Source organism: Notolabrus celidotus, chromosome 10 (assembly GCF_009762535.1).
Source record: "Notolabrus celidotus isolate fNotCel1 chromosome 10, fNotCel1.pri, whole genome shotgun sequence".
NCBI lineage: Eukaryota > Metazoa > Chordata > Actinopteri > Labriformes > Labridae > Notolabrus > Notolabrus celidotus.
The window spans coordinates 16993315-17137493 of record NC_048281.1 but is presented as its reverse complement, the minus strand read 5'-3'; the positions used below and the strand labels follow the sequence as shown (position 1 = coordinate 17137493).

The window sequence follows — 144179 nt, the reverse complement described above, 5'->3', positions numbered from 1 at the left end:
AGTCCGTTTGAGGGTACTCCATGATTTAGGGGCATCAATGGAAAATGCTGATCGACCCAGTTCAGTGTTAACTCGAGGGACTTTCAGAATGAGCCAATCAGAAGAGCGAGTCCCGTAGGATATATAATTCCATTCCAACAAGTCTGTAAGGTAGGTGGGGAGCTTTCCAACAAGCGCTTTAAAAATATACGTAAAGTCTTTCCATTGAACCAACCATAGACTGTATAAAATATGGACGTAGTATCCGTGACGTCACCCATCTGTTTCTGAAGAGCTGTTTGAGGTCAATCGCCGGCGGCAGCCATATTGCTGATGTGGAGTCAGTGCGACGTAAAGAGGCAGAGTTTGAGCCTCCTAGCCAACAGCTACAGTGTTCCTGCAATCAGCTGTCCCTCTCATTGGAAGAGTCGTAATCTCAATATCTTTGAAATTGCCGCGTTAGAAATAAATTTTACCCCCCTCACAGTGAGAGCCGATCGAGAAATGAGCTATCTAGACTACACTCGTCTTTTTTACCAGGCTGTAAATATGTGCAAAGATCTGCACTTCCGCATTGGACTCATATTTTTGGACAGGAGGTTGCCGCTTGGTACCAACCCATTATAACAAAGACTGAAAACTCAAAGTACTTACTGTTACATAACCTTGCTTTCGAGAAAAAGTTGCACCTCGAAATACATGATAATGTACAGTATATTGTTCACCATACTGTTAAAAAAAAGTACACAGATTTGACACCAGAAGAGATCTAAATGTTTTTAAAAATTCTGAAAAGCCATCAAGCAAAATGTCCCCCTAAATTAAAAAAAGCTTGAATGCCCTACCTGGAATTGCACCAAACTGTGAGTGAGCAGCCAGGGCAGACAATCCAAGACTTCCCAGGCCTCCAAACTCAGAGCGTCCTGAGTTTGATGTGAAAGGACCAAAAGCTGGATGGATGACCAAAGGAGAATCATTGGAGTAGGGAGGCAGATTGAAATGTTTCTCCCCCTTTATCCTGGGCAGCTGGCCTGGAGGGAAAAGACCACAGTTGGGAGAGTACTTAGAATAATACCAAGTCCACTAGAAAGGTGGTCTATCAAGAAACTCTACCACACAGCACACAACATCAGACTTAATAGAAAATGGTAATTTGTAAACTCATCAAGTTTCAACAACACGACACCATTAAAGACAGAAAAATAAATAGTTCGACCGAAGATGAGGCCGTGGATTTTATTTAATCCATCCTAAATGGCTTCAGCAAACAAGAGACACATTTGACTGATGATTCAGACAATCAATTCCTACTGATAATAAGAAATGGTTCAGGGTATAGCGAAAACACACTAACAACTATCAAATTACAACTGGATTATCAACTGTGTGTGCAATTGTTTGTTTACTAAGTGTTGTTATCAGGAAAATATCTGTCTGAAAAAAAAAACAGCCTAACAAGATCGACCTTTTTCATGTTCAAGGAACCCAGAGCTGCACAGGAGACTTTGACTTAGATTCCTTAAACATTGTTTCATCATTTTTTGACACTGAAGTTAAATTCTGAATTTGATCCATAAAAAGGCAATCAGAAGTTACATAAAATGTGCCTCTTGATATTTTGCTCCCACAGTCTGGTGTATTTACATATGAACGTAATAATGCAGTTAAACTGATTATTTGAGAAACGCTAAAAGAACTGGTTATTTTGTTTTTCTACTCTTCATGTAATGTATTATCGCCTTCATGGAACGGTTAAATATGTCACCAGCTTTGATAAGATATCACGGTCAAGCCTTTTCTTCAGTTGCTACTATGAATTGAGACCTGTATTTTTGCTGTGTAAAAGGTGTGTGAAGATGTTTCTGAGGTAAACTCACCTAGTTAAAGCTATTACAAAGCTTTTAAGAGCAGAAAAGCTTGAGTATCACTATTCAAGCTTTGCCCGTTGTGTGATTTTTCTCCCCTTCCCACAGGGGATAAGAAATCTCTTGAAAGAACTCAATTTCCTTGATCCTCATCTGACTACAGAGGTGCCAATGTGCTTTGAGCGTTTAGCGCTCAGTCCAAAATAAATTATCAGGGAAATTTCTGTGCACGTTTTGTGTGGAGGTCTGACAATGAATAATTTATTACAACGTCTCTAATGTGTTCTTCATTGTGATAGCATGAAAAAAAACACACACGCACACTTTTTGGGGCATCTTATCAGGGAGGAAGAGAAAAAAATAATCACAAACCATGGTATGTAAATTTGCACATTATTTTGTGGTCAGGGGTAATCTGACAGCTTATGCATCACCGCTGCTCAATGCATAATGGCTCTGACCACAATTAGTATGCAGAGAAAACAAGAGGATGTTGGCGGCTGCTGGCACGCTGTGAGGCTGACAGACATGTCAAATCACAGAGGATAAACCCGAGCTAAAGGTTGTCAAAAGACATCCACAAGGGCGTACAAAGCTTTTTTAATTGTTGGCATTCATTAATTCAACAGCCCTTCCATTCCTATCAGAATTATCATGTTAAAGCTGCAGGAAGGTGTCTTAAGCCCCCTATTGATGCACTGTTTTAATTCAGTGTTTTCCAGGAAATTAAGTTGGACGGCCTCTCCAAATAAATTAGCCTCCTTTTAATTTTTCTTTCTTCAAAGTTTTGTGGAATTGTGCATTAATTTACATTTATTAGTATAAACTTGAGGCTGTTCTGTGTGGGTGACTTTTAATTTGTTCCCAGCACTACACACTCAAACCGTAAACTATCCAAAATAAATCTTCAACCTCATGGAAAATGTGGGCAGAATAATGAGAAATATTCACTTGAACTAAGTAAATGACACATCAAAAGACTGAATCATGTGTGTGTGTGTGTGTGTGTGTGTGTGTGTGTGTGTGTGTGTGTGTGTGTGTGTGTGTGTGTGTGTGTGTGTGTGTGTGTGTCTGCTTGGATGTGTGTGTGTGCCTGCGTACATACCACAGGTGGTCAGAGGGGAGCTGCCTGCAGGGCCGGGGGTCGGGCTGCTCTTGGTGGAGGGTGTTTTGGGTGGAGCAGGGGAGGAGCTGGCTGAGGAGGAGGCCATGTGAAAGGAGGGTGGTGCCAGTGACGGGGAGACCAGCCGCTCTCCAAACTCCATATCTGTCAAAAACAATCCAGTGAACACTTAGAAGTCTAAAGAAGAGAGGAACGAACAAGAAGAGGGGGGGGGGGACTCTCGCACCACACAACCCACTGAGGCTCATTTAGACTATGACACATGCTCAAATCAACTCAAAACAACAAAGGATATGTGTGATCCACTACTTTAGCCTTCTTAAATTGCTGCACTTCTCTGTTTTATAAGTGTTTTGTTGTCTGTGTATTTGTTTTGGACTGTTTTAAAGTCAAACAATCATTTCAAAGACGTTACCATGGCCTGTTAGAAAACGTGATCACTACTTTCTCTGTAGATTCATACATGCACCAAAATATGGCAACCATTTTTTAAATAAATAATATGCAATATATAAAATACTGTTCAATTATTTTCCAAAACGTTGTCTAAATGAATGATTTGACATTTCTGATTGTGACTTAGCACTGATAATGAATTTTGCTGTTTTGTTTGTCTAATTACAAGACTTATGTCTGATGTAAAGCAAATCAGCAGAACAAAGTTCATCACAATTAACATCAACATGATTATTTAATCAGTGATTCTGCACTCAGTTGGCTAAATATTCATAAATGCCTGTCATATCAAAAATCCTTCACAGCTCTTTGAAGTAAAACGGCAGCCACACAAGCTGTGATTGTCTAATGAAGGAGTGAGCCTTAAAAGAAAATGATATTTGTCTTCAAGGAACATGTCTTTCTTTTTTTTATCCTTTGGCAATCTTTACATCCAGAACAGTTACACATGAATAAACACAAGCAGGAGGTCTTTACCACTTTCTCTGATTACTCTCAGACCACAGAGATTGTAGCGCTCGCTGTACTCTTTCATCAGCGCCACATTTCCTGGATTTTTCCATTATTTATGCTACTTCACATCCCGCTGATCACAAAAGCCTGTGTCTAAAAAATCCTCTTTTACTGCATGCTTCCAGATTGTGTTTTACAGCCTGCCTTTGTTATAGTATCATACATTACAGCAACAGTTCCTAGATCTCCCTGGTGATTCTCCTCTGCACAAGAAAACAGGAGCGGCTGATTAATTTGAGGAGACAAAGCTCGTCTCTGAATATCAAGTATCATCCCTCACCAGGAACGGCACTGATGAGACGTAAATGACATGAAAGCTGCAGACATGCTTCGCTGCAAAGGCCACTGCCTTCCTGAGGTGATGTGAGAGAGAGTTTGTGCACATCAGAGAACAAAAGGTGCATTCATATTCATAATGCAACATCAAAAAGAGGACAATTACAGTCACCTGTCATTCTGAAATGTCCAGTATGTGTGTGTCGATTCTGGATCTCTACACATGAGATTTAAGATTTGTGTCACCTTTAAAATCAGCTCCTTAAATACAGAAGTGTTTATCTTTTTCTTTATCCAACAGCCTTGTGTTGTAGGCAACATCTATCACTGATACACAGTTGTACTACTCAAGTATTCCTATCAACATAACCCTGTTTATTATCCTTCACAAGTGTTGTAAATTGATTTGCAGTTACTTTATTTGTCCAATCTGGTAATGCAAGTCAATAAAACTATGAGCAACAAACAAACTGCCCTGAAGGAAGAGTGTGAAGCAGATTTTACAGCTTCATTACAAAAAATTAACATAGGGTTTAACAAGCAAATGAAATTTATAGGTAATAAACATTAAACCAGAGAGGTAGCACAGACAGCATGCTGGGTGTTTTATAATCTACATGCATTGAAGATAATTTGATGGATGTTCCACACCATACTGAGCTAATTTTAACACGTGAGGTGACGAATACACGCTGCAGACATCTCAAGCAGCAGTATGCAGGTCCTTTGAAACCAGATGCCAATATACCAGAGATGTCTATTTATAGATTTACAGAACAAATGACTCTGATTTAATCTAAACCATATTCACCCATGTGACTCCAGACACAAACATAATGAAGCCTGTCATCTCTGAGTACAAATATCTCTCTACTAGAAAACAATAAACCCATCATCAACAGAAGGGGATTGTAAGAGGACAAACAGAAATGTCATCCATCCTAAAAGGTGGGTCATTATAACTGATCAAATAAGCAATCTAACAAATTATACAAACACTATGCAACTGTTCTGATGATACATGTCTCTAAATTTCACATTAAAAATGTCTCTTGAGTCGTTTCTTATGTCTCTGGGTCTGCTCAAAATGTCACGGATTTTTTCTTTGCATTTTGGTTGTACACATATTTAAATCGTTCTCAATATTTTGGCCGTGCAATCTAGTTTATTCATTATTGTCTGATGTAAATGTGTACAGCACTGTTAAATGTTCTGTTGTGTCTGCATGTGTCTTCTTTAACATTTCCTTATTGCTGTTTCCTAATTGTCTTGCTCCATGTATTTTATGTCCATGGACACTTTCTCAAAGACGGTCATATCATGTCCTTATGTAGCATTTAGTCATTTTTAATCGTATGGTGCTATTTGCACTTTTCCTTTCTTCTCTTTTTTTGTTTGTTTGTTTGTTTGTGTTTTGGTTTCTCCTCTACCTTCTTATTTTGATCTTATTTTACCCTATTTTATCTTTGTTTAATCTTTATCTTTTTAGGGAGCCTTTTTAACATCTGGCAAGGGACTACAGATGTAAACTAGCCTTTTGGCTAATTCTGGCATATTTAAATAAGTGTTAATTAATATGCATGGTGCTTTTAAATAATAAATTAAATGCATTAAAAAAAATGAAAATGTGCTTCCTGCACTTACATTCATGGCTAGCTTTTATATTTTTGTACATTATGGAATCATCAACTTGCCAGTCCTGTAGAAGTAAAGGGCTAACAATCTCAACTTTCGTTTTCATGCATGTTTTTAATGCAAAGGGAGAGTGAAACACAAACAGAAGACACATACAAGTACATGAAAAGCAGTCAAAGTCCAAAGAGACTGAGCCTGGGATCAAGCACAGGAACTCCCTGCTGTGAAGAGGCAGAGCTAACCTACTAAGACAACATGTTGCCCTGAATACACAAACAGCAAAACAGAAATCATACGGTTGGCCTCAAAGCTGAGCTTCTTGCATCTTTCATATTTTAACCCTTATTTAATATCAATATTGATATAGATAAAGGCCTTTTTTGTTTGTTTGTTTGTTTCTGACCTGGCTCTTGATGTCAAATTGTGCCTCTAGGATTTGTTCAGTTTGTTTTATTCAGGAAAATATTGTTTGAAATTTTGGGCATGAATCCGTAATGACTATGAAAATCTAGTGACAGAGTTACAAGCATGGATCATCAAAATTCAAGCTGTTTTCTAAACCGCCTACTATACTAGTACGTACTGATTTGGCCAAAATTCAGTATGTAGTATGTGAACAAGAGCAAAATCTGCAGTATGCCAAAACTACCCAGATGTCGTACTGATTCGAGACAATTTCTCAGTATGTGTCAGACCAGTCTCCCTTGCGTACTGTTTCCCACAATGCACAGCGCTAACATTACGCTTTTTCTTTTTTCTACTATTTTGACAGGGACACTCGGTTTTTAGGTGCTGTGAAAATGATCTATTCCATATATACCACTTCTAAACTTTTAAAATTATAAGTGGATGAGAATGGAGCAGCTTCGCTATCAGTTTGGCCGTTGTTTACTTCTGCTTTCCGAAACCAGAAATCCAGCGACGCCTGGCCCAGTATACTGCAAAACAGATCCAACCGAACAGTCATACTACATACTACCTTCAAACGCAGTATGCAGTACTTACTACATACTACATTCATATACAAAAAAACACCCGGAATCTTTAAACAAATGGAAGGAAGAGACGCTGTATAATCATTTCTTGATTCTGCAACAATCAATGTACCTTTAACAATTTCCTTCACCAGTTAATGATGAAGGCGAGGTAATCAAAATAAAGTGTGATTAAAAGAAAAAATCGTCAGGTTCTGGCTACACTACCATCCATATCTGGTGGTTAGCTAATTAGCATGATATCACAATTTCAAATCCACCTCTTCATTTATTAGCATCTATTGATTGATTCTATACATGGTGCTTTGAAACCAGCTGTGTCTCCCAGGCCTCCAAAATGACAGCCAATGTCAATCATCCTACTAAAGACAATTAAATTAGGTAAATATGCTTACATGGAAAAACTACCAATGTCACTCATTGTTTAGCCTCAATGATTTTCTTAATAGGAGGAAATAAAAAGTATAAAGTCCAGAGATTGAAACCTTCCCAGTCTGTGACAGCAGTTATGTAAATAATCAGCCTACCACTTGCCGTCCTCTCCTCTGTGTGCACACACAAGAAGTGCAGGATGAGGGCCTGCTTTAATGGAGGCTTTTATTTGGTCAAAGACTGACAGAAGATAGAGTGTGCCAGGTCACTGCAGATAGGTAGAAGTTCAATGGTACACCCACAGTTGAGTTGAAATACCATGCTCCTGTGATTTTCAATCAGTTCTTTATTCTGCCCATGTCCTCTGATGGCGAGTTATTTTTCCCGGCCCTGACTCCTACTCCACCTGGACAATGATGAAGAGTGCTGTCGTACCTTTCCCACTAGCTAACGGAGGAAACGTCACACTGCCCTGCATCAGGGGCAAGACTACAGAAGCACACAGTTTTATGCATTGAGGACATCTTCAAGGCCAACCAATGCCTGCTACATTGTTTATTTTTTGTTTCCATGGTTATTCAAATCAAACTTACAAACCTGGTCTGTCATTTCTGGGCTATTTTAAGACTTACAAGGGAGTTTGCATTGTAGCATCCTTCTCAAACTTGGTTGGAATGTAATATAAAGAGGTAGGTATTGCACTACAAGAACATCATCAATACATTTCACATAAAACATTGGATTTAACTCATCAGCTTCTCATGAGGACCAGGCCTGAGAGGAAAAGCAAACTGAAACAGTTTTCTTCATACGTATTCAAAAGGAATTCTAGGATTAAGCTGCTATGGGCTGTAAATTATGTAAATAATATGCATGGAAACTGACAAAGTGATTCCACAGCAAACATACTGTTTAACACTGTATCACCAGAAAAACCTTCTCCTACGTGTGCTTTTTGTTGCAAGTTATTTACATGTAAACAGGAGAGAAGTGGACCAAAAACAGGGCTCTGTGGGACTCCTGTTTTAGATAACAGAACTCACAATAACATGTTCCTAACTTTTGTAGAGATAGGATTCAAACACTGTAAATTACTATCAGAGAAATGTGTCAAATGTATGAATTAAAACATCATGATTAGTCAAATGCCTTTCTCAAACCCCCCCCCAAAACTGCCCCTAGTCCCCCACATCTTTCTGAGTGATTATTAAGGCAGACATGGCATTGCTACACAATCAAACCCTTGCATTAAAGGCTCTGTAACCATTCATCTCAGGTTTGCTCTTTGCAGCTAGGGCCCCTTTTTTATGGCCATGCTGGGAGAAATCATGCTTTCCAGCATGCATGCATGCATGTGGGTTAGGAGGTTGGTTTGTCATCAAGTGTGGAAAGATTCACATAAAGCTACTGGATATAGGTTGTAAATAAAGACTTGGGAGAGCAGCTTGTCAACAATCCTGACTTTAAGGTTGGGTGGCAGATGGCAAAGCAGTGCTGGGACAGTCTGATGCTGAAACAGTGGGGGTCCCATCACTGTCAGTAAACAAATGGCAAAGCGTTCTGTTATGCACTGATGTGCCTGTCTCAGCCACTGTTGTATGCATCAGTGTAATCACTTCTTTGACCCCCTATGCAAGAGCGAACACATGCTGTGAACCATGCAAAGAGATCCACCTGTGCTCATACTGCAAGGATGATGATAATCCATATTTTGCTCTTGAGGATTACAGAGAAAACACAAGGTGTAGGCATTTTGTTATCATTATTTTTCAGGGCTCATCCATCTTCAAGGAAGGCCTTCACTGTAAAAAAATAAATAATAATTCCTGTTCATATCGCCTTCTATTGAATGCTGCCATGAATGCAGTGGGAGGGTTGGTAGTTAGGGGGGCAAATGATTCTGATGAATGATGTGAGGTCTCAGTATGACAAATGCCTCAAGAAACACGTTCGTCCTTCACAGTGGTGTTAGCACAGTTTGCAGTTTGCATGTGGATCATTTTCATGAGGAGTGATCAGGGGTGGGACGGGCGCCTGGAAACAGGAATCCCACATGTTCTGCGCAGACACACATCCATCATGAACACGTTCTAAGAGCTCATGCATACCGTTGCCCCATCAGCAGCAAACATTAGTCATAAATTGTGATGCTCAGCCTGCAGTTTTTAATTAGACGCATGCAGGGAAGAGGGAAGAGAGGGGGTCCGGGCAGGTAGTTTCATCTCCAAATCAGCTGCTATCAATCTGGTGTAGCAGTTTGTTTAGAAAATGCAGGTGGTACAGTAAGAATGGCTCCCATAGCTTCCAATAAATTGCTACACTTCAAACTAAACACCTGTATATGACTGTTCATAGCCTGATGTCTTCCTGGAATATATAGGACAAAATTCAAGCCAATATTTGTTTGAGGTAAACACAATCACACTTTTTAATATAACCATTACACATGAGTCCAACTCCACCCTCTCTGTTTATTCTGCATCATTTGTGCAGCAGCATCTCCTAAAGGCATCTGTATAATCAGTACTATTTTCTGATAAAGAAGAGAGAGGGAAAATATTGCTCAGTAGGGTATGTAATGGGCAACTTTGCATTTTTGCACCCCAAAAACATCATTTTTGGTTTAGAAATAAAATGCACCTCTAATATTTGTGTTTTTTGCATACTTGCAGAACACATTAAAGAAACAGCAATGTGTTGAAGAGGCACAAATGGGCGGGGGGGGGGCTGACTTGGTAATCTTCGGTCATTCATTTTTAGATCAATTACCGCCAATCAAAGCATATTCAGGCAAATGAACGAAGTCATGCCACACAGATAAGAATAAAAAAGGTGTTCATTAGGTGATTTCTTCATTCTTAGTTTTTTACTTGTGGAAGACTTGTTACTTGTGGAAGAATTCTGAATTTTAAGAAAGCATTGCTTGTGTCCCTTTACCTTTCACAGAAAAGACCGTTTTTAATACAGCTCAGCTGTGACTCAAACTGCTGTACAAATGTATCTTTTTATGTTACTGGGATGTGGAAATATGTGCATTTGAGTGTCACAGAAGATGACAGCTTGAATATTAAACAGGTCTAATCATCTTGCAGGAAGAAGAGCTCCAAATTAAACATGAACACAAGGTGCTAATGTAAAGGTTATGTCATTCTTCACATTGCACACCGAAAAAGATCATTTCAATTATTTTAGATGCAAAAGCACAAGGTGACAGAAAATAAATCCTTTATGGTTATTGCTGTTATGGTTGTTCACAAAATATAAGGAGGCCATTTCATTGATCTGTATATTACTTACCAATGAGGAAATGTGCCTCTTTCTAAATGGTGCGGTGAGTCTGATGGTCTTACTCTTGTATAATGCCAGTAACAGTGTGAGTGAATAGGCAAAGGCTTTTTCAGTCTATAAGGTTTGAAACTGCAATTTCAAAAACATCCCCATGCTTTAGATGACTAAAGAAACAGCATTAATAAACAGGAAAACCTGTAGCCTAACGGGGCTTTTAACCTATTCTCTCCACCGTCAATGTCCAAGAAGAAATAAAAGGATCAAGGTAAACATTGCTATCAATGCTTTTTCACTCCAAGTGCCTCTCTCTCATCTTCCGAAGAGTACAACATAAATCACATGGCAACCCTAATGGGAAGTGGGACTGCAGTGTGCCAAATGAAGCAATAAAACAGATCCCGAGTGTCCCTTTCAAAGCATTAGTCACACAGTGTCCATATGTCCACTGCTTTATTGAAGCAGATGATGCGGGTTACTTTCAAACAAACACCTGTGCATATACTGAACGTCCTGAGTGAAGGTCAATAGTATAGAAAAAGTAAGATAATAAGGAATTTTGACTTTGTAATTTAGTACAATCCCCTTACAGCTGAATAATGTCACGCTGTCAAAAGAAGAGCATTATTTTCAATAACTGGACTGTTGCACCAACCTGAAAGGTGCAACACATAATATCTCTTCTACTCCTAATCTTAGAACACAAAGAACATGAATTAGTATCAATACAGACAGGATAGAGTGACCACCTTTTAAGTTACAATATGCAAGAAACAAAACACAAGGGTGTCAGATTTTGAAAGTTTCCAGACTCTGCAACAAAATCTGCTGGGACTTTAATAGAATGAGATGTGCCTAGGGTTGCAAAGGGGTGGAACATTTGCGGAAAGTTTCAAGTAAATTTCCATGGGAAGTTAAGCTAGAGAATTTTGGAAATATTCCAAATTAGAAACTGTCCATGGGAATTTGGGAATATATGGGAATTAACTGGAATTGAGGGTAATCTAATGCAAAGGTATCATATCCAAGCATAAATATTTGTTTTGTTATAAGCAGACATCAATCCAAAATAATACATAAAACAGATTTATTTGTAAATATGACTTTATCAAGTGTTAAATATTTTATTGAACAATCAATTCTTTCATTGAAGAACAAAAACATGAATGTTGAGTTAAATATTACTCATCCCTCCGTAAATTCCTCATTTATTCCTGTTAATTCACATAAATTCCTGTTAATTCCCATGGAAAGTTTCCAGCTTTGAAAATTCCTGGCATTTTGCAACCCTAGATGTGCCATTCAAAACTGCAGTGGTTCAGTTATTTTGCAGGACAGCACCAACAGGAAGTAAGAGGACACTGCAACTGCTTAAGTATGGAATGCCAAAAGGGACAAAATAGCATGAATAAAAAGACACCTTTTTTCTCTTTTTTTTTTTAAAGTTATATTTTCGGGAATTTTGACCCCGGCTTGGAGTCGAACAAGTGACAAGGACTATAGCCTCAATAGCCTCGGCGTACGTTTAGACTGCTAGGCCAACGGCGACCCACATGTTCATTTTTGACCTTAATTGGATCATTCATTAATTACACACAGCCCTATTCACATATTTTGTTTCTGTTGTAATGACCTCATAGCCCACCACAAACAGATTACTTATTCTAGAAAAAAGTCATTTAAAATGTTTGTAATGAATATTCAAAAACATCAACAAACTCTCAAACATGCAGGGTGTTTTGTGGTTCACTGTCAATTCTGAATGTCACCTTAAAAACAAAACACTATTATCTGTCTCTGCTGCCATTCTACTTCTGTCTTACTAATTTAATCAAAGGTTATCGAGACTGGAGTGTCAAAAGCAAATGTCTAATAGATCTATTAACCAGAGTGCTTTGTTCTAGGCATGAGATCACAACTACTTTTTCCCATCATAAGTTTAGTATAGTAATAGGTAGGGGTTATAAAATAAATAGGGCATTTCATTATCATCATTTCATTAAATATGCTAAGTCTTATGGGATGTAACACAGGACATGTGCTTTGAAATGAAAAAAAGGGCTCATTTTATCAGTGCTCAAAAGCACCTGAAATCCATCAGAGAGTTAATACTGAGCTCACAGTATGCAGCTGTGGCTTCAGTAGATGTGAAAGAGTCACTTGGGATACTCATCAGACTATTTTTATTTTGATGAATGTGCGGGAAAATAACTAATTTCCTGTCTGCCTCTGAGCCATCTTCATAAAATAGATTCTTCTCTGCTACAGAATGAATGTTTCCATCACCTGCTCACACTACCTCAGACACTGTATATTTAGGAATGATATGGCTTGAGCAATGACTGCATGCTACTGAACACCACTGACTCAAAGTATTCCCAATGATAACTAATATATGTTTGTAAAGATGTTAAATATTACAGCACCAAGGTCTATTATTGCTAAATAATGTTCCTAATTTATATGAACACAAAATTAAGTTACTATGGAATATAACAAGCAATACAAGATGTGTGGTAAACAAACTTTTGATTCAGTGCCTCAGCTGCGATGGGCCATACATGTGTCTTACTAATCTGCATTTTCATAGGTTGATGAGTTTGATAAAATGAAATGATGCATCTTTTCTTTGGAGTGGCTGCAGCTTCAAAGCATGTTGAGTTCTACTTGTATTTAGCGGATGATTGTCTCTGCCCCTATTCATGAGCAGGTACTCTCTCAGGATCTGCAAGAGCCGTGTTCATTCCAAATGCAGAAACGGAAAAACACCAAAGCATGAAGGAAATTATAGACTGCATTAATAACACTTTCAGAGCTAAGTAGTGGGGATTTCTTTGATTTTAGACCTGCAGAAAAACTGTGTAAACGAAGCGACAATGAACTATTCGAATATATTTAAAGTACTGCAAAACCAATTTAAACAAGAATTTATACTATCAATCTAGGTGTGGATAAATGAAAATAGTAATAATAATAATAATAATAATAATAATAATAATAATAATAATAATAATAATAATAAACTTTATTTATATAGCACTTTTTGTAACAAGGTTACAAATTGCTTCACAACAAAAAAGCAGAGAATTACAAAGCATAAAAAACGGTGCAAACAGGGGGGAGAAAAAAGACAGAACCAAAACAGGGCATCTGAATGCAGAGCAAATTCAAGAATTAGGGGTGGAGAACTGCCTTCTTGTATAGATTTTTTTTTTGTCAGGATTTAAAAGCAGTTAAGGTTGTGGACTGTCTAATTGTCAGTGGCAAGGAGTTACACAAACTTGGAGCTCTGATTGAAAAGGCCTGGTCACCTTTTGTTTTAAGGCAGGATCTTATCCAGCAGAGATGTATCCACAGACCTGAGGGGCCGCCCAAAAGGTCACATAAATAGTTTGGGGCCTGTCCATTTAAAATTTTAAAAGTAATCAATAAGATCTTAAAATCGACACGATAAAAAAATGGCAGCCAATGTAAGCTGGCGAGGACAGGAGTGATGTGTTGATATTTTGCTGTGCCTGTTAGTAGTGTAGAAGTGTTGAATAGACCAAAAATGTGAAAATATGTGTTAATGTAATTCAGTTATATAGTGAATTCACATTCATTTCAAATAGATATTTGGTTTATTTAAGACATTTTGGTCCATCAGTCGACATTAAATCAGTTTTCCTTTTGAAATTACACTTCTCATGCTTTGACATTTACTTATAAAATCTAATACATGTAACATTGACTTTTATGACTGAATTTAAAACCTGGTTTGTACATAATTCTACATTTTCTTACCTTTTGTAGCACTTCTAAGCGCTATTATTACATATCACTTTGCTGCAATCCTTTTTTAGAGTAGCTAAAGGTCAGACTTTTTACAGTGTATAAACTGATCATTGCATGCCTTGAAGACAGACATCTAACCGCTTTGCTGCCTTCCAATCTTTCTTCCCTTCCTCTGCATGCCCCCTTCTTAACACCTTTCCAAACATTCATGTGTTTTAGATCTAACTTTGCTCATAAATTTGTTATCAGCCTTATCGACTAAATCTTTACGGTTCGTCAGATTTGGCGTTATAATATTTAAAGTGACTTTCCGTCCCCTTTGGTAGCCCTAAATAATTTATGGGATCAAACAAGAAGTACGTTGGAAGGACCCAAGATGCAAAATCTTTCGAATTTAACCACATTACAATTAACTGAATTCAAATATAAATGGATTCAATTAGTTGAATTTATTGCAAGGTAGCTGGATGAGGGTTTTGTGAAATGGAGCACCTTGTGCACACACAGAGTCTTACTAATGGAAAATTCTTCACACAGTTCTTGTTAGAGAAACTGGAAAAGCACTGTCCTCTGAAAGCCGTGTTCAGCCAGGCCTGACAGAGGGGAGGGAAGGTGCATGGCAAGGCAGCCTAATACCATCCTCCTCATATACAGAAAAAACAACTCTCCTGTATGGGTAGCTTCATAAATCACAACAGTTTAGGTTGAAGAGTATGCAGACCATTAGTGGACATTTAACACTTAAAATCTGGCTGTTGCTGCACACATTTAGTAAAGTGAGGAAAATAGGCTTGCATGGCTAAATGCTAATTGCTAATGTTAAATACCCATGAACTAACTTCGGATACTAGCAACCAAGACAACGAGACATGTACAGCAAAGTAGAAATGAAAGTAAAGTTTAATTCTTAATTAAGAGAATAAAACATTGTTTGGAAGCTGTTGGGACATCACTGGGGTAAGAAGACTACTTCAATTGTTTGAAGGGTGCCACTCAAATCCAAACGTTTGCCTCTGAATAATTAGACTACATGAATATAGTATAATTTTTCTGCAGGAGGACAGTGAATGCATAACAATGAGATCCACTAATGAAATCAACCACCACGCTGAAATGCATACATATTAAACTGCTGTCTCACTGTCATTTGCTTTTTGCATCTTTTGTTAATTTGCTTCATTTTTCCCCGAGTTCATTCAACATTTAACTCTGACTGAGATTTGTTTACAGCCAGAAATAATGACTGCATAACGCAGTTTTATTCTCGGTGCCTGTGTTATCTGTGTAATGAGACAAGCCATTACCAAATTGATATTATTTGCATAAACATCCTCACCTTCTCTCAATGTTTGTTGAGTTGAACAGTGTTAATGAAAACCGCTTGCAAATTGGCCCCTTGCGATATTTCTGCACTTGTGAGAAAGCTCTTCAATCAACAATGTAGTTTAAAGAATTGTTGCATCTACATCAAATCAGTTACAGTACCTCTGTAATAACATGACATACAAAGAGCGACAGAGCTGCTGTGTATTCATTTTCCAACTCTAATTTTTTACTGTTGGTAATTCACCCTCTCATTGCTCTCTAACAACAACTACAAGTTTCTTGATTACACATACAATCTCTCTGTAAAAAAAAATGACATTTCAGTCCTTTTCCACCATCTTGGTAAACAATGGAAGTGAGATAATTGATCATGTGCTCGGGGATGTCTGTGAGCGGCAGAAGGTCACCGCCCGCCAGCAGAGCTGATAGGGAAAATGGCGTTGATGCTCCCGAGCTGCCATTTTTCTTCCCTGACAAAGACTCCATCTGCCACCGAGCCATTTGCAGCCGCCGAGTCAGAATATCAATGATTTCCAACATTCTACAACACAGCGTTCACCTTGGTGTCACCTCCACGCCCGTTTAAGCGCTGACACCACAGATCCTCTCTGCCAACAAAACTCTCATCCAGTTAAGTGGCATTTGTGCTGTTCCAGAGCGGTAAGCATTTTATCAGCATTTATTATATTTCAAGGATTTTCCTTTCTGAGATCTAGCAGCTGCAGATTTTCTGTTTCCCTTCATAGAACAAATGAGCAGTAAAATAAAGCTACCATAACATGACAACAAATCCATACTTTTACAAGACAAACTGCGGGTTCTTGATTTTTTATGCACAATGCTGCTGATAAGCTCAGAGATAAGGTCCCTGTCATCGAATGAAGACGTACAGTAAAGAGGGAACAGCAGACAGCTGGCCTTGAACACCAAAGAAAATTCAGTTTTCTTTGATGCCATCTGCACACCTCACAGACGCCTTTACAGGCACACAGTCTTCCAACAAGCTCCTCAGTAGATCATATCACTGTTCTCCCAAAGGCCAGGCCTGCCTGACCTCTGACCCCAGAGGAGAGGCACACGTTCTGAAAACTGTCAATTAATTGACAACAAATGATCCTCAGAGCATTTTGGAGGAAATGCAGCTTATGTGCTTGTTTGGTCCTCTCCAAGAAATGATTCAATTCACAGATTAATTATGAACTTGAAATGACTTCATCCTCTAAACACGCACATTTCCCAACCAATCAACAAAACACGAGAGAAAACAACACAATTTATCCTGTCAGATGAGCCCTTCATCAAATCATCAGTAGAAAAAAAAACCATAACAAGATATTTCTATTTGTAACCAGTTAGGTACAGCTAGCAAGCTTTGGTCCTTTGCTGTGGTTCCTCTGTACCACTAAGTTAAGACATGTTCCAGTTAGGAGAAGCTGATCAGACAAGTGAACAATCACCATCTGAACACTTCAGTGAAACACTCTGATTCCAAAAACTCTAATGAAGGGACAAAAAACTCCCAAAGAATACACATGTATGAAGAGAACAAGGACATAAATGTAGTATGATGTGCTTGCTTTGGTTTGAGATGAGGCAGGGTTTTAGCATAATTTATGTAAGCATCACAAACCTTGTAAGGCAGCCTGATTGTAGCAGTGGTTCTGCATTGGTACGTTGCTTTGACTCTCTGAAGTCAAACACGGCTCTGTATTCATTAAACTTCTGAGAACAGCCGGTGTCAATGCAAGATCTTTAAATCTAATATATCTTGTTGTTGCATCATTCTTCCGAGTCTTTGATATACCTTTGAAAGAGCTCTTTCATCATTTCACTTTTTCCTCTCTGCATGTTTTTTGAGCTCCCTTCTGGGAGAAAAATGTGTCAAGCACATAGACAAGTGGGTTCTGATACTGTACGTCCTACAACATCATATCATACAGACACTGTTGGCAGAGTCACAAAATACAGCCTGTTCTGTACAGCAACACTATTAACCGATGCCCATAAATATTTTAAAACAGGAGGGTGGAAAAGTGTCATAACTCCACATCCTTGTGTGTAACAATACAGAACACAGAAAATGATGGTGCATATAAAACATAACACTCACCGGTCTGTAAAGCTCCCCTCCCTCTTATTCAAGGATGGGACCAGTTTGGCGATTTATGACGCCTTTTTAAATAACACTACTTTTAATACCGACGGTAGATTTACTCCATAATGTGACTGAAAGTGGAAAGAGAATTAACAACAACCGTAAAGCTCTGTAAAGTATGCCAAAAATAATAAACTTGCAAAAACTAATTTAAACATTCGAGTAAACTTGAGCTGTTGGGTAAAATCTGACTGAAGGAAAAACTTTGCTGCTTCACTTTGTCCCTCAACACTTCAGCAGCAAACAAACATGTCTGCTTTGTCTGGAGCCAGACATGTCCTTTGTGTGCTCTGGATCTCCATTGTATTGAAGTGCTATGAGATGAATGCCAGCCTGGCTTTCACTAAAAAGCAGCTGCAGGCCCATGATGTCCACAAAAGTGATGGAGATTACTTTTTCTTCATTATGGACAATCTGGATCATTTTATTGTGGTTCTTTTTTGTGAATTAAACGTAGCACATTTTCAGGAGGTTTGGAAAACAGATCAGAATATGTATAGATCGTTGCATTTTGAAGAACTTGGGTTTGTTAGAATCATATCACCCTTCTAACATATCACCACTTCATTATTTCAGCATCACTTTTTCCACCACTTCTCTCTTTAGTAGTTACCGTCTTTCCTTCCTTTACTCCTAAACCTAACTAGTAAAGAGGGGATGGCCCAAAAAGTTTTTGTCCACTTTGCGTTCGTCTAACTTTAAATTGAATAAGGTTGCAAAATTCTGGGAATTTTCAAAGTTGGAAACTTTCCATGGGAATTAACGTGAATTTATGGGAATAAACGGGAATAAACCAGGAATTTAATAAACTGAAGGTTGGCTCTTAATAGGGTACTTAATAAAGTTGGGGAAATATATTTTAGCATAATCCTGACTAAAACAACCAGATTTCATGCAAGTACAGTTGAATATCTATGATAGTCCTCAATCACATGCACATAGCACACTGCTAACTGCAGGGCTATTGAGACCACTCCTCCTACATGCACTGTGCATTCCTCCATCACATGCACAGATGACTTCTAGAATCCTGCAGAGGCTAGGTTTGAGAAGCTTGAGGGAAGATGCTTTTTTATTTTCGAGTTGAATGAGACTTTTTGGAGGGAGAGCGGCTCTTTTCATTTAACATTTCTAATGGGACTTTGTTTGGATTGCATTTTTGTTCATTTTTGAATGGATTGGGTCAGGGGGATGAGTAATATTTAACTCAACATTCAAGTTTTTGTTCTTTAATGAAAGAATTGATTGTTCAATAAAATATTTAACACTTGATAAAGTTCTACTTTACAAATAAATCTGTTTTAATTGTATTATTTTGGATGGATTTCTGCTTATAACAAAACAAATATTTATGCTTGGATATGATACCTTTCCATTAAATTACCCTCAATTCCCAGTTAATTCCCATAATTCCCATTGAAAGTTTCCAATTTGGAATATTTCCCAAATTCCTTAACTTCCCATGGAAATTCACCAGAAACTTTCTGGAAATGTTCCACCCCTTTGCAACCCTGAAAATGAGGGAAGCAAAGCACGACTGATAAATGAAAAAGTGCAACTTCAGCAAATGTAGCCAGAGCTGTTTTCATTTCCATTTGACTGACTTAACAAACAAGCTAATCTCACTGAAAGAACCTGATTTGATGATGTTGCATATACACTGTAAGTTTTATGTGTGAGGGGGGATGTGTGTGACATCACAACAAATGAAAACCTATTCTCTATAAATAATCAGTAAAATATCCCCTTAATGGCTCTGTGCAGTGCCACATCAAGACAGTGAAATTACCCCCCAGCAACCACTGTATCAGCATCTGGCAAACAAAAGCATTGGCTGGCAATAACCTGCCAACCTGGCAGCTGTTTCTGGAACTTACTGTTGGTCCCTGCAGGTAAACTGAAGGTTACTCATAACTGCGATAATAAATCCTTTAGGGCCTCTCCTCACATGGCTTCCAGTGAGAGTGTTCTGGTTTAGAGAGGATGGGGTTCCAGTTTGCCATTGCCATTTCAGCTCAGATTGTCTACAGCGCTGCAGATGACCTGTCTCTTTCCAGGGTTGCTCACATAAACAGTGGGAGGCTTTTCCTCTGGATCAGAGGATGGCCATGTACACGACATACATTTCATGGCATAACTTCAGCATTCTTTCCTTATTTTGGTTCAGTGAGAAGTCCCACTCAAGTGTTTACTTAACTAGAAAAAATGTGGGATTGAGGGGTGTCGGTTTAGCCAAATGGTTATTATCCCACACATAGTCCTAGAAGTGGGTGACCCTGGGTTTGATGCCCTTAGCTGCATGACGAAGCCCAATAAAGACATAAAAGACTGAAAATAAACTTTAACAAAATAACAATAAAAACCTGGAATTCAGCGGCAAAGCTTCGGCAGGATTCATCCCTATAGGCTAAATGTGAGCACGGACTCTCTCTTCTCTACTGACTGTGCAACATTATCCATGACAGTTAAAGAACAAATATTTGTGTCTTAATTGCAGATATTTACTTCACAACATCACAACACTAAATATGTTAAAGTAGTGTAAGATCTAAGCACTTGGCGATAAATGATCTCAATTGTGAAAAAATGTATGCCAGCTTACATCACAAACTGAATATTTGTTCTCAGTTTGGATTTATCTCACAGCCTAACACAAAGGGGAAATTCACACTACCAATACAGCTCCCAGTACAACTCTGATGAAGAAACAATGAACACTGAACAAATACTCATCCAACTGATTCCCTTAAAAACAACATTAGTAGCAGCTCAGCTGGCAGCCCCTTCTCATGTCCTGTTTGCAGAGAACTGCTGAAAAACACAGACTTTAAACTTGTGACTGATATATTCAGATACTTTTTACTGGTTTTCATTTTTCTAAGAAGAATAACATGTCAAAATCAACCGTTGATAAACAAATTTAGCTCATGTTTATAACGTATATTGTTCATTTAAAATGATGAATCTCTGGGGGCGCTGGTGGCCTAGGGGTCTAAGCGTCCCGCATACCTCGTCGCAGAGGTTGCGGGATCAACTCCCGTCCCTGACCATTTGCTGCATGTCTTCCCCCACTCTCAACTTCCCACATTTCCTGTTCCTCTCCAGCTGTCCTATCAAAAAGAGGCATAAAAGCCCCAAAAATATAACTTAAAAATATAAAAAATTGAAGAATCTCCTTGTTACTTCAGGCATCCATTATTTACCTGATACTCTTCAAACTAGCATTATTACCACAATGCATAATGTTGGATGTACTATTTTTATTTATTTAGTTGACTGTAAATTTTAGCAGTTACATGTTTGCACAGTTTTAACAGTATTGGGATACATTTTTAAGTTTTCCGTATTTAAATGCTTTCACCTCGTCTCATGTTTAAGTTGGTGTTTCTTTGGATATGGTGATGTTTACATTTTTGTTTGTTTTGTCCTGTGCAGCTCTTACGGTGTGTTTGTTTATTGACTGCACGGAAATTGAGAAAATAAACTCATCTGTTGAGAGTAAAACCATTCGTCCTTGCTGGGATCGCTACAGTTGGAAAATACATTGTTGAATTATTGTTTGCCAGTTTGACAAACCATAAGTACAACTTCCCTTATAGATCCACTGCTTTGCATCTGTTGTATTATGAATATCTCCCATCAATTTACACCTTTCTATAACAGAGTACTTACAACAAAGACAGATTAAAGTCCCAAATACTACAATCCAATCCAATCCAACCAGAACCCACATGTCACACTTCTTAAAGAGTGGAGCTCAGGCTGAAGGGAACTCAAACTGAACCAATCATAAAAATCAGTTTTGGGGCAACAGTTCCACTTTTAATAGCAGCCAGGACACGTGTATGTACAGAGTAGCCCAAATTAAAGTGTAAAACACAGCCAAACAATAGCTCCAACCCCAAAGTAATTTGTCTTAATATGACCCATAGTCAAAAAAGTTTGCCTCCCTCCCCCAAGAGATTTAAATATGTTCTGAAGCCTTATTCTAAGAAAGACAGGAATTAATTAGATGCACAAAAAATGGGAGCAAAGTGTAATGCAGCACAAACTAATTTTGTAAAGGGGGACTTTGTTCAATCTTAAGCTAATTGGAAAATTCTAATCCTATATCCAAATAATACTTTAAAATGAGGTGGGCTTCTAAGTCCAGTATTTCCATTCATTAGACACTCTTTCCAATTTGACAAAGAAAACCAGTTTCCCCAGTACAAAAATCAAAAGAGGCACTTCAAAGAGCATAATGGCAGAGATGGATGATGGGTAGCTGATGTAACCAAACACTTACTGTATGAGACCGTCCTCAGTTCTGTGACATCCCTGCCCTCCACCTGAAACACGAGACAGAGACAGTCAGATTTATTGCTGGAATGTATTGATTTACTCGTTCAGCATTGTTCCAATCTGAAACCTCCATGGAAATGAAATAAAAATGGTAATACGGCTGGACCCATGGGGAGACGAGTTATCCTTTCCAAACATCAGCAGAAAATCAAACCTCATCTCCAAAAGACAACATAGGGAAACAGGACATGATAAAAACACTTAGGAGAAATAGAATTATAGTCACTAGCATTTTGATCTTTCAATAACCAATGACCTTAGAAAATGAGTTTAGTCCATTTCATCATGTTCAGAAAAGTAATTCTCAGCATGTTCCAACATCACTCTGTCTTGAAGTCTTTTATTTTTTGGGATAACACTGGTAAAGGAAAAAGGATGGTTCCCACATGTTAGTAGAGACAAATGCAATGACTTTATGATTGGTAACAGCTGTTATTTTATCCTCATAGTTTAAAAATGGATGCAAGCCAACTTGGGATAAACTTTAGTCCTGATTGACAAAAATTAAAGATGTTTTTTACTGAAACATAAACAGGCATTTTAGTTTATTTGTGAAAAATCAGCTCTGAATCAAATTCATTTACTGAACTGACTGAACCCTGTTTACAAAAACAACAGAACCAGCTGCTTGATTATACCACCAGACTCAGCATTACATTAGGTGTTGTTTTAAAAGCATATGTTAGCAGGAACTTTGTGACGAAGAAAATATGAGCAAATTAATCAAACATTAATTGGCTAATCCTTTACCCATTACTGAAGTAGAGCTGCAAAATATACAGAAACTGACATCATGTTAGCTTTTACTCTGGTTATTATGTATATTAGGATATGAAAAAACCCACAGTATATTCCATGTCTTCACCAATGCAATACATTTTTATGTGCAAACAAGGTCTGCATATTATGAGAATATATGTGATATGCAGTAATTGTAAGTAGAGCTGGGTGATATTGAAAAATATGTTATCACGATAAAAATGTTCATACAGTCGATATCGATAATCATCATGATAAAAATCTAATTATTATATCATTTTAATTTAAAGACAGATTTTTGATCCTGAGTGAAAGATGAAGACAGTTGGTAAGCTTCTATCTGGTTTTCATTTTCTGATAAGCTTCTTGAATTCATCATTTCTGACAGTGCTAACAGGAAGCAAGTCATTTGTGTAAGATGAGATTTTTGTGAAGTTTTAGTTTGTAGATTCTTATTTTCCTCAGGTTGAGATAATTTGTGTAATCAGATGTATTTACCTACATCCTGAAAGTATATTTAATTAAGTGTGTTAAGTTATTAGGTAATCCTGAGTCAGCATAGCGTTAGACTAAAGACTCTGCTTTAAGCTGGTAGGTTTTGAGATTCTTCAGTGTCGCTGTCTCCCGTCTCAGCTGTGTTTACATTCTGCTCCAAACGTCTTTAAGCCCTGCCTACCCCTAACCCTGCGACATGATTGACTGTTCAATGTGGTCTTCTTCTTCCGTCTAATGTTGGGTGGCAACTAGCGTTTAAGACACATTAGCGCTCCCTCTCATTCCAGTTGTTGGGGGGTTTAATTACAGGTTTAAATATATTATTTTTTTATCAAACAACTGTTATACTTACTGTGGGAACGAAGCCTTAGTTTTGGCACTCTAAAACTACCCAAAAAATCCACAGGACAACTCGATGACAGGTTCAACTGTTTACTTCAGCAACAATAAGAAAACAGTACAGAAAGGTGTCAATTTTCCAAGTTTGTATCCACAAAATCCAAAAAGAATAAAAGAACGAGAGAGAGGTAAGAAAAACTGTGGCTCCACTCTCTCTGTTTGCCTATCTGCTCCACATTAATTAAAAAACTAAACTTAATAAGGGGGCGGAGTTACAGCATGCAGGATTAAGCCACCCATCCAACACATGACATCCTAAGTCACACATCCACATACCATTTTAATATTATGAGAAATTACTTACATCATTAAGAACTTTAACTATTTACCATCTTTTAATAAATGTATATTTTTATCTTAATCCTTATAAATGAACTGTTTATGTAAATTATTACTTGTACATGAACCCAAATTATTTTAACACCATGAATTGTATTTAGACTCCTACACTTATATTGAGAAAAATTGTGTCACGATAATTTTCATTAACGAATTATCGCCCACCCCTAATTGTAAGCTATTGTGGTCCCAAAGTAAAGTGTGATGTATAATCTTACAATGAAAGTGTATGTTAGCTATAACTTGCTGTCTTCCTGCTGTTCTTTATGTTTTACACAATTCCTGTTTGCAACATGCCTCTTCTGAATAAGAAAAACATCTTACAAGCTTTTTTTTCACCACTAAATTAGCACCAATTAATCTGAGGGTAGCTAGCTTCAGCTTCATCTTACTGCATCACAATTTGTTTGCAAGCATGGACATTAAACCCAGGCCTCCATCCAACAGGTAGCATGTACACATGCTGAGTGAGAAAGAGGTGGTTTTGGGTTAAATAATGTTTTTCTATTTACTGCGATCTATCATGCAAGCTTGCTGTGAAGGAAACAAGAAGTCCTGCAGTTTCTGTCACTTGTACTCACTGTTTCTGCCCATAATTTGATCCTCACCCTGACCCTGATAAAAGTGTGAGGACACAAAACCTTATTGATTGAAACCAAAAGGGAAAAAGGAGAAGTGTTGTTCTGCTTTCTAGTGGCAGTTTGTCATGTTAAGTTATAATAAAACATTGTCCAGTCTCAAAGCTGCCTTTTCTTCAGGTGTTTTACCTTTATTAATAGGACAGCTGAAGAGAGACAGAAAATGTGGGGAGTAGAGAGTGTGGGTCATACAGCAAAGTGTGGTTGTCAGTTGTCCGCTGTAACCTATGGGACACGCTCTATTTCTATCTCTGGTTGAAATGATAAATGATTGAAAATGTATAAATTATCACAGAGTGAGTTAATTACTGCTGAAGGTTGTTGGTCCAAATGTGGATTTATTTGACAATAGGGGTGGGAATCTCATGGGACGATGCAATGTGCAATACTTGCCCCACGATAATGACAATATCACGTTAAAGCAATAGTTGATATATTGCAAGAAAATCCTATAAGGATACCTTACAATATCTGGTTAACTGAAGTAACACCAAAAAGGTTAAAAGCAGGATTCATGTATTTATTCACAGCACTTTGGTTTCACTGAAATAGTCATGAGGAATGCATTTCCCACTCACTGTTTATAAAATGGGTAATAATCATCATACAGGAGTCCACGGACAGTTAATGTCCACCCATCACAGGTGAGTGAAACTCTCTCCGCCGACTAAAGTGCACCCTCCACCTTTCCTCTTGTGTCAGCACTAAGAGCTGCAGTAGACTTTTCTCGCCTTACTCTTTCTTTGAAGGTTCAGTGCATCTCTGAGGTCCTTTTCACCTCTGTCTGACACCCCGCTGTCTCCTTCTATGGTTATCCTGCAGCTAACTTCTTCTTCTGCAAACTAACTGCAACTCACGTCCTCCTCATTTCTGTCATTAGTGCCACTGTGAGGAGTCATTAAGTGGTGATGTGAGCCAAATTGGCAAGGAAATCTACAGTGCCACAATTTTTAAATTAAACATTTACTTTTTTTTAATTTTTAAATTGAAAATTGTATCACATAGGTCAGAATGACAACGTAGTTCTGTATTTTGTCCAACCATTATTTGATTTAATTTGACTTTTAATAAAGTCAATCCATTCTGTCACAAATTAAGGACATTAGGTTCTGACCAAGCGGCAACCTCCGGTCTGAAAATATGAGTCCAATGTGGAAGTGCTAAAAACTGCAGTTCATTGAGGATCCGCTTGAGGCTGGCTCCGGAAGTACTGGAAGTCACATACACACCAATTCAAAAAACCTGATCTTTACAGCAGAAATAAACATGTTTACAGTCTGGCACAAAAGACGAGTGTAGTCTGGATAGCTCATCTCTCGATCGGCTCTCACTGTAGGGGGGTGAATTTTTTTTCTAACACGGCAATTTCGAAGTTATTGAGATTACAAGTCTTCTAATGAGAGGCACAGCTGACTTGATCGACAGGCGGGAACACTGTAGCTGTTGGCTAGGAGGCTCAAAGTCCGCCTCTTTACGTCACAATCGCTCAACAGCAGCAATAAGGCTGCCGCCGCCAATTGGCCTCAAAACAGCTCTTCAGGAACAGATGGGTGACGTCACGGAGACTACGTCCATATTTTATACATTCTATGGTTCTGATATTACAAGTTCAACGTGCTGAGAGCCAAATATCAAACATCTGTAAAGTAAAGTGCCATGTTTTCCCCATAGAGTCAACTTCATGTCATAATGACCCTCCAGAACAAAGGTGATCCTTGTAAAAGGAGTCATGAACAGGAAAAAGCAGAAAAATAAAAAGGCTCCTGGTCAAATAAAAACCTTCTGCTTTCATCTGCTGAATCTATTTACTAATTTAAAAAAGTTACCACCTTCCTCTCTACAGTTTCTAAATCATGGTATTAATATGAACAGTTAACATCAGATCTCCAAAACATTACAACCATGGTTTTCATGCTCTCACATCAATAGCCACAACACTTGTTGTAGGTCAGCGTACATTTCAATGCGTCTTTTCTTACAGTGACTCCTAGTGTAAGAGATTACTGTCTCCTACCCGAGAATGTACATCAACACAGAAAAGGTCACCCTCTAGTTTCAAATAATTGGATGCTGCCACATGTCTTTGAACTTTACAAGACTAAGCCTCCTCAAGTTACTTGGCTGTGCTTCTACATGAATCCAAGTCACCATTTCAGCAACACGTATCGGCAAAAAGCCTCATGAGTGATGAACAAACAGGTTCCATGGGTCCTTTTTGTTATTTTTAATGTTCCTTGTGTGATTTGAGTATTTAAAAGCGGCAGGGTGAACATGGATATCAGTTAACAGTTGAGACTGCATCTGCAGTGTCATCAGTACAGTTTTCTACAAAATGTGTTTGTGCAAAGCATTATCATTGGCTGTGAACATTCAGCAGTAAAATATTTTCCCAGACAGTCATGAGCGAGATCATTTAGGGAAGTACTGACTCATTTGAGCCACTCAGCAAAAACATTTTGAGGCGTTTTATTAAAAAGAGTATATCCGAACTAAGTTGTCATCATAAAAAGAGTGGTTTCTGTAGGTCTTCAACCTTAAGTGCTTCTTCAGTGATTGTTTTAGGTTAGGCTTGCATAGCTTGTAATATTCATACACTGCCTGTTCATTGTCTTATACTAGGGAGGAAATTATGTGGTCAGTAAGATTCACCAGACTTTTGCTTTTGCTGATCCTAAACCTCATGGCGTATTCTTCTCTTCAATCTCGTGTAAAGCCACATAACGTTGATTAAAGGTGTGATCTTTAAAAATGTGGCTGCAGCAGCTGCAGCTAAAGCAGAAGTGTTTTGTAGCAGCAGTGACCAGATTTTAAATGCATGAGGATCAATAAAAAGGGGGATGCTGAGGTCCTTCTTCGTTTAATAGGGGGGGGTAGTTTACAATAAAAACTGGAAAAGGTTGGTCTTCATCCAAGTCAATTCACTCCTTCTCAGATGAGCTGCATTTCCTGCAGCACAGGACGCAAATAAACACTAAACAGCTGAAAAAAGTAGAGCAGACCACTAGCGTTTTAAACATCAGCTCCATCAACACAGCAGGGAGACTTCAATCTCTGAAGCATCATTGGTTCAAATAAAGCACTGCGACAAGCATCTCCAGGGCGGAGAGAGAAAATAGACCAGAAAGATGAGTGAAAAAGAGTAATCTCCCTGACATATTCCTAATAATCCACCTCCCTCGTGCCGCTGCCCCCCTCGAGCTCACCCAATCATAAAGTGTCAACACTGACCTACAAAAAGGGACTCCTGTCAAGCCTTACATGTTTTAAAACATCAATCACAACAGACAAAGAGGGTACATTGCATTATACAGCATTAACCTTCAGGCCTTGCATATAAAGACCATAGATTTATTTATGCTTGTGTGTTAAGAGCCTCGGCACCGTTCCTTACAGCAAGCCGGCTGCCAAATTGATGAACCTGCTCAGCCCTCAGCGGGAGAGCGGCACCTTTGATTAATGAGTGCAAACTGGTGGAAAGGGTAAGAGTGGAAGAGACAGGGTGAAAATGGGTGAAAATACAATTATTAGCAGTGCTGTTTTTTTTTCTCTGATCCTTTAAAAGACAAAAGCTAAAAGGTGGAACTTTAAGCAAACAGATTAGATATGAGACGATTGGATTTAGGCTGCCACAGGCCTCGAGCTCATGCACAAAAATCTCAAAATGATGGATACCGTGTGTTGTATTGATTGTGGCATTAAAGATCTGTATTTTTTTAGAGAAAGGGCTGCTTTCGTGTAGCAGTGCTCTTTAGAATCATTTACAAACCCTGTCCTACATTTGCATTCGGAGCCTGCAGAACAAAACCCTTCAATATTTTTAACATTCAAATGCCAAGCTGCTGACTCTCCTCTTTCTCAATGTTAAAATATTAACATAAATTATCAGAATCCTAGCACACAGCACTTCAACATTGTTCTCTCTGTAGAGATTTTCAAGGACATGTGCTCTGAATAAATATGAGGCAAATTTAGTGACCTTCTACCTGTGTTTTGATTCATTGGCAGTTACTGGATGCATGCATAACACATCAAGGCTGTGATCTGATTTATCTCGCTGCCTTGGCTACTGAGCCCATTTGAATGATGGACTTTATCAGTTTACTGCCTTTTCACTTAAAGCGGTGTGCAAAGACAACACACTCGTTCATTACAATCAATTATAACAACTTAAAAGAAACAAAGATGCACGAGAAAACATGCGAAAAACTAAATGACATTTTTAAACCAAAAGCAGCATGCAAATAAGCCTAATTGTGCCCACATCATCAAGCAGCCCACTGTGAATGATGCAGTCATGACAAAGTTTGACACAAGTTCATTTCAATTCACAAAATCCTCTTCTTTCATCAGCCTTTTTCACAAACATCACAACTGCATGTCATTTTTTATCCACAAAAAATAAGAAACTGGAATCTCCCAGACAAACAGTCACATAGTTCCCTTATGCCAAGTCTAAAAGTGTGCTGTATAAAAGGTTTAGCCGTGCTAAATTCAGTCCCTAGTGTCCTCTTCCTTCAATTCAATGTGCATTTAGCTTTTACTGCAAAATTGCCTTTAACCTGCACTTAAAACAGGGCAACTTTGTGCCTCAATGTCTGTTTCTGTGTATCTCTCTGGAGTAGAAGAGGGGCTAAATGTTATAGGGTTCCTTAAAATAAAGATAATGCAAGGAGAGCATTTAGAGAAAATCAGGGCAATGTTTAAATGCCCTGTGTTCTGCTCTTGTAGGACTACACTGTGCTTTTGCATCCAGATTCTCAGCTACTGAACCGAATTCCAATGTCCATGCTTCATATGAAATAAAAGTGGTTGTTGTATAAAATTACAAAACCTGATTTAAAATCTCACCAGCAAAAAAATGAAACTCCAACTAACTTCAAAAAAAGATCACATATGTTGTTAAAATGCTGCACGACAAAATACGCATCATTCAGGTTTCTTCTTCTTCTCTAAAGTTTGATAACTTTGACACACATGAACACACCGCTGACATAGACCACTACTAATTTAAATATCTCAAGATGGCGATTGCCTTGTTGTTAATATGAAAGCAGAAAAATGGAGGGTATTGTCATAATCTCAAAGGGTAGGATTCAGCCCAGACCGCAGCTGCAGCATTAGTTGCGCTCTGCTTTTTAAGAGGAAGCGACAAAACAGAGAAGACAGAGGGGGAGACGAGCAGCACACTGCCCCCGGCTTTAACACTGATATCAAATCATTTCATGTAAGGACATTTAAGAAGATGAAATACTTAAACATGTAGTACCATAAGGAGTTTGGCGAATTAACGTCGTGCGCGTAAAACCCCAACAGATACACCATCAGGAGAACACTACTTCAATATGCTACACATGGTGGGCTTTAAAGCGAAACACCACGATTTAAAACAAGTGTATGCACTTGTTATGTTGTCACTGGGCTATTTATATTAAAGGGCAAACATTGGATCCAACAAAGAAAAAAAAATCACGACGAAGGTAAAGACATGAGTGAGCAGCGTCGCCTCTCTGTGCCAAGTAATGTGACATTTAAACCTCACTTACCCAACTCTTGTCTCGTTTTGTGACCAAGTTACAACTTCCACTTCATCTCGGATGTAATCCTTGCGCACTTTACGCACGACACATCCTAAGAAGCTGTATTTACTTTGATAGAAGAACTTTTTCAATTGCTTTTAAACCGAATTGAAGTCCCCGGTGTGGATAACGTTACAATGAGGCAAGTGTCTGAAAAGAAGGATGCTACCAGTTTAGCTTAGCTGTTAGCAGTGAGCCACACACAATTGTAAAATAACAACTGAACATACGTTACCAAGCGAGCTGGAGACAAAACATGGGGAAATAACCTCACCTTATCGCTGGAACTCGGTGTATCCCTTTAAAGGGTGAAGAAGAGGGTAATTCTATTTATTTGCGTCCCAGTTTAGCGCTGTGTAAAGGATGTTGGAAAGAGATGAATGGAGATTTGGTCAGTAGGTAATAGAGTCCGGGGTGGGAGTGTGACTGAATGTGTTGGTCTCTATTCGCAGATTGAACAGACTCTCCTCTCCTCCGTTTCACTACCAAGCAACTCAAGAGAAGTGACGTCAGCTCAGGGCTTCTACAATGCAAACTTTTGTTTCTGCAGCCAGCAAGACAAGTGCACAAAACTGCCATCAGGATCAGGAGGAGTCATGTATGTGATGAAGGAAATGAAGGGTGCACATGATTTCCTTTAAAAAAACAAAAAACTACACATATACACTGCATGCACAATTATTAGGCACGTGAGTATTTTTGTGAATATGTTAAAAACTGTTCACAGTCGTTTTCAAATTTGTCAAGAAGTCAGATAGTGAATATATTTCTTCAACTGTGTGGTTAAAATGATGCTTTTCAAATTCCGTTGGCTGTATTTTTAAATAAATGCAGAATCTGTAGAAATGAGCGTGCAAAATTATTATGCAAGTTGGTGATAAGAGCATATAACTTGTGAAAATTAAGAACTAGGCACCATTTTAAACGTTCTATTGATTGAAAATAATAATATTTACTTCAACTGTATTCAAACTTCAACAAAAACAAGTGTTTCCTTTAGATTTGTATACCAAATAAAACTGTTAATGTCTTTGAAACATTTCAAATCTAAAGTGTTTCTCAAATGTCCAATATAACCTCCTTTTCTTTCAGTGAGGGTCAGAGGTAACTGGTAAACAGATTTAGTGAGGTTTCTGATGACTTCTCTGCTGACTCTGTGAGCTGTACCCTGTATGGCTTTCCAAAGGGGCTCTTTTGAGCTGTATTTCTTGCCATTACTGTAAATTATCTCCTTTATTATTCACCACAAGTTCTCAGTCGGGTTGAGATCCGGTGAGCAGACAGGCCAGTAATTATAATGCAGGAATTATCAAGTGTTTTTTTTATTTAACCTTTATTTTACCAGGAATAGTCCCATTGAGATACAAAGTCTTTTTTTCAAGAGAGTCCTGGCAAAGACAGCAGCATAAAAAGTTTCACAAATAGAACAGGACAAAACATACAGGGAGAAGTATTACATCGATTTATAAATTAGCAGTGTTAAGCTCTAAAACATGTGCACAAGCTGATCAGATCATACTTTATCCTAGATTTGAAATCCTCCAATCGAATGAAACAATCCAGTTTCAGGCGACCATGAAGCTCAAACCAAGAAGAGGGAGCAAAGACATTAAAAGCACTTTTACCAAAGACAGAGCGGGTCCGAGGAATGACAAAAATAATTTGTCCATGGGACCGAAGATGACAACCACTGACAACTTAAGGAGTCAATAAGGAGCATAAATCGTACATGTGTGGCCATAGGACAGGGCTATTCAATTAAATACTTGGCCGGATTTTCAGACTAAGGAGGACATGAGCTGGGCGGGACATTTTTAGCAGACAGTGACCAAAGTTAACCATTTAAAAGAAAAAAAATAGATAACAAACACACTGGCTGTTTATTAACGTATCGCCACATCCAAAAGGGCATAAACACATTAAAAGAGCAGTACTTAAACTAAACCTATGCTGAAATAGCCTACTGCTTCTTTAAATTTTACATTTCAAACACATAACTTCAACACATTTTGACAGGTAAATACAAGTACATGTTAAGGTGCATATGAACAAAAAAAACAAAGTACAGATTAGGAACACCACCTTTTGTTTTGGTCACATCTGAAAGTGCATAAAAAAGTAACTTGCGTAACAACAACTTTTCAGAACTTCAGCTATTTTTCAGTTTTTTAAATAAAAGAAAATACAGTTTGTCCCCGTCTATATTTGGTCCCATCTGAGACAGTCACAACTTCAGTGCATATAATCAAAAAAAATAGTCATAATCACTCGGCAGTTGCTTTCGGGCCACTCAAGGGTTGCTTTTGGGCCACTCATTGAATAGTGCTGCCATAGGATAAATGTGCAGTTAAACTGACTCCAGCACAAACAGGAGCATATTTTCAGAAGCTTTTAGTTCCACAAAACCAGTTGTGTGTTTGTGTGTGTGCATGAGAGTAATTTAACCTTCAGGTTTTTACACTCTTACATTGAATGTTTTTAGCTCAAAAGTATTTAGTCCTGCCAGAGCCAGCCCTAACCGACTTGGTGCCCTAGGCAAGATTTCAATTGGTGCCCCTTGTATTGTAAACAACTCCACCAACAATCGCTTCACATATACACTTAAAGACAACTGACATACAGCCTTATGTTTTACAGGTTTTCTTTATTTAAAATAAAATGTACCTCTAAAATAACATTAAGGAAATGGTAATAACATTGATATTTATATTTCAAAATACATAATGAAGTAGAAGGATTTATTCAGTCTTTATATAACTCTAATTTTCACAGACACTTTCAACAAGCATCAGTAATGTATTAAGTGATGACTGAAAAGGCAGAAGCAAAATGCGTATTTAAGCCTAGCCTACATTTTCTATCTAATTAAGCTTCCAAAGTGTAAAGAAAACAACAAAAACAAAACAAAAACAAGTAAATCATGAACACTTAAAACCTTCAAAAACTGATGTGCAACCATGTTTTTAAAAACCAAAAGTGAATCACAAGCTTTTAAATGTTTACTTGCATCAGTCCTCAATTTAACCCAAAATTAAATGAGATAAAACAATATTGTTTTTCCTATTATCTTCACATTTTCTTCCTCACTCATTTAGCGGCGCCCTCTATGGATGGCCAGTGCCCCTAGCATTTGCCTATACTCCCTATGCCACGAGCCAGCCCTGCATAAAATTATAATGCAGGAACTGTCAAGTGTGGCCATAGAGGATAAATGTGCAGTTAAACTGACTCCAGCACAAACAGGAGCATATTTTCAGAAGCTCTTAGTTCCACCAAACCAGTTTTGTGTTTGTGTGTTTGTTTGTGTGCATGAGAGTCATTTAATCTTCAGGTTTTTACACTCTAACATTGAATGTTTTTAGTCCAAAAGTATTTAGTCCTGCAAATATTTGGTCCATATCATCCTCTCCCTATTTTAATTTGCCCTGTCCTACTATTATAGAACAAACTGCACCTGTCCATAATAACATACTAAAACTCCTTCATAATACCAATTGATTCAAACATACACCCTATCACTCTTACTATTATGACCACTGACCAGACCACTTAATATTAACTTTTTATATAGGAGTGGTTGATCCATCCTTTATTATGCTTTGTTGTGAACAAGATCTCCTGATTCCCAAATGTATATGTGTATATATGTGCGTGTGTATATATGTGTGCATATATGTATATATATATATATTATATTCTCTCACTATGACTTCTCTTACTGTTTTATTTTTTGCCCTAACATTATTTGTTATATATAATTGAATGTGCTGTCGAATTTTGTTTAGTTTACTTGTCCTTTTTCTTTTTTATGTGTGTATTGGTTACTTGTGTTTGTGTTATATGTTTGTATTGTAGGACCCCCTCGAAAACGCGATGACACATCTCAAAGGCTTATTCCTATAACAAAAAAAAAAGATTTTCAAAGATTTTCAAAATAAAGAAAACAATGGACCAACTGCTTTCATTTGTATTTGATAACCAAATGATGCAGCAAGCAAACTATGTTCAGATAACAATGAATACATTAACCTGAGAGTAAAACATTTTATTTATAAGGATTTGATATCACTTCAGTTAATATAACAGTTTACTCCATTCATAGATGTTCATTGGGAAAATTTGGATGGCAGAAAGGGAAAAGATGTAACTTTTTATATAATGTAGATTGCCACTGCTGATTCGAAAAAAGAAGGTACATTCATTTATTCAGTAAAGTCCGGTTGATTTTACAAGCTTAAACTATAAATGTGTGATTCTGTAGCAACTGTCCAAGAGTTGCTTACTCATTTGCTTTAAAAGGATTGGCTCAAAGCTTTCTTAAAGCTCCTGTGATGAACCTTCTGCTTATGTCAATTTTGGCGCCCCCAGTGGACAAAACGTACTACTTACCTCTTACATCTTTACTAATTTTATCCTATACATTTGTTGGTACTGTTTTCCTACAAATGTTCTTATTATGCTAAGTTAAAACACTGAAATGTATTACTCACTGTGAATAATTGCCATGTTTGTCTGACACCTACCCCTGTTCAGTGGTTACAAACATTAGAATTAACAATATAGACATGGTCGTGTTGTTAATGGTCTAATTGGCTTTTTTTAGGTAAGTCCTCACAGGAGCTTTAACCTATTGTTAGTGACAACTTTCTTTGTTTTTTCCCTCTTCTATCTACTGTATTCTGTAAAATATGTCTGAAAAAAGACTAAGACCAAAAAAATTAATGGATAAAACATACACTGAGGTATTGGCGATGTTTAAAATTTAATTAGTATGATACACCCCTTATGTTCAGTGAAGAAAAGGGACCAGTATCAGCCTTTTTAATGATGATAAAGCAAGCAAAAAAAAAATCAGCTTTTTTCATCATGCTCAAAAACAAACATTTACAGCATAGTAATGTAATTAAATCAGTGTAACAGTACAAAAATTCTTCACTGCTAAGGCCTCATTTGATGCTGCAGATCTAGCATTTATACACAAACTCTCATTTAGGTTTGTAATAACTTGATATGGAGTGAAATCAACATTTTTCTGCTGGTTATCATCTATTAAGGTAAGTGCATTCAATTGTTGCAATCCCCAGTGATCATAAAACCATCTTTTTTTAAAGATTCGTCAGTGTTCAGGAGGACGAAGTGGATTTAAACCCAATGGCACTGCACCTTTTTCCACAGCCCTCTGCCCATGTAGTTGGGCTAATTGGAAAGCGTAATTAAAGCACTAAGGCCTGTTTTGAATTTAAGATGTGGACAAAAAAGCCCTTGATCAGCATTTGTGATTTAAAACAGCTTTATTTGCTTGCTCACCTTCCTTTGTGCTCATTGATTTTTCTCCAACCCACAGGAGCTCATGACCGTCTGGATTGAGTGAAACACACTCCTGGCTGGATGAACACACATGGTGAAGGAGGTAGAAAAAAAGTGTTTTGGTAAATTCATCAGCCGAGCCACAGGATACCTGGCTTTTTAATTGTTTTTGGACAATCTTTATTAGATAGATGAGCAAAGGGAGAGATCAGAGCAGCATCACATTCAGAAACCTTATTTTCCCTCTGTGTTTTTTTTTTTTCAGATTTCACATTGAACAATCAAATGTCAGCCTACCTTGGACATTTGTAACATAATAAGTGGCAGTCGATGGCTGCAATGCAGCAGCATGCTGGGGGAAGGGCAAACAGTCTGTCCCCTTTAAAGGGATTTTTAAAGAGTCTTGATTAGAAAGTATAATGAGATACCAAAGACACAGCAAAGATGATCTCTCAGGAGACTGATGGAAAACAAATTAGGATGCTGCTTTTGTTTTTTAATAATTATTTTTCTATCAGTCCACTGAAAACTCAGTAAGCCCCAAAGGCACAGGACTCTCCGTCATTGATTTTTTTTGGGTGACATATTAGACTGTACAGATTTTAATCATGTTAGCACACAATGCTCTGATCCCTTTAACACTAAAGCCTTCCAGCATTGCACATGCATTTGATTTAGAAAATGGCACAGTGTGTGAACTAAAAACTGGGTACTTTCATCACTTAATTTTGCATCCATGAGCATGTGTGTGTGAGGGTGTGTTTGTGATTATTTGTTTATACTAATACTGTTTTCAACTCTAGGTTCTGACATAGTGTTTGCAAACGGCTCTGAGTGAACCTTTCTCAAAAATCCTAATGGGAGCTATCACATATAAAAATATGTGTCAGTGTTTTGTGTCAAAATGTATCCATCATAAATAAAGAACAAGCATGTTTTTGCCACTTGGTACAGATTTAGTACCATCACAAAATAGAGTATACCACTGTGTAAATATAGCAGCTGGTCACAGATCAGTAATGTACATAGTGGCCTCTTGTTTCCTGGGTTAATAGTTGCATATTCCAGAATAGATGAATGGGGGGAAAACACGAGTCTTCCAGGACAAAGGAAACAGATGCCTTACACGTCTGCATACAGACACCTTTCCCAGGAAATGAACAGCGGATGAGCTTAACAAAAATAATGATTTTTATATAGAATCCTGACAAAGTAAATCACATGGGATTGTGCTGATAATAGAAAGGCAGGAAAGAGTTGTAGTCACACAATGACCTGTGTTTACATGTATGTATTTCAAGTTAAACATAAAGCCAGAGATCAAGCCCAGATGTTTTTATTCTTATTGACATATAATTTGATAAGCTTAAACGTTTGTCTTGTGATCCAGCGTGGCTCTCATTTTCCTTCCATCAATTGGGCTACTGTGTGTCATATCTTATTCATGCATACTAATGTCCATTTTAATTAGTCAGTCGGGGTCAGCATAGAGCTCTTCCTGCTTAAAGCATAGGCTTAAAGCAGTGGTGTGCAGATGTACTAATGACATTCTGCTGCCATTATTTGAGGGGAAAAGAGGCCAATGTGAGCCACTGTGATGAGACAACAGCCCTTTTGTGATTAGAAAACTATACAGACTGGCTAAACAGGAAGTACAGTTTTTGAGATGTAACAGCATAATCACTTATTTTGGGATATGTTTGCTGGAAAATTAAATATTTTAGCTTGTAAGTTCACAAATTGTACATTGTTATATGAAGAAAGAAAAAATACAGCCACACACAAAGTTTCCTAAACAGATCATTAAGAGTATCAAAGACTCTAATGTAAATCAGGTTTTGTATCTTGAATAAATTATACTTAGTTGCATATTCATCAGTAAATCACTCTGGTCTTTTAAATTAGTCTTTAAAAGATAATGTATTCTATATGTTAATGTAAAAGAATTAGAGGTGCTAGACATGATGAAAGTACAGCATACTGGAGGACGACCTGTGAGTCATATCCGGACTTAAAACAGGTTGTGTTTTAGTGGTCAGCTTTATCTCATATTAAAATCAGGGAAAAGCAAGTGTCTGTTAAAATTAATTAATTTTTAACACCATGATTGTTTCATTATTGTAATTAAAATATCTAAATTTAAAATTTAATTTGCCAAAAGCAGCAGTTCTACATCTTTAACTACATATAACACCATAACCAGCCCCCATGACTCCATGCCCCCTACCCTAATGACTAGGACCTACATTGTTTGAAGATGTTTACTTAGTGGTCATATTTCACAATATTTGTAACCTCAAGACTTTATTTTTCATAGAAATTCAACAGGAGTGTACTTTTTGATTATCCATTAAACGAAACTGTTCTTTATTCAACTGTGTCAAACTATGTATCTTCCATGTTTCAGTACCTCATTCAGTGGTGAAAGAAAAAACCCCTTCACTAACACGCAGGATTCCACAGAAATGTGATTCACTATCCCACCTTGTGGCCAAATCCTGAAGTGACCTGGAAAGCTCAAATGTATTGGTTATTGTTATGGCCCTGTATTACTGTACTACATCAATAAATATCAGCACATAATTGCTTCAGCTCTTTTCATAATGGATGATAAAAACATCACAAGAAAGTACTCAACATAAAGAGGCTCATGATGCAAAGATTCAAAGGAAGTTTGTTGGATGACAGACTTCTCGCAGTCTAAAAATAAGTGTGCATGAATGGAAGAACAAGACATTTCCTGCTGACTTCTCTCAGTTCAGCTTTTATCTCCAGCCCACGCTGAGATGTCGATAGAGTCACTGGACATTTGGAGGGAGTGACACTCCTCATATGACAGTGATTTAGATGTCCTCTCAGAACTAATTAGACTCTATCCCCAATTTTGGTGTCCTAATTCATCCTTTTCTCTTCAATTATGGATTGACATATATATTTAGCTGGGATGTTCTATGTAGATCACACTGAATTGAGAGACATAGCTCCTTTTTCTTTCCCCAACTTGCACATTTTTGGCACAGTTGGACAACTCGAAAGGCGACAGAGTGCTGGCACCACACTGTTACGAATAACACTGTGAGACTCAGATCAGTTCAATCAAATAAAACACGAGCTCTTCTTACAGCCAAACAAACTTTACTATGAAAAATTGCCAAACTAGTTTTACATATTGCACAAAAGCTTTCATGCTTTTTTAACATGTCTGTATAACAGAATTTAATTGGTTAGTTTACACAATACTGCAGCATACACATCACACAGCCAAATCTAGATTGTCTTTCATATTACAGGAGGATTTATTAACAACTAAAGCATGATAAATCTCTTCAAAATATATCACAGATAATGCCAAGACTGGATTTCATGTGGCAGCAAGGAAAATAACATCAACTCAAAATGCACATAATATATCTTGAACAGTACACAAAGGGCAGACTAACTGTTCCTGTAGGTTCATTTCATGTTGGCATCTTTCAAAATATCCTAGAAAATAATTACTGTAGATTAATAACTGGCACAACTTTTAACAAAATGTGGCTTTAATCGTCTCACACATAAGGCCCCAGTAAAACTGAAGCCTAAAACGGAGTGCAGGGAGATCAACCAGGATGTTTCCTGTCAGGATGAGTTGAAAATAGCTTTTCATTGGATCTGCACTTTTTTTCTTGCTCTTGTGATATACATGTGTTGAGTTAAAACAGCAACTGTTCAAATTCTAACAAGGAGTCTGTTTCATTAAAGCTATTTACATGTGCCCTTGGGATTGACAATCCCTGCTTCTTTGAACAATGCTTAAAGGGATAGTGCACTGCTTTTACACAAAAAGGTCACTCTTTTCCTCATGTTTCTCATTATACAACATTCTGAATGTTACAATCTAGAAGGATCTTCAAAAGTCTAACCCTAATGAGTCTACTGGAAACATGCGATTCGTTGGATAATGTGAAATGTAGAATCCAGCATTGCTTTATATATATTATTATTATTCTCCCTCTTTTTAGTCTCCCAAGTTTACAGGAATGAAATGCTAAAGTTGCTGAAGTAGCTGATATAGTAAAATTCCTTCTCTTTTTCAATTAAAAGAGAAACATTAACACTTAAAGTTATCCAAGATATAGTGTTGTGCCTGAAGAGAACCTGATGTTGAATCAAATCATAGACTGCATGTAGATCAGGCTAGTTACAGGTGATTCTTTCATAAGTGCAGATAACACTACCAGCAGAAACTCTGCAAGACTAATATTAGACATCAGTGTTTTTTCTATCACACTAGATTATTAGAAAGCATGACATAAACCCCAAACTACTTCTGTGACTGTTTTATAGATTGGACCAATCTTTGCATGAACACCCACCCACCTAGTAAAGGGGGGGCTTTTGTTTCCCTCCAGAGTGAGTAAAGTTCTCCTATGGCACGCTGTCAGTCTCCTCAGCCTCCACCAAGCAGGACTGGTCCGTGTCCAGGACTCGGAATGGAGGGTGGTACTCGAACGCCGTGACTATTGTGGAGCCAAGACTGTGCTTCTGGTGCAGGAACCAAATAACTGCAGAGACTCCCACGATAGCCACCACGCTGAGAATGACCAGCGCGGACAGCAGCGGGCTGGGCTCTGAGGGGAGACAAGTAACAATGTAAGGAAGCGCAATACTATAAACACGTAATCACACAGGAATTAGTACAGAAACCGTGAACAAAAAAGCTCAAAGTTGACCTACTTGGTTTGGCTTCCTCTGCTTCTGAAAGAAAGAAAAACACAGTGAGACTTGAGTAAAACATTCCCAACAATATTTTCTTTAGTTGAATTGACTTAAATCTTTCAAAGTTACTTCCAGAAACTGAACAATAACATTGGAGCAGGTATTTAATGATTCTTTGACTCCGATCTTACTCTGATTTGTTTCACAAATCACTCCATTCTCCACTTCATCCAGACAGCTGACATTTTCCCACTTTCCCGTCTTGCTGTTTAGAGCCACGCATGTATCCATGGGCACCAGGTCTGACGGAGAAGTGCTGTCCACCCAGTTAGTAAACTGCACCGGGCTGTCACCAAACCACTTCATGTCTTCACCTGACACGAGACACAGCATCAACACTCCATTAACACTCAGCCAAAATACCGCTGCCAACCACAAGTGAAGTCAATCATGTGAGGGCAGAGATAAAAAGTAAGTCTTGTGTTAAGATTTTCTCACAAATGACTGTCTTATCTCAACAACATGCTTCAAATGGTCATATCTGGAGTTTTTTTTTGTTTTACTTTTGTTTTACTTTGTTTTTTACTGTGTTTAAAGAAAAAGTTATTTTAGTCTATTTTAACATTCTTTTACTCTTTATGTCAAGCCCGATCTTGCACTGCTGTTATCATTGACATGTTGACTGTTGAGTATTGTTTGTTTGTTAGTGTTCATGTTGTTTGTCGACAAGCTGGTACACTGCAAACCAAATTGCCCTCTGGGATTAATAAAGTTCTCTGAATCTGAATCGTCATATCTTATAACAACAAACTTAGCAAGAAGTCATAACAGGGCAAAAAAAAAATCTGTCACTGAATTGACCTTGAGTAGAACTAACAGTCAATAAAACTTGAACATAGAGTTAAAACAATAACTGATAAAAAACTTTAAATCAACTCTGTTTAGGATCGAGTGTAAATCTGGAAACAATTGTTTGAAATTTAAAACATTCCTGTGTGATTTACATAGAGGATCTGATTTTATCTTATAGGAACATGTTTCCTCCGTCCTCCGGTCACATGGTACTTACTGTTTGTGTCATAATACATCCCCAGCCACACATTGACAACACCTTTCCACACATCTGGGCTATAACTGATGATAAAGTCATTCTCCTCTGCACTCTGGACGCTCAACAGTTCTGGAAAAAAAAAGGAAAGCATTTTAATGTAACAGAGGAAAACACAAACCAGGGAATATAATACTTTGGAAAACAAATTATATACAGTATTTTATAAATGATTTGTCTTAGATACCAAATCCTTGGCAGAGAGTTTTTGCACTCTCAAGAGAGTAGATTTTGGCTTTATCCTCTTCTCCGTGGACAAAGTGGTAACATCTGTCTCCAAATGGCACCCAGGTGCGTCCGTCTGCAGGGCAGTCTAAGAAACATCATGGGACAAAACATGGTCATGGAAAGGATTGGCACATGATATAACCCTGTGACACTGATGGCTGTGTGTTCTACCTGTTTGAATCTGTCATTTAATGACTTGAATTTTGTTTATATTTATTTTTACCCTCTAACGTGAGTCTTGAGTTTACATCTTTTTTTTCCTGCCCATTATTATGTACAAAATCCGCTAAATAATATTCATTACTGTTACTATGATTGTATGTTCTTTAAGGCCGCTTTTATGTTGTTATAAGAAAATGGAAAAATATGATTGCTTCTATTTGTCAATGTGAACTATATACAATGATATTGTGCAATAAAAATATTCTTTAAAAAAAAAAACAGAATTGGCACATGACCAGAGCCGTGGGAAGTGGCTTTAAGTTGGGGGTGCTGTAGTAAGAGGTGCGATTTATTTTTCTTTTTGAATTTAGGTTACGTATGCAACTGATAGGCTATAGCGGACATATATTTTATTTTTATTTATCTGCTTTGAATACAAGCTTTCAAGATAACTTTTCATTATAAATTCACATCAATAACGAATATAATACAGGCTACTTTAATATGTATGAAATGCCCGACTTGCAACTTCCATACCCCGTTGTACAGCAAAGAGCATATAAGCCAAACCTGGTAAAACAGGCCCAAAAAGGCAGTAAAGCGCATTGAACAGGAAATATCAAAACATGTTCATTTTTTAAGCAGGCACACACACAGGGCCTATGCATCGGGTTATTTTAAAATTAACAGTTATTTAAAATTGCTATAATTATTTCTCAAATCTTCCTCAGGCATTACATTTTCAGAAAATAATACAATGAATATAATTTAAAAAAAACTGTTTTATTGTGTTAATTAATGTATTTATTTAAACTTATTTATGCATCCAGAATAAAATGTGTGATGCCTTTTCCAACCGGGGGAGCTACAGGACCCTCAGCACCCCTACTTCCCACGGCCATGCACATGACCTGTTGTTTTAGAATTACTGATGAAAACACACACACTTGTATATAAATATATAAAAGGTCATGACAATCATCCAGAAAACTAAGTGACACCTTCAGATTGTTTTTCATTCAAAACTTATAGTACAAATTTCTTCAGTGATTGTCGTAAATGACAAAAGAAAGCATCAAATCCTCACAAAATTTGACACTTTGCTTGAAAAAAATGACTGAAACTACTCAAATTTGCCTCCAGAAGGTTGTCAATTATGAGTATTTCATTGTGACTTTCATTACTGGATGACACCAAACAAACTTTTAGACAATCAGTGCAGTCAAAAGCACTTTTCAACTTGTGTCCACTCTTTCTCTTTATGTGTGCAGTTTGTGTTTGGCAAATGGTGCCTTCATTTTCCAGATACTTCCTCTACAGTGTCTTTCCTCCAACTTACTGCACTTGTAATTTGTTATCAGATCGCTTTCTTTCAACGAATATCTTTTAAAATCTTGTTGTTAAGACAGTTTCAGTCAGTCTAGGGAAGCTGTATATTACGTAAACGCCAATACTTTGCAATCCAGGAAAGGCAAACAGTGTGTAATGGTATTTCGTTTGTTGCAAACTAGCCATGTCAGGCACCTTCAAATGCAAAGAGTTGTGTCGTGCAGTACACAGTCCTAGAAGTCTAAACAATGATTTGTATTTGACTCTAGAAAAACACAGAGTTTCGCAACAGTGGAAATCACACATCTTTCAATTAGGTTACACATTCCTGCACGAGTGGAGAGTGTGATATAACGTCGGTTTAAAAGTTATGTTGCTATATTACACAACATTGTCGACATTCAGTGAAGTTGGTTTGGTCCAGTTTTTAATGTCTTCCTGTCCTCAATATATCCTGACTTGCCTTGAACTCGAAACTAAACAAACATAAAGGCAAAGAGAGTTTCAGGACACTTAGAATAACACAGGCCTACGCAATTCTAAATTCAACAGCTGCGTTGGTTCATGCACAACTATGCAGCCCGAGACATAATAACTATCGCGGTATTGTAACAGAAAGTCCTTACCTCCTGTCAAACCCAGCTGCAGCTGGATACACAACACAAAAACACAGAACAACACTGGTCGTGGACGGGTTTTCTTCAGAGACTCCATGACAGTCAGAGGAGACAGTGAAATCATGTGCCTCCACTTTTCGGACTGTTGCTGCTCGACTCAAGTATCCGCAGCAACGTGAGTGAAATCCTGTGGTGAAATCCCACCCACACACAGCACGACGAGCGCTCACAAACATGACCTCAGCTACACAATGGGAAATAAACCTACTCTTTATACCTGCATTGTTTTACACGGAGTTACTCACTGGCTGATATAACTAGCTGTAAAGACTATTTTAAAACTCATTTTGAAAATAGTTTTAATAGATAGAGCATTTATGTAACATCTTTTGATTTGTGTAGGTTTGGCTTGAATGCTTAATAAAGCTCCTTTGATAATTTGGTGCGTTAGTATGAATTGTAAATTACGGACATCTAGGATCTGGATATTTTAAATTCACTTAAGGACCTCTAGGTGGTGCTGTACGCACAGTCATGAACAAACCACGATAAGTTTTGACATTTTACATTTTTTAATTATTTATTATTATAATTATTTTTATTATTTTAATTATAGAAATTACTAAAAGGATAACAAATTAGTAATGAATTATTAGTTATAAAAAATGCAATAATGCACAAAGATAATTATTAATACATCTCAACTCAACTTTATTTATATAGCACCTTTCATACATAACAACATGCAGCCCAAAGTGCTTCACAGAATAACAGAGAGACAGAAAACAGCAACGGTAAAATTATAAAAGGCAGGATTATAAATAAAACACTTAAAAATAAAGTAAAAATCTATACAGTAAAATTAATAAAATAATTATTAGTGTAAAGAAAAGTTAAAAATAAGGTAGCGTTTACAAGATCAGGTGAATACAAGAAATAAATAGATAAATAAATAATTAAATAAGATAAATATATGTTAAAGCAATGATTCGAATAATAATGGTTAAAATAATAATAAAGATAATAATAATAATGATAATAATAATAATGCAGTCCAGGGCTAAAAATAAATTACTCTAAATTAGTCTTAAGTCTACTTTTAAAAACACCCAGAAAGCTTGCCTTTCAAATGTCCAGAGGCAGAGAGTTCCATAGCTTAGGGATGTAAAAACAGAGAGCTCTCTGGCCAGTGCTTATGTGAAACACACGAGGAACATTTAAAACATGTCATGAAGCTTTGTTTATCCATACCATATATTGAATTGTTCTGCTAAATACATTGTTAACCAGATGTTAACCAGCATGTTATTCACAATAGTAGTATTTAATAAAAAACATCCATATCCTAATTGTCTTGCTAAAATATCACTGGTACACATTAATTTTTAATTGGAATAAATGCAGTTTATTTTACTGTGAGCAGGGATTACAGCCTTAGCTGTGTGCATCAAACACACTTTAAAAAGAACAACAGGGGTTGACACAACAGCATTAGCTGCATTAGAAAATACAAAATTTTTGTTGAAGAAAACTAATCTGTAACAATATAGATTACTGACTAATTAAGTTAATTTGTCAATGAAGAAACTGGCTCTAGCTTCTTAAACATGAGTTTTGGCTCTCCCTTTTCTTAAGCAGCTGAAACTAGAGAGGGTACTGATGTAGGGTGCTTCCTACCTGAGCAGGTCAGGGAAGAGACAAGACAGATACCATAAGAGAGAAGGTTGGCTTTTGTTAATGGTATGAATAAGGGGTATAACTTTATTGCTAGTAGACGCAGGTGGCACAAACACAGGCAGCTGGAGTGTGAGTTTTGCTCCTCGTCTGGAGCGGGCGGCCTCCCGTAGGGTGGCACAACACCCTGCAGGATACCATGGGGACCCATCTGTCATGGCAAGGCCTGCTCACAGACAACCCCATCCTAGCATGCCTCCGCCATACCTCCTGATACCCATAACCCACCCTGTCCAGGCCGTGCATGTTGTCAATACCATGGAACAGTGATGATTAAGGCCTCATCGGGTCCTCACCCTATGGGTTAAAAGCAGCAATTCAGCCCAAGTCAACAATACTAGCTCAGAGGAATACACTTGCAAAATTAAAGTTAGTTTTTAGTGAGGAGATAAGGTTTGGATTACATTTTTCATTGAAAAGAGGCCTGCAGGGAGCTATGTATTATAGGACAGGTTAGGTTTTAGTTGAATAGGCTATCTTGACTTATATTTCATTCCTTTGTGACACAAAATAAAGGCACACAAATGGTTACTTTGTATGCCTTAGCAAAGAGATAAAATGAGTAAACGCAACCAGAGAGAAATGCTAATTTTTAATGGCATGTATTTTTGTGTTTTATGAAGGCTAAATATAAATCTAGCAGATATAATTGCAAGCTGTTTAATGACAGATAATTCAGAATGCATGAATAGTTCCCAAATTCTGTTAAGGACAGATTCCTTGTTAGACTTAAACTGATGGTGAGAGACAAAATGATAGACACTTCTTGGAATTCATCCCTTTGAGGCTGCAGCCAAGATCCAGCAGCAACTGTAGTTATATTTAAATGGAGTGTCAATGATGGTAGGTATCATCCAATGTGTATTTGAAGATAAACTAATGCAGTGTCGGCGACTGGCTTTCCCCCAGTGTACAGGTAGCAGTAATCTGCAATAAAGACTAGAGAGAAAACAGGTCAAAAGTTGAAAATGTTTATTCAAAAATGTCAAAGAAATGAAAGAATTAACCTTAGGCAACAGTCTACTGAAAAAAAATGTCTTTGGCTTTAACAAACACTACAAAAAAAGAAAAAACAGAGGAAGGTTTATTAAACTGTACATAGTTACCACTGGCAATCGTGTGGCACAAGTAAAAATAAAAATAAAAACAATAACTTTCATATAGCTCTATGAAAATCTCTTATTTCCTCAAGTTGTCTGTACAAAAAAAAAACATCTTCATAAATTAGAAATATTTCTTATAACTTAATGACTGTTCAACATGGTGGTTACCTATATGAGCAACTTTTCTTTGATGCAACCTCTGCAACTCTTGACCCAGATACTATGGCACTTGGTTCAGACACCACTAGCAGCATTAACCTCATAAGACAGTATTACTTCTCAGTCTCAGGCATTACATGGAAAATCTCAAGTATAATCACAGAGGCCCTTTACATTTGTTGGACTACAGAGGGGGAAGGGTGCTGCGAGCTAGTCTAGACCCAAGACAAAGCAACAAACATGTTTGTTTAAAGGAGCGCAGACCCAATGAACACCCCCACGCTTTGTTGTCATTGTTGGTCTTAAAGATCTGAGATCACCCCCTGGGCTCTATTGCTGTATAAGCCGCAGCACTTTCATAATTAAAAACTGAATTTGTGAACATGAATGGAAACATTTTCTCGACCCCCTAATGGTAACAATAATACATCATAAAAAATAGGTTTGAAGAAAATAAAAAAGTATTCAAAACAACCTATAAGGAAACAGCTGTATGTGGCCAGCTCCTGAGCGTGGCTTTTGGTCTGGAAGGGCGGGCTGGACCTGCAAACCCGACCTAGTACAGAGGAGAAAGAAAACTCTGAGGTAGATATCTGGTCTGATTGACCACCAGGTCGAATCACAGGCTTAGTGGAGGACCACAAAATCAGAAAGCCTGCTTTTTATGAACTATAAGCATAAATTACATATTTAATTTTAATGCTTGGTCATATTGGATTGTAGGTATAGCACTATTATATTTTCACCATTTCTCTTTATGGAATTCATCTGTGGCACTTCTTTGATCTAGGCCTTCCTTCATGCTTGTGTGTCTGTCCTATAACAATTGAATGAAGATGTACAAAAAAAGGCACACTGTCCCAACTGCAAAGCCACTCGCAGCATCAATTGTTTTCAGGTTGAAGAGATAAATCATGCTATTTCTTTGGTGGAGTAAGTAACAATTGAAAGTGCCAAGTCTGTTTGTTTCCTTTCAAAGAGCGAGGTGCAACATGTTACACATTTCTGTCTCACTTTACCCCCCAACTCACTGGACTTTTTGCCAAAGTTCTACTACAAGGCTTTGTTGAGTTTTTTTGCACAATCATGAGTCTGTATTTTCCTGTTAGTTTTTCAAATAAAAGTGTAGAACACATGTCAAAATAAAAATTCACATGATGCAAGATGACAAAACAACGACAGACAAACAAAACATGCGTATCCTGTTTCATCCCCCCACCCGACCAAGTTTTTTTCTTTTTTGCTAGTCAGCAATAAAAATAATCAAAAGGCAAGATTTAGAGGGGATTTCTCTGCAGAATCTCTAACTCATTCCCACATCCAGACATATGTACGGTCCTCTTTTTTTTTATTTTTATCAATTATTAGAGGAAAGAATCAAAAACACAGATTTCAGGAAAAAAAAAACCCTACACAGTTCTTTTAAAGGCAATTGCTCTCATTTTTTTTTGCTTATTGCCGTTCTCTGTGAAGGTCTGTACAACTGCTGTATCAAAAACTACGAAGGCAATTTTTAATCTGACAGCAAGATCAATCTAAAGCACTAAGAGAAACCACTTTACAAGAAAACAACACTGAACACTTCACCATAGCAACACTCACACAGCAAGCACAAAAACAAAAATTTTCAAAAAACTTCTTCAGAAAAAAAAAAAAAAAGATCTGGAAATATTAACAAATGACATATTTACTCTCATGCACTTTGAACATCTAGTCACATGATTCTTCTCGCTAGTATCCCGTGAAAATCCTTGATAACAAAATAAACGTTTTCTAGTATGAAAATAAAACTTTTTCACTCTTTTCCATATAATCAGAATCATTTGATGAACGCAGATATTCTCTCTGAAAAATGATACCAAAAATAGTCTCACTTCAACATTTGCAGATCCTGTGCAAAAACAGTGAAAAAATCTTTAGCATCCATTGCATTTTGTAGACATGATTGTTGAGGCTGTTGTCCAAATGTTACCTCGGCGCTACTTGCTTTGTTGGTAGGAATACGGGGAATGATTGCCAGAGTCCACTTGTGACTGTGCACCATTTTCCTTGAAGAGGAAGTAGAATAACAGATTATTTTTGCAATCTGTCATTTTAAATGAATATCATGTTATTGCAACAGGCTGCTGTGATGTCGATGCACGTACCTCTACGGGAATACTTGATGTCTGCATGTGTGCATACTGGGGGATATATGCTCCTTGCATAGCTGTGTTGGCGGCCATGAACTGTGCAGAGAAACAATGAAGCAGAGGAAAACAGAACATGTTGATGATGTGTGCATTCTATATTTAAACAAAGCAACTGGTTTGATATTTGAACTCATCTCTGATTCCATGCAGAGTTTTCTCACCGTTCCTGCACTGCCCAGAGAGAGGTGACTCATCTGTTGTGAGAGTGGGGCCATCATCGAAGTGGGCTGTAGTGACATAGATGGGTCCATAGAGGGCGATAGTACTGTACCCTAGAAGAAAAGTGGAAGCAGATGAGAAATACATACATGCTGCTGCTGCTACTGCAAACACAAAGTCACAATATCATACTGCAAGGCCATAATATTCCTGAGTACACGAAGAATAAAGGTTAGATTTATGTAGACTATTCAGTCATTGAATGCATAGTGAGTTTTGCAGGATAGGAGAAACTGAGTAATCTCAGACTAAACGTCTGATGCCCACAGCAGAAGGTGAATAGTCACAAGTTGAGCAAGTTGTCTATAAGCATCTTGGCCGTCCTGATGCTGCTAGCAGTGTTTTCTCATCTCTGCTGGCTCCATTTCAAAGCAAGAAAGGACTCTTCTCTCTCACTTCAAACCCATCTGTTGTAAAATGTTTGGCATCTGTCATCAAATACGCAGTTTTCCGAAGCAGTCGTTTTTACGTTCTATACAAGCATTCGAGTACTGTAAATTCTCAAGGATCAGTGTCACCTTATGTGAAACTACTATCCATATTGTGTCGATCTGTTTACAGAAAAATGTTTCTATTCTGTTACAATCATAGAGGGAAATGTTTTGATCAAACAGGAAAGAAATGAACGAGAGAAAGAGTTGTGATGAAGACAACGACGGTGAAAGGTTTTGCTCTTACTGGGTGCTGCATTATGTAGGGTTGATGAGGCACCCACGATGGGTTCTGCACCTGGAACATCACACAAACACACTCTGTAAACACCCTGGCACTGAACAGCTGCTATTTCCAGAGATCACATGCTACAGCGATTGGCAGAGCAAAGAGCATGAAAGGCCACAGCGTCCTTTGTCACACATATAACCCACATCCCCAAACCCCCAAAGGACGCGTTTCTAAATCCTGATGACATGTGGGGTTTTCTGACAGAAATGCTGAGTTGTATTGCAGCAAAAAAAAGCTGCATGTATTTTTATTGAAGAGAAGGACTCAAACCTGGTATGTTGAAACCGGAGACATGTAAGGAGACATGGACGTTTGGGCGATCATCCTGTTTGAAATACTGTACGCTGGTGGGAAAAATCTATGAAAACACAAAATAAGTTGTATTTGCAGCAATAAAGGGAGTCAAGCACATGAAATATGCATAAAATTGTCCAGGACAGTGTAACCAAAACTGTTGTTGAAACTTACCCATTTTGCAGAGCAGCTGCACTGGGGTCGTATGTGAGTGTCATTCCAGCCTGGGAGCAAAAGAGAGCACAGGTTTGGCAACTAAACTGTGGCATGCATCACTTCACAAACACAACATCGCCATACAAAGTCTATTTGTTCCTATTGTGCTCACACCTGTAGGACAGCACTCTGTACAAGACTAAATAATAAACATCAGAGAACAAAACCAGGATTACAGCTAAATACAGAGACCTGCAGAGTGAGAGTTAAGCCTTTTTTAATGACTCTTCTACAACACCTTTATTATTTCTATCTGATCAAAGTTAAACATCACCTGCTTACACAACTTACTTTAACTGAGGCACCACTTACCAGTCTAGAGTCGCTGTCTCTACCCCACCCCCGACCATTCAGGGAAAATTTATTCTGACTTTGCCTCTTTTTCTGTCCGCCATCAGCAAACTTGCACAGCAAGGGTTCAGATGGTGCTAAACAGAGAATAAAATCAAATAAAAGGTTTGTGTGTTAGTGTTAGTGTCAAACTCTATCACACATACACACACACACATATTCACACACACCACACACACAGTGTCGTTTCCCATTGCGTGCTATACATTCCCTCCCTGGAGCCTGGGAGTACATTTACGAGGCAGCCTGGGAAAGCAGACATCTAATTTGGCAGCTGTGGAGCTGTAATCCCCTCCCCTTCCTAGAGGAGGCAAGGCCAGCAGAGACTATTTCAGTCTAATAATCCAATTAAAAAGCTTAGAGAGGGAGTGGAGGCCACACAGAGCAGCGCTCTCTCTGGCTCTCTTTGTCTGTGCTCTGCCACTTAAGGCTGAGTGTATAGAGCTTTACCAACAGACCCTCTGACTCCTGTTGGCTGTCCACTTGAACCATTCATCTACATTACACATGTGAGGGTCAGAACAAGAAAAATATCTGGATTTTATTCAGCTAATTTTATGCACAGGAAGACAGTTAAAGACCCATGAGTGTGTGAGATAATTACACAGCGTGTCTTACCTGGAACACCTGCAGGTGTCTTGATAAACTTTCCATTGAAGTGAGAAATTACTGCATCACATTTTTCAGTTGACTCCATCCTGAAGTTATAAAAGACACACACAGCAGAGCTATCAGTGATACAAGGGTTTATGGGTTAGCAGGTACTTTCCAAATACAGCCTCATTTCTGGGTAGTGAGGAGGGGGGTCTAATATACAACAGAAGAGGCCTAATGTGTACATGCTCATTAAGGAATTTGCGCAGTCACCAAATGCCACACACTGTACACTTCGGTCACACCCACACCCACAAACATTCCTTAGATGCACTTTGATATGTGTGTGTTTCGTCAATCATGACCCTATCAGGTTTTGTGAGTTTGAGGTGCGGAAGCCAGCATTACCACTGTAATTACAGCAACCAGTCATTGTGAAACTATTTTTTTTAAAGGAGTAACCGTTTGTCCATACATGACCTGCTCTGTCTGCCTTGTTATCTGGAACATAGCTGGGTGTTTTGAAATTTTATTTTTAGAAACGAAAGGCAAATGAACTTGGCTGTAAGCGGGAGCTCTATGATGCAAAATTATCAAGCACTATGTGAACAATGTCTTCTTTGAAACATCTCTGAACTTCACTTCATCTTTGATATCCAGGACTTCAATCTTTTATCACTTGAGCTATTATCTTAATAATTACCACAATTCCTTGAGCTTTTCTATTCCTCCCTACGCCCCAGTCATTGCCATTTTTACTGGCATGTGTCGTATTTTTCTGTTGTTGAAATGCTAAGTATTGCAGCCGTATGAAAAGAGTCTCTGTCAACACAGAAATGGCTTACGACAGAGATACCTAAGGTCAAGGATTGGGCTGAAGTGATGCAGAGTTTACACTATGGAAAAACTAATTTATTTGACCAGATTAGAGATGGATACATTCAAAGGACTTTGGCAAAAAGGGATCGAATACACAACAACCGCAAAGATAAATGCAAACTACCATCCCCTTGGTTCATTGCTATAGATTTCTAAATGTTATTGGTATTCATATTGTTAATGTAAGTTATATTGTCAGTATTGTGAATATTATTATCACTGTCATTATTATCACAATTCTTATTTCATTATATTAATCTTGTTGTATTTTATTTTACTTTATTTACTTTACTTATATTATTTATTAACTTTTCTTCTGGTCCTGTCTCATAGCTTATATGGCTGGTCCCTAAAGTGCAATTTTAAAGAAGGGCCAGTTGGCTTATACGACTGAAAACAGAAAAGTGATTTTAGAATTGAGATATTTGGATATATATTTTCATAAAAGTAAATTCTCACTAGATGTGTTAACAACACCCTGCTATACGGTTGTTGTTGTTTTTTTGTTTTTACTTCATAGTATTTAGTTTTATTAAAAAAGAAAGAAAATGTCATGTTTTTAAGATATATTGAAACATGTTATAATGTCAAGATATCTCAATAAAAAGAGAATTACAAAAAAAAAAGAAAAGAGTCTCTGAGTATGATTTCAGCTTTGAAAATCACACAGGGGTCTAACCTTGCAAAGCCCACTCCTCTGCTGCCTCCACTGGAGTCCCTCAGGATGCGTGTGGATATGACCTGGCCAAAGTGCTTTAACATGTTCTCCAGCTCCTGCTCATCCATAGACAATGGCAAGTTGGAGATGTACAGGTTTGTCGGGTCTTGTTCTTGTTGCTGTTTGGAGGAAGCCAGAGGTATTTTAATGTAATTACACTACAAGATATGCTTAAAACACACCTAGAAAACACAATCACATTCCTTTGTAATATCACCTTTACACTGGCTTTAGTAACATGTTAGGAAAAAGAGGAGGGGGGAGTAAAGGAGACCCAGAAAATGGCTCAACATTTAATTCATCTCTTCTTTGGACATCAGTGATAGGGTTATCATGACTCCTTCCTGTCTGTCTCAGGGTCACTCTGAGCAGATATAAACAGAGATTTGCATGCAGCCCACGATGGCTAAAGGCTCACATCAGCCGATTTCTCGCTGTATTTTAATAGCATCAGCAGAAACATAAGACACGGCTACGAGTCCCTTGGGAGCAGCCTCTCACCATTAATATTCATCAGTGCTGTGTTGTTCAGAGTCAGCTACAGGGACAGGTTGGATTACCAAAAGTAACGCACTGGCAGAAAAATCAACATGTCTGAATTAGAGGACAATGAACGAGCAACAGAGGAGGGTGATTATTCAGAGGAGGAGAGATGAAGATGGAGGGATGTGATTCAGAATCTCAGCTCAGACTCTTTGATGCTTTTCACACATGGATGTACACTCATGTATAATTCCTCCTTTTCCTGCAATGCCGTTTAGATTTTTGTTGGCAGAGCAGTGCATCTATACAGCAAAGGGTTACCTAAATTAACCCTCAGTTAAGAAGTTGATTAAGTGTTTAATTAGCAGGATGTCACCCATAGCTGCTCCTCTGTTTAATGCTGCCTCTGTCTTTACCTGAGGGAAATTTGAAAGAAAGAACTCAGTGTGTTAAAAAGGTCAGAGAAATTCAGAACACAAAAAAAACATGGCGGTGAGATAAGAAAGCTGTTGTTGCTTTAAATGGGCTGCCACCCATCTGTCAGTATAAACTGGGATGACGATTCTAAGAAAGAGGGGTGTGGCTGATGGAGGGTGTTAATACTTGCCTTGTTACAGGAGTTTACAATGATGTAAAAGTGATGTCATACACTGCAAAAATGTCATTCCTTTATACGTATTTATACCTCTAACCTTTTCTTAATAAAAGTGGATTTGTTTTGCATGATTTTGGAACAACCTACTCCACTGGGAGGAGCATTTGAGCCTTAAAGTGTATTCTTCCTGAACAGCACTCCAGCTGTGGTTGTGAAGGATGGTATGTGCTGATTTCACTTCCCTAACCCTGATTTAGCCCGCTGATCTACACACTGGACTCTGACTCATCACACTAAAGAAACATTACAAAAAAGGGATGTTTCAAAACTGTGTTTAAGATCCACAAGATGTGCAACTTCACTTAATTTATAACAATACACTAGCACACAGGATGAAACCCCTGTATGTGTGTTGTGAAAGGAAAACACAAGTCATGTACTGAAACAACACAAGCTAAAACAGGAGGAAACTGTTATCTAGCCATTTCCCACCACCTGCCTTTGAAATAATAATGAGAGCTTGCCCATTGAATGCAGCTTGGCCTGATAAAATAAAAAAACAGGAAAAGGGACCTTTTCAGAGAGTCCATTAAGCCCAAGGCTCACACTTTATAAAGGCATTTACCTCCCACAATACAAAGATTAAACTTGGGCATGCCCCTTAAAGCTGCTCTACTTTAATTAAAAAAAGTAAAATGGGTGCACAGAGGCATGTCAAGAAGCTCCACAGATCCCCAGACAGGGAAATGAGGCCAAGGGTTCTTGCTCAGCGCTGTATGGGAACTAATTTCCCCTGGCTGGTTCCTGTAACCATAACAACACACAATTATTTACTTCCTTTTTCTCATGTCAGAAAGTGCAGATGCCTTAAGTAACACGGGACTCCTTCAGAGGGGTGCAGTACTGGTAATTTCCACTACTGGAGTATTTAAACGTACAATAACTGTCAGTCCACACAAAGTTTAAACTATCCAATCTACTTTATCTAATGACGCAGAGAGAGGGTTTTATTTGTACTCCCAGCGTTGTTGTCTAATGATTCAAACATTGCTGAATGATGCTAAATGTATGTGTCATGTTTATTCAGAGAGGACAGAAAGACTAGCCTTCAGCTCACAGAGAGGCTTACTTTAGAAACATGTTCACACGGTGGATAGTTTCTCTGGTACGTCATCCTGCTGTCAGCAACACTTGTCTCTACACCCTATAGCCAAACTTTTGGCGCCTCTGTCGTCTGACCTGATCTAAAGCCTGACTGCGAGCTGTCAGTTGACAGAAAACCTTTGACAAACAGCGTCAGTGATATATAGACACGCAACTCTACAAACAGTCAGATAAATAATAAACCATTTATGAATGAACTTATTGTAAGCTCTAATAGATATCATCATTATCTCACAGACCTGCTAAGAAAGTTGTGTCAACAATGCGTTCACTACACTATTCATGCAACAGTAGTCAAAAAGACAACACATTGCAAGGGCAGAGCTGCATGTTGCAAACACGTGTTATTAACAGGCAAACTTAGAAATGCACATTTTCTCTTAAAAGTTCATCTGTGGTTGAATTGTGCCAATTAAAGTTACACACACAAAGCTACACAAGTATGCCTAACTATATGGAGATTTCAGCTCAAGCCTTCATCATGATAAAACTGAGCAGTTCAGTGAGCAGTCTACAGAATGAGGGGTAGGGGATTATACACAGTGCAGTCAAGGATTCTGTCCTGTTATTTAACACCACCAGTAAGTTTTCCCTGTGTTACTGGGTGTCTTGTGCGGATGTGTTTTCGTTAAGGGTGTAATGAATCCTCACCTTTGCCATCTGAGCTTGGACACCAGTGGTCTTTAGGGCAGCTACAGCTTTCTGAGCAGCAGCGGGGCTGTCAAAGTCCACAAAGCCGTACCCTGAGGACACAAGCAGGAGAGTTAAGATGATTTTCTACATCTGTGTGGTCTGACAAAGTCCTTTATGTGGTGGATGATGCTACACTGTGTAATTATTAAACGTTATAACATAGTTCCAGAAGGATTTTACATAACATACATTTATTTCCATATGATATGGAGTCTGTTTAACTATGCACTATGTGTGTATGTGCACTATTGTGTGTACGTGCATGGAAAAAGAGGTAGAAAAGCGCTGAGGATGCAGATACCAGTGTGACATTCATGGCTCAGGTCAGCTCTTTGTCCTGGGGGGGTACAAACAGGGCGGACCTCTACTGCAGCTGCTATATATAACCTATTAGAGCTACACTTTTGTGAGCATGTCAGGGCATTTTCAGCTGAGAGTTATGTCAAATATTTGTCCAAGAAGTGAATCATTAGTTTCCCCTAAAAGTCCTTCATAACTCTAAAGTAAAAAAAATGTCTTTACATACTTTTAAAACTTCACAGAGTTACTGCTGAAGCGATCTATGGCTTCTATTTAAAATTCAGCCAGAGCTTTGTGAGGTCTTAAATGGTGTTGCCTTTCACTGAATGCTTTCGATTAACTGGCATCTGTTTAATCCAGAGGAGAGTGACAAAGCGTTCTCCTAATCCCATCAGCCCCAGTGAGAATCAGTAAGTCCCTCTTTAGTCTACTAGAACTAGACTAAGACCATCACTGTCACCCAGTAGAAAGAGGAGGAGTCATAAAGTCCTTCCTACTCGCAGCAGTGACACACCCACAGACCAGGGCTGAGACTTAAAATAACATCAGCTGGAAGGCAGCTTCAAGCAGCCTGGATGTCTGTTTCCTGACTAGCCCTGATCATCTGAGACAACTGCATAGCTGTCCAATGACCTGATGTTTTCACAGAAAGTGTACAAGTGATAATTCTCGCTTCACTTTGAGGAGTGAAAAAGAGCATTGATATGCGCCTAATTAGAGTAGAGATAAAAGAGGGTGGTGTCGTAAAAGACAAAACAACGTCACACACCTTTGCATTTGTTTGTAGTCTTGTCCAGGATGGCCTTTGTTGACACAATTTTGCCATACCTAGGGGAGGAGTAGAAAGGCGAGGCATTGTTAGCTGGATTATGCAGCAGACAGAGCAAGTTATAAAACACACACGCAGAGGGAGGGTTGAGCAACAATCTATGACATCACCACACAAATATGAGAAACAGGAAGTGGTTTCCATGGGGTGCTGAAAAATCCCCACCATGTGAGTGCAGAGCTGAACAGTCCCCCCTTTTTTAAGCCTAACTCAACAACATCTCCCTTAGAGAAGTCAGATTACTGGGACATCAACGATAAACAGAAACTCTTACTTTTAGATTTTGAATCATTCACTATAAATAATAATCAAACAATACTATTCATAAAGTATATTTGTTCATAGCAACAACAATAAAGTGTACAATGCGTTACAAAACACAGAAGCACAACAAAAAAATACCCAAATTAAAAAAATGTATTTATGAATAGAATGTTTTTTTTGCATATGTCACACAGTTGTTACAGGTTACAACTCTTATTCACTCACGTTATGCATATGTGCAAACAGCTTCTTGACACAATAAAGAGATAGTGACATTAAATGGTCTGTTCTGGTTTATGTGGTTTAAACAGTTTCAACAGAGCAGTCATGGTATACATGCAGAAGGAAGTAGTGGTGGTAGCATTTAGCATGTTAGTACAGTGGCATTTCTTTAAAAGGATCCTTGAGCTGCTAAAAACCTATGGTATTGCACTGAATAATTCTGAAGCCCTAAGCATACATGCATTCATACATTTGATTTACATTTCCAGTGATAATGAGAAATTTAGGGTATTTTTGTTTCCTTGAGATTTGGGCTTGTTTTTCTCTTTATATCAGATTAATTTATCTCATTATCACAAAATAACAAAGCTTGTTTCTCTTGGTAGCGGAATTCTCTCACCATCTAGAAATTCTCAGTTTCAATTCACCTGAGAGTGCTGTGAGCACAGCTACAAAACACAGTTTACACCATAGACTGTATAAAATATGGATGTAGTATCCGTGACTTCACCCATGTGTTTTTGAAGAGCTGTTTTGAGGCCAATCGGCAGCGGCAGCCATATTGCTTCTGTCAAGCCAGTGTGACGTAAAGAGGCAGAGTTTGAGCCTCCTAGCCAACAGCTACAGTGTTCCCACCTGCCAATCAAGTCAGCTGGGCCTCTCATTGGAAGACTTGTAATCTCAATACCTTCGAAATTGCAGCAGCATTTGAAAAAATCCCCCCCCCTAAAGTGTGTGCCGATCGAGAAATGAGCTATCCAGACTACACTCGTCTTTTGTACCAGGCTGTAAACATGTTTATTTCTGCTGCAAAGATCGTCTCTTTTGAAGGGGTTTGTATGTGACTTCCAGTACTATCGGAGCCAGCCTCAAGCGGACACTCGATGAACTGCATTGGCCTCATATTTTTAGACCGGTTTACACTGAGGGTGTATATATGCTTAGGCAGAATGTTGAAAATGCTGAACTGCTTTTGGTTTGAACAGAAGACAGGTGCGGCCAGAAAAACACAGGACACAGGCTCTTTCTATGCTGATTTTTAGTCTGGCTTTTACTAGAGTGCAAACTTTTTCTGACATGAATTACTTCCCAAAACTTTTTCTATTTAGTACATAAGTTTCTATTTCTCAACTTAATGTTGCATGTAATGCAATGTAAGCATGCACCACGTTGAAATGACCTATTTAATCCAAAGTGACTGAGATACAGGCCATGATGTGCCCTGTGCTCCATCAGGAGGGTATTTTAGCCAGGGATTAGGCTAAATGCTAAACTGGGTGAAAGAGCATGAACTTGTGACCTTTCCTACATCTGAACTCTAATCTCAAATGCTGTAACTACAGCAGGTTGGCTTTTACACTATCATCACACTTACTTTAACATGCACATGCGATCACTTAGCATGTTGCTGGATAACTCTGTGTGACTTCTTGTGACAAATTGATATAAAAACTTGCCAAGTTTGTGACATAAGAGTCAATGCTACTCTTGTAGCACTTGCATAGATTAAAACATGGAAAAAATATTGCATTTCCATTGCTCTGGCATCTGAGTAAAGGTGTGTGTCATTGCTCATGCACATTTCAGAGGGTAATATATTTCTTAACAGTCACAGAATGAATTGGCAGCTTTGTGAAAGAAAGAGTCACACTGAGAAGACTGGGCCTCAGGAAAAAAAAGCTCATGAAATCTATGAGGTATCAGGGTGGTCTCTCTGCTTGGAAAAAACAACGTGTTCCGCTCACAAAGGGAGCTTCAGAGGAGCCCAGTGCTGACAGTATCTCTCCTTTATCTACACATGATATATGAAAAGACTACCAAAGTGCCACATCTGCTGTCACGCGGCACTCCATGTACGCTTGGCACTTGTGCGGTCTTCAAGATCATTTCTCATGTCACATTTAAAGAAGCCTGAATTTGTAATCTTTGATAAACTCGTAGGATTCCAAGGGTGTCTCTTTCCACTCTCTGCATGGCCGTAATCTACTTCTTTTGTAGTGAAAAGCCAGATAAATATGAGCTATTTACACAGACTTGTGGTGCTCAATGTGTTGCTCCACTACAAGACAGGAAAACTGACTATGTAGGCAGTTATACTCAAATTAACCTTTGACTTTTCGCAGCACATTCGTATACTATCAGTTGTATTTCCAAAAGTGAATGCAACTGCAAATTAGAACTAAGTAGGCCGAAAAATCAATAGTTGTTCAATAGCTGATAATGATGACAGGAAGTGTGGTACTCACGGCTGACAGAGCTTGACCAGATCATGGTCTGTGGTTGAAGGGGACAAGCCACGGATGTAGAGGTTTGTTTTGCTGAGCTGGTCCCAGCCTGCAGTGCTGCTGCTGCTGCTGTTGTTGGTGCTGCTGTTGGTGCTGGGGCTGGGTGGAGCCATGGGGTGTGACGATGGGGCAGCAAGTGGCTGGAGCAGGTAAAGAAACCAAATACAAAAGGGTTGAATTAAAGTGTTTATTTGATAATATTGTTGAACATACTGCCATGTCATTGTAGTGTAGTAAATATATGACATCAGCATGCGGCAAAGTGAGGGATAATAAAACTTTCCTTAACCCTCCTGTTATGTCCGTTTCTCTGGAACAGCAATAATGTTCCTGGGTCAATTTGACCCGGGACATATTCAATTATCCAAAAGTATCAGAACCCCAAAAAAACCAATACACATTTTTTAATCAAATTTTGAACTCCATTACTAACCATTTAAATCAAGATTTACTCCATTGGTGTCCCTTAATTCTCACAGATCATGGTTCAATGAGGATTACTCACTCATTTTCATTAAATTTAATGTTAAAACTTTTTTTAATGTACATTGGAAAGCCCTAAATATAAATATGATAGTTTTACATGAAATGAAATGGATTTTTGTTTATTTTTTTTTATTTTTTTTATGAAGTGATGTTGATAAATTAACACCTCTTCTGTCACATGCTGCCCAGATTTTAATGCTGCATTTAGCTGGTTTGGAAGGCATATATTGCCTACAATAGACTTTTAAAAAAGGGTCAATTTGACACACAACATAACAGGAGGGTTAATAGTTGTGGAAAAGATTGAATACTTAAAGACTCGACTTCACAGAACGAACCTTAGGGAGAAAATCTCAACTCAAGACTGAAGAGTCATGTTTTATTTCACATTGTGATCTAAAGTTTTAAGTAGGTCGCATCTCTGATCACAACCTGAAGGGTGCGGTTAAGTGTGATCAGAGGTGTAATAAAACCCTATAGTGCAATTTGAAATCCCAGCAGCAAGATGAGGAATCAAACCTGAGGAAATACGACTTTGGGTGCATAATATATTTTGAACTTACAATAAGGAGTTATGCAATGGCTTAAGGATAGCAGAAACAGTAACTGTAACACATTTTAGATAAAGCCATTCATTTTCACGCCCTTCAAATGGAAGTCCAGTATTCACCCTCTTTTAGCACTGTTTTTGTTGGACCAATCCTGAGGCAGATTTCGTGTATGTTAGCTGCAAAGGCTAAGTACACTAGCTATTTTTAACTGTGCCTGATTCTTATTGTTACTGGGCGAGGAGCAAACAGTGAGGTATAAGTGCTTTTTAAGAGCTCAAAATGTAGCAACAACAAAACAGCTGGTTGCATCTTGAAAATATGCTGATGAGAGCATTGAACCTTTCAGGCTGTGGACTGCAAAGTCAAAACAGTGAATTCAAAGATGCTGAAAGACTGTAGTGGGATTATTATCTGTGGGTTTGTCACAGGATAAACAGGACTTAATTTCTCTCTCTGTCTGATTTCACATGTAGTTTGGCTTCATAATGATTTGATTTCAGACCCTTGCACGAGACATCTGTGTAAAGAGTCCAAACTATGCCCACTAGGTGTGTGTTTCTGTCCAGGATGAGGATTAATGTTATACAGAGCAGTGATCCATTTCTGCAGATCTATCTCCATCGCACGTTCACAGTCAGCACAATCAGTCTCCATGGGGGCTTGTAACTGACATCCATGACACACTGATGTCACATTGCCTGGAGGTGCAGAGTAAGCCATTCACAGGTCAACATAAACAACCATGTGTGACTTCTTGACCCTTAGCACTCTTATCTTTGTTTTTTTTTCCTCTGAATGGAGTGAGTGATGTCATGTATGACTGTGTGTGTTTTCCCTCTTAGTCAAGACAAAACATTGGCTCAAAAAATAGCTACTTTTTCAAACCACTGAAATGGGGTTTTCCAAGTTCTATTTAGTTTTGGTTCATTGCAAAGTCTAACTATTATAATAGCTGTAGAGGCCTCTACACCGGAGGGCAGGAGGGGTGGAAAAATCCACCAGTTGTTGAGCAACTTTATCTTTAATGTCTATAAGATACAGATGTCCTCGTTGGAGAGAGCTGTCCCCGTCAGGGATTTGTCTTCTTCTTTGCTATCCAGCACTGATTACCCCCCACCCCCACCCCCCTCACTGAGGAATCACAAGCTGAGAGGAAGCTCAAGGAATCCCAAGCATGAAGTGTTGACAGGATTGAGCAACCCGAGTCTGGACTTCAGCCTGGAGGGTAGGTTATAGGTTTCAGAAGAGAAGTCTAGAGTGCAATTCTTGGAAAAATCAAAGAACCCTTATTTACATATTCAGAAAATACATCACAATTTATCTCACGACGGCTATCCCTAGTAATGGATGACGGATAAGATTACACTCAGCTACTAAACAATCAATACCTAAAACATGAGGATTATTCTCACTAAGGCAGTTTGGCAAAAAATGGGAGCAACTTTTTCCTTTTTTTTTCTTTTACTTTGGCTCCTCAGTGAGTCAAAGTAAAAGAGCTATTACTGAGTCATAACTGAGGCACTGAGCATCAATTAATCTTCAAAGTACACTCACTTAGACACAAGAAAAATACCCACAACATGATTCATGATCTGAAAATAATAAATAACGCAACGCACCTTAAAGAAATTTTAGCTACACTTCTCTCTGTGTACTTGAGTTGCAGGTATGAGTGTAAGGGATTTGTTGTCCAGCAACTACAACAAAACTAGTAATAACTTAATCAAGACATGCCTTTAGAAAGTATTTTAGCTGTATATGTATAATATACATTCAAGTGATAGTTTATAACACATTTTATCAAAAGATACCTCCCTGTCTCCTTCAAAATGCCTGCCACAGAGCCACAAGACTCATTTTTAAAGATTTCTCTTAATGTCAACTTTATTTTTTTGCACAGAATCAAAAGGGACTCTTGTTTTCAAACATCTGCCTGACTGACTACTCAGACTGTTAAGACTGTGAGCGACTGTGATGGGGAGAGGACGGCATCTTATCAGCCAGCTCCAGACCAGCAGAGCCCCGTCATATCCGAGCTGGAAATACACAGTGCTTCCAGGAACAGGCCTCGCCCACAGAGCTCTATAGCCACAGGATGACAGCATGAGCACGACACAGTAAATATGCTTATTCAAATCTATGGGCTAAAGGGAGTTTCAAAAAAAAAAAAATCTATATGGAAGTGGGACAAAGTGAACGCATCGGTTGACAATGTATCAACATTAGTGTTTCATTTTGCACCAATCACAGGAAAAGAATACTTTTCTTTTCAGGGCATGAATGCTTCAAATGTACATTTTCCTCAACTTTATCATTTGAAGTGAGTTTAATGACACAGATCCCCTCCAATCCCATCTGAAAAAACAGCAGGCTGTTGACATTTCTGACCCTTTCTGATGTTTGTGTTAAGTGGTGTGTTCAATGTGTACGCATATGCTTTCACATATATATTAACTGGTGCTGCTGCAAGAGGTTAGACTGCTGTTTTGCTATGTAGCTCCAGCAGAGTCGGTCCTGGAACACAGCCCGAGCACTAGGTATCTGCATATACATTATGCAAAAGTAGCCTATCGGAATCTTACATCGCACACGTGAACGCATCAGACATAGAAACACCAAAGTAAGTTTTTCTCTGTATTAGAGCGTCGTTTGAGTTTGTTTAGAATTTGATCTTCTATCAATACACATTATGGAGACTTCCAATAAGTCAGCTATATGGCCATTGTGTATAAAGGCTGTTTAAAAAGAAATGTATTTACCTGTTTGCGATACGGTGTCCTCAGTGGGTGTCCAGTATTAGCAAAAATCATCCTCAGTTCCAAAGAAGAGGGTAGTTTTTCAGTTCAGATACAATTTACGACAGAAATACATGAAAGTCCTCGAATAGGAAGAAGCAAATCTACATGTATATTCTCTTTACTCCTTGGAAGGACACAAAAATAGCTTTTTATTCATATCAGCTGTATTCATATCCTTGTTGATGGCGACTATCCGGCAACAGAAACCTCCGTAAATTGTCCCAACTTCGATTGCCCAGCCCCGTTTGTTTGACTGGCTTCATTGATTTGCAGTCAGCGCTGCGCAGGACAGACGCTGTTACGGTGGGAGAAACCATTTGTCGATTACGATAGGGGTGATCTTTTAATAATCTCCCCCATAATGCAAAATAACTCCACAGATATCCCGTGATAACGATTTACATAAGCATTGTACATGAATAAAAACAGACGTTCTGACATTTCAAATGTTTGTAAGTATCCCTGTGATCTGAATATATATTCTGCAAAACACTATTTCCCCTCTCTGTTGTTGTTCGTCTGTTAGAGGATACATACCAAACATTCCACCGTGCGGCTGGTCCTGGTTGTGATTCTCTGTCAGGTTGTGGTGTATTTATTGCGTTTAGCTCACACAGCCTTCAGAAAGTGAAATAATCAGTGGTGGACAAAGTACACAGCTTCATTACTTCAGTCAAAGTATGGTAGTCCAGGTCAAGTATCACTCCAGTTGAAGTTTCTCAGTGAAATTATTACTTGAGTTAAAGTACTGGAGTACTTGCTTTTAAAAGTACTTAACTATTCAAAGTACTTTTTAAAATATCTCAAAAAGTTGTATTTTCAAAATACATAGGCGTAAGTGCAGTCAAAAATACATAGGAGTACATTCTGTTACATTCTGTTTATTTATGGAATAAAAACAGACACCAACTTACTCCAACCGTGGAGACGCACGATATACAGGTACGACTAAACACCTGAGACAAACTGAACTACACAAACACATTTTACTGTCTTTGGGATGAGATTTCAGAAAACAGAAGGACATTCATGAGCTGACTTCAAAGCAAAAGTAGTGAGTAACTAGAGCACTGGAAATTGTCTTCTGAATGTAGTGGAGTAAAAGTCATAAGTAGCCTATCCTCCAAAAATAATACTCAAGTAAAGTACAGATACTCAAAGAATGTACTTAAGTACAGGATTCAAGTAAATTTACTCTGTTACTGTCCACTACTGGAAATAATACAATGCAATGAAACCCTGTTTAATCTAAGATATCTACATTGCCATATTGGTGGGATTTCATCAAAGTCTGGATAAAAATGATCATTAAGAGTTGACACATTTTGAACTGAAGCACAATTTCCTCTTCATTTAATGAAAATTGATTGGAAGGCCAGAAGTATAGCTGATCAGTCCGTCAACATAAAACATTATACATAAAAACATTACTGTTAAACAGTAAATAGACATTTCCTCTGAAAAGTAATTGATATGGGAGAAATGCTGAGGTTGGTTGCAGTTGAAGGAAAAGATGAGTCCATCAAAAAAAAAAAGGAATCAGCAAATTTCCTGAACTGAATAAACGAGTTGTTCTTATACGGATATACTATATAGGCTATATCCCAATTCTTTCTATTTTGCATGTAAATCCTGCCACCACACCAATACAATTCTAAGTGTGGTTGCATACATGTAGCAAGTGAAACCACTTGTAACAATTAATAATAATTACATTACTTATATTATTTGTGAGCTAATCCTTTGAGGTTTGCAGTTAAATAATCTGGTAAACAAGGTGGCTTCTATCCTGTTGCGCAATATGTGCAGTAGGACCTTTTCAGTGTGAGTGACTGCTGGTTGTTGTTTTGTGTGTGTGCTTGTGTGTAAATGGGTGTGTATTTGGTGGGGGCTCTTTATTGGAGGAGGCAAGAGGGGCCGACTGGGCTATAAATCAAAGGCAATCTACCCACCACTGTCACCTGCTGATTGGAAAACCAACACTGGTGGCAGAAAATGGGAATTAATGGCGACCTTCAGGAAGGTACTAGCACTGTTATAACCACAATCTTGTTCTGTCCTTATAGTCTCAGTGAACACTTCAACCTGTTTGTATATGAGTTTAGGTAGAAGCTATTGTTTTGTGTCGCAACTCTTTTGCTGAGAACAAATTAGACCAGCCTAATTAAATATAATGTGCAAGCTTAACAATCTGTATTATCTTACATTAACATCAACCTACACACATGCTTTGGTAATATATACAAACGTTGAAGCAAAAGAGGTGCCTTATTGTGTCCCTAAAGCTTTATTATCCCTTAAATTGTTGTACTCCCACTATCACATCAGTGTCCTTTAATTGAGGGCATTAACAGATGGTGTATGCATAGGTGTAATATGTGATATTGCCACTCTTAAATGAAAGCAAAGGTCACTAGTAGAGCATGTAGGAAAGTTCAGCAGGCCAATGGAAGTCAATGGGTCAACATTAGAGAGAAGACGCAGAGGTCTGATTCAGCATAATGCTGGATACTGATGGTGGGGGCGGGGAGGCAATTGAACCACTACCTTCTATGACACAGTGAAAGCTAAGGTTATCTCTGATGCCTGCATTTGTGTATCACTGTTAAAGCACAATGATAGCGATGCACATGTTTTTTAATGTTGGAAATTATTATTATCAGTCATTATTCTCCATAATGAAACCATTTGCCCTGGTTTCCATTTCATGACTTGTGCTGGAATTAATACCTAATTTAAATGTAAAGCCTAGTATACACAATTCTAATACATTATGCTAGATAGTTTCTATTCAAAAGGCCAGTGGAGGAACAATCAGATATCCAAAGACTCTGCCACCCTCCTTTCATTATAGATGCACATTCAGATTGTACATGCATATAAGCTCAAACAGGCTCAAACAGGCAGAGATGCGAAGATTACAAGAATCGCTAAAGGCAGAGAGCCAAAGACACACAGATAGACAAGTTTACTCCCTCTCTCTCTCTCTCTCTCTCTCTCTCTCTCACTCTCTCTCTCTCTCTCTCTCTCTCTCTCTCTCTCTCTCTCTCTCTCTCACACACACACACACACACATACACGCACACACACACACACACACACACACACACACACAACACACACACACACACACACACACACACACACACACACACACACACACACACACACACACGGGGGTATTTCCAAGGGAAATAAGAGAGCGAGGTTATTCCAGGACATTGTGCTACTTGTTCTCACTCTTCCCTCCACTAATGAAAAAACGCCTCTACCAGCAAACAAAGCTGAGGTATATATGAGGAAAGTGTTGTTCACAGTTTCATCCTCACAAATTATAACAGCAATTACAGTCTCACAGCCTCTCATCCTGCAAAGCAGAGTGAGAGATGTTCCCTTAGAACTTGCACAGAGTTTCAGCAGTTCGAGGAAGCTTTTAGTAACACTTGCATGCCTTCCTGCCAGGAGAGGTTTGGCTTAGGGTGTGTGACCCCCCCTTTGGCAGCAGCAGATTCATTTCCCCCAGACTTACGACTGTAAATCAGCCACAAAAGAGAGAGCTGTGAGTGCCTGTATGTGTGTGTCACACTGAAAAAAAAAAGACACATTCACAACTGTGGTCTTTCATTGAGGAGCTGATGTGTGTGTGTGGGGGGGGGATGGGGGCCTTCATGACAGCAGTGCTCAGTTATCCAAAAATGAATGAGTCACTTCACTGGCTCTTTGTAGTAATGATTGTGGATGTAATGACTCATAAGTAAGACATGGATCATGGTTAGGTGTTTGAAATTCAAGATGTTTTTTTATAGCCTTAATAACACTATGTGGTACATATTTATATTTGATTTACAGCAGTGGATCGTTTGGATTTCGCCACATAGTTTTGGGCAGTACTGTGATCATTTACAGTAATCGCACACAGTAGTAGAGAATTTACAATTATTTACAATAACACAACTTAAAAATGCATAACATCTGTAGGTTAATTTTGATACGATACGATACAATATGATACGGTATAAAACAGTAGGACACCATGCAATACAAAACGATACGAAACGAAACGATACAAATCCATATGACACAAAACTATAATGAAAATTTAAGCTACAGAACAATGCGATGCATTACGATATGAATCTAAACAAAATGATACGATACGATATAATAAGATACGAAATGATACAATACACTTTCCTAACTTATAAATAAATATTCTGTTCTTTTTTGTTTTATTTGTTTTTTAACTTTCCCTTCTTTCCTTTTCATCATTGTTTTAAATATTAATCCCTCTTTTTAATATTTTTTTGTTTTGTATGTAGATATTCTGTTTCTACATTGATACTTTGTCTTTGTGTTGATTACTTTCTATGGAGGGCCACTCGACAAGCCTGTTAGGATTATTTTTGCTCCTCCTGCTCATAACATGTTAGTGGTTAATTCTATTATTGAATTTTATCTGTTATATACTCGTGTTATTGAACATGCAATGTTTTGTTTTGTTCTTTTACATGTGCAATAAATAATAAAAAAAATACATAAATACAAAAAAGTAGGATATGACACAAAACGATACAACACAAAAGATACAAAACAAAACAATACAAATACATACGATACAATATCATATGATACAATTCTGAAAATGTTATGCTACGATGCGATCCATTACGATATGAATTGAAACAAAATGATATGATAAGCTACGCTACGATACGATATAAAAATAATGGATATAACACACAAAAATACAATAAAAAAGATACAAAACAAAACGACACAAATCCATACGATATAATACCATACAATACATTTCTGAAAATGTCATGCTATGATGCGATGCATTACGATATGAATTGAAATGAAATGATACGCTCCAATAGATACAAAACAGTGGATATGATACAATACAAAACGATACGAAACAAAACAAATCCATATGATACAATACCATACGATATGAAACCATACCACACCATACCTGAAAGACAATCATATAATGATAAATCATGATTTCTGATTAACTGAAGAATATAAAATGCCTCTGTAAATAAAGTGCAGGATTCATGTCATTGGCTCCACCATTAGGCGTAATGGATCAGTGGCAAGGTGACTATAATTAGAAGGGGGATTTGTTCTTCTATCTATATCTTTTATGAAAAATCTTAATTTGTTATAGTGATATGATATTTGTATTGCAAGAGTCAAGATAAGGATATACTGCCATGTCGTGTATGTCCCACCACCACCACCATATGATAAGATGTTCTTTATTAACTGCCATCTATAAGTTATTTCCTTGTTGAAAAGGAGGTGCTAAAGCTTTGATGACACCATTTTTCCACACAGGTTGCAAATACTGAAGTTCTGAACAAACCAGTCATAAAGAAAACTTTTTCAATAAAGGTTCGGAATTGTCTGGAAGGCGTTGATATGATAAGTTGTTTTTCATTTATACAGCACTCTGACATTTTTATGCACATATCTAAAAGCTTTCCTTTACTTCAAATATATGATAGGAAATACTTGACAAGAGCAGGAAAGGTTTTATTGTGCAGCGTGGCCCTCATTTTGTGCCCGAGAATGAGAGTCATGTGTGTACAAAGGCGGTTCTTTCAGGCCTGCTGCTGACACAGAGAGCAGCCCCACTGCGTTGTTTCATTGTGTACATTCTGCTGCTAGGCAACTCTACAAACTTTATTGTAAACATTGTGTGGTTCTGTTCAGCCTCAGCATAATGCCATTGTTCACTTTTTCACCACCGCAGTTAATATGTTCACCTTGACACTGATTAAAAGTTTACTTTGGGGGAGGCAGCCTACTAATGACTATTCTAAACTAGTACCATAGAGCCATTTCTTTAAAAAAAAACAACAACTTCAAACTTTCTGGAAGGGGGTCCACTCTATCCAGAAGGTGATTGGTAAACAGTTTTCACTGACTCCCTCTTTCTGTCTACTTAACCATGCTCCAGACAATTTCTTGGACTTTCACACTACATCTACGTTGGCAATTCTTTTGTTTCTGGCTAAAAATGTATTTTGCTGCAGTGGTCTACTCCCCAGGCCCCTACAGTTGGCATGTGGATATCACAGATCTCTGCTCTTATTCCTCTCGAGAAGTTGACTCATGACCTTAATCAAAAACCAGACAAGTTCTGGAGGATCTGGGAACCACTGCACTCCTTCTTGCTGAGGATATAACTTATCATCTGTGCCTGGAAGATGAAGACTGTTTGCCCTTTCATTTATTTCTTGTATGTGCTCTTTGTTTACCTGTCTCCTGTCGTCTTTTCATTTACTTATTTTTCTCGCGTATATGTACAGCACAGCGCTCTCTCTTAGTTTGGGGTGGGACTTTTTATGTTTTCTTTGTGTTTTGTTTTATTTTGTTCTAATGTTTGTGTTGATGAAATAGAAAAAACAATTGAAAAAAAGTATTAAAAAAAAGGCTGTTATATCATCTCCACAAACAGCATTCATCATTTTAATGCCTGAAAATTAAGATTAATCTTGCAATTAAGATAAGAACACGTTCATAAGTGAGTTTATTGTGTGATACAACAAAAAAGGAAATCCATTCAAACCCCAAAAGGTTATATAATCCATATTTTTTAAACTCTGACAATGCTTTGTTTGGTCATCTGAGCCACAGCTGAATCATCTCAAATGAATTCTATCATCCTTTTCAATCATGAAAGTTATTAGATTCCATGACTACAGCCCCATGCTATAGTCCATCCACATCCCACAGGAAGTGCTCTAATGTAACAAAAGGCATAACAAAGAAAGATAACTGATAGTGTGAACGCATGCTTTGTGTTTCCTGTTGTTGCTGGTTGAAATTGCCAATGAGGAGCCTTAAGTCTCCTGCTGATAAAAATTTCATGAACCTGAGTAATGAATCGCACTACAGGGCTCTTTACGTGTGCAGAGATGCCTGCAGGTCAGCTGGGGACGTTCCTTTTAACCTCAGATGGCCTTTCACTCTTTCAGGGTTGTTGCCCACTATGACCATGACACAACTGACATGCTGACTGATACATACGAATATCATCTTTTAAATAGCAGCTATAAGATTCCAGGCTGAACAATGAATTAGGAGCACTAGCAAAACCAGAAGCAAGAAACAGACTTGGTATTTAGATGGGCATGTTCTCAAGTGCAAATACAATTAACCACAACACCAAGAACTCAGCTTTTTATATGCTGTGTTTACACAGAGTACACCTCCGCAAGTCCATCTAAACTATCAAGAAAACACAGGACAAGCACAACCCTACTCACTGTATATTGGTCTGCAAGTTTTGGATTTGTGGTAGTCTACTGAGGGATTCTGAATTGTTTCTGTTACGCCCCTGAGGCAGCCTACTGGGTGAACAACTTGGCACGTCATGACCCAATAAAATCGCAGAAACACTGCAAAACTCAACCATTGGATTGAACTAGCAAACAAATGACTAAACCATTAAACAAATATCAACTATGGACTACATTAACAAAACAACACAAGCACAAAAAAAAAAATACCTGTGGGAGAGGCAGAGGGGCAGCAGGTTCCTCTCCAATGCCTGTCACCTCTGATTTCCTGACTGGGTCTTTGTGTTTCTAGGCGCTCCAATCAGATTCACCTGGGCAGAACTAGAGGAAACAGTGTGGGGAAAGAAAGGAAAACAAGGAACAAAACATAAAGCTATAACAAGTTCCCATGAAGGAGAATGAAGTAAGGGATGATGTATGAGTGAGTGGTTATGGTAGACTGGAATCTCAAATGGGTGAGCTGGACCCCTGGGGGTCTCGGCTACCAGCTTAAGACTGAACAAGTTGACACAAAGTACTGATTCAAAGTTGATTCTGTTATTTTAAAAATGGTTTATTTAAAAACATAAAAAAGTCCCTCTGACTCCATGGTGAGTAGTGCTTCCATGGCAACAGTACATTATCATCGGCCTTGAGGTTCGAATTAGCATTAAACTGAACATTACGGTCGAGTTACAACATTAGCCTACTTTTTCTGTTATAAATCAAACTAAACTGAGCATTCTCATCGATAATAAAGTTAGACAAGGCAAAGCCCATGCCGTGTCTGGCTTCTGTTCATCGTCTCTTTCACTCAGCTCTGTCTGTCTTGAGCTGTTTTCCTCCTCTCTTCTTCTTTTCTTACTGGTGACTGCTAAACCATTAACCACAGATCAAAGGTAATGTAAAAAATATCCTTCATTAATGAAAACTAATATTTTTGCCAAAGTGTCCACAGTCAAAGATGAAATGTGTTGGACTCTGTACTGCGGATTGATTTGATTTGACATGTTGGATCAGGTTGTCCCTAACACACCACTGCAAGGATGTACTAAACAATCAGAATCAAGCTGGGGTAATCAAAGTTTAGTAAGTCTGCTATTAAAATGATTATGTCACAGCTGTATTTGTTGGATCTCCCTTCCTGCGGGAAACACACACCACTGTGACCCTCCCTTTCCACATAGCTATTGATTTTGGTCGTCCAAAATGCCTAATCTCATACTGACAAATTAAAAATCAATGCCAGTATTCTGGGGACAACCAGTAATATATTGCTGGCTCACTTTGAGGGTATTGGACGGTTGCCATGGGTCAAACAAAATGAGAATTTGCAGGTATGTGTGCCAAAATATAATAAAATTTAAGCAGAAGTGAAAGCAATGTGTTTATGACCTCCAAAATCTGTTGACAAAGACGAAGCAGAATCTATAATGTACCATACAGATAAAGTGAGACCCACAAGGTAAATTGTTGACCAGTTACAATTTAGGATTAGTTTTGTTAAAGCTCATTATATTGCTTATAGAGTAAACTTTATTTTGTTAAATGGGAGGTCATGTAACAGGAACAGGGAGAAAACTTCCCCTTACTATCAGTGAAGGAAATCTTATAAGTATGCAGGGAAGTCCTCTCTGCAGAGGCAAAAGTTGGATCACTCTGAAGGTTTGAACAATATGATTGTGATTTTTCATGTTTAATGCACAATAATACAACACAGATAGGTTGCGTGTTCTTGATCCTCCCTGGAGTTTGGGATGAACAAAACTCCCTTTGTCCACCAATACCTTTAAGACTCCAGGCTCACCCGAAAAAGGCCCCTTAATGATAAAGAACAAATGACAAATCCTGTAAAATTCTCAGAACTACAGAATCTTCTCACAGTTTCTCAACCTACTCGTCCCCACCCCATCCTCTTCAAATAGCAGGAAGCCCCTGAGGCTACAAGCTCAACCAAAACAATATTGTGTGCAGCTTTAGCCTCTGATGGAAACCAAAGTGGCTCACTGGTCTGTTTTGATGTAACACACACACACACACACACACACACACACACACACACACACACACACACACACACACACACACACACACACACACACACACACTGACATCTTCCAGGAAAAACTACACATTCTCTTCATTAAAAGAGAAATCATATGATTAGCTAGTAAAAAGCTTTCATACAAGGTATTTAACAAGGAAAATTTTGCCAGGATAAGTCAGAAACTGTTGACTTTGTCCCCTTTGAGTACTTTTTCTCGGTCTTTTAACAGCGTTGTTTCTCTTCATTCTCTACCACCTTTCTCCTGGCTCCTGAAATCTGATCCATGCGTTTCCCCCTACATTCCTCCTCCTCTCCCTCCTCCCCCTCCTCCTCCGGCATGCCAGAGTCCTTAGCTCTGCCCTCTGTCTGATCTCGCGTTTCTGCAGACCTACAGCGGATTGTTTATTTTGCCAGACACAGAGGAAACATGGATGGACCCTTCATTGGCTCAAGATTTACTGCTGAGCTCCAGCTAGGCTCCAGAGTGATGTGTATCTCAAACAGGGCCCCTCATAACCCCAGCTTTAGTTGCCCCATGCTGCAAAGGATGATGCGATTGCCTCATGATATTGTGCATACAAATAATCCACTCATAATTGTGGATATTAAGGGACACATTACACCAACATCCTATGAGGGACAAAGGGCAAAAACCTCCCATCTGACCCCCTCATGTGTGTTCTCCAGGGTCAGCTGGATGCTGCAGGAAAGAGGACACCACATCTCCCCAGAGATCATTTCAACTGAAATTTATGAGGCCTCTCTGCCTCTGATGTCCTCTTGTAAGTGGTGAGGTCAGGATATAATATAAAAATCACTCTGGGAGATGCATTTTTTAACTGAACAACATCTCTCGGCGCACTTTAGTCGGTAGGTTGTATGTATATGTCTGCTTTAAGTGGCTACATGTAAGAGAGATTAATTACATGTCTGAAAGCAGCAATTAAGCAACATCACACAAGAGGGAGTGATATGATGAATATCAGCACGGCTGTGATTTGATCAGCAAGAAAAAAACGTAAAATAAAACAGTTGAAAAGAAAATCACGCTGTGCTGTTGTTCAGTACAATGGCACAGCCTGAAGTCGCTATATTGAAATATTCACTATATTAAACAGTGATACGAGCTGCATGTAGTAGTAACAGGGAGGGATTACAGATCATCATTATTTATTTATTAATCTTACATTTTTTCGGTGGTCATTTTCGCCTTTATTTGAAAGGACAGCTGAAGAGTGACATGATGTGTGGGGACTAGAGAGTGGAGGAAGAAATGCATAATGCAAATGGCAGAGGCCGGGAGTTGAACTAGTGACAACTGGGACAGGGACTATAGCCTCTGCATACGCTCAAACTGCTAGGCAAATGGCTCCCCACAGATCATTATTTTTGTTAATTTAACAATTAATTTCACTCCTTGAAAACAACAAATTTTGCAACCACTTCAGACGTGGAATATTGCCAAGAAACTAATAAACATGTGTTTACATTTTATCACAGGCCAGCCACTTTATGCTTCGTACACTGGTCTGTATGTTTATATTTTCTTGCTGTAATGTAAATTAACAGTATTGAGAATATATGGCAGGAAGATTAATGTATACAAGTCCCATTGATACACTGTGTACTATCAGCAATAATTGAACAGATTTTGTCCAATCAGATTGCTTGGTCGTCACCATAGACTGTATAAAATATGGATGTAGTATCCTGGACGCCACCCATCTGTTTCTGTAGCACTGTTTTGAAGCCAATCGTCGTCGGCAGCCATATTGCTACCGTCGAGTGATTGTGACATAAAGAGGCGGGCTTGAGCCTCCGAGCCAACAGCTACAGTGTTACCGCCTGTCGATCAAGTCAGCTGTGCCTCTCATTGGAGGACTCGTAATCTTAATATCTTCGAAATTGCCTCGTTAGAAAAATATTCATCCCCGTACAGTGTGTGCCAATTGAGAAATGAGCTATCCAGACTACACTGGTCTTTTGTACCAGGCTGTAAACATGTTTATTTCTGCTGTAAAGATCGCCTTTTTTTGAATTGGTGTGTATGTGGTTTCAGGTACTTCCCGTGTCAGTCTCAAGCGGATCCTTGATGAACTGCAGTTTTTAGCACTTCGGCATTGGACTCATATTTTAGACGGTGGTTGCTGCTTGGTCATAACTAGCTATTGTATAAGAGTTTTGTTGGAAGTCTGAAGACTTTCTAGCGTGAGAGGGAGAGACTCTCATCATGTTCATCAGAGACTCCTCCTGGTAAGATTTAAGACACTCAGCAAGGAAAGCAAAAGGAAAAGCACCCACTACAGCTACTCCCTAAAAACAGACACAGACAACCGATTGTCTCAAGACCTCCAAGGCCACGGAGCTTGGATGCATTCATGAAGAGGCCGCTGAGGACAACCTGCACTAACATCTGTGATAAACTTTATCAACTTTGGGCCAACTTAGGACAACTCATAAATCCTGAACTTTGAATCAACTCGAGACAACTTTCACACGCACACACATCCTCCTGAGATGTGATTACATCATGGACAATAGCACACACACTCACCTATGCACACATATGCACAAGGGACAGTGGGTGGGTGCTAATACCCAATGTAACACCTACACCCATTAGAATAAATATTGAAACTCCAGCGCCAGTTGTCTTCAGAGCTTTTAGTAGCTCACTTTTCCCCTATAATCATACAAATGTTACAACATATCTTTGAGTGAAGAAAATTAACTGAGAAATAGAAAAAAACTATCTTCTCTTCATTTCTCTGAGTGTTGACTAAACTCTTGAACAATAATTGTTCCCTAAAGAGGACCTCCCTCTGAGCATGCTCCCTGGGCAGCTCATGTTACTTTCTCTGTTACTTAGAGCTTTAACAGGGGCAAGACCAACTTGGGATCACTGGTTAAAATACTTTTACACTTCGAGCCCGGTTGGCAGAGTCTCCAGACAGGTGTATAATGAACGAAAAGCTTGCTTAGTCATGACTTGATGTTATACAATGGTGTATAATGTGTAAATCAATACTTCATTTTTTGTAATGTTTATTACTTAGAATGCCTGGCAGAGGCAGGGTGAAACCATAGACTGTATAAAATATGGACGTAGTATCCATGACGTCACCCATCTGTTCCTGAACGCTTTTTTTCCTGAACGTTGATTGGCTTTTGAAGCCAATCGACGGAGGCAGCCATATTGGAAATGCGGTTCTCAACCAGACATAGTGTGACGTAAAGAGTAGGAGTTTGAGCCTCCTAGCCAACAGCTATGTGTTCCAGACCGGGAGTCAAGTCAGTCATGTCCTTATTTGGGCAAAAACTTGTAATGTTAATATCTTCTGAACTGCCACATTAGAAAAAAAATTCACCCCCGTACAGTGTGTGCCAATAGAGAAATTAGCTACGTAGAGCCAAGCCGTTTTTTGAACCAGCCTGTAAACATGTTTATTAATGCTGCAAAGATCGTCTTTTTTTAATTGGTGTCTATATGGTTTCTGGTGTTTCTGCAGCCAGCCTCAAGCGGATTCTCGATGAATTGCAGGTTATAACACTTCCGCATGGGCTTCATAGTTTGAGACCGGAGGTTGCCGCTTGGGTGATACGTATGGCCTTTGATGTTGTACATTCCATATCAGCAATAACAGAATACCTTTTGTCCAATCAGATTGCATAGATGCAACTAACTGTTGTACAATGGTCATTAATGAACACAAAGCTTTACTTCAGTTTGTGTGGGTTATTAAGTATTAGTTGTCTCACAAAGCAAGGATGAAGATGTTCATTTCACTGTGACATAAGTGGACTTATTGCCTTTTAGTCTGCATTGGTGCTGATAGTGGAGTGGATTAACAAGTCACAAAAGGGAAAGTGAAGTAAGCACAACCAGCTTTTATTCTGAAAAAAAGAGAAGGACAGAAAGATAGAGCATAAAAAGAAGGGGAGTAGTCATTAATCAACACCTTTTCTGTTTTTCTGTTGTTTACTCTAACATACATAGGGCAAAGATGAAAAACAGTGCCTTTCTTCAATCTGATTAGCTTTCTTTTTTACATAACATATCCAGATCCCAAGCAGCCACACAGTAATAGAATTTCCTGCTTGAGACAGATGAACAAAAGGAGGCTTGAGGACTGAACAAAAATAGAAATTGATACTTGAGGTGAAGGATAGTGTAGCTTTTGATATGACTCATATGCCTCACCCCCTATTCAATTATAAAATCATTGCTTTTCAGCCTACCCCGGTCTAAATGGCTTTACTTCCTTTACCAGAACCACAAGACAAGAGTTATGTCAGATTGTCGTAAATTCAGAGTTCAAAGCAGCAATGAAAGATATGTAAAACCCTTAAGATGGGCTGCTGCTCTTCTCTTTAAAGGACTTCTTGGAGTTTTTTATTGAATTGAGGTTGTTTGTAGCACTCTGGGTGTGTAAGTCATTTAAAGCGGGATCAGAGGTTGACGTTGGAATGTCAGAGAGGTCAGAGATGAAAACCTCTGTGGCAGGACACCAGAAAACCATCCTTGGAGCAGTCAGGCCACTGAGGTCCCCACTGGGGTTTGTGCTGATTCATCCTCAAACTAATGATAAAGACAAGAAGTGCTTAAATCAGCGATATCCTGGGCCTGGATAAACAGTGAGGTAGGTGTATACTAGTTATTTTTAAGTATTCCCAAGCTATTTTTTTTTAAGCTGCTGATTTTTGTGGTGTCATTCCCTGCACAACAATCAGACCTGCATTCCACTTTCTCTCCCAGAAGGTCCCAGAAGGGATATAAATTCACCAACCAGAAATTCCTGCATCTGTGCCTCCTGGCCGCTGTGAGATCACAAAATATCCCCAGTGACACTGTCACGCATCCCCCAGGAAGTTACAAAAGTGTACTGTAGGCCAACTAATGTTGAGTGCATCACCAGAACATTTTAAAGTACCATTATTCAGATAGTCTACTGACAAAAACAACCTCAAAAACGTATTTTATACAAACTTAATTTGCTTTTCCGTGAAAACTAACTCCTACCATATTGTTTCATGAATAATTATACAAAAAAAGTGTTCAGATGACACTGTAGACCCTTTAAACGATAAGATGAGACTCATATTAGGAACGAACTGCTCCACCTGGTTTCATTGCTTCTTTGGGTTGTACTTAGTACTTTATGTTAAAAGAAAGTGAAACAACTTTAGGTCAGAATCACTCCACACATGTTATGGAGAGTCTGTTTCTCAATAAGTCACTCATAGCTGCCATCTGCTGGTCGTTCTTTCATGCAGCTGGTGAAGTTTTTTTTGGTTGCCCTGAGATGGGAAGAGTAACCGCTTTGGAACACAATGCATTTTAGGAGATGTGTGCTAAGCTCAGAAGTGACACAAATGAGAAATATCAGCCTAAATTTCTATTTTAGACAGAAGAGGTTTAAATAGATATATGCAGTAAAAGCATGCATAGTACTGAAACAGGAAGAGTAGTCAGCATAATACCACCAGGACTAAGTATTGCATCATTTCTCCCTTCACGAGGTTCCCCTTTGAGAAATTAAAAGAACACATCAGGGTTAAAGTTATACTTCTCTGTATTTATATTAGAATTGAAGTAGGTTTGGCTTTTATTAGTTAAAGAAACTAAACCTGAATTTTATTTATATTTCCTCAGATTATGTATACTTGCGTCATTGTTTCACAGCTATTTAGTCTGTGCAACATAAAAACCTGATCAAATGTGGTGTAACGTGTTGCAATAAAATACTTTTTGAACCATGAGTGCCATCAAAGGTCCCATGATATGCTAATGTTCCTGCTTTGAGTGAATGTTTTACTGTAAGGGAGTAGCATGGAACAGATAACCAAATTTTGCCTAGACCATTATCATTTTTAGGTGAACCTATGGCCTTTGCCGTCTATGGAATGCATTTTTTTTTATTTTGCTTATGAATAAAGGGGGGACAAGTCTTCTCATTCATGAAAAGTTGTTTAACACTTGAAGGGTTCTTGTTTCTGCTGACCTCCGGTGGTGATAGCTCTCATTCTTTTGACGTGGGGTGTTTTCTGCCCACTCTCACATCACATTTGGCTGTGGTTAAAGAAAACAATGTTGATGCTGACCCCATCTCTTTTACGGGTTGTCTGCTATGTCACATGTGCACATACATAATTACAGAAGTAAGAGTGTCTCATTTAGTCAATGCAACACTTGGAATGACTGTATATTTTGAATAAAATGGATTTCATGAAGCCACAATCTAATCATTAAGGTTGAACATTACCAATCACAGATAAGAATAAATAAATCATCTAATAAAAGAAAAGAGGGATATTAGACAGACTTCAGTATGTTTTCTTAACACTATATTTGTGAAGGCCTTTTTCACAGCACATATTTTCACTTGTCATAATAGGGGAGGCACAGGTGTTAATAACATCAACAATGGCTGACAGTGTGACAGTAAGCCAGCATGCACATAACCAAATCCCCACTAAGAACAGTTTTAGAAACAGGACACAACTGAGGGTTGTTTTCTTATTCTTGCACTATGACAAACACAGAACTCCCATGCCTGAATGCCTCTTGTTCAAGGTTTTTGGTGAGCTAACTTTATTTTTGTAATTTAAATGTATTATAACATGAAAGCACATCGCATTGCCACAAGGTAATGCAACATTGCAAGTTTGTTCTCAAGTGTATTTTATGTTTTGTATCCATGCATTCTATGTCATTTGCAAAGCACATCATATTGTACTGTTCTTGAAAATTGCAGTTCAAACAGAAATGGGTTGCATGTTACCAAAGGTTCTTACTTATTATGTGTGGGTTGATTCTTACGAGTAGATTAATTGCATATTTGTTAAGGAAACGTTACCACTTAACCGCAACACTGAACTATGTACACTACCAGTCAAAAGTTTGGAAACACCTTCTGATTCAAGGGTTTGTATTTATTGTAATGACTTGAAACACTGTAGATTAATACCAAATACATAAAAACAATGAAAGAACATATATGAAATTATTTAATTCACAAAAAAGTGTTAAACAAACCAGAATATGTTTTAGATTTTAGATTCTGTAAAGTAGCCCCCTTTTTCCCTCTTGGTATTCTCTCAGTCTGCTTCACGAAGTGGTCTCCTGGAATGGTTTCTAATTAACATGAGCCTTGTCAAGAGTTAATTTGTAGAATAATAATAAAAATAATGATAATGATAATAATAATAATAATAATAATAATAATAATAATAATAATAATAATAATAATAATAATAATACTTTATTGACATAGCACTTTTCAATACAGGTAACAAAGTGCCTCACAGTGGGCAATAAAAGCAAGAGGAAGTGCAAAGCAAAAAGGAGCAATAAAAAATAAAATGAAATAAAAACTAAAAAGCATGCAAGCTTATAAAACAGACCCTTAAAAACAGAAAATTAAATAAGAGCATACAATAAAAGCTTTTCTGTAAAAATGTGTCTTGAGGAATGACATAAAACAAGGGACTGATTCTGCAAGTCTGATCTCTGGCAGGCTGTACGACAGGCAGAATGACTTGCCTTCTTCATGTGTTTGAGACCATCAGTTGTGTTGTTCAGAGGTAGGGTTAGTACACAATGGATATCAGACTACTGTTGTAATGCATATTATGGCAAAACCATATCATTTCATAGTTTTGATGTCTTCAGTATTAATCTACAATGTGGAAAATAATTAGAATAAATAAAAACCATTGAATGAGAAGGTGTGTCCAAACTTTTGACCGGTAGTGTTGAACTCCATTCGATCTGCAGAGTCCCTCTCTACCTTCAAAAGACAGCTAAAGACCCAGCTCTTTAGGAAGCACTATGCACTTAGCTAGACTGTTCTCCACTGTTGTCCCCAGTGGCAGATCATGTCTTCCAGCTACAGTTGACTCACACTGTCCTGCTCTACTCTGGGAATCTGTGTTCAGCTCTTGAGCGACCCAGCGCTTGGTACTTTGGTCATTATTGTGATGATGTTTATTGTTGATGAAGATAATGGAAGGTCTTAAATGATTTGGTTGCTTCATTGTAGATGTTCCTTATTTTATTATTATCACAAAACAAAAAAAATTCCTTACTTACTTTTGTGCATTGCCTTTACACTGCTTGGCAGTACCTACTCCCAAATGGACTTGAAGCATTTGTACTCTTACTGATCTTGTTTCCTCTTGTCTAGATCTTTGCTTGTGTTGTTCTTGTTCTCGTATGTACGTCGCTTTGGATAAAAGTGTCTGCTAAATGACATTGTAACATTGTAACATTGTAGTGTATATTAGCTGACAATGTGGCCTTGAGTGTCATTACACAGAGCCTTTAAAAACGGGTTTTAACGCTTAATTCACAGATAATTTACCATAATACAGACTTCATTCGATTTGATACAACTTCAGAGAGTTGTTCATGTGTCTTTATGTTTAAAGCATGTAAATAGAGGTTGACCATTACTAGCAGAGTATCAGGCTCACTACCATCATGCGTATCTAACGGATCAGGAAAGAAAAGTTCTGTTTCTGGTTGTGTAGACTCTTCAGGGTTTGGATTGATGGTATATTAGAAGATTTTTTTTTTTGCAATCTTCCTCATAGGGCTCATGTCTTAACATTTAATTCACACATAATTCAACCAAATGCTCATAGAGTAGGTGTCCATGCACATCATATTCAGATTTTGTACTTTTGAATTCTGTTGATGTGATAACTGTAATTATATTAATTGTTAATTTTGTATATGCTTATGTTTGGGGTTTTTTTTAGTATCAACTATTGTCTTTATATGTGTCAATTTAGTATTTTTTTAAATTCATTTTTGATAATAGAACACTATTTGGGTGGAGGCTTCAAATAAGCTCTCTGAGTTTTCTGCCTCTTCCTGCACATTATATTATTTATCTTTGCTATTTTTTTGTATGTATTTTATTTTAATTGTGCAAATAAATACACATAAACATAATTGACCATAATACAGACTTCATTCTGTCTTACAAAATTAAACAGACGTTATACAATATAAGACAAATGTTACATGGTGAAATGAGCACAGTTTAACCCCTAGTTTGGGGACAGTTTTCACATGCACAACAGCCAGTTTGCAGGTTGGAAGAACCCTCAACCAGCTAACACATCCAGCTGCGCTCTGATTGGCTGCGGCAGGGTAAAGGCGGAAGTCTACAGATCTGGGGGATTCCCCGAGGGAAGTTCCCAACTCAACTAGGCTATGTAAAACACACACTGCCATATCCTCTCCAGCGCCCCGTAACTTTGCATCTGAAGATCAGGCGACGACGCTGCGGTGGTGTCAAAACAAAAAAAAAAAGTCGTCTTCAACAGTAACTCGAATGAAGGTAAGAGGACTGTGTGTCTCTGAGGCTGAGAGAGATAAACGGAGCCGAGGAGGTGTTGTGAGGTCGGCTTATCCTCCACCGGTTGAATGAGCTATCTGCTAACTGGGTACTAAAAGTTAAAACAATACGGAACTGTGAAGACCAGGCTTCGAATAACACTTAAAGTGTCCCACTACTCTTCCTCGGTAGGCTACAGTGTTGCTGACAATGATGTTCTTTTTTCTAGCTGAGTCTGTTGCCTTTGCTGTTGCTTCATCCCAGTGTAGTTGCTGTGTTGTATCACTGACAGATACTGTGTTACTGTTATTTTGAAGCTTCTGTGTTAACTGATGGGGCTGCTGATGACACCAACCTCTTTATATTATCTCAACTCGTCCATGTTGACTATTGCAACATTAAGTTTGGTGCTGTTATTGCACCATAATTCCTTTTAAACTGGGTTGGTCCAGAAGCAACAAAGCAATACATAATTAAAAAACTGCATAAGACAGAGGTGATGTTCTTGTGCAGGAGTTTGTATATGCATTGAGGATTTATTTGACAGTAGTTTGCCAAGCTACATCTACTACACATCATTTCTTACAGAACAAGGAATCGATTGTTGAAATGTGAACACCGCTTTGCTTTTGCACATAAACTGAGGACTGCAAATGTTATTTGGTAATAAACAGCACAGAAGTATGCTTGTTCAGGTTTTGCACATTATGGTTGATTGGTTGGTCGATTTGATACAACTTCAGAGAGTTGTTGATGTGTTTTTTTAATTTTTAAAGTATGTAAATAGAAGTTGACCATTATTAGCAGAGCATGGCTCACTATCATCATGCGTATCTGACCGATCAAGAAAGAAAAGTTCAGTTTCTGGTTGTGTAGACTCTTCAGGGTTTGGATTGATGGTATATTAGAAGATTTATTTTTTGCAATCTTCCTCGTAGGGCTCATGTCTGCTGTGTCAGTGATGTTTGTGGAGCACACGGCATGGAAAGGAACATCGGAGACCAGCTCAATAAAGCTTTTGAAGCTTATCGCCAGGTCTCCATTGAAAAGGACAATGCCAAAAAAGAGCTGCAGCAAATGGTAATGACACAATAAAACATTGCAATCGTGGTTTTAAAATCAGCCAAACATTACCAGCAAAGAACAAATAAGAAGTTGAACAGTTAAAGTTTTGTAACCCACTTACTGTCAGTGTGTTCTATTTCACAGAAATAAGTTGTGATCATAAAAATGTAATACACACATATACAAATGTAAAACATATTGCAGATTTATGGGTTCCACATTTGAACAGAAACTGTTTTTCAGACTGAATATTACGAGCGATACACTTTGAAGCTTCAGAAGCAGATAGCAGACCAGCAGCAGTTGATTTCAAAACTTGAAGCTAAGTTATCAGCAACAAGTCAACCATCAGGTGAGTGAAATGTGCCAGATTATTTATTTACCTATATGCCCATAAGACTTTTTCTTTAAATCTCAAATTACCTTGCATCCTGGGCACTGAAATTGACAACAAATTGTGATGTAACATCATAAATAATACAGACTTTGTTACATCATCCTGTGCAAACTGTCAATTTGTGTTGTTTTGGATCCAAAGGGGAGATGAAATGCGAGCCTTGCAACCATCTTCTTGATGGGGCCAGCGCTTATAGGAAAACACAGTTCCCGGTAGGTTCTACATTTTACATTTCCCTTGCTCTGTCTTTTTAAATCTCCATTATGTAAAAAAATGCATTATGATGGCCTCAGAATTGGTTTCTCTTCACTCTGAATTACACTTGATTGCAGTAACTGCTTCCTCTGATATCCAAACACACGCTAGCAGAACTTCTGCTTGATGTGTTTGCTCTTGTGTCTGACACGGATGTTACAGGAACACATGAGACCAATGGAAAATCAATAAAATAGTAACTATGAGGCTCAAAATCTGGCTCATCTATACTTCCTTACAACTTTAGAGCATTGCCTTTATGACTGCATCTTAACAGTATGGTCTTTTCAAGTCATTTTTACCTCTGGCTGTACAACCCTAGTCAGGCTATATATGTCAATTTTTAAAATCCTTGTTTACACAGCTGTAACACAGCTAGCAGATAAAAACAAGTGAAATTCCTCGTGTTCAAATGTTTTTATCATCATGCCTCTATTCATTTGTATTTCAATGATTCAAGCAACTGAGTAAACCTCAGATTACAGCACTGCTGGGGCAGTATCCACCCTCTGCTTTACTCCACACCAAGGTGTATCCATTCTTACTTCACCAGATGGTGCTAGAGGATAATATCGCTGCACAGTTCAGCAGCTTGGGCCTTCATTATTCATCAAACCAGGAAGCATTTTTCACCAGTGAATAAAAAGAATATGTGGTGTGTAAAAGAAACTGCAGATGTTAATAACTGTATGTGTTTGTATAATTGTTGCTACTGACTATTATATATATATATTAATATATTGTGTATTTTTTTCAGGACAATATGGGTACTGTTGCTGTTTCACCTAATATTCCAGTCAACAGCAGCGTTGACTAGTATGTATTTCTTTCAGCACAAAGACTTTTAAAGAAAAGAAATCTAAAATAATGGACATAAGAGTCTAAAAAAGTCGTCTCTCTCTTTTTTTTCCTTTGTCAGCAAGGACATGCTGGGTGCATTTGAAGCAATCCAAGGGAAATTCCGTCAGATTCAGTTGCTGACCCGAAGACAAAAGGATCACTTAAAAAGGTTCCATGGAGGAAATGATATGTCAAACGGTAGTTTACAAGTATAACCCACTTTTATTTTCAGCCCTGTAACCAAAAACAGTTTGTTTCTTAATTTAATTACTTCAAAGCAAATGTGTTGGAATTAAAAAGGTTTGTGTATATCATAACAGCTTAGGAGTTTAAGTGCATTTGCTTTGTTCTTTAAGATAATTAGATGGTAACACCTTAACTAAGACTGTACATGAATGCCTCGTTGCCCTTTGGAACTATGGCTGGCCTCCACTGTGAAAAAAGCGTGGATAAACTGTGTCGTAATTCCACTGAAGAATGCAGGGTGTTTACTCCTGAGTGATTAAAATACTTCTCTGTCAGATTCAAGCTGAATATTTTAATGTGTGCAACTTCTCAAGTAGTTGCCAAGCTTAGATGTCTGTAATTCCAGCACTGGATCACTAGAACATGTCAACAGTGATGGAGAAACTGTGTTTCAATTTCATGTTTTATCTGCTGTCTGACAGATCAGCAGTTCTCCATGCCCATCCAGTGCACAGACCGCACAGCAGAGGCAGAGAGACCCTTCTCCACAGCTCTGAGGTCAGCAGTGGATGTCCCGCTCCCGCCCACGTCTCTGGCGTCTCGCGGCGCCAGCCCCGAGGACAGAGACTTAGTAGACTCTCTCACCAAACTCAGCGTCAAATTCCCGCCCTCTGCGGACAGTGAATATGACTTCCTGAACAGTGCACCGGAGAGAAACGCTGGTCTGACCGTGCACATGAAGCGACTCCTCGGCGGCGTGCCCTCCACACTCACAGAGGAGGAGCCCGAAGAGCCGCCCATGCCTTTTGTGTACCCTCCATCCCCCTCCCACTCCACATCATCCTCGCTCTCTCAGGAGGGCGTGTGGGGACCCCAGCAGGTGAGAATCACAGGAGAAGGTCTGAGAAAACTAGTAGCAAATTATCAGTTTCTGATTGGTCTTTGCTAATGGAGGAGTGAAACGGTGTGAAGTCCAAAAAAAAAAGAGAGAAAGAAAAAAAAGAAAGAAAAAAAAATCCCCTTGGCTTAACTGTATTACTGTGTAACGTGTGCGGATTCTTTTTTTACTTAGGCATGGATGCTCTGGTTATATTTGGCATCTTTGCTGAAACGTGTGAGCCAGATGGAAGCACATTACAGTGTCTGAATCTGATACAAGTATGATGGTTTAGTGGGATTTTATTTGCTGATGTGTGTAAACGCTTAAATAAAAAAATGTGAATGACATGCTGTAAGATCTAAAAGTATGATTCCATTCCTGGAATACATCAACACAGACATTTAAAATAAGAAAACACACAAATTGTAAATACTTGAGCAGAGCGTCTTGCCTTTCCTGTTACTAAGTATTTCTGCAGACTTGGGTTGAAAGAGGACATGTTCTTGTGTTCAAAGCAGCAGATACTTTGTTTCAAAGGCCAATCAGTTTAGGGTACGTTAATAGGGTGAGTGTAAGGATTGTTTAGAGCATAAATAATATATCGTTTTCTTTGGTCCAGCCCCTCTGGAGCCCTGAGCTGAGCGATGCAGCCGAAGTGTGGACAGAGCTGGCGCCGTCTCAAAGCAGTCCTGATAAATGTGCTTTCTGCCATGCTGTGGTTCCTCAGGACCGAATGAACAGCCACCTCTACTTGCATTTTTCGCCTGAGAATGAAGCCGAGGACTGACATTGGAAGCAGAGACTGACGGGCGAAGGCCACAAGTACTCATCACTGTAGTCATGGTCTCGTCCCGCCTGCCACGAGTTACATGCGCTGTACTGGATTTTTTTTAAAAGACACTGCGATAAGACTTGAATCCATTTATTTAATATTGAAGAATTGAATGGTACACTTCTTTGCCCATTATATTTTTCTAATATCGCGCTGAGGTTTTACTCTAGTACTGAGTGAAGATGATGATTAATATGCTATATATGAGCAAATAAACCCGAAATTTACTCTCTCACTTAATTTTGTAATGTTTTAAAAGTTTTCTTTATGTCATTACATAACAGTTCTTTAATGTAGCAATATTTAAATAGATGTACATAAAGGCGCATCATTTATGGACCTTCTTTTTTTTTTAACATGTTAATACAATTTTAATTTAAAACATAAATTGCATTTATACCATGTGACTATTTTCTTTCACAGACGTGAACTCTTTGGAAAATGTCTGTGAATTTGCTCTGAGAAAAAAATGTCTGCTAATTTTTTTTGTGTTTTTTATATTTCTAACACTAAAAAAAAATCATACAATTTAAATACTATGAATTACTAATTATAACTATCATTGCTTTTATTAATATAAACACCATTTTAACTCAGGCAACACAGATGGCTACACATAACATTGAACAAGCTCACTACCTAATTGGATGCCGCACAACCACAGTGATTGCGCAGTGAAGCTTTTATGTTTACCTTAATATTAAATCAAAGAATTCACATGAAAACACACAAAATATGGGATCATTATGAAAAAGTGTAACACTTCAACAATCTTGAAGGGACTTCATAGATTTCAGGTAAATATGGGGAATTTGAACAGATGATGTTTCACTTAATGACAGTTGATTTTTGTGCACCTCCATCTCCTACAGTAAGCATGCTACCTAACAACATTTGACTCAACCTGAGTCTTTCCTACACAGGAGCATCAGCTTTTGCAGTATTTATTCACACCTTTGCAAACAATTGCAGTGATTTCCAGCGTTCAGTGTGAGGATGTTCGAAGAGAACTGAGACCCTGTGTGTGTTGGAGCACTTTGTTGTGCAGAGAGGACCTCGCAGCCCTTCTGCTATGGGTTGGTAACACTTGTGGTGGGTAGATGAGCTGGTGTGAACACTGCAAACAACCTTTTTTTTCCTCTTTAAAAGTGTTGGGTGTTGTAACTGACTTCTCATAATCACATACTGCTTAATAGACTGATTGATTTCCACCTGAACCGGTACTTGACGCTTGAACACTTCAGCATTGCATTTCAGAAATTAGCACACAAAGGTACAACAATTTGTTATGACGTAGTTCTACTGTATTCCAAACTATACATTACAAAATATGAAACACATCATCAGCACATATAGAGCGTTTTCAGTCATGAAATGTACGTAAAAAAAAAAACACAAATGAATCAAACACAGTGAGCCAAAAAGGATCATGTTTATTTTAGAGTGACACAAACCTCATAATTTTACATTCCACATCACATCACTGACACTTATGGGAGAATGTGTTCATATTTTTTTGGCAAATACATATCCCTAATGACGCTGTCTGGTTAATCTGTGAAGAGTTGAACATTGTGCAGCCTGCATGCTTTTCTCTCAGGGATCATGAACAGCTGCTTGCTCATAATTATGTTGTCATTCATTGTTATTTGGAAGAGGAAACTCGCAGTGACAGCTAGGGTTGTTGTTTTTTATTTGCATGTATCCGCACACTGTATACCTACTCGCTTGTGTACACAGTAATATGAACGGTTTGAGATAAGATCACTTTTTGCTCTAGGGTATATTTTTGCCATCATTTTCAATAGGAAGTGAGATAAAAGTGCCATCCTTCTCCATGGGACACTTGCTACAAGAGGGAGAAGATTTGAAATAAGCTTAAGAGCTACCAAAAAAAATGAAAGAGGACACACAAAAAAGAAAAAAAAGGATATGGATTGAGAGACGGAGAAGTAGCAGGCTGATTACAAGGTGTCAAAATTGCCAGGAGCAAGAAGGTGAAAGCAATCAGGGGTGAGAAGAGTGCAGCATTCGTGAGGGGCAACTAATTATCCATCTCATTTGTGGAGAGAGGCATTTGAGGCAGCTCGAGCCCACTGAATGGTGACAGATTGGTGCGGAGGAGAGGGGAGGTGTTAGAACAATGGAGCCCAGCTCACCATCATTACTGCATGCTAATCAGCAGTGCTTCTGCACCACCAGTCGCTGTTGCACAGAGTTCGGGGAGACAGGGAAGTCAGCGGCTTCAGGGGACTGCAGTCGCTCTGAAGCAGAGAGGGAGAGGGAGGAAAAGTGACGCACGGTATAGCTGCTGGCACTCTTACCACTGCTTATGTGAGCCTGCAGGTTATCCTGTAAAGAAGCTGATCTCTGTAGCCTGCATAGGCAGCTTGTTCTTGCAAGATGAGCTGATGCTACTGGAGGTTTTTTTTTTTAAGAGGATTGAGTTCCCTATAGGGTGAAATACAGAATGTGCATGCTGTAATGTCATTCAAAGTTTCAATCTTCATGATTGAGTGTAAAGTAGGTGCACAGAAATGCAGGTGCTGTATACCAAACAAAAAAACAATTTAAAAAATGAGCAATGAGAGGGTAAATGCATGATAAAAGGAACAGTAATAGTCTAAATTATCAGGTAGAAATGATCCATTCACACCTCTAGTGTTTCAAAGAATCCCTAAAAATTGATTTAAAAAACGTATCACTGTCATAGCCTTTGAAAAAGTTCTTCTGCATTTAATGGTTGAAAAAGAAAATACAAATCTAAATTAGTGTTATGATTATAAAAGGCAACTTCACAACAAACAAGTTTGTTTCTATGCAGCACATTTCTTAGAACCTTTCTTACTTTATAAAATATATAAAAGTAAACCCTCCTTTTTTTTTTAGGTGATTTTAATTATGCTGAATTTGTCTGCAAGCAGGGCAGCTACAAGACAACAGTGTTGCCAGAGAATGCAGCTTTGTCTTGCATTTTATGTATTTATTATCACACCTTTTCAGAAACACATTCTAAAACATAAGTTTGTCTCATGTAGCTGCATTTTTTTAAAAACAGAAAGCACTGTTGCTTTCAATCATTACATGTGAAGTCCAGTCGTGCACAAAAGACAAATCTTATCTGATTAATCTGATGAAACGTGTGACAGTATTGTTTGCCCTTTGTTAGCTATAGAAATAGAGTATATCTGCTCCAATATTTGACTCCAACCATTTAATTATAAATGTTAATTTATATAAGCTGAATCAATATTCTGTTCACACCTTATCTTTTGACTGCTTCTTCCGAAGAGAGCTTCTGTTTTCTATTAACTTGGAGATTTTGTTCTACACAGCATTCATTATTCACACTGGTCTGCTCTGTTCTTGTATTTTTAGGCATTAAATCTCAGTATTATTGATTTTTTGACATTATAAATAAAAAGTATAGTGCTTCAAATAATTTTGAAATGCCACATTTTTGTTTTGTTTTATACACGTTTAAACAAAAACCACAATACTCAAAATATTTAATTTTATTTATCTATCAAACACGTCTTTTTTTCATTTGCCTGTTATTGTTTCATAACAGCAGTAGACAAAAGCCAGATGAGGCACTATTTCATGAAGTCACTATTCCCAACAATAAAATTCTAAATATTTAAACAATGATTATCAGATCGTGCCATTGCTAAGGAGATGTAACACCAGTAGGAAAAAAAGAGATTGTTAAAGGGTCTAATCAAATGGAAACACAACAAAGAGATAGCAAGTGGATTAAGGTCACCTGGCTACAATGGCCTCTTCACATCAATGTCATTTCGATAATTAACAACTTAGGAGAGAAGCATATTCAACTGTCTGTGCACTGGTCACTGTTGGCATGAGAGACTGCCAACTCTCATGGCGTCGCGAGCTGCGAGTATCACCTCACAGTTGTCTTGCCATGCGTTGGGGCTTTCTCGTGCTCTCTGCCGCAGAAGCGCCGGGGCTGACTTTTGTGTTCGATTAAACGTGTTGAAGCCGTCGATGTGCTGTGCAAAGTCTCAGGACGGCCCCTCTCTCCCCCGTTTGTGTTTGTTGCCGTGCTTGGTCCGAGAAACCCTGATTTCTGGAGCAGAGATTTGGCAGTCACAGCAAGTGATGACAGAGGCAGTAGTGAGATCGCACCCAGAACCCCAAAGGAGGCTCACATTTCAGGCTTGTTCAATACACAAAAGCACTGATCGGTGGGGTTTGATGAAGCCATTGTTCTGAGAATCCCATTGTTCAGCCGCCATAGCAAAGACTACTTTTTAAATATTTACTTGTGGAGGGTTTTAGTGTTGGATGTTCATAAACTTCTGAACTTTTTTATAATAAATTAGACTGCCAATTTAAAATAATTCCACCAAAAGTCTGGCTCTTCAAGATGTCATCCTCCTGTTATTTTGGTGTCGCCGTTAAACCAGTGTAGGTTGTTTTTCTCCTCGACACATGGGGGTGGGATAGAGCGTTGGGAATGTTTGCAGAATGGTAACTTGCAATTGAAGGGTTAAGGCAGCATGAAAGAATCCATTCTCAGTTTAATGACCTAGCCCTTGCTGGGCGAGGACATCAGGGAACATGCTCTTGACTTGTACTGAATTTGCCAATTAACACCTCCAATAACAGGCTGCCTCTGAACATCACCAATGTAGAGAGAGGAGGAGCAACTCTCATGCACTTTGTTTTTCAGCCTCTGATCCTGTAATGATGAGGTCTGGAGATGATTTCGTTGTATGTACTCCTTTGTAAAGTCGAACTTTGGATGAATTGCTGCAATACCTTTGAGATAAATCCTTACTGATTATGAGACTGGCATTGATGTTGGAAATATTTTATTTTCTCCGTGCTGCTGCTCGAATCCTTATGCAGTTATTGGATATTCTATTTTTCGCACATGCCCATATGGCTGTGTGCAGCTTCAATTAGACACATGGCTGGTAGCTAAGATACACCGTGCCTGATTCCTTTTGTCTCTTCCTTTTATTGTTATCCATGAAAACAAAAAAACAGCAGAGCCATCCTTGATAGATAGATCTGAAAAGGATCCCTTCAAAATGAGGTCCTCGTTCTAATCACCCCACCGGTTTTGCACATGCTTATCAGACTCCCAAACAACACCTAGTACAGGTGTGAATATCAAAATCCCCAGTGAAAATCACAGTGGGTACTCTCGTGTTGTCCTCGGAGTCCTCTCACATGCAGCAGTGGCTTTTGCATCGGGGCTGAGTTGCTGTGAGCGAACTGCAACTGCAGAAACACCTTTGGCTAAGTGTAAGGTGGACATGCTTTTACACCAAATGTGCTTAATGACTGAAAAACCGCCACCCGGATCTAATTGAAAAAGCCGCCTAAGTGTACAGTAGCTGGTTATTGCCCAGTACAATCACACCATAACACAGTAGTTTCACAATTCATTAGCAGCTACTTTAACAATATACAATAATTGAAAGAAGGCTGCATAATTGATAGCAGTTCACACCGTAGGGAAAGTGCAGCGATCCATCTAATGATAGTAATAAAGTGGAGTGGGTTAGGATGCAGAAGTTAACACTTGATGTGTGAGCTGTGTACAACTGTGACGACAAAGGCCTCGTCCTAACACTTCATCAACATAACAGATACAAACACTGCGAACATGTTAGTCATGTTAGCGAGGGACTGGAGAGATTTGCCATCAGATCATAGCTCTCGTATTCTCATTGCCCGACCACCTTTTTGTCATGCAGAGAAGAATATGAACCCTGTTAGAGACGCGACACACAAATCAATTCATTTATTCAGTGTTAAGAAACCATCTGGCTTGATTAGGAGCTGAAAGTCATCCTGGCAGGCCACTTTCCTGACTGACACCTCACAGATTTAGTGGGAGGACGGCTTCATTTGCTGCCTCTGCTCAGCTCAGACTGCCCGTCTCGTCATCCTGCTGCACCCCTAAGCTCAGACGTGAACTTAAACATTCTTTCACCGGCTCAGCTTAGCTCAGATTTTCTTACAAAAGATTCACCAGTTCTGTGTAGTTGTTTATTAATCTTAGATAGTGAGATGTAACACTTTTTGTGTTCTCTTTGTGGAAGCTGTGAAAATGGCACGCCATATGTAATACACTTGCTTGCTGTTGGTCTTGCCAATTCCCCCTAGATCAGTGATTCCTGTGCCAACGCTCACACTCTCTCTTTGTCCTTGTGATTTGATTGAGCTTGTTGGATTGGACGGGTTTCCATTTTTGATGCTGTGTGTTGTGTTTAGCTGTTGATTCGATGTCACTTGCTGTCCAGTTAAAATCACCGTTTGAACCAGAGCATACGTGTTCATTTATACCTCGCGCACATTTGTCAGAATCAGTCATGGATAGTTAAAGTGGCGATTAAACAGGAAAGAACCGCCTGAAGGATAATGTTTTCCCCCTCTAATTCTGCACAAAACAAATTGGCTGCATATTTTGTTCACACCTTTTGTAACCTGGGGATAGCAAGCGCAATTCTCCCTCGTCATACCTGTGACAACAACCTGCAAAGTGCTCCCAGCGCCCTAATCTGCAAGCTAGAGACCTGCTGCTGCTGCTGCATGTAGATGTTGTTTTCTGCTTCCTCTGCTGCTTGTCCCTGTGGTTTTTTACATTCACACACCCACCAGAATCACACAAGGTAAAAGAGAATATGTGTCTCACAAGCAACCAATTTAATTTTCCTCCAGGAAAACGTGTTAGCGTTGAGCAGAAAGCAATAAAGGCAAACTGATGGTGTTTGATTTAGAAATGGCAGTCTGACCATGGTTTTAGCATCAACAGATGGCCGGTAGATTGGTTTAAATGAGTAACACCACTGCCTGCTTTAGAGTTGGCTCAAGTAGTAGAGTAGTGTACTACTGTCTGATCAGATCTCCTTGTGTGAATGATGATGTCACCGTGATAGATGGGATCAGACCTACTCAGTGATGCCTGTAGAGACCAGCTCAGGGAGATCCCTGTCTGGCTGCATTATTCAACAATACTCCCTACCTCTCCCAGGGAAAAAGAGGGACTGTTGAATATTTGAAAGATAGTATTAGATTTTTTATTTAAGTGTATAGATGTGGTTGGGAGATGGTGGGGGGGGGGGGATAGAGATAGTGCCAGTCGGTGCAGCCTGGACGGTCACCAAGGCAAGTTGCCGAGTTTTTCGAACTGATCTACGGGACTTCTTGGCCGTCTCACTGGGGGACGGTTTGGAGAAGTGGGCTTCTTCGAGCGCCTTTTGACTGCGACTACGAGTTGACAGATCATTGATCATTTTATTCTCATATTTACAGCCATTAATTAGTTTGAAATTGGATCAAACAGTCTGGCATGGAGCGTTCAAGTCACCTGAATATCTCTCTTTTTATTGCAGTGCCAGTTGCTACTTTAATTACACATTGCAGAACATTTTTGAGCTTAAACTTAAGTGTAATGTAACAAGGTCAGATGTGTAGCTTTATCTTTTACTGTTACGTGGTTATATACAGTATATATATATATATTTTAATATATATATATATATATATATATATATATTTTGGCATTTTTGCCTTTATTTTATAGGAAAGATGAAAAGAGACAGGAAATGTGGGGAGTAGAGAGCGGGGGAAGACAAGTGGGAAATGGCCGACCGGCCGGGAATCGAACCGGTGACGAGGACTGTAGCCTCTGTACGTGGGGCGCTTAGACCGCTAGGCCACCAGCGCCCCAACGTGGTTATATTTACACAAAGTCAACCGACTAATAGTTTATTTGTGACTTAAAAGACCTTCAAACTCCAAACTCTGTAAGTGTTGAAGTCCAGAGCCCCTCACTCCTTGATTTCTTCTATTCATTTCTATTAAAGCCTTTAGCCCACTACGCCTCAGACTAGTTTCAACAGAAGAGGTGAGTGCCTTTCAGGCTTACTTTCTGGTGTCATCCATCTTCATATGTATCATTTTCTTGTGTATTTTTATTTACCACATATCATAATGACTGTTCCAAACTGGCAATAAAATATTGGGATATTGCTGTTAGCTTAAAGGTATCACTGACTAAGCTAACATATGTTGTGTTTATTTTTATTTTTGTATCAGTGTTGGAGTAGAGCAGTATAAATAACACAGACATTCTGTGTTTTCACTCAGTGAATGTTATCTCCCACAATGCTATAATGTCTAACCCAGCTGCTCATGACATCACTTTGTTGAACATGGACAGAATAGTTGTGGTTTTAACAGGGACTGCTGCTAGCTTAAAGATACAGCAATTTAAGCTAAAGTGAGCTACGTGTATGTATTTTTCTTTTACTTAAATGTACATTTTTATTTCCCCACATTGTTATAATGTCTGACCTAACCTGATGGTATTTAATTATTTCACTGAACAGAGACAGTAAAAATGTGGTTTGTACATAGTTTGCTGTTATTTAAAGTTATGGCTAACTAAGCTAACATAAGTTGTTGTGTTATCAATGCAGGAGCTGGAGTGACAGAATCAACATGGAGGCTCTGTTTCACTGTCTTAATCAGAGCAATTGATGGTTTACCATTAAAAGATCCTGGTGTCACGGCATAGTTTCTCACCGTTACAATGCAGATATCCACCACTTAGACTTTTATCGTTAATGAGGCTTCACTAATTGTTAAATATAGGTAAAAGGTATTCTGAATCCCCTTTGGACTCTAGGGCTGTTTTGTTAAACCAAATGCATCAATATTTCAGTCGCAACATAAGAAAGGAAATCTGCTCATTGATAACGAACCAGACATTGTGCCAGACAGTGATAGCCTATTTTCAACAACAGCGTAAAAAAGAAAGAAAAAAAAAAAACATGGCTGCAGAACCACTGCTCAGATCCTGACAAGCCAAGCTGATTATCGATCCATCTGGCTTCGAAGACACTGTCATGTCACCTTTGCATTTAAGTGTTATCTTGTCAGCTTCAAATGATCTAGCTGTCAGATCTGTAAAAAGCAGACCTGGGTGATGTTGCTTTGTGTCTAATATCCAGCTGTTCATACGACTGTTTACACCATGCAGATAATGTAATCCAGCGATTAGACTGTGCATATGTCAAGATTTTAAAAATAGTTAGCATGGCATTTCATTATTTTATCCACAGTTTCAGTCCATTGTCATGGTTTGCTGTCCACGGCGTCACCCTCTCCTTTGGATAATTAAAAAGACAATGCACAAGAAATGTTATCAAAAGCCCAGTAGCAGCTCAAACCAAGTGCAAATTGCTTCTGCATTGATTCCTTCCTTATGGCAGACATAACTGATAGCTAAAGGGTTGGATTCCAGCTTTGTGGTGAAAGGGCACAAACTCTTTCAGCCAAGGTGTGGTAACAGGGTGAAAATTTGCGAGCCAATCCACTAATGATAACACACCCTGCACTAATTCTCCTGTTTTCACTGAACCCTTCTATGATTTATCTCTTCCTTTTTTTTTCCTATCATGAATCATTGTAACGTGTCCAAGGTCTAATTTGGTTCTTCAGCATAGCGCCTTAAAGCTTCATAGTCATTTAAAAGAGTGCATCAGTTCCTGTTGGAGATGCTGCAGGCCGGAGAGCGTGTCGGGCTGCTATAGAGGCAACAGTAGGACATCAGCCAGTCGTTCACACTTGAAGAATCCTGGTGAGGCTGTGAAGATGGATTCTGTCTTGATTATACGGTAATGTCAGCATTTCTCATCTTTTTTGTCATCCATGGGAAGCGGTGGCACAGTGTGGTTTATTCTTTGAGACACATATACTAAATTTATGTTGCAAAGGAAAGAAATCAGTATATTTACTCCTTTTTAAATCTCATAATTGGCAAAGTTTGCAAGAAATAAACCGCTCTCCATGTGTTTGTTTGTGACAGCCTGGATGTGAGTGCTGGAGACATAAATCATGTCACATTTATTTTTCCTCTCAACTTCTCTTCCCAGTAGAATTCAGAACTGATCATTAACCTTTCCTTTGGTTCCTTCCCTTGCCTGGTCACATTTCCTCTCTATTTGGTTCCTGGCCCCATATGCCACTTTCCTATTTCCTGCCTGCAGACAGCAGGGAGTAGCTCTATTATCACCTTCCTAGAGCTGTCTTTGAATGTGAGAGGCAATTCCATTTCACTCAGCCATGGGGAGGAGGAGGAGGAAGAAAAAAACGCACACCATAGAGCACTCAGAAATTGGTTGAGGGTTACTTCATATAGTCGGATGTAAGGCTATGTTGTTTTCATGCACATCAAACTGAAAGATAAGGATTAGTCAATGCATGGTGCAGGTTTGAGCTAAATGTTTCCAAATCAAAGCAAAGGTTAAGTGCTGTATCATCTCTGTTGTGTGAACACCTAACCATTTAGAAGTCATCTTTTGAAATATTAACAATGTTAAAGCAGGTATATTACACTGCTGTGAAGCTGTGCTAACCATATCAAAGACATCTTTAATGCTTCCACTTCCCGGTGTGCTCTATCTCCCCGTTTTGCGACATTTTACTCAAAGCCTGTTTGTGTTATTTTTGGGCTCCCCCTTCGTCTTTCTTCCAGCTTTTATCAGCGTCTCGTTCTTTGGACTGCGAGGGCTCTTGACAATATTGCTGCTGGATAAATTAAACATGAGTTGCGTAGAGTGATAATCTGTGGGCCTCTCTTTTCACACTGCATTCCCAATGAGCTGCGTGTTGGCCTGGTGTTGTTGCCTGTGATTTTAATGAAGATTATTCTTGTAACACGATAGTCGCCTGTTTGCTCCTATTCTCCCCCAAATATTTTCTCTTTTAACGGAGAATTATTTTCATTTTTTATGTGATCCGTGCAGCATTTGTGTTTTTATTTTCATATTTTCTGTTGCAGGTCAATCTCAAATTCACCACAATTAAAATCAAAAGATATTTAGGTGCCAAATCCTGGATGCTGATGATCAGAAAACAGGTTTGTGTTGTTTTATTATACATTTCAGATCCAAATTCATGTGAATCTAGTTATTGGTTAAATAATGTGCAGCTGTGACGGGAAAATGTATTTGTATTATGATCCTATCTAATGGAAAAAATGTAGAAAGGCCAATCTAAGTTACCAGATTGAATCTGTTCTCCATTGTTCAGGTTAAGTCTGATCTTGCTCTGCAAACCTCTGAGGATCCTCAGAGGAGTAAGTGCACACTTCATAGCATGGCCATTCTTAAAATGGAACTGATGTTTTATAAATAATTTCAAAGTAACAAACATCAGCCCTCCCAATCACAGCCATTCAATGATATTCATTTGGCATAAGTCAGTTTCATTTCTTCGTGCTTTTCATCAGAAATGGCTTAAAAAGTGGAGTTAGTCTGAATTTTTCATGCCGTGGGCTTACTGGGGACAGTGGCCGTGTTCTTCACTCGCAGACGTCTGACAGTGCATGGCAGCAGAAATAACAAAATGGTCACAAACCCCAGCTGCACTCCCCAGGTCACACAGGCTCTTTAAATATTAAAGAGAGACTAGCAACAAACCAAACAGTTGATAACGGGTCAGAAGCAGGTGATAAAAGAAGTTTGGGTAGAGACATTAGCCTTTCTGCTAACTTTGTGATTCCTGACATTATATACTTGCCGTTTGTTAAAACAACATTACACACATCAGAGAGCATGAAGCAGTTTTAGATTTTACTCTCAGGGATTGTAGCTCTCAGCGGACTACAGTATTTCACAAGTAAGAGTTTCTGCAGAATTGGTATGAGACGAAATTCACACATTTATAATTATGCATTAATTTTACATATTAACATCTGTATTAGTGTTATTCCTGCTGTTGCTTTAAAGGACACACGTCATGCTTATTTTGCTGTAGACTTGTACTGTTGCTCTCATTTGATTACAGAAATTATTACAATGTCATCGTCCTGTGAGGAATAGAAACAGCTGATAGACAACAATAGACAGATGAGGGTAAAAGAAAAAATGTAAAAGATGTTATTTACAATTATTAGGATTATTCAACAGCACTTGGTGATAATTATACTCTGAAATTGTCATCTTGCAAAACACTCTATGATAATAAAAGATTGTGCAATGAAACTGAGATAACAGAAAGTGAGACAACAAAACTGTGAATAAATGCACTGTGAAACAAATGGTACAAGGGAATTCAAAAAGAGTTCAGATGATACAGTTCCTATTTATCTTTATGCGCTATTTTGTAACTTTTAGGGTTCCAAACTGCTAAAAAAAAAATCTGGTCAAATAACATGAAAGGTATTGGATTATGTATTTCGTTGGGAAAATAGAGGTAAGACGTAAAAGGTAAAGGGCTAAAAAAATGTAGAATCAGAGGTTTCTATGAACATACTGTGTTCCATTATCAACATCATAGATCAACATGTATCTCAGGCGAATCCTCTCAGCTGTGGTATCAGCACAGGAACCATGTCCCTTTCACTTCCTCTGAACATCCTGCTCACCTGTCCTGAGGTTAATTTGCTGTAAGCTTTGTGGTAAAAAACCCTGTTTGGTTAACTCTGCTCTGGCTGGGCAAACCCCCTTAAAGGCCATCAATAATGAGCAGGTGTAGGAGTGCACTTCTGCGTATGGACGCGTGTCGCTGTGTGTCCAGGGAGGAGGCTAATAAGGGTTTAAAAGCCACAACTGTCCACTCCGCCCCTTAGCAGGCCTCCAGCTGTCTTTTTTTCTGTCAGAGAGCACCCTGATTCCCTGTGACAGAGCGGATCACTGATAGCAGCAAACCACAGGGGGGGGGGGGGGGGGGGGGGGGAGTTATGTTAGCATAGCACAAAGCATCACCACACCTAATCAGATTAGCCATGCAGGGTAATTAAAGACTTAGGGTAAACACAGGTTTTGTGATTTCTCTTTAAATCACGCAGAAAAAGGAAGAGAAGGAATCCTTCACTTTGATTTATTGATGGAAATTGCAATGTGACGTCTGGCAAACAACATATAAATAAGTTAAAGGCCATCTTAAATGCATTCCCATGAAATTTTTAGTGCTGCTGTAATATAAGCCACTACCTGTCATGAATCCCAAATAACCTTGGCTCTATCCTCTTAGTTGAGCCCTAGTGTGCCTCATTCCTTATTACTGGCCTGACAAGGAAATGTTTACCCATCCGACAAGAGACAAGCCATTTCATAGTCGGGAAAAGCAATTTCACCTGACTGGAGGAGCACACGATGTCCCCCATATCCTTGCTGGCTATAATTTTGTTGTCATTTTGTGTGCTGTGATCATATCATCGAAGTGACAGTGCTGGGCATTAGGTAAAATCCCTAAGCTGGTGCTCACTTTCAGGCTTTTTCTCTCCTTGTCATTCACATTGATTAGATTAGACCCAGGTGGCGAGCAGGTTTCTTTGGCACAACAATAAGAAATGATGATACAGGGCATGAAAAAAAGCACGTTGTTTCAGGCTCAACTGAAAACTCCTTTTTTAAATTTTGATTAAAGGTAATTTTTTTATATTTTACTCAGTTTTCATGTATGATTCTGAAAGATTTTTCAAAATATGTCAGGATGTATTTTCATACTGTACGTGCATTCACAAAATGTCCAATTATACATTTAGTCAAATCTAATTTTTTGGACCATTGCATTGACCTCATCTGGTCAATAGAGTGTTTGTACAGGAGGCTCAGATCCGACCCTGCACTATACTATCCCCCCTGAGGGACCAGGCTGTCCAAGCGCAAATCAGCCCCCCTCCTCTTTGGGTATGTCCACTAGCTATGTGAGCCAATAGAAAGGCAGGACTTAAGCTGATAAATAGACACCAGAGCACCTAAGGGAAACAAACCAAGTTGCTTCATGGGTCTTCAACAACTGGTAAAAAAAAACAAGCCCATTTTGCTTATTAAAGATTAGTGATGGAAGTGAACCATAATCCTGTAATGAGGAGAGCAGAGAGCGACCTCTCCTTCTTGCTCGGGCGCAGACAAGCCCGTGCTTGCATGTTTCACAGGAATAGATTGCTGGACCCTATAGCCTTATGCAGTAATGACCCCTCTTGTTAGCTTCAGAGATTCATGGCTGTTCATTAGAGATGCAGACTGGATGTGGATGTACCCGCCAGTGGAACAGGCCTCCATCGGTCTGCTCTTAACCCCACTTGGTGGAGATTGTTCCAGACACACTCGCAGAATGACTGAACAAAAAGTTATTAAGTGAAGTAGACATGATGTGTTTTTTAAGGCTGGACTGTTTTATATTCAAACATGTCTGTAGTATATCACCAGAAAGAAGCCTGTCATGCACTGAAACTGAGCACGTCTTCCTCTCAAACAAAGCTTTAGTGTTACATTCACACCTCTTTAACAAAGACATCATAAAGGAATTATTCAGTCACATTACAGGTGCATCCAATGAACCTCACATTTTTTTAATCAAGTGTAGTTTTTATTTCCTCAGCACTTAGGGGGTTTTGTTTAGCCTTTATTGGATAAGACAGCCCTGAGAAAAAGACTGGAAATGTGGGAAGAGAGTGGAGAACAACATGTGGGACTGGGAATCGATCCAACGACGATCGCGACAAGGACTACAGCTTCTTTAGATGAGGCGCTTTCTCTACCAGCTCAACTAAACTTGGGCCTTGATCCAGAAAGTGTAGTTTTAAATTAAAGGCTTTACAAATAAAATACTTTTCATTACAGCACTCCCATATAAAGAAAGCTTGTTCTCATACTGTTGCAAGCTCACAATCTATGTGCATCACAGAGTAAGCCCCTTAAACATGTAGCAGTTCTGACACTTCTATCTTGTTTTTGAAAAGTCTCATTAAATGAACTTTTTGGGGCATTTTTCTTTTTACTTTGTAAATCTTTTACAATGAATTCTCACTGCTGACAACCAACTTGAACATCTTGATTGTCAACGTTGTCAGAGATCTTTGTTAAATTATATCTTTGTTGCAGCAGCTCTAGAAAATTAGGATTTTTAACCCTACATCTCAGTATGTCAGACATATGAGTTTCACGAAGGATGAACGATGTTGATTTTTAAAGGAAATACTATCTAAACAATAATAATTTGCGTCGGATGGCCGATACTGAGAAGATAAGTTTGTTACATTTCTGTGTTTTAAAATGAGTAGTTTAAGATTTAGTTGGCTATATTACATTAATCAATATTTTTGGCTAACCAATTCAAACCGAAATTACAACTTTCAACAAACAAAAAACAAACATCAGCTCTGACTCCTTTTTTTTTCTTTCACCCAAGGAATTATTTCCTCCTCTTGGGATACTTGCAGCACGTTTTGCAAGTTGCAATCCTGTTATCCTCCTATGAAACAATGAAAAACATACACACCGGAGACGCCATTTTTACTTTCATCAGCTTGATGCGTCTGTGCTTGTTTTGCCTCTTTTCCTTATGCAGGCTACCTCCACCTATTGTTTTGAAATATGAAGATTTCTTAATCATTAAATGAAGGCAATTTATATTTGTTTTTTATCAGATAAAACTGTGGTATCAGATTAATAAACAATATCAAAACATTTCCTTTATCATCCTACTGATATAGATCATGCATCGCAAAGTATTATAATCCTCTGACTCTTCACACAACTTCTCTAGAGAGAAACTATACCCTTCTATCAAACTCATTTTCTATCAGCCTTCTGCACAGATTTCCTTCTTCCTCTGACATGTCTTTGCCACAGCAGCCCCTGCTATCAGTCCTCGGGTTCATAACTTTACAGGTTATAAAATATTAACCAGCACTGGGACTCATAAACACATCTTCAGTGGGACGCCATGATTTCACGCTATATCACAAACATTTTAAGGCATCAGATGCGCTGCCTGTCATGGACTGTCATTTTTGGTGTGTTAATAATATATCCTGGTTTCTCCCGCAGACACACTTTGGCACTCATGGCGCATAAATAGGTAAATAACGCGGATAAATAGGTAAGTAACGCAGATGACAGGAGAGGAGAACAACATTTAAGTGTTTTTCTTTTTTATCTTTAATTGTTGTTTTCTTGTTCACATGTATTTGAAGAAACAGTCAAAGTGCATATGTTTCGATCAAATATAGGCCCATGTCACCCTACAAACTAATCACTTTGCTCACAGCGCGCCACAGATTGTCCTAATTAAGAGCTGTCTAATTAAATTACAACCCTGAGTTAACCAATGGCGATACTTGTTTCATTAGCAGAGAATGCAGAGTGATGGAAAGAAAATCCTTCCTGATTGCAGGATGGTGTCAATTGGCTAATTTGCTGCCTTCGGTGCTTCAAGTCATCGCAAAAGGCGTTTTCCTCGTGTTAGATTTGGAAAAAGGCGTGTGCACAGGCTTGTGATATAGGTTGAGCTGATAGTGGCTTCCTATTTAGCCATGCAGGTCGAGAATTGCATCTCGCCGGCGAGTGAACTCTCCAAGAAATTTATGAATGTGGGCAGTGGCTTCTCCAGCTCCGATGGATCAGAGCTTTCGTTGCAGGACCATCCTATTATATCTGCGAGTGACAACCTGGAGAGAAGTTCACCTCTGAAAAAAAACTCTAGGGAGATGACGAATCAGTCAGAGGCAGACAATTTTCCCGACTCCAAGGACGCATCAGGGGACGTCCAGAGGGGCAAACTCTCTCCTGATCTTCACGGAGTCTCTGACATCCGTCATAATTTCGATGGATCTGCAGGAGAAAGGTGCATCTTTTCTCCATCCGCACAGCCTCAGTCAGTCTCAGCAGCCACCATGTTCCCGTACCCAAGCCAGCATGGACCCGCGCACCCGGCTTTCTCTATTGGAAGTCCCAGTCGCTACATGGCTCATCATCCGGTCATAACAAACGGAGCTTACAACAGCCTTCTGACCAACACTTCTCCTCAAGGCTACGCCGCGGCCGGCTACCCTTACGCGCAGCAGTATGGACACACTTACCAAGGAGGGGCATTTTACCAGTTCTCCTCCGCGCAGGCAGGACTGGTGCCGGGGAAAGCGCAGGTGTATCTGTGCAACAGGGCCCTATGGCTCAAGTTCCACAGGCACCAAACGGAGATGATCATCACAAAGCAGGGACGGTAAGTGCGCACACATATGGCTTACACACCTACAGAATTAACTATTTTGGGCTAAATTTTTTTCAATCCTAATTCCCCCTTATGAAAAGAAAAACAGACTTTGCATCACACCAAAGCTCAAAAAGAAAACATGGAATTTAATCAGATTTTTGAGCGATTTTTGCGTTTTCTAAATTTATGCTCCTTATTTCCCGCAGACGAATGTTTCCATTCTTAAGCTTCAACATCTCTGGCCTCGACCCAACTGCACACTACAATATATTTGTGGATGTAATACTTGCTGATCCAAATCACTGGCGATTTCAAGGAGGCAAATGGGTGCCATGTGGTAAAGCTGACACAAATGTTATAGGTACTGTAAATTTTGTATTCCTTTTTTGCACAATTTTCAGTTTTTGTTTATATATTGCAACTTATTTTTAAATACTTTTTGATCACTATTATTTGGCAAAGAAAGTCAGATTGTAAAATCTATTTTTTCATTAAAAAGCAGATATAATGTGATTAATTTATCTGTAATTTTACACTTTCCTTTTAGGAAATAGGGTTTATATGCACCCTGATTCACCAAATACCGGTGCGCACTGGATGCGCCAAGAAATCTCATTTGGAAAGCTAAAGCTCACAAACAACAAAGGTGCATCCAACAACACGGGGCAGGTAAAACAAAACCATGTCCAATACGTCAAGTGATTAATAATTGCTTTCCTTATTTACACGTAAAAAGAATGCATTTTCACCCTCTTCATTCTTTCTATTTTATTGCACAGTCTGAATATTTGCATCTGGAATTTTTTTTTCATTATTCCTGGCTGTTCGATTAAGAGTAGCGCACAGTTAATAAACTCGTAAAATAATCATACATTAGGCTAATTCCGTTCAGTTTTCCGTTTTAGTCTCCAAAGTTTGAAGTCGAGTTCCTCACGCGCGTCTCTGATTGCATCTCCAGATGGTGGTCCTCCAGTCTCTCCACAAGTACCAGCCCAGGCTCCATGTGGTGGAAGTAAACGAGGATGGGACAGAGGACACGAGCCAACCAGGAAGAGTCCAGACTTTCACCTTCACCGAGACGCAATTCATCGCAGTCACAGCCTACCAGAACACCGACGTACGGCCGCTTTGTATTTCACACAACACAGAAAATATCCAACAAAGCAAGCATCTTTTCCAATGAAGCTTATTCTTCATTGGGCAGAAAAAACTGTTTTCCTTTAAAAAAAAAAGTTACATTCATTGAACTAAAATGAAGGTATAATTTGGGATTTTAATTAGGATCAAGAAAAAAGGCTTTAACTTTTCTAAGATTCCTGAGTCATGCAGGCAGAATTTCGCCCACATATTAAGGCTTAATCCTGAAAATTTTCAAATTGACATTGCAGTGCGTTAATCTCTGAACACACCTATTTTTCTAATCAATGTATTATTTCTTTCACAGATTACGCAGTTGAAAATTGATCACAATCCGTTTGCTAAAGGATTTCGGGACAATTACGACACGTAAGAATTCTTTCTTTGAATTACTTCTTTTTTAATTTCGTTTATGGTTTCTTATTCGTTTTACTCTGCTGGATTATTTGCCCAAACTGGAGACTTTCAGAAGATTACAAAATATGATTGGCAAATTAATATTTTGTGCTTTGGGAAAGACTGCATTAGAAGCACATATTTTTAAAATATAAAATATAAAATAAACGTAAATGACCTAAAGTCTTTTTTTAATGTTAAGATTGCTTAGTTGTATTCTATAGATCACAATATTCTTGTTTTTTGTGGATTCTTTTTAATTTGAACAATTTGCAAACTCAGGTGAGATGCGTAAAATGAATGCGTAAAATTCCGATATCAAAAGGGTAACGCTATCAGTTTTTGTGAATGCAACTTTTTCTTCCTTTATTTTCTCCCTTCAAAAGATGTAGGCGTCTTTAGAAAACTCTCATTGTGCGATACTAAGATTTGTTACCTAAAATGCAGCATACAGAAAGCCCCCTCCCCTGTCAGACTCTTTGAAATAGACTCACTGCTCAAACGGATATTGACCTGAAAGCTTTTGATTTTTAGACAAACAGCCTGTTTAGTTGCTGAATTGTTTCTCTGTTTTTCCCTCCATCTTTTCAGTGTCTACACAGGCTGCGACATTGACCGCCTTACTCCATCACCGGGTGACTCTCCGCGTTCACAGATCGTGCCGGGTGCGAGATATGCCATGCCTAGCTCTTTCCTACAGGACCAATTTGTCAGCACTTATGCCAAATCTCGCTTTCACCCTGGCGTGGGGACTGGGCCTGGCACAGAGCGCAGCGTCCCACTCGGCAACAGCTTGCTCTCCCCGCAGCAGAGCGAGGAGCCCACTGTTGCCACCCCCCCGCAGCGATGGTTTGTCACCCCTGCCAACAACCGACTGGACTTTGCTGCCTCGGCATACGACGCCGCGGATTTCGCCGGTAACGCCGCCACCTTGCTGTCCTACGCGGCGGCCGGAGTGAAGGCTCTCCCCCTGCCGACTGCGGGCTGCTCCAACCGGCCTCTTGGCTATTACGCAGACCCATCGGGCTGGGGAGGACGTACGCCGCCGCAGTACTGTGGCGTCAACAGCAAATCCAGCTCGGTCTTTTCCTGCTGGCCCGCTAACTCTCTCGGTGGCAGGGCAGGGGCCAACTACCTGACCGAGGAGGGTGACTCCATTCCCACGGAGAGGTCACCGATCGGCGGCTCGGAGGAGGCCAAACCCAAAGACATGACGTCAGATCCGAGCTGGATAGAGACGCCGTCCTCCATAAAGTCCATTGATTCCAGCGATTCTGGGATCTTTGAACAGGCCAAGCGGAGGAGAATCTCACCTTCTGCCACGCCTGTTTCAGAGACTGTGTCCCCGCTAAAATCTGAGCTGCTGGCGCCCAGAGAGTGCGAGAAAAACTGCACAAAGGACATTGGTTACTACAGTTTCTATCCTCACAGTTAAATCAATCTATCTATCTATCTATCTATCTATCTATCTATCTATCTATCTATCTATCTATCTATCTATCTATCTATCTACTTTTAAAAAAGTTAAAATTTAATGGCCAAAGTGTAAATTCTTCCTCTCTCTAACATGAGCTGGGCGCCCACTGTTAAGTCAGAATACACTGTAAAAAAAGTATATGAATATAATGTAAATATAATTGATCATTTGGTGATAGTGATTGGTTGTACACAAACTAGAATTCATGAGTAGTGTCTTAAGGAACAAGCTCTGTCCAGTAGCCTGAAAACTGTTAGTAAAGAAAGATATTAAAAATTCTGTACATGAAAATGTTCTTGTGTAGCATAAACTGGCACAATAATCCCTGTCAGTGAAGATGTATTTTGTACTTTATCAAAGCTGTAGGTTACCAGATGTTTATGGCGTTACCGATCACTGCTATACGTTTATGATACCTGTGCTTAAAGAACTTATAAATGTTGGTTAATGTAGACTTAGAGTCTTTTTTATGTTTTCATTTGGCAGGTTATTTTATAGCCTGTGTGCTATATGCTGTTGTGGAAATCTCTGTATCTGCTGTAATGTGACTTAAGTATAATAAATGATGTTGTCATCAGGAAAAGAAACTTCACTTCATTTTGGAGTAGAATAAGCAGGAGGCTCGATCATGCTCATATTTAAAATACTATATTTGTCATTTTTCAAGACCGCGTGAAAGTGCTCCAAAGGACGAGAACTAGGAGAATATGGAGCAGACAAAATAATAAATTCAGTCACGTGATGCATAATAGAGCCAATCTAGTTACTTTCCCGTGAAACTAAAACCCAACAAGAAAAGGTCATGCCCTCATCTTTGCCCGCCGTTTAAAAAGATCCATGGAGAGTGCACGAGGCAAAAAACTGCATGATAAAAGACGCTTAAACGTTAAAAGCGCACTAAACTATATTTTAATAACTTAAAATGATCTATGTGGTTACTGTCGATTACAAAAAGTAATTCCTTATCGGATATGCCGGTAGATATAATTGTCTTGACTGTAGCAACATTTGGCTGGAATTACTTTTTTTTCCAATTATGTTGGGATATTTTTGTCCTTTGTCATAGTTACACTGAATGAAATGAAAAAAAAAACTGTGAAGCTGACAAGTTTCCTGTTGGGCAACCAAAGGAAAGTGACACATCGAAAAAGTATTACTAGTGTGAAAGCATGCAAATCTCACAGCACCTTTCTTCTATAAAACAGTAGTCAGAAATGTTTGTTTATCATTATTATTATTATATGCTGTTCGAGTGATTCATCCTGTATGTATGTTCAGCCTCAACATCAGGTCACTAATAAGATCATATGAAATATTATTGAGCCTTGTATTAGAATTAATGAAGTTTAGAAACAGATGCATAATAATCTCAGTGTGCGCTTAATTGGGTTTTCAGCGTAAAAAAAAGAGACCCACAGCTGTCAATAACATGTTGGATTTCATTTTAAAGCGTTTGTGTGCGTGCGTGTGCTCACAGTCACAGTGACAGTCAGGCCTTCTCACAGACAAACAGCAGATGGCGATAACTGAATGCAGGTCCTGAAATCAAAGCGCTCTCAGGAGGTCGTTCCAGTCCAGAGGCACAAATCTGTAACGCACGGATATTTCTAAATTACAATTAAGCTGTTTTAATAAGCCAACTTTCATTTCATCCTCTCGCTCTCTGGATTTAGCTGCACGTGGACTCAGATCCTCCCCAGGTGGTGATGCTTCAGTATTAGCCTATTAAATTAGTTAAAATAATCACTGCTTTTGAAGACTCAAAAAAAGTTGCTTCAAAACCAAGAATCTGGATAGTGTCGTGAACAGGTCCAAATAATACAGTGCAAGCAAGGTGACAATTTCAGGCCTATACAGGACCCAAATAATCTGCAGAGGTTTGAGAGAGCAATTATTTAGTCCGACTCTGTGTGCCATGTTTGTTGTGCGTCATATCCTACTTTTGGTGCTCCGCCATTAAATCAAATAACCGTAAAACAGATCAGTTTCCCCCCTCGGGCTTTATTTTTCTTCCATTTAATCACTCATCTGAAAATGCGAGGTCGATCCCTCACAGGCCTTTCGGATTGCAAAGCTTGATCCTGCAGTAGGCAAGTTCTACTAAAGCTTCAAAGTTTGGTTCATTTTAAGGTGTAAAAATACATCCAAACGCAGAAAGTTGCTGTATTTGTATTATTTTGTAAGACAAAATCATAATTCAACGAGGAAATATCTTCGAATAACATTACCGAAATGCACACGTTGTTATATCCATGCATGGGTGAGATATATATTCAATGTAAAGATTAAAAAACGGGTTGCAGAGCAGAGCTACAGTGCAACTTTTCCAATCAAAACAATAACGAAATAGTTACATAACTTGCACTAACACATCTCACTGTACACTCCACACAGACAACATGGTCTCTGCAGCAGGTTTCACTCATGTAGATTGAAGCCTCCTCACAGCTGAGCCTGACTCAAACGCTTAAACGTTCACGTTAGCTCGCAGACACGCGCACGTTTGGATGCTCGAGGAGGACAGCACGCGGGGCGCAAATCAGCAGCATCAAGCTGCTGTCCGACCGATGATGATATAAACATGTGACCGCTGTGTTGTCGCTCAGTTACAGCTACACCTGCCGGGATTACACACAGCGGAGGTCTCTCTCTCTCTCCTCTTCTCTGTGACGGTGAGGAAGCTGCAGCTGCCGGGAGAGGAGGATGGACACCACGGACCCAAGTGCTCAGATAGAGCCGCTGCTGCCAACGGTAACGAGTTCTGATCTCTAGGGGCACATACTTTGGATACTTTAATAGAGCTATATTAAGGACGGCTTTTTATCCAATATGACAGTCTTGATCAATAACATGTCAAAAGACTGGTAGTACATTTTTTAAGTGTTATAAATGGGAGTACCTTTTAATTAAAACATGTTATTTCTGTGCTGTAAAGAAGCTACCTGTGGAGTTTTTGACTTAACAACAATCTCGGTACATGAGGAATGACTGTTTTAGCAGTAACATGATACTACATGACTTATATGATTTTAATTCAACCTAATTGGAAAAAAACAACAGGCTTTAATGATTGCATTGCTGTTTCATGATGCTGTTTTATAGTATAAAATGCACAATCTCCAATTGCTTGTGTTAAATTCTGTTATATATACGTGTATGACAGAGCTTGAATCAAAGTCTTTAATTCTGACAATCATTGTGAAATCAGGTGACGTGTATCAAGATAGATGCCAAATGCAACAAATGCTCTGCAGGGTGATGCTGTTCTGACCTACAGGCTGTACAAATCCTTGCTCAAGCAGCTAGCACCCACACACAGACGTCCTTACAAAACCAACCTACAATATTTTCTACAAGTGTTAAAGAAGATTTTTGGTCAGTCCTATAGATATGAAAGCAAAATTAAGTCCCTCAGGCAATGTTTGCAGACACACGTGGGCAGTCCCTATTGGTCTTTGCTGATCATTTGGGAGGAGATTTGTTATATTCCATTTGCTGTTTACACAAAAAACAGATTTTTCCATTTAGCTGAAGGTTTTAGGCCGACAGGGTTTTGGCTGGGAGAGTGTCTTTGGTTCTGCGGTGCTCGTTTTAGAGCCACATGGCTTTAGTTTCAAAATATAAGGTCACAGCCTGACCTTTGGAGTCACTGAGCATTTAAGAATCTAAAAATAACACGTAAGGATGGATGCTAATCTGATTTGAGCAGAATTGTTTGAATGTGACAAATACTGACATGTGACACTTGACTCTTTACATTTTAAGTAATGACTTTATCTGTTACAGGTCACTGCTCCTTTTGGCTCATCATCAGGGCGGGGAAGTTTGGTGAGTTACTTGATGTGGATTTTTTGGCTTCAGTCCCAATGAGGATGAAATAAAAAACAAACAAACACGGGATAGGTTATTTTCTGTTCCAATGTTAAACATTTCCTAAAGAGTGCAAGCTTTAGGGGAGCTTCTGGAATGACTAAGTTGATTACATGTGTCAAGTTGAGCTTATCTATAGCTCAACTTACTACACATGAAGCGGAATGAGAGAGGAGGTATAGTATGAATGAAGCTTTGTCTTTAAAGCTGCTGCATGGGCTCAGTAATGATGTCACCATTATAATCTGGTGATGAGTGACTGGTGACTCTGCCCATAGATGCTCGATCACAAATTACAGCTGTTTGACACAACAGAAGGGGATGAGCTGCTATCAGACATTATGTTAAGCAGGGAAGTCTGAGTTGGCAGTGCAGAGCTCAGCTTTCAGAGTGAGGCTCGGTTCATCTAAAGTGATTGTTTAACAGAGGATACAGAGGTTACGCTCATGCATTCTGAGAACACGGAGGCTCCCTGGCTCTACAGATATAAGGTAAGGCAAGACTTGATCATCATCAGTCATCACTAATGTTTCCTGACTATAGAAGAGGGCGAGTTGACCCTGACTATTCGTGAAAGTATTGTCATTTTTGGTGGTCCAAACCAGAACATGATGGAGAACACAAGTAGGACTGGAACAGCAGCTTCTGAGGTGACTCCTGAGCTGGTTTCAGAAGTGTTGAGCTGTTTCGGTGGACACCAGATTGTGAATCTCAGACATCCAAGTTGTGGTCAGCGAGGTGATGGGGACTGTGTTGAGGGGCTATTTCCCAAGTCCAAAGTCATGGGTAATAGCTTTTCTTGTGAGGGTGTTCTGTCAAGCTATTAATTGGTTTCCAGAGATGGATGTGGGGTTATTAGACTTTTTCTATGCATGTAAAAGTCTGGGATAACAGCATGCTAACCACCACTGATCCCTCTTGCAGATGGCAGGTGGATGACTGTTTATCACCAAAGCGGGGGCTCAAAGCCGCAAAACACCTTAAAAAGCAGCTCTGAAAGAAATTTAACAGTACTAATGTGTCCTCTTACAGGATGTGGAAGTTTATAGCCAAACATTTAAGGATTACAGTGCATTTTGTGCCACATGAAAGCCTGTGCCGTTAATGATATTGCTGCCACTGATGGTTCCAAAACTGCCACAGCCATCTGTAGGGATCAGATCCAAATATGTGCCACATCCTGTGATATCACTTCAGCTGTGCAGTTTGCCAGTCCTTCAAAAATAATTCTGCTGGGGAGTAGATTATTAATGTTAAAATGTCTGAAAAGCAGCAGTTGGTTTTGTTTGGCATGGGGAAGTAATTGGACCAGGCAGGTTTTCTTTAGTTTCCTGTTTTATTCTCAACCTACTTTAACTTAGATCCAAGTTTATTAATCTGATCTTGGTCTGAACACCAAGTCTTAATCATTCCATCAAACTGGATGGTTATATGTTAAAATCTAAACTAGTGGTAGGGAGTCCTTTTTTTCTGCATTTAGACAAAAATTCTTCTCCACATCAAAACACATGTATTCTCTGGAAATCAACCTTCTAGGCACAGATCTTATTGCATGCTTATCCCATCCCTGACAATTCTGACATGCAGCCTTAGTTGCATTCAGGAGGAACATCAAATCCTTAGGCTTGTCGTCATTGACGTTTGACCTCTGTAGGAAAAATAATTATCCTATAGGGTTGAGGGGGGAGGGCTAGACTGGAAGAAAAACGTGCCGACCAAAATAGTTTATGGTGTGAACTCAGTTTTAAGAATCGTGCATTAACAACTGTACAAAACTGTTTTGTCAAATGTAACGGCACAATGTACAGTTAATATAGGCTAATGTGTTGTGTGTGTTTTAGTAAACCGGGGCTTAATCTGAGCAAATATCCATGCCCTGTGTATTTGTATACAGATTACCAACATCAGCCCCCGTGACCTGGATAGCCCATGTAGCACTGCAGCTGTGAACAGCAGTGCTCTTCATTATCAAAATGCTTCCATGGTCACCTGGAAGTCACGATGGCAGAGGGACGAGTTAATACCAAGCAAGCTTTGAGGATAAAAATACATCAATAAATGCGTTAAATGGTTCACTAAAGGGTTAAGAATTCTCTCCAGCAGTGAAGACAGCAGCTTGTTTATATTGTTTTGTTACCCCAGTTGCTGAAGCTTGGATTTACAGATACTGACTGTGTTAACTGAGTTTTAATTTTCACCAATACTACACCGTTTTGCTGCATAAATCAACTCTAGAAAGGCGTTGATGCTGTGAAATAGTTCCCCCTGCTTAATTAAAAAGTCATGATTCAAAGCACTTTAGATGAACTGTACTCTACATTCTCTGTGTTGTTTGAATTCATGACTCAATGAGGTGGACTTGGTGCAGAAAGGGTTTGGTACCCAGCTGATCAAACAGGTAACAGCAAACACAAAAAATAAGAAGCTGGCTAAGTTAGAGGAACAGGCTGGTATTACAAACAGTAGAAAAGTGCTGGACCTCTTGACAATAAGGGCAATGACAAATTAAGGCAGGCATGGCTAATCTGATGTTGGTGAAACCTAAAGGCAGGGTAGACGAGTACACAGGTGGGAACGAATGATCCAATGGTAAGACAGAAGTTAGAAACACAATGGCAGCTCTTCCTGTCAAAGGCTGGTCAGCAAATGTCGCCAGTAATAACAATGAACATCCTTAATGAATTTAGGGGACCTCATTGTAAGTAATGACCGTGGAAATGGTACCTCTTTCAGTTCACCATGGCCAAGGTTAGAGATAGACCGATATGTTTTTTTCGGGGAGGATACTGATACTGATTATTAGAGTCAAGAAGGCCGATAACCGACATTTGAAGCCGATATTTATGCAGAAGAGCACGTCTGTGTTACGGCCGTAAATAGTGCAAAATCAAACTGGCTTCCTGGCGGCAAATTAAAGTGCTGAAAAAATCCAAGTGGAGCGTACACCTAAACAGAAGCGATAAAGAAAAAGGCCGATGCCCATATGCGTCAAAATGCTGAATATCCGCGCTGATAATCGGCCCGGTCGACAATCGGTCTATCCCTAGCCGAGATGTCTCAAGTTGACTGAGTATACAACTTATTTTTCAATGATCCAAAATAGATCATCTTGAAGGTAGGGAAGGAACCCACCAATCGGTTGGGTTCATAAGGAAAGATTCTTGGTGGACCAAAAGATCCTCTGCCTTAGCTTGAAGATGGGAGTACACACAAGTTAGTGGTCCAGCATGCTCTTGTATTCTCTACAAATTTTGAGGAGGAGGCTGAGTTCACTACCACTGCTGAATGAGTGCCTGAGTCAAGGGAGGCACATACCCTGTCTTTCTTGGGGAACATTGTAGGGGTAGCCATGGGCACACTGGACAGGAAAGCCCTGAAGCAAAATCACGCTTTTGTATGGGGCCGGGTTCTGGACAGAAAGCAGCTGAGAAAACAGCCTTCATTTAACACCAATACATCTATGGAGGAACATTTTACATGTTCTGTTGTTTGTTGAACTGCATGGGTTTCTTCAGGGCACCGAGGAGCTAGATATGATAGGAGATGGGAATGCCAGGAAGAAAGTCAGAGAGGACAACATTCCCAAACCTAGCCAAATGGGCCCCTCTAATGGATTTTGCGCTCTTATGTCTTGAGTCAATCTTTTATGTAAGAACAATGAAGGAGACTAGGTCTGAAGAAAGCTAGTGAAGGTCCCACTGGGCTTAAGTGGAGTCTTTACGTCAGAATTTGAAAACCACTGCTAAGGAGGGAAGAGTGTTTCCAGTGCAGTCCACTACCAGGGTGAGCAAACCAATGGTGTAGTCTGCTTGTTGCTTCCCTTTGTGCAGTCCAGTAAATGCTCAGTATATCTCCAGGGAGCAGTATGATCAAAAGTTTTCCTCCAAGTTTCAGTAAACAGTGTCAGGCTATGATAAATTGGTCAGTTCTTGGCCCACTCTGCTGTATACAACTCTGCCTGTTAGGTGAGAGAAATAATATGGCTTCCTCCTTCAGTACAAGTGAAGCAAAGGCAGGTCTGAAGGGTCTTAAAGGAGAGGAGGAGTGAGTACTATGAATAAATGTTTGACATCTGGAGTGATAGTGAGCACACAACCTAATGCAGTAGATTAGACATGACAGGATGGTAAGTCAACATAACTAATGAATTATCCTTTAGTAGAGCTTATGGTTAATTTCCCTCAAAAGGGCCACATTACGGAAGAGAAAATAATGAGATTTCGAGATCAATGTTAAGAATAATGTCAGAATTTAGGGAATACTATGAGAATAAAACAGTAAATTTACCAAAACAATTTAAAAAAGTACTAGAACAAAGTCATTATTTCCCATTTAAATTGTGATTTCTGGCCTTGATTAGCCTGTATGCTATTTTCAAAGGGATTATTGGAAGAGCAGCCAGCTGCCTGCACTTAAATGAGGAACACGGAGTATCTTGTGAACTAATACTTGTATGATGAAGGATTAGGGCCGCATTAGGAAAGAAAAAAAAAAAGATTTCCGGCATAAAGTCTCAATTTTACAAGAACAAAAGTGTAGTTTCATTGCGGCTAAAAAGGCGTTAAACAGGAAATGGTTGACACAGGAGAGCCCAACTCTAAATGGATGGATGGACAAAACCTCCAGGCCTCTGAGGTCTTCTGACCCGGGTCTCCTGGCAGTTCCCCGGTCAAAATATAAGCTGAAGGGCGACCGTGCTTTTAGTGTAAAGGCCCCGCGTCTTTGGAACAGCCTCCCCTCCTCAATCAGGGCCGCCCCCTCTGTCGACTCTTTTAAGACTCGCCTCAAAACACACTTTTATATTTTAGCGTTTGAGTCCTCTAGCCCTGAATAGGTTCTCATTTCCAATGCTGTGCTTTCCTTGTCATTTGTTTGTCTCTTTTTAAATGATTTCTTGTTTGGTCTCACATTGTGTTTTTTTATGTATTGTACAGCACTTTGGTCAGCTTCTGCTGTGTTTTTAAATGTGCTTTATAAATAAATTTGACTTGTCTTGACATTACAATGGACACTTACAACATGGAAAAGACTAAAGCACTTGTTAATCACAGGTCAGAGCAATTCACTGCTAACTGGAGGAAATGGGTTCATTTTGTAACTCTTCAAAGACCGGATTTTATTTTCACTGCTTATTATTTTATTGTATATTTTAAGAAAAGAAAAGACTACTCCCTTGTTGTACATAGTGTCCTTTTAGTTTCTGTTATGTTATTTTAATTCCGTTGGCATACATGTGATTTTGAAATTAGGATTTCAAAGCTTATGTGTATATACTATGGAAGTGTTTAATGCAAAATTTCAATAAAAAATAAAATATATATATAAAAAAAGTGTAGTTTGACTTAAAAAGACGTAAAAGACAAAAGTTGTAAATTTACACTATAGTCATTATTTTGAGATAATGGAGTCATAAGTTTAGGCTATGGGTTGTGTTTTTAAAGGGGATTATTGGAAGAGCAGCCAGTCTCCTGTACTAAAGAATATGTTTCATAAAAAATCAAAACTTCATCACCATTAGGCAAATCAGCAACACATTGTTATAATTTTCAGGACTCCAAAAAGATTGCGCAAAACACTGAGCATTAATAAATTAGAGTATTTTAGTCGTGTTAGTATTATACTGAAGCATAACTTTACAAGATGCTTCCAGATGTTGCTGGTTTTAGTGCGGCCAGCTGGCTGCACTCCTGGTATTACCCTTAAAAATATCATATACTGTGTAGGCTGATTATAGACTGAAATTAAGACTTAGGTCTTGTAATATTACATCTTTATTCTTGTAAATTCACAACTTTCTTCTCATTGTATTGACATTTTTCTCATGAATTTGCTGTTTCATTCTAAGACTTTATTCTTATAATGGTATGTCTCTATACTCTTATTCTGGTAATATTACCACTTTGTTAATTTAAGTAAAAAAAAAAAAGGGATCCAAATCCCCTAATTATTCTGTCTTTGATGTGGTGCTAATACTCTCTTGATATTTCCACTGTAATGTTAGTATATGCATATTCATGAGAGTGACTAACTGTGACTAGCATGTATTGTTCTAAAGGAGCAGATTTTAAGGAATAGTTGGCAAAGACCAAAACAGGGCTTAAGGATGGCAATGTAAATGACTTATCAGCAAGTTAAAACAAACCATGCAGTTTTTTGTGTTAAAATCCTCCATCATAGTCAACAAGATCAGAAAGACAAAAATATTTCTTTTTTGTTAACATCCTCTCAGCTATGCTTAAGATTTTTCTTCCCTTCCCCATGTGCACCATGATGCCACATTCACAGGTTGTGAGTGGGTTGTTGGTTTTGTTCCAGTACAGACTGCAGAAGTAGGTGGTGACCAGTGACCTCAGCCTGACCAACTACAACTTTTCCCTGGTTCTTACACCTTTGTAATGTCTGGTACCCTTGTTAGCATCCTTCATGGGACGTTCATGCCAAGCTGTGGTAGTGTGTTGGTGTTTGATTCAGAATTCCTCTGAGTAACAATGAAATTCTGAAACTTTAATGAATCACAGAGAGTTTTCATAAAATAGGGAAAGACTAGAGATGTGTTTGTGCTCTTCAAGCATTGTCACATGGGAGAAAAATATTTATTTGGTTCTGCAGTTTCTCTCTTACCACCTACTCCCTGTCATCTTCTTCTTCCTCAAGTGTTACATAAGCAGGCCGAACATTCTCACACCACAGAATTCTCTCAGAGATCAGACTCTAATCAAGTCGATCCGTGTTGCATGCCATTGCATGTCATCGTCATGCAATTTCATCTTACAGAAAGTCCTGCTGTATGTTTCATGTTGAGCTACAAAGACATATAACTGGTTGCGCTCACTGCTAGGTCATACGTGGAGCAGTTGCTCAGTAATTGTTAAGGGAAATCTATCTGCCTGGTGGTTCTGTGAATTTTGTTGACCATTCACTGCTCCCTCTTGTAATCTGACAAAAGCTCTGCACTGAGGATTATGTTCTTTTTGCGGAGCTTGTTCTGTGTGAATGTCTATGTGGCCTTTAAAAAACAACAACCAGAAATCCAGTTTGGATAACCTCCATGTAGACTGGTCTTGCACGCCTGGTGCGTGCTGAGAATTAGTAACATAATAAAGCTCACAGTCAGAGAAACATTTAATTTATCTGGAATTTAGCTGGCTGAAATGTTTATCTCTATCCTCCAGTCAAGAACAAGTGTAATGTAGAGATGTAACTGGATAAGTCTGGGTGATGAATATGGCTGAATCCACAGTTGGCTTTAGTAAGCAGTATAGTGACATGGATAGTAAGCTCAGATTCTATTATGGGTCATTGCGGAGAAAGCACTCAGTACATAGGTGGAGTTTTGATGGTAGGTGGATCATTTGTTTGGACAAAGATGAAGCTCTCATCACGACTGTTCTGGCTTCTCTTCACTGGCTTCCTGTCAGCTTCAGGATCCAGTATTAAACTGTGTTGTTGGTTTTTAAAAGTCTACATGGGTTGGCACCACCATACCTGAGCGAGTGTTTGAACCTGCATGCTCCAGTCAGAGCACTCAGGTAAACACACCAGGTGCTTCTTGATGTCCCAAGAGCAAGGTTAAAAACTTGAGGTGACAGAGCTTTAGCGGTGGCTGCTCCCACACTGTGGAACAGTCTGCCTCTTAATATCAGGACCGCTCAGACTACTGGGAGTTTTAAATCATTACTTAAAACGCACCTCTTTGCATTGGCTTTTAATACCTGTTGAGCAAGACATCCAACTTTTTATTTAGCTTTTATTTATTGTGGCTTTTTCTTAATGTTTAATGTTTCTAATGTTTTGTTTTTTTTTGCAATTCATCGAGAATCTGCTTGAGGCTGGCTGCAGAAACAACGGAAACCACAGAGACACCAATTCAAAAAAAGACGATCTTTGCAGCATTAATAAACATGTTTACAGCCTGGTTCAAAAACAGCTTGGCTCTACGTAGCTAATTTCTCTATCAGCACACACTGTACGGGGGGTGAATTTATTTCTAACGTGAAGGTTCAGATGATAAGATTATGAGTTTTTGCCCAAATAAGGACATGACTGATTTGACTCCCGGATGGAACGCATAGCTGTTGGCTAGGAGGCTCAAGCTCCGCCTCTTTACGTCACACTCTGCCTGGTCGAGTTCTGCATTACCAATATGGCTGCCGCCGTCGATTGGTTTCAAAACAGTGCTCAGGAACAGATGGGTGACGTCACAGATACTACGTCCATTATTTATACAGTCTATGGTCTGATAGTGTGTTTGTTCTTAATGCCTTCTACTGTGAGGCCACACCAAGTCATCTAACATATCCACTGCTTTGTTTAGGCAACACTGTTATAACAAAAGATATGCTGTATCATGTTGTAGTGCTGTTATTAATAAAATATTGAATGCCTGTGTTCTTGCATATTTCTAAATTGTGTTCTGTTTGCCCTCATGTGTCGAACCAGAGGAACGATGATGAGGCTGTGGTGGACAGAGGAGGAATGCGATCCCAACAAGGAACCAACGTCGAGCAGGAAGATGTTGAAGGTACCTCAAAAAAACAAACACTGAATGCATCTGTAACACAAAACGCTTCAAGCAGTGAAAAGCTGCCGCAGCTGAATCCGCCTACTCTGTCTTTACAAATGCTGCTTTTCTCTTGACAGCTTTTTCAAAGTAAAAAAGACAAGAGCAGAGTGGGAGGACAGTGGGTGAGCTGAGTTTGCATCAGTAATTTCACAGTCACTCAAAACATGGACAATAAAAAAAAAAGTCACAAATAACACGATTGAGTAAACATGGGTGATAAAGGGCAGCAGCTATCCCCATCTGTATATGCAGACACAGGCTGTAATGTGGACATTTAAGAGAAACTAGAGCACCTGTGAGGAACTTGAGCAGTACCACTTATTTCTTTCCTGATTCTGTAATCATGAAATAGGGGGAGCAGGGGGGAGGTAGAGCGTACAGTCTAACCAGAGCTCCAGCCCAAACAGGCTTCTTGCCCTGGCTCTGCCTACCCCGCCCTCTTTCTAACATCCTTCTACAGTCTTTCTTTGCATGTGGGTATGGTTGGGGTTAGGAGCTGGTCAGGACGTGATAGCTCATTGATAAGGCTTCTCGAGTTGTTATGGGCTTACTTGACGAAACTCTGGAAACGACTGAGTCTGTTGAAGGCGACATGGCCTGTGTCCTCACTGAGTGCTTCTCCTTTTCACCGGAGCACAAGTGTCTTTTGTTTTTATTTAAAAAAACAAAACACTCCTGTTGTTTATTTTCCCAGCTTCTCAGCTTAGCTGCACCAAGCATTATGTAGAGTACTGTATGTACTGTATCTGCTGGTCTGAATCTCTGTGTCATACTGCAGTGAGCTGAGTGGGCTGACTTACGAGTGCAATCACAAGGATGCTCTCTCCCTCTGTCCCTCTCTCTCTTTTTCATGCTGTCTCATACCTGCAATAACACAAACATTGATACACATATTGTGCAAGGCTTTTTAAAAAGGTAACCAACCAGGCAGCACAAATTCACACAGCCACAAGCCTTCAGGTATAAACCCTGTATTTTAGAACAATCGTATATGAACTAATCAATCAATCAATCAATCAATCAATCTTTATTTTGTTGCACGACTCTTTATCAAACATAGCAGCTCTAGACCGTACTCTATGTTGAAAAAAGACGCAACATCAAGACTGGATAAGATCCAGTCCCATCTCACAGACAGAACTCAGTCTGCTCTCATCTTAATCCACCATGAGCAGAGCACTTTGCAGCATTTAGCAAGTTACAGTGGCAAGGACAAACTTCCTTTTAACAGGCAGAAACCTTGAGCAAAACTAGACTCATGTTAGACACACATCTGCCTCGACCGACTGTATAAGGCAAGTTTATTTATAAAGCACCATTCATACATAGAGCAATTCAAAGTGCTTTACAGAGTTAAAAACAAAAACCAGAACAGTAACAATAAACAAAAACACACAGCAAAAACCAAGCTGCAACCTCCGGTCTCAAACTATGAAGCCCATGCAGAAGTGTTATAAACTGCAATTCATCAAGAATCCGCTTGAGGCTGGTTGCAGAAACACCGGAAACCACATAGACACCAATTCGAAGAAGGCGATCTTTGCAGCATTAATAAACATGTTTACAGCCTGGTTCAAAAATGGCTTGGCTACAGTAGCTAATTTCTCTATCGGCACACACTGTACGGGGGGTGAATTTTTTTCTAATGTGACGGTTCAGAAGATATTAAGATAATGAGTTTTTGCCCAATTAAGGACATGACTGACTTGACTCCCGGACAGGAACATTTCCAATATGGCTGCCGCTGTCGATTGACTTCAAAACAGCCCTCAGGAACAGATGGGTGACGTCATGAATACTACATCCATATTTTATACAGTCTATGTGTTTGATCTACTCTCCCTCTCTCTGTGTATTTATGTAACTTAACATACATAGTAAATAGTGTTGGGTCTTGTTATTTAAGTTAGGAGGGATTATTATAAATAACCAGACCCCTCGCTGCTCTAAGGTCTGTAACTTGCAGAGTCTTACTGTCCCGCCGGACACAGAATCACAACTGGTCTTGTCTTAACCGAATGAACCCTTTAATTATTCAATTCATATATGCAAACATCCCTCAGTGTTTGATGAACGCAACATTACATTTTGCACATCATCGCTTATGAGCATTTTAACACTTTTCTTGTTAAAGCTATGTCCATATAAACTCTTCCAACTCTGCTCATGATTCTGAGTATAAGGAATACTTTGATTAAATCTCATTACATACCACTGTTTTAATGCCACATGAAAACTCAGACAAACGCATATATTTATATGTCAAATAACTTTTTTCTCTCACTAGTGTTGATGACGGCTTGAATGAACATAATCATTTCTGTATTGACTGTTGGTATAGGATGGATGAGTTTTCATGAATTGGAAATTATACTTTGGACCTTACAGAGATTGAAAAGAGAAAGATAATATATCCTGTATTGTTTCACACATGAAGCTTTTTGATAAGTATTGAATGGTAGAGTATTGTGTTTGATGTATCAACTCAATACATTTCTCAACTAAATAAGGAGTCAGCTTTAAAGCCATACAATGTGATAATGGTGATAATGTACATTTGACCAATGAATTGTTCTCATGTTGGCCGATTAATTCTGATAATGTATTGTTGTGGAGCATTCACAGGTGGTGTTTACTCGTCCCCATATGTTGTATTGTACATTAAACACTCTATATGCACTGTACATTATAGATATATATAATCTGTGATGCAATTAATAGCAGCATAACACTCTGGATGTAGTGAAAACCTATCACAAATAATATGAGGCCTAATGGAACAATACAAAGAAGTAGTTCTTAACTATATGATCAGTGAAATCACAATGATTATCTGTTAAGCTTCTAGTAAGAGCGCACACACTCTCAATCCCGTTGCAGCTGATCTTCCTCTAACCACAGCTGGATGTGTCCCCCAGGTCACAGGACCCTCTACATAGGGGTCCACGTCCCCTTGGGCAGCACCAGGCACCGCAGCCATCGTAGGCACCGTCACCATGGGAATAAGCTCAAGAAGAGGAGCAAGGACCGGACCCTCACCCTGGTGGAGGGTAGAGAGTCTCCTGTTTATGGTACTGGCCTCAATCAGAGAGCATAAAAAAATGTATTAATGCTTTATTGATTGTTATATCCCACTAACTGAAGATACTTGAAACTACATTGTCTTACTCCTTGTGTTTGCAGACACTCCCTCCCAGAGAGTTCAGTTCCTCCTGGGCACCGAGGATGACGACGAGGAGCACATTCCTCATGACCTCTTCACAGAGATGGATGAAATCTGTGCGAGGGATGGAGAGGACTCGGAGTGGAGGGAAAGTGCTAGGTACTGTTCGACTTCCATGTCATCAACGTTAGCATCTACACATGACCTACATATAGTAACTGGAAGCTGTGATTGAATGGACCAACTGTGCCCATGATCCCACTTACACTGATGAGAGATGTAGCTGTGTGTCTGATGTTTGAGTTTCCATTGCATTAAGTAATTGCTGTTCATTGTTGTATTCATTCCGGGGAGGAATTAACTTTTGTGACTTTCCTTCTATGATCAAGATGTAGGATTTATTCCGATCATATGACTTGTGCGTCTGCAAAAATGGTGAATCAAACACGTTTTGTTTATAGCGATACTCTGGGTGAGAGAGGATAAGAAAGGAGAGTTTGTGAGTAAAACTGAGACAGATATTAGAGCTAAATGTAAACGAGATATCTAGAATGAAGAAGTGTTTTTATTGCAGCTAGAACAGATGGCCCGACAGTTTGCCGTCTGCTGGCCTCCTCTGAGTGCCACTCACGGTGCTCCTGTTACAGGTGGCTGAAGTTTGAGGAGGACGTGGAGGACGGGGGAGAGCGGTGGAGTAAACCCTACGTAGCCACTCTGTCTCTGCACAGCCTTTTTGAGCTGCGAAGCTGCATTCTCAACAGCACTGTGCTGCTCGACATGAGGGCGAACTGCATTGAAGAGATTGCAGGTAAACACTGACAGAAGAAACTGAGATAGAAAGTGGAAAACGTTACAGTTTTTTGTTGATTATAGACATTTGCTACTACTCATTTTGTTCATTAAATTGAAGTTGCATTAGGGAAGGGGTCATTTGGAATTTGGTTTGTGAGACCAACATGGTGTCTTTTTGCTCTAGACATGGTGTTGGACCACCAGGAGTTGTACTCACCACTGGGAGATGAGCTCAGGAAGAAAGTGCATGAAACGCTGCTGAAGCGCCACCATCACCAGAACAAGAAGAAGATGGCCAATCGCCTGCCGATTGTACGCTCCATCGCCGACATAAGTCGAAAGACATCAGACATGCACTTGGACAAGAACGGTGAGGAAACAGAGGAACTGTGACTCTTACAGCTTACAGAATACATCTACTTTTCAAAATTTGAAATCTTTGGTGCTTTTTTCGTCTTAATCTGATCATTTGATCATTCATGAAAATCCTAAAATGGGTTTCAAGTTCCATAACTTTGCAAATGTAAAAGGCTGAAACCAATGCTCTATTGGATGCTGGATTGAATGTGGACTGTAGTTTTTTTTTTGTGTGTGAATATTCTGTAAAATATGCAATATGTGTGTTTGTCTTGTAAACATATGGCCTTAAGTTGTGTATGTTCCCATCTTTTCATCATTTCTGATTCCATCCACCTCCCACCATCTGCCCACCCACCTGCCACAGCCCCACTGAAGTCAACAGGTGCTTGTTTCATTCAGAACACCCATGCCCCTTACCAGCTTCTACTTAAATAACATATTGTGGAGGAGAATATCCACATGATTTGTGTTGATGCTTCCGTTTTGTTGATTCAAAGTTGATTAGTAAAATAGACATTAACGTTCAAAATGAATATTAATGAATATGCATTTTGTTTGCTGTTGATCTTCACATTACTTTAACTATTTGGTTGAATTTCTGGGCTAAATTTAGCCACTAACTGGCTTGTTATTGGACGTGTTACTTGCTTATGTCATTGCCAACCACATTTTACAAGCTTCAGGTTTGCCAACATTCCTAAATTAGTTTCACTCAACACATCAAGCACTTTGAAGTATTTGTTAGTTTACAAGGAGCCTGTGTGGCACATTATGAACAATTAGATTCCACTCCTATTGCATTTTCACGCTAATTTCAAAGCAGAAGCTCCTTGTCACGCATTGTGGGTGTATTAAAATCTAAATGTAGTGTTAATATTTTGGACCCTGTTGTTTAATGAACACAGAAATGAGACCAGAGAGCTTGGCAGTAATCATGTTATCATCAGTTTGGATATTCTGACCATACAATGTTGACAATATCACTGATTCCATCAAAAACAGCACAGGTAAAAAGAGGCATTCTGTTGTGTACGTGTGATCTGTATGTATTTTAATCTCTTTGTAAAATTTTCAGCTATTCAGTGTCTCAAATGTTGAGAAATATTAGTGCTGATTCATTATTCTCCTTTCTGCATTATCCAGGTCAGATGATGGCCTCCCAGTCTCACTTAGACGCAAAAGGGGACATCAGTAGAGAGAACAGTGCCGTGGACTTTAGCAAGGTAAATTACACAAGTTATAAAAAAAAAAAGGTGGACAATCACAGCCAACCTCAGGGAGCATACTCTTTACAGATATTATTAAACTCTTAGGCTCAATCCCAATCCCACCCTTAACCCTAATCACTGAACCCTCATGGATTTTAATGACGTCAAGGTTGACGAGCATGAATGAGTCAATCAGGGCTCAGATGGTATAAAAGGAGGAATGGGACTAGTATGACATCACAAGTTGCCTGGAAACAAGATGTTTCACAGAATAATTATAATCTATTTTAAAAACTGCCACCAGTGTGTATTTGTATGTCTTACATGTAAATGTTTATGTACCATAAAATCTGGAATATACTGATTGTTCCACTGGTTCATGAAACGCAGTCTGTTTTGGGGGGGGAAACACGTCGCTATGTTTCCTAGCATGCTATCAATAAACAATGAATGGATGCAGATTTCTAATCTGTGTTCAACCATATCCGTCCCTTTGGTATATAGGACACATGTACTTCTATACTTTTTTAAAATCTAAAAAAGTGGATCTTATTCTCAGAATTTTTTTATTTTTTTGATGTTAATCGTCACAAATATTGACCTGAAAAACAAACAACTATAAAATCTTGGGTCAAATAACCACATAAGCGTCTATCAATCGGAAGGTTGGTAGTTTGAAATGTCCTGAGGCAAGACACTGAACCCCAAATTGCTCCTGCTGTTGTTCAGTGGTGTGTGAATGTGTCTGAATGACATTAGCTAAGACTAGGGTTGCAAAGGGTTGGAAAAGTTCTGGTAAATTTTCAGAAAGTTTCCAGTAAATTTCCATGGGAAGTTAAGCTGGGGAATTTTGGAAATATTCGGAATTGAAAACTTTCCATGGGAATTTATGGGAATTAAGTTGGAATTGATGGTAATTTAATGGAAAGGTATCATATCCAAGCATAAATATTTGTTTTGTTATAAGCAGACATCCATCCAAAATAATAAAATCAAAACAGATTTATTTGTAAGTAGAACTTTATCAAGTGTTAAATATTTTATTGAAAAATCAATTATTTCATTGAAGAAAAAAAACATGTTGAGTTAAATATTACTCATCCCTCTGACCTAACCCATTCAAAAAATTAACAAAAATGCAATCCCAACAAAGTCCCATTCAAAATGTTAAATGACAAGAGCCACTCTTCCTCCCAAAAAGTCCCATTCAACATGCAAATAATTTCTTTCATGAAATCTGGTTGTTTTAGTCAGGATTATGCTAAAATATATTTTCCCCAACTATATTTAAATTCCCTATTAAGAGCCAACCTTCAATTTAGTAAATTCCTGGGTTATTCCCATAAATTCGCGTTACTTCCCATGGAAAGTTTCCAGCTTTAAAATTTCCGGAATTTTGCAACCCTAGCTAAGACTGATGATCCTTACTATATAGCAGCCTCTACCATCAGTGTGTGAAAGTGGTGTGAATGGGTGAATGCAGCGAGTAGTGTGAAAGCACTTGGAGTGATCAGAAAGAGCAGAAAAGCGCTATAAATACAAGTCCATTTAACATTATCATTAATTAATGAGGATACATGTCAATTTTTTATGCTTGCTTCGTTTACATTTAGTTCCTTTTTTTAATATAACATTTGTTTACATTTAGTGGGGTGGGGGACTCGACAATCATGTCCACACATGCGTGTCTCACACTCTGGGAAGTGTAAAATAAGATAAGATAAGATATTACTTTATTGATCCCGTGGGGGAAATTCAGTTGTTACAGCAACCCAGACATAAGTAGAATCAAGAAGAAGTTTCAATAAGTAAAAATAAAAATAGATAAATAAAGATAGAATACAGTTTAGATATATACAATGTTACAATGGAATTTAGATTAAATAGCAGAAATTACAGGCATTATTAAAAATGTTTCAGTAGTGACAGGTTGACATGGTGGGATTATGGTTGGTAATGACAGATTAAGCAATAAATAAAATAAATATGGGTATTCAATATGACCGTAAGTTGTAGTAAACGATAATAATGTAATATAACATAATATAATATGGCAAAGATAATTATATAATATAATGTAATATGCATTGTTTGAGTAAGTCTGAGTCCATGTTTGTGTGTTTGGGATTGGGCCCTGTGATTGTTTGCTTTCAGTACTAAAGCTTGTGAGTGAGTATTTTACATCTAAAGAAGTTCCTTTTTAAATATGGATTCTTGACTCAATGTAAAGAAGCTTGCCTCAGCATCAACACATACTTTTTGCCCTTTCACCAGAGTGGGTTTTATAGCGTGTCTCTGTCCTGAAATGGCAGAGTGCTTATATATTATGGAATCCAAATCTGATTCACACAGAGGTTATGACATGTTTGATATGAGAAGAGTTATTTGTGTCTTTCGAACAATGAACAGAAGGTTATTGATGGTATTTTTTATGGAAAGGTCATCCGGGAAGGGATTAGGATTATAACCATGTTAAGTATTAAAAATATAAACGATAACCACACTCGGCAAAGAAGGAGATTAAACCCTTGTTGAAAAAAAGGATTGAATGATGTCTGGAACCTTTTGTTCAGGTCAATATTGAACCGTTTTATGTGCTTTGTCCTCGTCATGGAAACATTTAGAAAATGTGCTTTGCTTTTAGGAGCATATTTTGTAGTGGTTGAATTGAATGAAACAGATCATCCACGGCTGCTTTTCTCTTATACATACAGCTACATATGACTCATTATGCTGCTCTAATACTAATTATGCACATCAAATTATCCACATTATCCACAATGGTACAATATTTATGAGTCATTGCTCATCAATACTCATATTCTTTCCGGTGCTTCTGATCAGCCACCATAGAGCTATATGATCCTTATGAAGGCACAAACAACACTCCAGTCTACACTTGTTCACTCCACATAATTATCGCTGAAAAATCAACACCTTCAGTATTCAACATTTTTCTCTACATTGCAGACGCACTGCATCAAAGAGACACAGCTACTGTAGGAGGATCGATTTTATAGCCAGGGTCAGCCTCTATAGGGTTTAAGCATTGTTCTCATGGGAAACTAAAGACATCTCATTAAATATGAAATATTATGTAACACATTATACTATCAAGCCCTTTCAGTAATATATTGTAATATTCATAGAAAGACATCCGTGATTTATTCAAATGATATATGTGATGGCAGACAAAGCTTGGACAGCTGCACTAGAATCATATCAATCAAACTTAATGGGCAGCTAAGCAGTAAAAAACACGACTGGTTGTTTTTAACTACAGAGCGGCTTAGACTTACAGGAAAGAGTGTCAGCTGCCTTTAATACGACATGTTTTTATTACACACTTCACTGTGTCCTCTTTCAGATAGACCTGCATTTCATGAAGAAGATCCCACCAGGGGCCGAGGCGTGTAACGTGTTAGTGGGAGAGCTTGAATTCCTCAACAAGCCGGTTGTGGCGTTTGTCCGTCTTTCCCCGGCAGTGTTGCTCAGCGGGATGTCGGAAGTCCCCATTACAACAAGGTTACTCCAAACTGATCCAACTCCATAACTCCCACTATGGTGAAATCTTATTTATGCCACTGAACCCATTCTGATGCTGTCAGTATTTTTGTATTTTTCCCATTAGGTTTCTGTTTATTCTCTTAGGGCCAATGGGCAGAGGGCCTCAGTATCATGAGATTGGAAGATCCATTGCGACACTTATGACAGATGAGGTAAAGATCCACTCATGAAATGTGTGTTACAGTGATGGCTTGGTGTGGGATTTATTTATTTATCTACTTGGATCAGTTTGAATGTCAACCAGATGTCATATTCAGATTTTCTGCAGGCACTATGCATAAATTCACAGTCCAGCAGAACTCAACAAATTCCCAAAGTGATGGAACATTTCTCAGCATGAAACACAGCTCAGAGCTTCTTACGAAAATCATGCTTTTGGCGATTAGTCATCCCTCATGTCCTCCTTTTTGTTTGGGATTTAGGCTGCCATCCATCATCACTGAGGAAAAGATGGGCTTTGACAGAGTCCAAACTTTGTTATAGTCTTTTTGGAATGAGTACTTTCATGATATTTTATAATGGAGGACTGAGAGTCAGTGGTTAAAAAGTTGTTTCATGGTAACTTCGAATATCCTCACCTTGATCCTTGGTGTTTACATCGTATATTCTTTGCATATTTATCTTGATAAAGCCAAAGACACAAGTGTGAATGTGGCTGACTTAGTGCAACAGTTGAACTGCACTGAGCCAAGGATTGAGTCAGAGATGCAAGCCTTAATGAACCCTTAGACTATCCAAAACATGAACATAGCCTCAGTGATGTTACTGTGAGTTTTAAGCCCGTTGATGGCAGTCATCATATTAGAAATGCTGCCTCAGTCTAACTTTTAGTAAGCAAAGGCAAAAAGGTGGACTTGAGGTGGGCTTTTAGCCTTCTGTGAAACAGCTTTAATGTGCCTGTCAGTGAAGTCAGCCATGCCCCCTACTTACGCCCAATCATGTAAAACTCATATACAAACCATAATATCTTCAAAACTAATGAGTTATAGAAACATTAACCCTTCTTACAGCATGTGCTGCAGAGATTCTTATTCCTGCTGTAAAAGTGGGCAATTAAACATGTCTCTTCTGGGCTTCCAGAGCCAGCCTCATGTGAACACTTAAGGAACTTGCAGTGTTTAGCTCTTCAGCAGTGGCTTCACTTTTTAAAGGTGACATATCATGCAAAATTGACTTTTTAACAGTTCTCTACCTGAAATATGTTTCCCTGGCATGTCTACAAACCCCCCGAGAATGAAAAAAATCCATTCTGCCCCCGTTTTGATTTCTACACCTTTCTGTAAATGTGTGTGAAACGAGCCGTTTCAGACTTCCGTGTTTTTGTTACGTAACAACAATATCCGGTTTGTAACAGAGTCAGAGCTCGGAGCTTGTTCAGCCCATAGACTGTACAAAATACAACTCAACCCCTCCTCCGTTTTTCATTCCCTGCACACATGTGCTAACAAGGAGCTTAGGAGGGAGGCATGCTAGTTGTAGGCTGTCTTAATAAACACAAAGGTCGGTTTTACTCCCCACGTCTGCAGATTTGAAGATCTAGTGGATGATTTGTATTTTTCATGGAGAAGTGCTAGCGTTAGTTAGCATAGCCACATAGCTGCATGTCCTAGCTGTAGCTGTGTACCAAGACACACGTCGACATACTGACAAATAAAACAACAAGAAACACAGAATCTGTGACCAATGGTTCCGAAAGGTCCTGCTGCCTTTCTGGCAGAGGTCGGTTTTACTCCCCATGTCTGCAGATTTGAAGATCTAGTGGATGATTTTTAGTTTTCATGGAAAAGTGCTAGCGCTAGTTAGCATAGCCACATAGCTACAAGTTCGTCGCTGTGTACCAAGACACACATCTACATACTGATAAATAAAACAACAAGAAACACTAAATCTGTGACCAATCGTTCAGAAAGGTCCTGCTGCAGGCGCCTCTCCGTCAGGATCAGATTCTGGATCAGATTCAGAGGGTTGAAGTAACGCGATCTGTGAGCAGCCGTGTATATTCAGCCAACATGTAAACATTAGATCAACGTGCTGGAGAGCCGAGGCACATCCACTTCCTGAGGGGGCGTGGTCAGAGAGAAAACAGACTGTTCTGTGGAGGGCTGAAGAAGAGGGTTCTTCAGGTATGCCAAAATCTGATTTCAAAGTGTTTTTTTGAGCATAATAAACTTTAAAGACATGTTTTGGAGACCTCTTAGACCAATATATATTGATGAAAAAAGCGTGATATGTCACCTTTAACACTGGAGGTTGCCGCTTCAATGTTTTTTTTTGTGTGTCCAGGTTTTCCACGATGTCGCCTATAAAGCTAAAGACCGAAATGATCTGATCGCTGGGATTGACGAGTTCCTCGATCAAGTGACAGTCCTACCTCCGGGAGAGTGGGATCCATCCATACGGATAGAACCACCAAAAAATGTACCGTCTCAGGTATGTAAGGATGCAGTAAGCTTGTTGTCTGGTTCCTTTTCATTTAGACGAATTCAAAACTAATTCAAATCCAGGCGGAAAAAAGACTGACAGTTTTTTCTTTTCTTTTTTTTTAACAGGAGAAGAGGAAGAAAAGTAACATCTTACCTAATGGGTTGGTAGAGGGTGAAGAAGAAGAGGAGGATGCTGGCCATGGGGGTCCAGAACTAGAGCGAACTGGAAGGTGGGAAGAAAAAAAAGTGTCACTTAAAACAGAATTTTTTGGAGTGGTTGGGATAGTTCCTTATGTATCTCATAGAAATCATATTGAGGCAAGTATCAAATAAGATACTTTCAATCAACCAATCAATCAATCAATCAATCAATCAATCAATCAATCAATCAATCAATCAATCAATCAATCAGACTGTATTTATAAAGCGCTTTTCATACACTGGCAAGTGCTGTACATAGAAACAACCTAAAATAGAATAAATTAAGAAAAAGATCCCACCCCCCAGCCCACCCACAACTCTAAGGTTAAGAACACAATATATGCAACGATAATAATAAAAACAATAAAAATACAATAAATAAACAAAAAATAAAAAAGAAGTTTCTGAATGAACTCAGGAAATACTCTCATGATATCTTAATGAGGAAACACTGGAGGTAAAATAAGATGTTAAAACTCAACACAGGAAATTCAAATCACCAAAATAAAATAAATTTCTAAAATAATAAAACACTAAAATATTAAACCATTAAAAGAAAATAAGATGCTATTCTTAAAACAAATAAATAAATATAATAAAATAAATCACCAAGATAATAAAACACTAAAATATTCAACCATAAAAGGAAAATAATGTTATACTTAAAAAATAAATAAAATACTATAAAAAGTGACTCAAATTTGAACTAGATGATAAATAAATAAAACTGTTATGAGAAGAAACTCATGTGTTTATGCTCTGTGCAGCCCTCAGAGAACATTCTTTTTTTCACATCAGTCTGTCCATATTTTATTTCCTGAAATGTAAATAGACTTTTCTAAAATCAATAAATAAACACTGATACATTGCACTATATTTGGGTAAACTCAGTCCATCGTTATAATGATAGAGTGGTTTCCATAGAAACATCCTTCCTGGCTATATCTATTTGCAGCTAGACTTTCCTATCATAGGATCATATCACACTCAGCCATGCTCAGAAGTTGAACCCCGGATGGAAACCAATGGTGGGAAAGCAAGAGAAGAAAAATTCTCGCACCTAGATAAAGCTGTCAGAATGAAAATTGTGTATCGTACAAGTGAATTATTTCTGTATTTGCAGGTGGTTTGGTGGCCTCCTCCTGGATATCAAGCGCAAGGCACCCCACTACCTGTCTGACTACACTGACGCTTTTAGCTTACAGTGTGTGGCCTCTTTCCTGTTCCTCTACTGTGCCTGCATGTCTCCTGTCATCACCTTTGGAGGACTACTGGGCGAGGCAACAGAAGGACGCATAGTAAATCCCACACGCCTCTCTCTATATGTTCACAGTGTTCTGCCAAGACTTGATGTACACTCTGCTAGCGTTTTAGTACATCAAACCAGGCTGTTGAAGTCCAATTTGGTATAGTTTTGTAAAATAACTATGCCTCAATCATCTCTCTTTTTTCCTTTCCACAGAGTGCAATTGAGTCGCTGTTTGGAGCCTCACTGACTGGAATCGCCTACTCTCTGTTTGCCGGGCAGCCCCTCACCATTCTGGGCAGCACAGGGCCGGTGCTCGTGTTTGAAAAGATACTGTTCAAGTTCTGCAAGTATGTTTCCTGTATGCATAAATAATCTCATTAGATGACTTCCGGTTCATTTAGTTTGCAAATTGCATAATCATTACATTGTCCTATGCATCAGCTAGCTGGGGTTAAGTTCTGCTTACCCTCTTTTAAACATCTGGCCTCCTATACACCATGAGATGTTCTGGAAGTATGCATGAAAAACCATTTAATGTGATTATGGTGTCCATTTTACAATATTACGGTCTATAACAAATAACTAATGTGGTTTGATCTCCATAAATCCTGTCTCATATTTCATCTCCATATAGGGAGTATGGTTTGTCCTATCTATCCCTAAGAACCTGTATTGGTCTGTGGACGGCTTTCCTCTGTATCCTGCTGGTGGCCACCGACGCAAGCTCCCTCGTCTGCTACATCACACGTTTCACAGAGGAAGCCTTTGCCTCGCTCATCTGCATCATCTTCATCTATGAGGCCTTGGAGAAACTCATCCACCTGGGAGAGCACTATTCCTTTAACAAAAACAACAACCTGGACAAACTCACAACCTACTCGTACGCCGACACTCAATCGTGCACAATATGCTGTCGAAAGCTGTGAAAAAGCAATAATTGCTACATGCATTTCTTTAAAGCTACTGTAAATCCCTGATAAATGAGGGATTAGAAGGTCACACAGATGTTCTTGTGCTCCACAGATGTTCCTGCGTTGAGCCCTCTGACCCAAACAATGGCACTCTGAGGTATTGGGAAATTAACAACGTCACTGCTTCAGAAATCTACTGGGAAGCACTGGAGGTCAAGGTAATGCCTTTAACAACTTCTTGGAAAGACAGCAGAAGTAAACAAAAAACCCCAGACAAACTGAAAACGGATGTTAGTCATGGGCTTAGCTTTTATAACCAAACAACTGCAGGAATTGTTGGGTAAGAGCGAAACTGAAATGAATACATTTGGTTTTTTCCACCTTAAAGTGGCATGCTCTCCCAGATGGAGTAAACTGAACACAGGAGATTAAGGGCATGTAGGCAGGATTATATTGGATTACACATTGCAAATCACTATAAAAGCACATTTTGTTGTACTCAGTAAAGTTTTTTTGTTCTCATAAACCCTGTAATAGGAAACCAAGAGCCCGCTGACCCCTCTTTGGCTCCTCATTGCGTGATACATCTCAAATTCTCTGCCCTCTTGATGTTGTTTTTGTAGGACTGTGTTGAAAAGAGAGGGGAGTTTGTGGGCAGCGCCTGCGGCTCTCATGGACCCTACGTTCCTGATGTCCTCTTCTGGTGTGTCATTCTTTTCTTCTCCACCGTCTTCATGTCTGCTTTCCTCAAGGAGTTCAAATTCAGCAACTACTTTCCCACAAAGGTATTACTCATTACACATTATAATAACATCAGAGTGTGTTATGATCCAGGCGTGGAAGCAAAAAGGTGTAACACTTGCTAAACAAGGCTTTGGTCGTAGATCTCAATGCAGTGGTGCACTCTAGTGGTCAAGTATAGGTACTGCATTAAAGAACCATGGAAAATGAAAGTGTTGTGCCTTCTTGTGTTTTCCTCTCCATCAGGTGAGGTCCATCATCAGTGACTTTGCCATATTCTTTACAATATTCACAATGGTCTTAATCGACTATGCCTTAGGGGTCCCTTCTCCAAAACTCCAAGTTCCCAGTGTGTTTAAGGTGAGCTACCCCATTAAGTATTGAACCAATTTCACAATAACTATCTTTTATTAAAGACGCTACTGATCATTTGTAAACCAAAACCAAAACCTTTTTTTCCACTGTCAGCCAACCAGAGATGATAGAGGTTGGTTCATCAACCCACTGGGGCCTAACCCCTGGTGGACCGCAGTTATTACAGTGCTCCCAGCTCTGCTCTGCACCATCCTCATCTTCATGGACCAGCAGATCACAGCCGTCATCATCAACAGGAAGGAACACAAACTCAAGGTGCTCTAATGTCCTTGCCTTGAACCCAGGTTGTACACCACATTCAGAAAGTGCTTCAAATTGTCTTTATTAACCGGTGCTATCCCCCCTTTCAGAAAGGCTGTGGCTACCACCTGGATCTCTTCATGGTGGCGGTGATGCTGGGCGTGTGCTCGTTGATGGGCTTGCCCTGGTTTGTAGCAGCCACCGTCCTCTCCATATCCCACGTCAACAGCCTGAAGCTTGAATCGGAGTGCTCGGCTCCCGGGGAACAGCCAAAGTTCCTCGGCATCAGAGAGCAACGCTTCACCGGGCTCATGATCTTCACTCTGATGGGCTGCTCTGTCTTCATGACATCCATGCTGAAGGTTAGATTCAGACTCTTTGTTGTTTGTGTGTAGTTACACCTAGTATTTATTACACTATGAAGCTATTTAATAAGTGGAATAAATGTGAACTCAAACCTTGTCTTGGGTAATTGACTGATTAGTCGTGTGTTTTAAAGACCCATCTAGGAACAGCCAGATGTCTTAGTGTGTACATGCTGTAGTCAGTTCAATATTTAGCAGTCTACATGCTAAATATTTGTTCCTATACAACTAACCTGAAAAAATAATTGTTAATGTTATTGACACAAGTTGTATTTTTCCTCAGTTTATTCCTATGCCTGTGTTGTATGGAGTTTTCCTCTACATGGGAGCATCTTCCCTCAGAGGCATTCAGGTAAGGATCTTTAAAATTGACCGAATTCAACTGATGATTTGGTGAAATATTTTGCATTACTTCATGAAAACACACAGTATACCACATTGCCTGATTAAACATTAAATAGGACTCACTCTGCAAATGTTTTAGGGCATTAAATCTAACCAATTGTAATCACAGATGTCTTTATTTCTCAGTCCGAGGCTTTTCAATAGTCATCTTCGCTCCCCAAATCTTCTAAAACTTTGCCCAAAAATGATATTTCAAACATTTTGGAGCTGAAACTTTACATCTAAGTGGCTGAGCTTTAACTGACATTTGTTCAGCATGGTTAGGGTTTAACTTAGATGCTCCTGCTTGATAATCTGTGTAGACAGCTAATTCTCACCAAGCCATGATAGGGGCTCGCCTCCATATTGTCTGGCTGCCCAGATAAAAAGTGTTAATTGGCCTCTAGTGTGTTCCCAGCATTTACTGAACACCTGACTATTATTTAATTGCCCTGTTTACTTATTTTCTTCACTTTGAAAAACCGGCTATTATTGGGTTTGAAAAATATACTCAAATTAAGATTGATACTTAAAAGCACTTCATTGCACAGATGTATTTAATGCCTTAAGGGGATCAGGTTGTTTCACCCAGCACAATTTGAGCTAAATATAGCTAGATCAATTTTAGATTTGATCTAGCCAGCCAGTCATCAAAATGATCTGTTTTTCTGTTTGATGCCCAGGAGGCAGTGTTTTGTTGGTTTATTAGAAATGTGTTGTTGAAAAAGGCTGTGGAAATTATAACCTGAAGCACACAAAAAGCTGCAGATTTGCTAAAAGGCACTTCAGGGATTTGCTCTGCATGTTCAGTCTTCACCTTAACTGTTTTGATGCACTGTTCTGATTTTCACATGTCCAGTTTTGGCCACAGTTTGAGGCAGATTTTCAGTGACAAAGCTATAAACATACAAAATCTGTTAGTACCAATCAGCTGGCAGACACAGCATCAATCTGCTGAACATAGAAGAACATTCAATTGAGAGATATTTCCATTAGGAGGGCACAAACCTAAATCTAAGTTCATGATTATTGTGCTCTGAGATTGCTGGAAACTTTTGCTGTGTGTTTCATGCCATTGATATGTACACAATTTGTCTCTGCTGCCCCCAAGTGGCAAGAAATAATATATATTTTTCTACATCTTTGTCTTATCAAGTTCTTTGACCGTCTGATGCTTTTTGGGATGCCAGCTAAGCACCAGCCTGACTTCGTCTATCTGCGGCATGTCCCCCTGAGGAAGGTGCACCTTTTTACTATCATTCAGCTCAGCTGTTTGATCCTGCTCTGGGTCATCAAAACCTCCAGGGCTGCCATCGTCTTCCCTATGATGGTAACCAGTCTGCTAAATGTGATGTGTTCTTCATGCTACCATTTCTTTTCCTTTTTTTCACAGATATGTTAATTGACATTTTGTTAAATGCAAACAACACAAAACCAGGACAGTACACAGACAGTGACACACAACTACAACGACAACGACAACGACAACAACAACTACAACAACTACGACAACAACAGTACATATTATATTAGAATTTAAAGGTGACATATCATGCAAAATGGACTTTTTAACGGTTCTCTACCTGAAAAATGTGTCCCTGGCATGTCTACAAACCCCCTCGAGAATGAAAAAAATCCATTCTGCCCCTGTTCTGATTTCTCCACCTTTCTGTAAATGTGTGTGAAACGAGCCGTTTCAGACTTCCATGTTTTTGTTACGTAACAACAATATCCGGTCTGTCACGGAGTCAGAGCTCGGAGCTTGTTCAGCCCATAGACTGTATAAACTAATACTGAATCCCTCCCCCGTTTTTCATTACCTGCACAAATGTGTGCTAACAAGGAGCTTAGGAGGGAGGCATGCTAGTTGTAGGCTGTCTTAATAAACACAAAGGTCGGTTTTACTCCCCACGTCTGCAGATTTGAAGATCTAGTGGATGATTTTTATTTGTCATGGATAAGTGCTAGCGCTAGTTAGCATAGCCACATAGCTACATGTTCGTAGCTGTAGCTGTAGTTGTGTACCAAGACACATGTCGACATACTGACAAATAAAACAACAAGAAACACAGAATCTGTGACCAATCCTTCAGAAAGGTCCTGCTGCCTTTCTGGTAGAGGTCGGTTTTACTCCTGAGGCCTGCAGATTTGAAGATCTAGTGGATGATTTTTATTTATCATGGATAAGTGCTAGCGCTAGTTAGCATAGCCACATAGCTACATGTTCGTAGCTTTGTACCAAGACACACGTCGACATACTGATAAATAAAACAACAAGAAACACTAAATCTGTGACCAATCGTTCAGAAAGGTCCTGCTACAGGCGCCTCTCCGTCAGGATCAGATTCAGAGGGTTGAAGTAACGCGATCTGTGAGCAGCCGTGTATATTCAGCCAACATGTAAACATTAGATCAACGTGCTGGAGAGCCGAGGCACATCCACTTCCTGAGGGGGCGTGGTCAGAGAGAAAACAGAGTGTTCTGAGGAGGACTGAAGAAGAGGACTTTTCAGGCATGCCAAAATCTGATTTCAAAGTGTTTTTTTGAGCATAAACTTTAAAGACATGTTTTGGAGACCTCTTAGACCAATATATATTGCGTGATATGTCACCTTTAAATGATAGAGAAGTGTATACAAATCAATATGTATAAAGTAAATAAATAATTAAGTAAATAGATAAATACAGAAATTAAATCAAATTAAATAATACAAAAAAAAAATCTAAATAAATAAATTGTTATTGGTCAGTGTGCCGCCGTCAACATCACTGAAAAATGCCAAAAAGGTCACCACCTAATCAGGGATCTCAGAGAGGTCCAGCTCCAGCAGATACTTAAAGAACGAGTCCCAAATCCTGTGAAATTCCCTCAGGGAGCCTCTCGCTAAGTGTCTGATTCTCTCCAATTTCACAAAGTGAAGAATGTCCTTTAACCACATTATATGGGAAGGAGGTGTGGGGGATTTCCATTTAAGTAATATTAAGTGTCTGGCTAAAAGAGTGATGAAGGCCATGAAGGTGGGTTTCTTGAGAAGAGAGTGGTGCTGTGGGTGGAGTTACACCGAACAGTGCCATCATAGCATTTGGTTCAACTGATTTTCCGGTTACTTTCGAATTAAAAATATTCTGCCAGTAGGAATCTAAAGTAAAGCAAGACCAGAACATATGACCATAGCTGGCCGGAGCCTGATGACACCTGTCACAAATTGGGTCAACATATAATTTTGCACTGAATCAGTCCATGTTTGGCAGAAATCATTTCTGTCTGTTTCATGATTAATATTATCAAGCACAGCACACTGTTAGTCTGGACTCTGATGTTGAATTGTGTTCACAGGTGTTGGCTCTGGTGTTTATCAGGAAGCTGATGGACTGTTTCTTCACTAAAAGAGAGCTAAGCTGGCTGGACGACCTCATGCCAGAGAGTAAGAAGAAGAAGCTGGAGGATGCTGAAGAGGTACTGTACTCTAACCTCTAAACTTTTTCACAGCATTGTTATATTAATGCCTTTGTTAACTGCTTTATCATTTTTTTCTCAAAATGTTAACATTTTCAATTTTTTAGGAGGAGGAGGAGCTGAGTATGCTAGGAGAGGATGAAGGAGTAGTGCAAGTGCCATTAGAAGGGTACAAGTGAGTTAAAAAGTGCTTCTAAACTATTAAAGGTGATTCTGTTCTTCATTTTGCACAAAGATAAAGAGTTAAATGTCCCTTGGCTTTTCTTTTCACAGAGGAATACCCGTCATCAATATCACTGACGAAATGTCAAAAGGTTCTTTTGGCAATACTTGGACTGCCAACAGCTAAGACTATTGAGACAAGACTTCTAGACATTATGGTAAGCTGTTGCATTAAACTCACTCATATACACAGACATATCTAATCAAGTTAGCTTTGATTACAACTTAAAAAAACTTTTCATGAAAAGTAAAAAAAACAGAAACACATTTTTGAATCAATATACTGAGACTTAATGAGGAAAAAAATAACTGTCTCCTTAAATTTGAATATTTGGTCTGCTCTATGTGGTTCTGTTGGCTTAACATTAAAACTGAAAACATGGAAACAGCTAGGTTACTCTGTTGTAAGTTTAGAATATGTGTTAATTAGAAGCTCTAATGCGTACTTAAGGCTTTCCATTGAAAGCTTTTTTTGATGCTGGTATCACCCACAACCTCCATTTCAGAGCGCTCCTCACCGATGCGCTCAGCTGCTGGTTTATCAAAATTGTCCCGTGGTACTTTTGTTTTCCATAGTAGCAACCATTAAGTCTGTTTCAAATTGCTCGGTATTCTTCATATTTGATTTCATTAGATGGAATTTTACAAAGAAAATGTAAAAACAATTGATAAAAATTGCGTCGTAGCTTTAGAAGCAGATATTGTCCTGAAAATTGTACCCTCGGAAAAAAAACTTGTGGGTACTTTCTTCTCTGCACAGACCTCTGCAATTTTTGTTAACAAAGATGAAACCAGGAGGCGCTGGTGGCCTAGTGGTCTAAGGGCCCCACATACAGAGGCTACAGTCCTCGTCGCAGGGGTCGCCGGCTCGATTCCCAGCCGGTCGGTCGATCATTTCCTGCATGTCTTCCCCCGTTCTCTGCTCCCCACATTTCCTGTCTCTCTTCATCTGTCCTCTCAAAAAAGCCCAAAATATAACTAGCAGAGCTACTTTTTTTAAAATTTTTATTTATTTTACCTTTATTTTACCAGGAATAGTCCCACTGAGATACAAAGTCTCTTTTTCAAGGGAGTCCTGGCCAAGACAGCAGCATAAAAAGTTTCACAAATAGAACAGGACAAAACATACAGTGGCAAGTAACTATTACATTGATTTAGAAATTAGCAGTGTTAAGCTTTAAAACATGTGCACAAGCTGATCAGATCATCCTTTATCCTAGTTTTGAAATCCTCCAATAGAATTAAACAATCCAGTTTCAGGCGACCCTGAAGCTCAAACCAAAAAGACGGAGCAAAGACATTAAAAGCACTTTTACCAAAGACAGAGCGAGTCCAAGGAATGCCAAAAAGAATTTGTCCATGGGACCAAAGATGACAGCCACTGACAACTTTCGGAGTCAATAAGGAGCATAAATAAGACGGCAGCTCCTGGAGTATGGCCTTATAAAGAAAGACATACCAATGCTCCATTCTTCTGTTGTAGAGGGAAGACAAGCCCACGTTCTCATACAAGATACAGTGATGTGTGCGGAAACCTAAACCAGAAACAAACTGCAATGCAGCATGGTACACAGAGTCCAACATTTTCAGAGAGGCTGAGGAAGCATGCATATAAAGAACATCACCATAGTCAATAACAGATACAAAGGTTGCTAGAATGAGCTTTTTACGCGCAGCAAAGGAAAAACAGCGTCTGTTTCTATAAAAGAAACCCAACTTCACTGAAACCCAATTTAACATTTAGATTTAACATTTAGATTTATATTTAACATTTGGATTTTGCAAAATTTTAACTATATATATTCTTCACAACAAAATTAAATGTGAAGAAGATCAGAAATATTCCTCTAAATGTGATGAAAAAGTGACTTTTAAAAATTCACTCTACATTTTTATGACGTTTTGTACGTTGAGAATTGTTCTTTTTTTTTCAGTGTGCACAACTTTACAAACGGCGCCCCATAGAAAGTAATATCTTTACTTGATAGAAATTTAAGAGAAAAAAAAGCCAGTTCAAGCCTGTTCTTAACAATCAATGACTCAATTCAATAGACTGTATAGTACATGGACGTAATCTCTGCGACTTCACCCATTGGTTTCTCAAACAGAGTTTTGAATTGACAACAGTCACCACATTAGAAGTGCTGCTGACTCAACCTAACTTTCAGTTGACCTACCAAGAGGTGAAGAGCTGGGCCTTTAGCCTCCTGTGCCCGCCTGTCAATCAAGTAGGCCATGCCCCCAAATATGCGAAACTCATAACTTTAATATCTTCCAAACTAATGAGTTATAAAAAGATTCAGCCTGGAACAGCATGTGCTCATGGAGGAACTAGCTATTCGGACCAAAATAGTTTTTTATACCAGGATGTAAACATTTTCATTTTTGCTGTAAAGATGGGCTTTTTTTTTTTGCATATGCTACTTTTAAATAGAATAAATAAACAGTTTATATGCATATGATCTGCCCTAGAGATTAAAAGGTGACATATCATGCTTTTTTCATCAATATATATTGGTCTAAGAGGTCCCCAAAACATGTCTTTAAAGTTTATGCTCAAAAAATCACTTTGAAATCAGATTTTGGCATGCCTGTAAAGCCCTCTTCTTCAGTCCTCCTCAGAACACTCTGTTTTCTCTCTGACCACGCCCCCTCAGGAAGTGGATGTGCTTCGGCTCTCCAGCACGTTGATCTAATGTTTACATGTTGGCTGAATATACACGGCTGCTCAGAGATCGCGTTACTTCAACCCTCTGAATCTGATCCAGAATCTGATCCTGATGGAGAGGCGCCTGTAGCAGGACCTTTCTGAAGGATTGGTCATAGATTTAGTGTTTCTTGTTGTTTTACTTATCAGTATGTAGACGTGTGTCTTGGTACACAGCTACGAGCATGTAGCTATGTGGCTATGCTAACTAGCGCTAGCACTTATCCATGATAAATAAAAATCATCCACTAGATCTTCAAATCTGCAGACGTGGGGGGTAAAACCGACCTTTGTGTTTATTAAGACAGCCTACAACTAGCATGCCTCCCTCCTAAGCTCCTTGTTAGCACACATTTGTGCAGGTAATGAAAAACTGAGAAGTTGAGTTGTATTTTATACAGTCTATGGGCTGAACAAGCTCCGAGCTCTGACTCCGTGACAGACCAGATATTGTTGTTACGTAACAAAAACACGGAAGTCTGAAACGGCTCGTTTCACACACATTTACAGAAAGGTGTAGAAATCAGAACAGGGGCAGAATGGATTTTTTTCATTCTCGAGGGGGTTTGTAGACATGCCAGGGAAACATATTTCAGGTAGAGAACCATTAAAAAGTAAATTTTGCATGATATGTCACCTTTAAAGAGGTCTTCCTGTAACTTATACTCATAACTCATTTTTTAAATAACAGGGTGCAATTTTATCCGTGCAATAACCTACATTATCTATTTATCAGATAGAAGTGTACATAGTGTGTATACATCTGTAATACTTGCCATATTTTATTCTATTCTATTTTATTCTATTTTATTTTATTCTATTTTATTCTATTTTACCTTTATTATTGCTATTATTATTGTTATTATATTTTTTAACTATGTTAGTACATTGTTTTATTCCCCTGTCCCGTTTTGTAAGCTGCTGTAACAAAAGAATTTCCACCAATGGGGGACGAATAAAGTATATCTTGTCTTATCTTATAACCAATCGTATCACCAGCTGCAACAAAAAACCATTTAAAGCTACAGTTGTCCAGAACTGTAAAGAAGCAGCACACTTTACTGTTTTACCATACTAAAGTTGCTCAGAATTTTGGGAAAGTTGTGCAAACTTTTATGCCAATACTTAATATTATAAAAACAGAGTTTCCATTTGAAAGATGTGATGCCATAATTTGAAACCTGGAACCTGTTTCAGACCAGTTTTATAAATGAATATCAGTACTTTCACCAAAGCACAAAAACATTTTTCTTTCTGCTGCAGCCAGTAAGAAGCCTTCTTAAAGATGATATGTGCCTATGTTTATATATTAATTATTCATCTTCTCTTCTCTTTCTTGATGCTCACAGTTCACTACCAAGCTCACCGTATTTCACTGATGTGTGAGAAGAGAAACGCTTGGTGAAGAAGGTTGAGGGCAGTGTTGTGCGTCTTTGTCACTGTCCCCTCTGTGTGCTCACGAACAAATCTTTATAGTGTGCTGCATTGTACCAATCCTTCAAGCTCAGCCATGTAAATCTCTCTGTGTTAGTGAATAACTATGTTATCTGCTGTGTCTCAAGTTTTCTGCCTCTTCATGAACCAGTGAACCCTCTTCTTTCCTGTATTGTTAATGTTAATAAATCTAGACACTTGATTATTTCAATGATTGTACACTACAAAATAGGTAAGGTTGTTATTTCTGAGATTGTTTTCAATTTTTGTTTTTGAATCTCTTTGTATTTATTTTGTTATATTCTTTGTATTTTGAAACAGCATAATACCATATCCTTGAGTTCATGTCTATTTATTTACTGATTCCCTATTCTCTGTTATTTAACTTATTTATAGACATTGATGTAAAATGTAATAGGATGATCTAGTAAATACTAAAAAGTCTAACATCATTTCAAAGATACATAAGCCATACGTTAACATATCAAAACTTTGACATAATGAAAGGCCTATAAAATAGAATGTTGTCATATTTGTTTCTAGGATAGGACCGTCATGATCCCATGATGTTGATTCTGAATGTTGATAATTGGGGCTTTAAAACTGATAAAGGGCAATATATGTACACCTCTTGTGAAAAAATGCAATAGCACTTTTAAATTGAATGTCAATACTCTATTTATATGAAAAGTTATTCAGCTATTTATTTTGTGGAATAAAAAATATATGTTTGCTACAGAAAAAGAGAATTAAAGTGTTCTGTCTCCTATTGTCAGTGTATTGCTCATAAAGCAAATTTAATTTTGAAGAATATTCTAAGTTGTTATATGTTTATGGAAAGTTTTGTGAATCATGAATAAAGATCCATTTTATCATAGAGGTCAGTTTTCAAGTGGAGGACGACCTGGCAATGGGTTAATTAATAAAGAAACAAATCTACCATGCATATCTTGTCAATGTTGCTTTAACATAATACATTTTTTTAGAGCATTCATGTTGTCTTATCAGTGTCACAAACTTGATGCTATTGCTAATAGAGGGCACAGGAAAAATACAATGATGCTCGAGTACAAAGTCAAAGAGTCGAATGCTGGATGTAGACATGGATTCAGTTGAAGCCTCCAGGAATTGTGACTGAGAGACATACGGTGGGGATGGTGTTGGTGGGGGGGGTGTTAAAGTGCTAGATCTTTTTTTCTT

At 38.8% G+C, this 144179-nt stretch overlaps 6 protein-coding genes and 1 long non-coding RNA gene across 14 annotated transcripts in view; 4 read left to right on the top strand and 3 right to left on the bottom strand.

Annotated features, from left to right (window-relative positions):
- The window catches only part of LOC117819918 (bromodomain adjacent to zinc finger domain protein 2B), a 51598-nt gene extending 20764 nt beyond the window's left edge, over nt 1–30834 (bottom strand). For 2 of the 4 annotated variants that reach the window (XM_034693446.1, XM_034693449.1), the window contains exons 1-4: nt 30579–30831; nt 22043–22085; nt 2950–3111; nt 825–1010 (exon numbers count right to left, since the gene is read on the bottom strand). In XM_034693446.1, coding sequence (XP_034549337.1) covers nt 825–1010; nt 2950–3109 — 346 coding nt within the window. In that variant the 5' untranslated portion in view covers nt 3110–3111; nt 22043–22085; nt 30579–30831. Of the gene's footprint in view, nt 1–824; nt 1011–2949; nt 3112–22042; nt 22086–30578 lie in introns of all 4 variants that reach the window. The other 2 variants (XM_034693448.1, XM_034693447.1) reach the window with 2 other exon arrangements.
- LOC117819919 lies at nt 30204–30957 on the top strand. Its single transcript, XR_004632653.1, has 2 exons — nt 30204–30624; nt 30757–30957. It is a non-coding gene; the product is annotated as an uncharacterized LOC117819919 (long non-coding RNA).
- Nucleotides 30958–38724: 7767 nt separating this feature from the next.
- cd302 (CD302 molecule) lies at nt 38725–44007 on the bottom strand. 2 transcript variants are annotated; one of them, XM_034694333.1, is made up of 6 exons: nt 43763–44007; nt 41605–41730; nt 41379–41489; nt 40501–40683; nt 40328–40348; nt 38725–40221 (listed from the first exon to the last, which is right to left on the bottom strand). In XM_034694333.1, the coding sequence occupies exons 1-6, from the start codon at nt 43875–43877 to the stop codon at nt 40019–40021; spliced, it is 759 nt and encodes a 252-aa protein (XP_034550224.1). In that variant the 5' UTR covers nt 43878–44007; the 3' UTR covers nt 38725–40018. The 2 variants fall into 2 exon arrangements, with proteins under 2 accessions (XP_034550224.1, XP_034550223.1); XM_034694332.1 differs by having other exon boundaries at nt 40328–40345; nt 43763–43980.
- A 2437-nt stretch (nt 44008–46444) lies between these two features.
- On the bottom strand, nt 46445–63882 carry LOC117819848 (RNA-binding motif, single-stranded-interacting protein 1). Of its 3 annotated transcripts, none has more exons than XM_034693340.1 (14): nt 63567–63882; nt 59732–59910; nt 56940–56998; nt 55829–55920; nt 52897–53054; nt 51363–51442; nt 50706–50821; nt 50352–50401; nt 50154–50241; nt 49839–49889; nt 49103–49213; nt 48897–48977; nt 48722–48797; nt 46445–47305 (listed from the first exon to the last, which is right to left on the bottom strand). In XM_034693340.1, the coding sequence occupies exons 1-13, from the start codon at nt 63615–63617 to the stop codon at nt 48729–48731; spliced, it is 1185 nt and encodes a 394-aa protein (XP_034549231.1). In that variant the 5' UTR covers nt 63618–63882; the 3' UTR covers nt 46445–47305; nt 48722–48728. The 3 variants fall into 3 exon arrangements, with proteins under 3 accessions (XP_034549231.1, XP_034549230.1, XP_034549229.1); XM_034693339.1 differs by lacking the exon at nt 46445–47305 and adding an exon at nt 48081–48640; XM_034693338.1 differs by lacking the exon at nt 46445–47305 and having other exon boundaries at nt 48081–48797.
- Nucleotides 63883–82111: 18229 nt separating this feature from the next.
- On the top strand, nt 82112–86984 carry tank (TRAF family member-associated NFKB activator). 2 transcript variants are annotated; one of them, XM_034693337.1, is made up of 8 exons: nt 82112–82297; nt 83233–83374; nt 83603–83711; nt 83898–83968; nt 84769–84827; nt 84931–85049; nt 85520–85917; nt 86110–86508. In XM_034693337.1, exons 2-8 carry the CDS (start codon nt 83276–83278, stop codon nt 86182–86184), a joined length of 930 nt encoding a protein of 309 aa, XP_034549228.1. In that variant the 5' UTR covers nt 82112–82297; nt 83233–83275; the 3' UTR covers nt 86185–86508. The 2 variants fall into 2 exon arrangements, with proteins under 2 accessions (XP_034549228.1, XP_034549227.1); XM_034693336.1 differs by lacking the exon at nt 86110–86508 and adding an exon at nt 86537–86984 and having other exon boundaries at nt 82114–82297.
- A 15566-nt stretch (nt 86985–102550) lies between these two features.
- Nucleotides 102551–107327, top strand: tbr1b (T-box brain transcription factor 1b). Its single transcript, XM_034693334.1, has 7 exons — nt 102551–102628; nt 103060–103747; nt 103945–104099; nt 104286–104407; nt 104697–104855; nt 105183–105244; nt 105863–107327. The coding sequence occupies exons 2-7, from the start codon at nt 103062–103064 to the stop codon at nt 106704–106706; spliced, it is 2028 nt and encodes a 675-aa protein (XP_034549225.1). The 5' UTR covers nt 102551–102628; nt 103060–103061; the 3' UTR covers nt 106707–107327.
- Nucleotides 107328–109330: 2003 nt separating this feature from the next.
- slc4a10b (solute carrier family 4 member 10b) lies at nt 109331–143923 on the top strand (the record flags this gene model as incomplete). The annotated part of the gene is given in 28 exon segments (XM_034694022.1): nt 109331–109355; nt 109358–109390; nt 109426–109499; nt 110535–110576; nt 119058–119139; nt 122100–122252; nt 122365–122503; nt 122992–123152; nt 123321–123506; nt 124640–124719; nt 128072–128229; nt 128336–128423; nt 130555–130701; nt 130821–130924; nt 132019–132193; nt 132358–132491; nt 132779–133024; nt 133168–133273; nt 133679–133840; nt 134043–134156; nt 134265–134426; nt 134522–134773; nt 135060–135128; nt 136317–136490; nt 138497–138616; nt 138724–138791; nt 138890–138996; nt 142895–143923. Coding segments are annotated over 27 exon segments (3330 nt in total), but the record flags the coding sequence as incomplete, so codon positions are not given.
- Between the last annotated feature and the right edge of the window lie 256 nt (nt 143924–144179).

Bases quoted from the DNA above. Each gene is read 5' to 3' on its own strand.
- LOC117819848 (XM_034693340.1), bottom strand. From the start codon at position 63,617: ATGATTTTTGCTAATACTGGACACCCACTGAGGACACCGTATCGCAAA. The intron at 50,242-50,351 runs GTAAGTTTCAAC...GTGTTTTCATAG, and splicing joins GCAGCTGCTCTGCAAAATGG to ATTTTTCCCACCAGCGTACA. The intron at 48,798-48,896 runs GTACGTGCATCG...TTCCTCTTCAAG, and splicing joins CATCAAGTATTCCCGTAGAG to GAAAATGGTGCACAGTCACA.
- tbr1b (XM_034693334.1), top strand. From the start codon at position 103,062: ATGCAGGTCGAGAATTGCATCTCGCCGGCGAGTGAACTCTCCAAGAAA. The intron at 104,856-105,182 runs GTACGGCCGCTT...TTTCTTTCACAG, and splicing joins CAGCCTACCAGAACACCGAC to ATTACGCAGTTGAAAATTGA. The intron at 105,245-105,862 runs GTAAGAATTCTT...CCATCTTTTCAG, and splicing joins TTTCGGGACAATTACGACAC to TGTCTACACAGGCTGCGACA.
- cd302 (XM_034694333.1), bottom strand. From the start codon at position 43,877: ATGATTTCACTGTCTCCTCTGACTGTCATGGAGTCTCTGAAGAAAACC. The intron at 40,684-41,378 runs GTAAGTACCATG...GTCTCGTGTCAG, and splicing joins GATGTATTATGACACAAACA to GTGAAGACATGAAGTGGTTT. The intron at 40,222-40,327 runs GTAGGTCAACTT...GTCTCCCCTCAG, and splicing joins AGCAGAGGAAGCCAAACCAA to AGCCCAGCCCGCTGCTGTCC.
- tank (XM_034693336.1), top strand. From the start codon at position 83,276: ATGGAAAGGAACATCGGAGACCAGCTCAATAAAGCTTTTGAAGCTTAT. The intron at 83,712-83,897 runs GTGAGTGAAATG...TTGGATCCAAAG, and splicing joins AGCAACAAGTCAACCATCAG to GGGAGATGAAATGCGAGCCT. The intron at 83,969-84,768 runs GTAGGTTCTACA...TATTTTTTTCAG, and splicing joins ATAGGAAAACACAGTTCCCG to GACAATATGGGTACTGTTGC.